This window comes from Carcharodon carcharias, chromosome 5 (genome assembly GCF_017639515.1).
Source record: "Carcharodon carcharias isolate sCarCar2 chromosome 5, sCarCar2.pri, whole genome shotgun sequence".
Classification (NCBI taxonomy): Eukaryota; Metazoa; Chordata; class Chondrichthyes; order Lamniformes; family Lamnidae; genus Carcharodon; species Carcharodon carcharias.
Genome location: NC_054471.1, coordinates 11,193,224 through 11,322,662, shown reverse-complemented (window position 1 = coordinate 11,322,662; position 129,439 = coordinate 11,193,224). Strand labels below are relative to the sequence as shown.

Genomic DNA, 129,439 nt, shown 5'->3' with positions numbered 1-129,439 from the left:
CAAACATAAAGGAGAACCTAAAAACCTTCTACTGGCATGTAAATAATTAATGGGTGGGTACTTTTTGAAAAAGTTTAGAGTTTCTGCCTCTACCACCAACTTGGGCAGTGAATTCCAGACACCCACTACCCTTTGCATAAAAAAGTTCTTCCTAATGTCCCCCCGACACCTTCTACCACTTATCTTGAATCTACATCCCCTGGTTCTAGAATTCTCCACCAAGGGAAACAATTTTATCCTGCCCGCTCTATCTATTCCCTTATAATTTTGTACACCTCAATCAAGTCACCTCTCAGCCTTCTTTGTTCTAAGGAAAATAACCCCAACCTATCCAATCTCTCCTCGTAGCTACACTTTTCTAACCCTGGCAACATTCTTGTAAACCTAAAACATCTGGGTTCTTATGACAAAGTTGTGGGAGCTGTCACACAGATTCATCCAGCAACGCAGTCATACTCACCAAATCATACCTTATAGACAATGTCCCAGATACCACCATCCCTGGGTTTGTTAAATTCATTTATTCACAGGATGTGAGCGTCGCTGGCTAGGCCAGCATTTATTGCCCATCCCTAATTGCCCTTGTTCAGAGGCCATCTAAGAGCCAACCACATTGCTATGTGTCTGTAGTTACATGTAGGCCAGACCAGGTAAGGATGGCAGATTTCCTTCTCTAAAGGACATTAGTGAGCCAGGTGAGTTTTTACAACAATTGACAATGGTTTCATAGTCAGCATTAGACTCTTAATTCCAGATTTTTATTGAATTCAAATTCCATATGAACCCGGGTCCCCCAGAGCATTACCTTGAGTGTCTGGATTACTAGTCCAGCGACAATACCATTACGCCATCGCCTCCTCTATGTCCTGTGCCACCAGCAGGACAGATGCATCAGAGGTGGTGACACAGTGGTATGCAGTAATGAGGGAGTTGCCCAGCAGGTCCACAGCATTGACATCAGACCCCATGAAACCTCATGGTATTGGGTCAAACTTGGGCAAAGAAACCTCCTGCTGATTACCACTTACCATGCCCCCCTCAGCTGATGAACCAGTACTCTTCCATGTTTAACACTGATTGGAAAAAACTGCTTGAACTTGTCCTCACCAATGTACTTGTTACAGACAGATGACAGTATTTGTATGGGTGACCACTGCTCAGTCCTTCAAATACCCTCCATTGTGTTGTGTGGCAATACACCCATACTAAATGTGATAGATTTAGAACCGATCTAGTCAATAAAGCTGGGCATCCATGAGAAGCTGTGGGCCATCAACAACAGCAGAATTGTACTCAAGCACAATCCGAAACCCCATGGCCTGGCATATATCCCATTCTACCATTACCATCAAGCCAAGAGATCAACTTGGGTTCAATGAAGAGTGCAGGAGGGCATGCCAGGAGCAGCACCAGACATATCTAAAAATGAGGTGTCAACCTGGTGAAGCTACAACACAGGACTATTTGCATGCCAAAAAGCATAAGCTGCAAGTGATGGACAGAATTAAGTGATCCCACAAGCAACGGATCAGATCTAAGCTCTGCAGCCCTGCTACATCCAGTTATGAATGGTGGTGGACAACTAAACAACTCACTGGAGGAAGACGCTCCACAAATATCCCCATCCTCAATGATGGGGGAGCCCAGCACATCAGTGCAGTAGACAAGGATGAAGCATTCGCAACCACTCTCAGCCAGAAGTGCCAAGTGGATGATCCATCTTGTCCTCCTCTGGAGGTCCTGAGCATCACAAATGCCAGCCTTCGGCCAATTCAAATTACTCCACGTGATATCAAGAAACGGTTGAAGGCACTGCAAAGGCTCTGGGCTCTGACAACCTTCCAGCAATAGTACAGAAGACTTGTACCCCAGAACTAGCTGTGGCCCTAGTCAATTTGTTTCACACAGCTACAGCTGGCATGGACTGCAGTGGTTCACCATCTCAAGAGCAATTTTTAAAATATTTGTTCATGGGATGCAGACGTCGCTATCTAGCTCAGCATTTATTCCCATCCCTAACTGCCCATGTTCAGAGGGCATTTAAGAGTCAACCACATTGACATGGGCAACAAATACTGGCCTAGCAATGCCCACATTCCTTGAAAAAATTAAATATAAAAAAAAATGAAAGACTGGTTAACAAAAGTGAGAGTCATGGAATAGAAGGCTGGTATCAACTTGGATAAACAATTGGCTTGAGGATAGAAAACAATGTGACTTGATAAAAAGTTGTTTTACAAACTGGAGGATGGTTGACAGTGGTGCTCCCCAAGGTTCAGTGCTGAACCTTATATAAATGACTCTGATACTAGAATACAGAGAAAAATGTCAAAGTTTGCCAATGATTCCAAACTTGGAAGAGAGAGGATGATATCCACCGACTGCAACAGGACATGGATTGCCTAGCAGAATGAGCATACATGGATTGGGCCCTGAATGTTTAAGGGTATGTGACATTTGGGAAGGACAGGAAGCTGGGAAATGGTGGAGGGGTGGCTCTGTTAATTAATGATGGTATTAGAGAGGGATGACCTAAGGTCAGGAAACTACAATGTAGAAGCAGTTTGGATTGTGATGAAAAACGGTAAAGGCAAAAAGTCACTTTTGGGAGTAGTGTACAGACACCCTAGCTGTAACTATATGGAACGACAGAGTATAAAGGAAGAGATAATGGGAGCTTGTCAGAAAGGTACAGCAATAATCATGGGGGCTTTTAATTTACAGATAGACTGGAAAAATCAGATGGGCAAAGGCACCTTAGATGAAGAGTTCATAGAATATTTTAGGGAAGGTTTCTTGGAACAACTCATTCTGGAGGCAACCAGAGACCAGGTTATACTAGACCTGGTACCGTGCAACAAGTTGGGATCAATTGATAATCCCATAGTGAACATACCTTTAGGATAATATGATTAATTTTACATTCAGTTTGAGGGAGAGAAGAGTGGGTCCAAGGCTAGTATTTTAAACTTAAGTAAGGGCAATTATGAGAGCATGAAAGCAGGATGATACCCACTGACTGCAGCAGGACATGGATAGGCTAGCAGATAGGCTAGCAGAAAGGCTGGACTGAATTGGCAAATGAGGTTAAGGGTTAGGTCCATAGACATGCAGTGGCAGAAATTTAAAAGGATATTTCAGAATATACAGAATTGATACATTCCATTGAGAAAGAAAATTTTCAATAAGAACCCGCCATCCGTGGTTAACTAAAATATCTAAAGACAGTATCAAACTTAAAGGAAAAGCATATAATTATGCAAAGATGGGTGGCACGTCAGAAGATTGGACAGAATATAAAAAACAGCAAAGAATGACAAAAAGATGAATTAGAGGGAAAAATTAGAGTACAAGAGAAAGCTAGCTGCGAATATAAAAACGGATAATAAGGGTTTCGATAGATATTTAAATAAGAAAAGAGTTAACAAAGTGAGTGTTAGTCCTTTAGAATGAATCTGGGGAATTAATAATGGAAAATAAGGAGATGGCAGATGAATTGAACAGCTATTTTGCATCGGTCTTCAATATAGAGGATACAAGTAACATCCCAGAAATAGCTGTAAATCAGGAAGTGGAAGGAAAGGAGGAAGTCAGGAAAATTACAATCACCAAAGAAGTGGTATTGAGCAAATTGTTGGAGCTGTGGCTGACGAGTCCCTGGGTCTTGGTGGACTTCATCCTAGGGTCTTGAAAGAAGTGGCTAGTGAAATTGTTGATGAGTTGGTTTTAATTTTCCAAAATTCCCTAGATTCAGCGAAGGTTCCATTAGATTGGAAAATAGCAAATATAACACCTTTATTCAAAAAGGGAGGGAGACAGAAAGCAGGAAACTACAGGCCAGTTAGCTTAACATCTATCATAAGGAAAATGTTAGAAGCTATTAGTAAAGATATTATAGCAGGGCACTTAGAAAAGTTTAAGGTAATCAGGAGTTCTTTGAAGGAGTCACATGTGCTGTGGATAAAGGGGATGTTCTGCACTTAGATTTCCAGAAGGCATTTCATAAGGTGAGATATCAAAGGTTATTGTGAAAAATAAACGCTCATGGTGTAGGGGGTAACATATTGGCATGGATAGAAGATTGGCTGGCTAACAGGAAACAGAGTTGGCATAAATGGGTCTTTTTCTGATTGGTGGGATGTAACGAGTGGTGTGCCACAGGGATCAGTGCTGGGACCTTAACTTGTTACAATTTATATAAATGACTTGGATGAAGGAACCGAAGGAATTGTTGCTAAATTTGCTGACGACACAAAGATAGGTAGGAAAGTAAGTTGTGAACAGGATGTAAGAAGGCTGCAAAGTGACATAGATAGGTTAAGTGAGTGGGCAAAGACCTGGCAAATGGATTATAATGTGGGCAAATGTGAAATTGTCCATTTTGGCAGGAAGACTAATAAAGCAGTTTATGATCTAAATGGTGAGAGATTACAGGCTCTGAGATTCAGATGGATCAGGGTGTCATAGTGTATGAATCACAAAAGGCTAGTATGCAGGTACAGAAAGTAATTAGGAAAGCTAATAGAATGTTATTGTTTATTGAGGGGGAAATTGAATACAAAAGTAAGGAGGTTATGCTTCAGTTGTACAAGGCACTGCTGAGACCACATCTGGAGTACTTTTAGCTTAGTAAACCTTCTCTGAACTGCTTATAATGCATTTACATCTATCCTTATTTAAGGGACTACTAGGCTAATATCAGGAATGAGCGGGTTGTCTTATGAAGAAAGGCTGAACAGGATAGGCTTTTATCCACTGGAGTTTAGAAGACTGTTATGACCACAGCCAATGTTAACTGCTGCGCAAACCAAATCCCAGAAGAAAACTTGGCTTACGGGCCCTTTTTCCTATATTCTGAAAATGAGATGAAGACATTATGATCTCAGCAGCAAGCGATCCAATAATGCTTTTGGGATTTTAAAAATTAAAAATAAAATTTTTATTAACAAGAATAAAAGAGCACTTAAGCACATAAGATTACAGTTGCATGGTTAAAAATTAGTCTTACAAAACATTCCCCCAAAAAGACTCTCTACTTTGTCAGACTCACAAGTAAGCACCTTCCAAGCAAGACTCATGGATAGATGTTTAACTATAGAAATCCAGTAATATTAGGTAGACTGCTGTAGCTTTAATAAAGGCACCACATGACCACTCTGCTGTGGAAACCTAAACTTCAAAATAAAGCTACTTTTTGCAGCCCAAGAATTTTCTGGCTTGACTGGATGATTGATTCAAACCTGCATCTTCTCCCAGCCCAGAGCCACAGTTTCCAACCCAGCTCCAGCTCAACAAAGCTTGGCTCCAGTTCCAGCCATCTCAGCTCAAATAGCTCCATTAAGCTGTCTATGGTAACTCTAAAATACCTTTTTCCCACTTTCATCTCAGCTTCCATTGTGCTCACACCTCTTTGAAACTCAAATCCTTCCAAAACATAAGATCTTTCATGTTTCCATCTTGTTTTTTTTCTTTTGGGTCAATAAAATCTAATATCTCCACTTCTATTTGCCTATGGAACTCCTGTAAGATGCAATCATGTTTCTTGACACCTCTGGCTTCCCTTTGATATTCAAACAAATTCAACTTATCTAAAAATGCAAATGTTAGATCTAATCTATTCTTTTGTACTTCAAACCTAACACCGCTATACTTTTCATATTTTAAACCGCCCAGACAACCTGTCTCCTATTACTCTCTGCCCAGCTTAATTAAATCATACCCAAACACAGGCACACACACACAGACACACACACACATACAGAGCCTTCTTTACAAATAACACAATACTCCTAAAAAATAGATAAAAATAACATCCATTTCTCACAAGAGTAAGAAGTGACTTAATCGAAACCTTTAAGATCCTTGGGGGTCTGGACAGAATGGGTAAGGCAAGGATGTTTCCTCCTGTGGGAGAATCTATAACAAGGGGACACAGTTTAAAATTAAGGGTCACCCATTTCAGACAGAGATGAGGAGAAATCCTTTTTCTCAGAGGGTCATGAGTCCTCAAAAGGCAGTGGAAGCAGAGTCTTTGAATATTTTTAAGGCAGAGTTGGATAGATTCTTGATTAACAAGGGGGTGAAAGCTTAGTGAGGGTAGGTGGGAGGTTAAAATCATGGTTTCACTGAATGGCGGAGCAGGCTTGAAGTGCTGAATGGCCTATTCCTGCTCCTTGTTTGTATGTTCATATGTACAAGTGACAAACAGAATTTAATAAGTAGAAGTGTGAGGTGAAACATTTTGACACAAGGGATAGGGAGAGGTAATATATACATAATGGCATAGTTCTGAAAATGTGCAGGAACAGAAGGGTCTGAGGGTTTATGTTGGTGTTTGCGTTGTCACTGTGGTAGATATGGTTGATGTTTGGGCTGTCCTTATGGTAGATATAGTTGGTGTTTGGATTGTCATTATGGGAGACATAGTTGGTGTTTGGGTTATCACTGTGGTAGATATAGTTGGTGTTTGGGCTGTCACTGTGGTAGATATAGTTGGTGTTTGGGTTGTCACTGTGGTAGATTTAGTTGGTGTTTGGGTTGTCACTGTGGTAGATATAGTTGGTGTTTGGGTTGTCACTGTGGTAGATATAGTTGGTGTTTGGGTTGTCACTGTGATAGATATAGTTGGTGTTTGGGTTGTCACTGTGGTAGATATAGTTGGTGTTTGGGCTGTCACTGTGGTAGATATAGTTGGTGTTTGGGTTGTCACTGTGGTAGATATAGCTGGTGTTTGGGTTGTCACTGTGGTACATATAGTTGGTGTTTGGGTTGTCACTGTGGTAGATATAGTTGGTGTTTCGGTTGTCACTGTGGTAGATATAGTTGGTGTTTGGGTTGTCACTGTGGTATATACAGTTGTTTGGTTTGTCACTGTGATAGATATAGTTGGTGTTTGGGTTGTCACTGTGGTAGATATAGTTGGCGTTTGGGTTGTCACTGTGGTAGATATAGTTGGCGTTTGGGTTGTAACTGTGGTAGATATAGTTGGTGTTTGGGTTGTCACTGTGGTAGACATAGCTGGGGTTTGGGTTGTCACTGTTGTAGATATAGTTGGTGTTTGGGTTGTCACTGTGGTAGATATAGTTGGCGTTTGGGTTGTCACTGTGGTAGATATAGTTGGTGTTTGGGTTGTCACTGTGGTAGATATAGTTGGTGTTTGGGTTGTCACTGGGATAGATATTCGTTTAGATAATATCACCAACTTTAACTTTAACACCTATGTGTTCTATTGTACTATTGTCGTTGACATCTTTTGATGATCTGCTTCTATCACTGCTTGTTTGTCCCTACAACCACACCCCCCCCACCTCTCTCTCTCTCTATCTCTCCGCCCCCCCACACACACACCTTAAACCAGCTTATATTTCAACTCTTTCTTGGACTCGAACTCAAGTTCTGTCGAAGGGTCATGAGGACTCGAAACGTCAACTCTTTTCTTCTCCGCTGATGCTGCCAGACCTGCTGAGTTTTTCCAGGTAATTCTGTTTTTATTTTGGATTTCCAGCATCCGCAGTTTTTTTGTTTTTATATAGATATAGTTGGTGTTTGGATTGTCACTGTGGTAGATATAGTTGGTGTTTGGATTGTCACTGTGATAGATATAGTTGGTGTTTGGGTTGTCACTGGGATAGATATAGTTGGTGTTTGGATTGTCACTGTGTTAGATATAGTTGGTGTTTGGGTTGTCACTGTGGTAGATATAGTTGGTGTTTGGGTTGTCACTGTGGTAGATATAGTTGGTGTTTGGGTTGTCACTGTGGTAGATATAGTTGGTGTTTGGGTTATCACTGTGGTACATATAGTTGGTGTTTGGGTTGTCACTGTGGTAGATATAGTTGGTGTTTGGGTTGTCACTGTGGTAGATATAGTTGGTGTTTGGGCTGTCACTGTGGTAGATATAGTTCGTGTTTGGGTTGTCACTGTGGTAGATATAGTTGGTGTTTGGGTTGTCACTGTGGTAGATATAGTTGGTGTTTGGGTTGTCACTGTGGTAGATATAGTTGGTGTTTAAGCTGTCGTGATGGTGGCTATAGTTTGGTTAGGGTTGTACCAGTGGTCCGTTTGAGGCGTGTTCTATCCCTGTGGCAGATTTGTATGTGCTGATCACTCGCTTCTCCCCTCTCCGTGGTACCAATCCTTCGTTTCTTTGTCGTTTAACGTTGTCTGTTTTTCCTGCGCTTGCAGCCAATGAGTTGACAATTGTTGAGAGAGGCGGGCGGAGACAGTAATGTGACCGGGAGTAGCAGCTCAGGATGGGATGGACATAGTAGCGAATTCTCTCTGTTCCCGTCTGGCTCGGCTCTCCGGAACCGAAGGTGTCCGAATTTCGGGTTTTAATTATTTGCCTGGGGTAAAGGCTGCCCAGGAACAATCCAGATTGACCAACTCCCAAATTGTGCCCACGAAAAGGATTTTACTGCGCCCAGTCTGTGAAGGGATGAAACCTGGAACTGACGAGTGTTGAAGTGAATGTTTTTGAAACTATGTAAAGGAGGCAGGATTGGAGGGTGTCGGGAGGTGGGGAGATAGAGGGGGAATTCCGGGAAAGTTCCCAGAGGTAATTAAAGCTGCGATGTTTGGCTGCCGGAGACCCCATTGGCTCTGATTGCTTGGGGATTCTTTGAACTGACGTTATTTTCGCGGTTGGATTTGCTGGCTGCTGTTGGAATCGGACTCGGATTCGATGGGAATTGCGGAAATTTGGGAGCAAGTCGCCAGGATTGTGGGAAATTATGGCGTTTACATTCGCTGCCTTCTGTTACATGCTTTCCCTGGTCCTCTGTTCTTCTCTCATTTTCTTCGCTATCTGGAACGTAAGTAAGCCCGCTGTGGTAGAACTGGAGAGACTTGGGGAGAAAGAGACGGGGTGGGGAGAGAGAGAGAGAGAGAAGGATAAAGAGACGCGGAGAGAGACCCTGGGGAGAGAGAGAAAGGGTCAGGGAGACACTGGGGCCAGAGACTGAGGGAGAGAGAGAGAGATGCTGAGAGAGCAATGGAGAAAGAAGCACGAGGATGGGAGAGAGGGACCTGTGGGAGAGAGACGGGAGAGAGTGTGTGTCTGGGGAGAATGTGAGGAAAGAGTCGGGGGAGAGAACTGGGGAGAGGACCTTGGGAGAGAGTGTGTCTGGGATGGAGATAGGAGGACTGGGGAGATAAAGATTTCAGGAGAGGCAAGGAGTGGGACAGAAGGAGAGAGAGAGAGAGAGATGGGTAGAGAGACACCGTGAAGAGAGATGGGGGGAAGGGGGAAGAAAGATTGCGAGAGAGATATAGGCAGCGAAAGAGTTAGAGGGAGAGAGAAACGGAGAGACTGCAGAGAGAGAGGGCTTGGGGAACAGAGACTGTCAAGAGACAGAGGGAGAGAGGGACAGAGAGTTGAGGCGAGAGGGAGACTGGGGAGATTGGAATACTGTTGAGGGGGAAAGAAAAAGAGAGAGATAGATAGACGGGGGACAGAGAGACTGGAGGGGGAAGAGAAACTGGGGGGGGGGGGAGGGTTGAGACAGAATGTGATCAGAGAGAAGAGAGAGAGAAAGAGAAAAACCAGGGATGGGAGATGGGAGGCAGGATGGGGGAAAGAGAGAGAGAGAGATTGTAGAGGGGGAGAGTGAGAATATATGAGTCTAGAGAGAGGAATACATGGGGAGATGGGAGACAGACTGGAGAAAGAGAGAGATAGATGGTCTTATTGTTGAGAAAGAGGAGACCAGAGGGGAGAGACTACATAGAGACAAGGATTGAGGGTAGGGAATTACTGGAGGAGAAAGGGAGACAGAGAATGGAGATAGAAATAAAAAGCGAGACTTAAAGAGAGAGAAGCTGATTGGGAGAAATTGGGGATGAGGGAGAATAGGGAGAAGAAAGTCAAGAATGAGAGATTAGGAGAGAGAAACTTGGTGACAGACAATCTGGGAAACAGGAAAGAAACAATTGGAATGAGAATTAGGAGAGATGGGCGAGAACCTTATTTTCTTTACCCCTTCATGGGACATGGGCATCGCTGGCTAGGTTGCGTTTATTGCCCATCCCTAATTGCCCCTGAGATGGTGATGGTGAGCTGCAGTCCATGTGGTGTAGGTACATCCATAATGCTGAGTGGGATTAAGACTGAGACTGGGGAGATGAAGGGAGCAAAGGAAATAGTGAGAAGGAAAAAACTAGGAGAGTATCTTATAAAGCCTGAGAGAACAAGATGGAAATAAAAATCAACTGAAAGAGAAAACGCTGGAGACAAAAATAAAGAAAGACGAGAAAGAGGAAGATAGAGGAAGAGTAGGGGAAAGAGGGAGAAAGACTATAGAGGGTACAATCTCTAGCTGGGTAATGGTGATGTGTGGTAATGTGCAGTGGGAAGGTGAAGCAATCAGAACAATCTTGTGTCAGTAAACCCTGTCTAAGCAAAGTGACACTGCAAGGAATCAACCTATCTAGAATAATTCCACAGTATACATTCTAGAACGAATAATTCCACAATATACATTTTAGATCGAATAATTCCACAATATACATTTTAGATCGAATAATTTCACAGTATACATCTTAGATCGAATAATTCCACAGTATACATTTTAGATCGAATAATTCCACAGTATACATTTTAGATCGAATAATTCCACAGTATACATTCTAGATCGAATAATTCCACAATATACATTCTAGATCGAATAATTCCACAATATACATTTTAGATCGAATAATTCCACAGTATACATTTTAGATTGAATAATTCTAGAGGGTACATTTAATATATCGAATAATTCCACTGAATACATTTTATAACTAGGATAACTCCACTGAATACATTTTCTATTTTTAAATATCATGTAATTCCTGATATTCATATATTCACAATATCCAAAGATATATGTAGTGTGCCATCTTTTTTGACTTTGTAATCAATTGTTTCTGAGAAAAGCAATGCTAAGAATCCCAGTGTTTGGTTGGTTTACTTGTCACATTGCATCATGCTGAGGTTTGGGATTTTGAAGCATTTGGTGACATTCATTCTGTGCTGCTTCATATCACACTCCACTGAAATAAAATATCTGAAATATCAGAGCATCTCCTTCTTTCCCGTCCCATTTATGAGAAGTTGTTCAACTCTGTTGAGGCAATCAGAGCACAAGGTAAAAGTAGGATTAAAATCCATTCACACCTGGTTTGAATGTGAAGCTGACCTCATCTATGCTTTTTTGGGGGGTGGTGGTGAGAATGGAGAAATTGTCAAATGATAGAGACAGCAGCACAGGGAATTTCTCTTGATTGCCAACATGCCACACTCCCAGATCAAGCGTATCAATACGGTTTGAGGTGCAATGTAAAGCTTTTTCTATTCTACCCTAACAACTGATGTATCATACATTACAGCCAATGTCCATGACAAGACCATCACCATTGTCAATGTCTTATTAATTACATTGTTAGTGTTTAATAGCAATCACATTGTTGAGGTTTAATGGCAATTATATTGTTAGACAGATGATGGGTATTTGTACACCTATAAATGGGGATAGTCCCTGGAGACGGAGCATGTGGTGGACACTGTGGGGAGACTGGGGTGCACCATTGATCTCCCAAATCATGCTTTGATTTGACTTTTGTAAGTTTCCTTTGTGATTTTTTTCTTTTGTTGTAGTTTCCCTTTAATTTGTTCATTTACCTTTTGTTAATTTGCCCCCATAATTTGGGGGATAGCATAAATGGGGATAATCCTTGGAAAAGGGAAATGCCGTGTCCACTGGCACGCTGGAGGCCTTCCAAGATTAGTGGATACTGTGGGGGCTGGGGTGCATTACCGACCCCAACAATCACATTTTAGTTTGATTTCTGTAAGTTTCCTTTGTGATTTTTGTCTTTTGTGCCAGTAACTCTTTAAGCGGCTGCCCCTTTAATTTGTTGATTTGTCCCTGAGTTAATTTGTTAATTTGTTCTATTTGTTCTTTTGTACTATTGGCTATACTTCAAAATGGGGATAGTCCCTGGAGAGGGTGCATGTGATGTCCACCCACGGGGCCTGGGGTGCATCATCACCCTTGGGAATAACGTTTTGGTTTGCTAAGTTTCCTTTGATATTTGATTTTAGTTAGTGTCCCTTTCAGGGACTATCACCCCCATGTGTTTTGTTAATTTTAAAAATGTGTTAATTTGTTCATTTGAAAGAATAAGAATGGGGACAGTAGCTGAAAAGGAGCTGTGTGGTGTCCACCGGCATGCTGAAAGCCTTCTGTGATCGGTGGGCACCACAGGGGCTGGGTGCTTTATTGACCCTGGCAATCACATTTTAACTTGAATTTTTGTACATTTCCTTTGTGGTTTTGCTCTTTAGTTACAGTGCCCCTTCAGGGGTTTACCCACTTTTATTAGTTTATTTGACCCTTTGTTAATTTGGTCCCCTTTTGTTCACTTGTTATGCTCAAAAGAATATAAATGGGGATAGTCCCTAGAGAGGGTGCATGCTGTGTCCAGGATGCTGGAAGTCCTTCCATGACCGGTGTGCACTGTGGGTTCTGGGGTGCATCATCACCCCCGGGAATGATATTTTGCTAAGTTTCCTTTGGTAATTTAGTTTTAGTTACAGTGTCCCTTTAAAGTATGATGCCCCCCCGCTCGTTTTGTTAATTTTTTTGATTTGTTTTAATTTGTCTTAATTGATTAAATCAAAATAACATATGGAGATAGGTGGGGCATTGGTGGGTTTGCAGTAGTGTTGACTGTGAACTCAGTCAATAAATTCTCTCCAGCAAAGAAAGAAAACTGCTGCGTATTCTGCCTGCTTGTGAAGGAGGAGGAGAGAATTGCTGGCTGCTGCAGCATCTGTCATTGTCCATGATACAGCTGCTGCTGCCGGTTTCCGTTCCTGTTCCTGTTGCTGCTGCCTTCCCCCGGCCCAGATCCCCTGAGGAGCCCAGAGGCCACCCTTCTGCCATTGATCCAGGGGGTGGGATTGGGATGGAAATGGGATTGGCTGGTGGGTTGTGCCGTCCACCAAACTCAATGTGGTGGAGAGTTCGGACTCGGATGGCAGCTGTCTGGAGGAGGACTGTGGCTCTGTGGTGGGCGCTGGGGACAATGTGGAAACCCATTGCCAGCGAGGCTATGGACTTGTACCCCCCACTGAGTTGCCCCTTATTCCCCAAGGGACTCTTTGCAAACAAATCTCAGTCGCCAATCCCTAATTGCCCTTGTTCAGAGAGCTTTTGAAGAGCTAACCACATTGCTGTGGGTCTGGAGTCACATGTAGGCCAGAATAGGTAAGGATGGCAGATTTCCTTCCCTAAAGCACATTAGTGAACCAGATGGGTTTTTACAACAATCTGCAATGGTTTCATGGTCATCATCAGACTTTTAATTCCAGGTTTTTATTGAATTCAAAGTTCACCATCTGCTATGATGGGATTCAAACCCAGGTCCCCAGAGCATTACCCTGGGTCTCTGGAATACCAGTCCAGTGACAATACCACAACACCACCACCTGAACCATGTGGCAGCCCAGGTGGTGTAGGTACACCCACAGTGCTGTTAGGATGGGAGTTGCAGCATTTTGACCCTGCGACAGTGGGCGATATATTTCCAAGTCAGCTGTGGTATCGGTTGGTCACTTGGACCCCTCCCCTGGAGTTTTCACAAAAATACAGAAGAAGCTTATCAATATCTTCTGGGACTAAAGGATGCATTGGGTCATTGCTGAAGTACTGTATCTCCCACTTGAGGCGGGCGATCAGGCGCTGGTGTGTCTTCGCGCCCAAGTGGTGACCTTCCGTCTCTAGACCCTGCAGCAATCCATTTACGTTAAGCCCCCAAATCGATGGCGTACCCTGGTGACATATGTTTTTTTCCACCATGGCCTTAACTATGACCTGCAGCCTCTCTTTATAGGCCTGAGGGGTCTCAGTGCCTCTTTGAAGGAGTTGCCTGTCTTTTACAAGGACGTGATCAAAGTCTAGAACAAGGTCTCTTCATGGCTGAGCTCTCTCCCATCAGGAGTAGCGGCTACCATCTGAGAGCCACTACTCAGGAATCCGTACCTCCACCAATATGGATTTGTGTAGCTGGCAGAGCGAAGGGCTTGGGCCGCTGGGGTGACCAGAGTCAGGGACGTGTTGGATGGCAGAGGAGCAGGCTGGATGACATCGCATGAACTGATGCATTGTGCAGTAGGCAACGACCAGCGCCACTCACAACCTCAAAATCTTGGTGCTCAGCCCCAACTGCACCCATGGAGTCGATTCAGCTCAAGAGTTCTGTGAACTCCCGTCTGAGCTGACCGTATTCGGATGGCAATTCACAATGGCCCCAAACCCTGACACCTCCCTCAGGAGCCGCAACATCTCAATTTGAGCTGTCTTGTGGAAATTGCCTCCTTGCCTTTTCTTTCAGCCATGTGAAAGGGCACCGAGGGGTTTCCTGTACAGTCTTTGCCCTCATCAATTGTCCGGACACGCCTTGGCATTCCATCTTGATGTCCGACAGTGGCGTGGGTCCCAAGTGGAGATCTTTCCCACGTGGGAGTCATCCCATTTTCCATCTGGGATCTGGCGCAGGGAGTGTTGCACACAGCAGTCCCATAGAGCTGTAGGTTAACAGACTCCGTGATGGTTCACAGACTCCCAGGCCGTCTGTATTTTCTGTGGCCTTGAGGAAACCATGTTCCATGCATAAAGTTGCTGTTCCTTTTTAGGTTTTTTGAAGTGTCTGCCCCTCAAGTTCTGGCTGCACTTCAGCCCCACGCTCCTGATCTTTGGCCTCACAGGTGGGCAGGGAGGAGGACCTCACTGTAAGCCTGGGTGGCCATTAACATATCCAGGCAGTGGGCGGTTGAGGGGGTCGTCCAGCCTGACTGTCTGCCCCTCTTCTGTGGCTATGTTCACGGCCAGGTGTCCCTGGAGAAGTAGCATCTGGTCTCAGCTGGCATGCTTGAGGCCTTCCATAAGCGGTGGGCACCACAGGGGCTGGAGTGCATCATTAGCCCCCAGAACGACATTTTGATTTAGTTTAAGTTTCCATTAAAACTTTTGTTATATTGTCCCTTTAAGGGGCTGTCTTCCATGTTAATAAGATTATTTTATTCATTTTTTGTGTTTTAAAAGAGTGACATTGGTGGATTGGAGTAGCGTTGACTATGAACTAAGTCAATAAACTCTCTCCATCAAAGAAAGCTGCTGTGTCTTGGTTTTAACTTCAACCAAGGTGGATCCACTTGACAACCATTCCTCGGGTATATCCTGTCCCACTGGCAGGACAGACCCATCAGTGGTATGCAATTGGGAGGGAATTGCCCTGGGAATCCTCAACATTGTTTCCGGACCCCATGAACTCTCATGTCATCAGGTCAAGCATAGGCAAGGAAATCTGCTGCTGATTATCACGGACTGCCCTCCTCAGCTGGTGAATCAGTACTCCTCCATGTTCAATAACACAGGGAAGAAGCACTGATGGTGGCAAGGGGGCAGAATGTGTGGGGGAACTTCAAAGTCCATCACCAAAAGTGGTTAGGTATCTCCACTACTGACTGAGCTGGCCGAGTCCTGAAGGACATAGCTGCTAGACTGGGCCTGCAGCATGTGGTACAGCAACCAACAAGAAGGAAAACCCTACTGGACCTTGTCTGACCAATCTACCTGGAACAGATGCATCTATCCATGACAGTACAGGTAGGAGTGACCACAGCACAGTCCTTGGGATGATGATGTCCCGTTTTCACACTCAGTGTGGCACTACTATTGTGCTAAATGGATAGATTTCAAACAGATCTATCAAATTGAGACTTAGGCAATCATGAGGTGCTGTGGGTCACCAGCAGCAGAATTGTATACAACCACAATCTAGCTGAAGAGCTGGTGTAGGAGGGAGGGCTGTATTTCTGAGGCATTGGAATGGTGGGACCTGTACAAGATGGAGCAGAACCAGGACCAACATCCTCGCAGGGCGATTCACTAGTGATCTTGGGGAGGGGTTTAAACTAGATTGGCAGGGGGATGGGAATCTGAGAGTGAGCTCAGGCTTGAGGGAAGCAAAGTTGGTAAAAGGAAGTAGAAAAGTAGAAAGCAAAAATAGACGACAGGCAAAGCATAGGCTAATATCAAAAAGGATCAGAATAGAGAATAATCACAGAACGCAGAAGAGGCCCTTCGGCCCATCGTGTCTTCACCGACACTTGAGAAACACCTGACCTACCTACCTAATCCCATTTACCAGCACTTGGCCCATAGCCTTGAATGTTATGAGGTGCCAAGTGCTCATCCAGGTACTTTTTAAAGGATGAGAGGCAACCCGCCTCCATCACCCTCCCAGGCAGCACATTCCAGACCCTCACCACCCTCTGGGTAAAAAAGTTTTCCTCACATCCCCCCATAATGTTAAAAAAGCAGAATTAAATATGAATGCACAGAGCATTCACAAAAAGGTTGATGATTTGAATGCACAAGTTGAGATAAATGGGTATATTAATTGTCATTAGGAAGATGTGGCTACAGGGTGAGAAGATTGGGAACTGAATATCCAGGGACATTTGGCATTTAGGAGGGATAAGCAAAAACAAAAAGGTGGTTGGGTAGCACTCTTAATAAGGGACAAGATCAATACATGAGTAAGAGAAGATCTTAGATGGTTGGTTGCACAAGTAAGGAGCATGATGGAGTACTCTCCACTTGCCTGGATGAGTGCAGCTCCCACAAAACTCAAGAAGCTCGTCACTATTCAGGACAAAGCAGCCCACTTGATTTCACCACATCCACAAACATTCACTCCCTCCACCACTGACACACAGTAGCAGCACTGATACAAGATGCACTGCAGAAATTCTCCAAGGCTGCTTCGACAGCACCTTTCACCACAACCGCTACCATCTAGAAGGACAAGGGCAGCAGATAGATGAGAACACCACCACCTGGAAGTTCCCCTCCAAGTCATTCAACTATCCTGACTTGGAAATATATCGCCGTTCCTTCACTGTCGTTGGGTCAAAATCCTGGAACTCCCTTCCTAACAGCACTGTGGGTGTACCTACACCACATGGACTGCAGCGGTTGAAGAAGGCAGCTCACCACCACCTTCTCAAGGGCAACTAGGGATGGGCAACAAATGCTGGCCCAGCCAGTGAAGCCCACATCCTTGAATGAATAAAAAAAAATTGAAGGATCAAGATGTATAAGAGACTGCAAGGGGCAGCAAACATTGGTGGGAGTTGTTTATAGGTCACCAAACTGCAGTGGTAATGTTGGGCATGGTATAAATCAGGAAATTAAAGATGCATGTAATGAGGGTAATACATTAATAATGGACGACTTCAATTTACATGTAGACTTGGTGAACCAAATCAGCTAATGCTCTAGAGGTTGGAGTGTGTGCGAGATGGGTTTCTGGAGCTGTACATTGAGGAGCCAACTAGGGATCAGGTTATTTTGGATTTAGTGTTGTGTAATGAGAAAGGGCTAATTAATAATCTTGCTATAAAGAAGTCTTTGGGAAATAATGACTGTATAATATGATGGAATTTTGCATTAAATTTGAATGTGATATAATTCATTCTGAAGCTAGTGTCTTAAATCTGAAGAAAGGAAATTATGAAGGTATGAGGGGCAAGTTGGCTATGGTTGATTGGGAAAATGCACTAAAAGATTTGATGTTAGACAGATAATGGCTCGTATTTACAACAGATATACATTCCTCTAAGGCACCAACACTCAATGGGTAAATGAACCGTAGTTAGATTGTGTTAAATCTAAGGAAGTGGCTTTTAAGGATGCCAGAAAAAGTGGTAAGTCTGAGGATTTGAGGCAATTTAGACCCCAGCAAAGGAGGACCAAGAAACTGATTAAGACAGGGAAAAGAAAATATGAATGCAAACTAGCAAGGAACATAAAGGCGGACTGCAAAAGCTTCTTGACGTATGTGAAAAGGAAAAGATTAGCTAGGTCAAGTGTGGGGACAGGAGAAGTTTAAGTGGAGAATAGGAAAATGGTAGAGAAACTTAACAGTTATTTTGTGTCTGTCTTCACGGAAGAAGATACAGAAAATCCCCCAGAAATACTAAGCAACCAAGGGACTTGGGAAACTGAGAAACTAAAAGAAATTTAGTATTAGTAAAGAAGTAGTACTTGAAAAGTTAACTGGGTTAAATGTTGATTAATCCCCTGGACCAGATGAGCTTCATCCCAGAGAGTTGAAGGAAGTGGCTAGGGAGATGATGGATGCATTGGTGGTTATCTTACAAAATTCGATAGATTTTGGAAAGCTTCTTGAGGACTGGAAAGTTGCAAATATAACCCCACTATTGAAGAAGGGGGGAAGATGGAGAATGGAGAACTACAGACCTCAGTGGTAGGGGGAAAAACCTGGACATTTACAAAAGATGATAAAATAGGATTGATGAAAGAGAAATCATGTTAGACAAACTTGTTGAAGTTTTTTGGGGATGTTAATTGCAGTATAGATAAAGGAGAACCAGTGGATGTGGTCTATTTGGATTTTCAGAAGATTTTTGATAAGGTCCCACACAAGAGGTTAGTAAATAAAATTAGAGCATACGAGATTGGATGAAATATACTAGTATGGATTGAGAATTGGTTAATAGTCAGAAAACAGAGAGTAGGAATAAATGGGTCATATTCAGGATGGCAGGCTGTTAGTAGTGGGGTACTGCAAGGGTCAGTGCTAGGTCTACAGCTGTTCAGAATCTATATAAATGATTTGGATGTGAGGACCAATTGTAATATTTCCGAATTTGCTGATGACACCAAACTGGGTGAGAAGGTAAGTTGTGAGGAGGATGCAAGGAGGCTTCAAGAGGACTTGGACAGGCTGAGTGAGTGGGTTAGAACATGGCAGATGGAATACAATGTGAACAAATCTAAAGTTATTCGCTTTGGATGATGTGAATAAATCTAAAGTTATTCGCTTTGGCAGAAAAAAACAAAGACAGAATATTACCTGAATGATGAGAGGTTGGGAAGTGCGGGTGTCCAAAGAGACATGGGTGCCCTTGTTCATGAGTCATGAAAAGTTAGCACGCAGGTGCAGCAAGCAACTAGGAAGACAAATGGGTTGTTGGCCTTCATCACGAGGGGATTTGAGTACAGGAGTAAACGAGAGTTGCTGCAGTTACATAGAGCCTTGGTGAGAGCTCACCTGGAGTATTATGCACAGTTTTGGTCTCCTTATCTAAGGAAGGACATACTTGTCACTGAGGGAGTGCAACGGAAGTTCACGAGATTAATCCCCGGGATGATGGGATTGCTTTATGAGGAGAGATTGGGGAAACTCTGTCTGTATTCTCTAGAATTTCGAAGAATGAGGAGTGACCTCATTGAAACTTACAAAATTCTTACAGGGCGTGACAGGATGAATTTGGATGAGATGTTTCTTCTGGATGGGGAGTCTTGAACAAGGGGACTGTAGTAATTATGGTTTTATTTAGTTTGTAATGTACCTGTAAGAATAATACTTGTTAGGAAAGATCACTTGATCTGTAGTAACCAATAGGAGAGTAGTGTGGGCTACCTCAGCAGACAGTTTAGGGATAAAGTTGGAGTTGAAAGCACACGTGTAGTTGCTGCTGAGCATATTGTAAATAAGCTTAATGTTTGCTTACCACCAGTTGCTAGACTACTTTGAATCTTAGGAATAGAATAAACCCTAGTCACTTACCAGGTACTCACCAAGTAACTAGCTTCTTCTCCTGTTGCAGAGTACGGCCACTTGCTGAAGACTGAGAAAGTTAGAAAGCAAAAGAGCACCTCTTTTCCCTTCTTCCCTAACTCCCTTAATTACCCAATTCCCAGCACTCTATTTCTTGCAGTAAACCTTATCTGCTTCATGTCTTTCTCCTTATGCACCAAATTCCCACTTTGAACCAAATTCCCAAATATACTCACTCAGTCCCTGTCTCACTCAGGCCAAAGTCTCCACTCACTGCATGCCTCTTACTGACTATGGCAGGACAGATTGGGAAAGTGGTTAATAAGCTATATGGGCTCCTGGGCTTTATAAATAGAGGCATAGAATACAAAAGTGGGGAAGTTATGATGTACGTTCATAAAACATTAGTTCAGCCACAACTGTAATATTATGTCCAGTTTTGGACTCCACACTTTAGGGAGGACGTGAAGGCTTTAGAGGGTGTAGAAAAGATTCACGAGCATGATTCCAGGGATGATGGACTTCAGTTACATGATAGAAGTGGGGTTTGGTCTCCTTGGAGATGGTTGAGGGGAGGTTTACTAGAGATATTCAAAATCAAGAGCGGCCAGATAGATGGAGAGAAATTGTAGTCATTGGCAGAAGGGTCAAGAACCGGAGGACAGAGATTCTAGGTGATTGGCAAAAGAATCAACAACAACATGGGTAAAAACATTTTGACACAGCAAGTGGTTAGGATTTCAAGAATGTGATGGAGGCAGATTCAATCATGGCTTTCAAAAAGGAATTGGATAAGCATCTGTAGGGAAAAAATTGCAGGACTGCAGGGAAAGGATGGGGGAGTGGGTTTAACAGAGTTGCTCTTGCAGAGAGCCAGCATGGATTTGATGTGCTGAATGGCCTCCTTTTGTGCTGTAACTATTAGTTGTTTCTGTAGTACTTGAAGTATAGGAAACACAGCAGCCAATTTGTAAGACCCCACAAACGAGGGAGCAAAGGTGGGTGAACAAAATTGAGATGGTCAGCCATGACCTAATTGAATGATGGAGCAGGTTTGAGGGCTGAATGATTTACTGTTGTTCCTAAATGCTTCCATAAATAGACCCCAAGTAATGGACTCTAAGTCACTATAAGTAAAGATATGGGGAATGGATGTGACAAAGTGAAATGTAGATGTGATTCAAATTTCCCATCTCTGATTTCAAGGGAGAGGTGATGGTGTAGTGATATTGTTGCTGGATGAGTAACCCAGGGTAATGCTCTGGGGACCTGGGTTTGAATCTGAACATGGCAGAGGTGGAATTTGAATTTAATAAAAAAAAAGTCTCATGATAACCATGAAACCATTGTTGCAAAAACCCATCGGGTTCACTAATGCTCTTTAGGGAAGGGAATCTGCTTACCTGGTTTGGCCTATATGTAACTCAGGATCTGTGGGGATGGGGAAATAAATGCTAGCCTAGCCAGTGTGCCCACATCCAATAAATAATAATTTTTAAAAAATTCCCATTTCTCCCTCTGTCTCATGTTGCAGCAAGAGCCAAGCAGACACTGTTAAATGTTGTCATGTTAAAGGAGGTTCACTGCCTAAAACAAATTTGCCATCCAGGCTCTTGACCTAGAAATTTTCCGTGTCTGGTTTTGGACTCTCACCCGCAGAGAGTTACCTGCCTGGGCTTAAATGAGGAGGTCCAAGGAACCTGAGATTTTGGGCCTTGGACCTCATCAGTCATGTGTCAATCTTTAGGTGTGACCACAGGGGTCTGCAGCATTGTTGGCTCTATCGCGTTTATGATTTGGGTGAAGGCTGGGCTTGGACAAAATTGTGGGAGGTGGGTGGTCAGGGTGTGGGGGCCTTGGAGGTCAGGAGAAGATGGCATGGTCTGCAGTATTATTGGGGAATCGGGTGTGCTGTCAGAAGGGGTGACTAGGAGGATGGGGAAGAAGATTGTATTTTTGTGGGGGGTGGTGTTGGAGTGGTTCTGTCGGAAGGTCTAAGAGGCTGAGCTGGGGGGAGAAATTGGGTGTGGGGCTGGGGGGCTTTGACTGGAGCTCAGAACCAGGAGTGAGATTGAAGATATTGGGACCATGGTGGTGGTGATTAAGGTCAGTATTAAACTTGGTTTTTATTCTGTGCCGCTAAGCATTGATTTTCCTGGAGGCACCAACAAACTCATTTGGGTTTTCCTGGAGGTACCAGTTTGATTGGTAAGGGGATCAAAGATTACGGAGAGAAGGTGGGAGAATGGGGTTGAGAAACTTATCAGCCATGATTGAATGGTGGAGCAGACTCGATGGGCTGAATGGCCTAATTTCTGCTCCTATGTCTTATGGTCTTATGGAGCAGAAGCATGTTCTGGAATGTATAAACAGAGGGGCTTTTTCTTCACAGGAGGTGAGCTAGCCAAGTGAAGACTTAAATTTCACAGAGATGCTTAATTGCATAAATTGCATGTGACTAAAGTGATACCCATATTTCTCCTTATTTGAGGAAAAGCAGTTTTGCCAAACTCTGTGTCAGGAAGACCAGAGTTCTACATCTACAACTGGATCTTTGTTTTGCCCAATTTCTTCTCCTCCACAAGACACTAACTCTTGTTGGCGTGTAGTTCCACAGCTGTCACAGCCCATGCCAAAGTGACCATTCTTCTTACCGATGCCTAGATAGATTATTCTACTAGAATATGTAATGCAGATAACCTGTGCACAACAGCCCTCAGGTAGTGATCAGGAATGGGAAACCTGGACTTCTTTCCTTTCACGACTCCAATCATGGCTCCCTCAGATTAATTACTGTAGTTTGAAGCAGGAATTGAACCTAAGACTGTACTGATCTGTAATGGCTTAGCTCTATGCTTCCTTTACCAAATGAGTCACTGGGGAAAATTGCAATGCACATAAGGGCTAGATTTTGACAGTCTTTCTCTAATCATCTGTAAAAACTCCCTCTGGATGATTGCAAGAACATTCACAGAAACTGAAACCTATTAAAATCATATTATGCCCAAGGCAAACAGTCTCTCATGGGTTAAATCAGTGAGTTATGCACGGCTATTATCTCAAATACAAGCTACTAGTTAGGTCCAGCTCTTGAGACCCATTTGGAAGGTTCTAGGGAAGCAACTTAATGCAACACTATGGCTGGGATGTTCCAGTCCCGTCATGGTGGGACGCACTGCAGGAGATTCAGCGGCCTGGCCAGAAGTCCATTGACATTTGGCAGGACTGGACAATCCCGGCGGTAGGTGGGGCCAGAAAATCCTGCCCTCCGGCTTCTTCGGCAGCCTCTCCCAATCCCATGTACTCTACCACCCAGAAAAACAAGGGCAACAGGTCCATGAGAACACCAGCTTTTCCCCACTTCCACTCTCATTTCATTGTTAGAAATCTCATTAAAAGGCCTGTTCAAAGAGGTTTAACTGGGTTTTTAATACCAATCTGAGGAATAACTGAACAACTGATCTAGCCCTTAAATGGCAATTTTTTATTTGTGCTTTGTTGTTAAGTGTCTCCATTATGATTAATTACTAGATTTTTTCACCTAGATTTTAAATAATTAAAAAATTCAAAGTTTGTCATTAGTATTTCAGCTTCCTCTATGAACCCATATATATATATTTATCCCTTTATTTTGCTCTCTGAAAAACTTTTAAAACGCAATTTGATTTTAATGATTTTCATTTGCTGGTTGGCTATCTGTGAGAATGCTTTAATGTGATTGGCTGCTCAATGCCAGCACTGCAGCTCGACAGTAATGGGGATCCCCATTAAACTACATAGCAATCAATTGGATGTCAAGAAAGCTAGAGATCACTAGGTTCTCCGCTTTCTTCACGGTCAGTCACAAGCTGTACTCGTACTGGTGCTGATTATGTATTTTGCTCGTGCTAAATCTATTAAAGTTCTAGTTCTGAGTATACAGTGCACTAATGTGGTTCATACAATGTACTAGCAGTAATTATATAACGTAGTAACATTCCTTATTTAATTACTAGTACTGATTCCATATTCCATGAATATCTGATGTACTACTGCTATGACATACCAGTGCTGATTATATTAATTACTAATGCTGATTATATAATGCACTATCATAGATATTATTGTTAGGACTGATTATCCAAGTTTATGATCTGAAACTAGGTAAAAAGGTAAACTAGGAGGAGGACAGAGAGTTTGTAAAGAGCGAAAGACAGTTTAAGTGAATGGACAAGAAGGTGACAGATGGAGCATACTGTAGGGAAATTCCAGATTATTCACTTTGACAAAAAGAATTGGAAAACAGACTATTTTTAAATGGTGGGAAACTATTAAATGTTGGTGTTCGGGGGACTGGGAGTGGTCCTTGTAAACAAAATATAGAGCGTTAACATGTAGGTTCAGCAAACAATTGCGAAGGTCTGTAATCCAAGGAGGTTGGAGTGCAAGAGAAAGAAATCTTATTGCAGTTGTACAGGGATTTGGTGAGACCACACCTGATGAAGGATCTACTTTCCTTGGAAGGGGTGCAACAAGGTTCACTACACTGATTTCTGGGATAAGAGAGTTGTCCAATGAGGAGATATTGAGAAGATTAGAACATAGGAACACAGGAAAAGGAGTAGGCCATTTAGCCCCTTGAACCTGTTCCACCATTCAACGATATAGTGGCTTATCTGCAACCTAACTCCATATACCTGCCCTTTTCCCATTTCATTTATTACTTCTAGATAAATCTATCAATCTCAGATTTAAAATTAACAATTGATCTAGCATCAATTGCCATTAAAGAAGAGAGTTTCAAACTTCTAGCATCCTTTGGGCAGAATCGTCCCAGATTTACACTAAGTGCGGTGGCAGATGTGAAAAATGGCATTTTATCACCGGCTGCGATGATGGGCCTTCATGCCATATCGTCCACTTCCTGCCTCATTCATTATGCAGCCATAGGAAATGCCGTCTCACTGGCGGGCGGCCTCTAAATCGTCCGCCATGCCATTACCTCACTGTTTCCTTGCTCCAGATGCCGTATCTAAACTGCAGCCACGCACACAGTTCTCAATTCTTGCAGCCCAGGACTCCAATAAGATCACTTCTCACTCTTTTAAACTCCAGTGGATTCAGGCCCAACCTGTTCAACCTTTCCTCATAGGATAGCCCTCTCATTCCAGGAATCAGTCGAGTAAGCCTTCTCTGAACTGCTTCTAATACAATTATGTCCTTTCTTAAATAAGGAGACCAAGTCTGTAAACAGTACTCTAGATGTGGTTTCACCAACACCCTGAACAACTGTAGCAAAACATTCCTATTTTTATATTCCATTGCTACTGCAATAAACAACAACATGCCATTTGCCTTCCTAATCACTTGCTGATTCCATACCCACCCGAACTCTGCCAAACACCCCAGATGGTTAACATGGTCACCATCACCTAAAATGACGAGCAAGACAAAACTTCTTAGTACGGCTGCGCTTACTACATTGTACAGGAGTGCCAGCCTGGAATTTGCCTCACAATTGGAATTGCACTCACAACTTTCTGAATCAGAAGCAAGAGGCTACTGCCTAATCTTAGTTCATAAAGTACAACATGTAACTGTGGCTGTAAACTGCATATTCTTCAGTAGCCAGAACTAGGTGCAGTGACTGTGGATTGTGAAGCTTTTGGGTTGTTCTGGTTGCTGAATGGTGTTAATCAGGGACTGATGTGTGGGGTCAGCTGCATAGGCATCACCATCCCTAACATTGTTTGCTCAAATATTAATCACACAGAGAATCCCACAGCTCTATCTATGTGATGCTATGTCTAAGCAAATAAATGTGCTACAGCTTTGAACACAAACAAGAACTGAAATGAGCAACAACAACTTGTATTTGTATGGTGCCTTTACATAGGGAAACATCCCAAGTGCTTCCTGTGGGCATTATCAAAGCAAATGTTACACTGAGCTACATAAGAGATTTTAGAGCAAATAGCCTTGGTCAAAGGCTTTAGAGAGAGACTTAAAGGTGGAGTGTCACGACTCGCTGGGGATAGTGCGCTGTGATATCAAGCCCCACTGCTCCCCGAGCCTCAACAAATGTGAAAAGTTTGATCAAACCACCAGATTGTCCTAATTCTACCCAACTGTTTATTTTAAGTTAACAGAATACAAGCACCAGGTTTGTAAACTTAATAAGTAAATAACTGTTTATTGAATAAATTGTCTTTAACTAGTGGCAAAGGAAAGAAAAATGAACTGCTAACTTCTAACACCATGAGTGGAATTTTCCGAGCCTGCTGGTGATAGCTGTGATAGGTGGTGTGTGTGGAAAATATGGTGGGACCTGCTTCACGATGGTGTAAAGGCAGGTCGCGATTGTCCGCACAGCCTGCCGGAGGTGGGCCGCGTATCCCGCCATTGGTCAGTGGGGTAGCTAACTGTAATACATTAGCATATAATTAGAAGTCCGTCCCGCCAGGCTCTTGGAGCCCCGCCGTATTGTCTGTCCACATCGGTGGGAAAGCACACTGACCTGTTTCACAACAGCACACAGGCCACACGCACTTGGCAGCCTTCACTGTGGGGGAACTGAGGTGCGTGAGCAGCAGAGTTCACCACAGCTCACCAATTGTTTACAGGCCTCAGGGGCACCGGGGGATGGGGGCAACTGATGCCCGGTCCCACAGGCGACTGCTGGGGAGTGGGGAATGGTGTCCAGGGGCAAGTGCTGGCCAGCCTCAGATGCGACGACTGAGGGGGAGGGGGTGAACTGCTGCCCTGGCGCTGCATCCTGCGCACAGGCAATCGAGGTGGGAGGCAGGGTAGGCGAGGGAAATGGCCACACATTACGGACACCTGTATAGACTGACCATGCCTCTGCTTCTAACACAGATCAGGCGCAGCCACAGTGATATGATTGGGGTCAGGCTATTAGTCTGTCCGCCCATGCAAGCAATATAGAGGCACCAAAGGGCCACCAAGTGCTCCATACCTTACCTCACCCCACCCCACCACACCCACCCCCGGCACAGACTTCGAGTCCGCCACCACTTTATTGGACCGCACAGCAGTTGGGCTGCTCACATTGTACAATCTCCTCGCCTACACTGGCCATGTAGCAGTCACTGCTGGAGGCGCACTCAGCCCCTTGCAATCTCAGCATCCTGGTTTAGTGTCCCCCATGTCGCAGGTTGACAGGGCAGCCATGCAGCGCACTCATCTCTGGCCATCTGAGGGGTGACCAGCACTCTCCAGGAAGCATTAAGGGGCAGTCACACTCGGCCAGGAAAGGTGCCAGGTACAGCCATGATAACCACGTCTCTCTCTCTCTCTTTCATGCTGCAGGAGAACCATGTCAGGACCATAGATCCTGGTGACCTAGCTGTATGCCTGGTGGCCTATAGAGACCGGAGAAGATGGGGGAGAGAGTAACTGAAGCACCTGGCCACACAAAGGCAGGAGCAGCAACCTCATGAAGAAGGGGCAGCAGGAGCTCCCACACACGCTGTCCAGGAGCGACAGTGAGCTGTGGCTGGTCAGTGCCTAGCGACATTCACGGTCTATAGACGCTGCCTGCCATTCCTGCAGATGACTGAGAACCAGTGTCGCTGATGACTGCACGTGTCTAGGAGCCTGGTGGCTCACATCTGACACTTACTGCAGGACTTGGCGCCAAAGGGACATGGAGGGCATCCACTGCCAGTGGCTGTGAAAGTGACCATGTCACTCAATTTCTATACCAGCGGCTCCTTTCAGGGCTCTACAGGTGACCTCTGTGGGATTTCACACTCATTCACCCACAAATGCATCCATAAGGTCATTGGATTCGCCCTGATCTCGGGATTCCCACAGTGCAGGGTGTGATTGACTGCAATCATGTGGCACTCTGATCTCCATCACTACACTCAGTGGACTTCATCAGCTGCAAGGGCTTCCACTCACTGAATGTGCAGCTAGCATGCAACCACCAGAAACACATCCTGCAGGTATGTGCATGGTTTCCAGGGAGTGTACAGGACACCTACACCCTGAGTCATTCATAGATCCCTGAAGTCTTCCAGGGTCCACAGAGGCTGCAGGGCTGGCTCCTTGGGGACAAGGACTACCTGCAGAGGCCGTGGTTGATGACACTTATGTAGCTGCCTCCAACTGCTGCAGAGCGACGCTATAATGAGGCTCATATCACAGCTCACACCTTGGTGAAGCAGACCATCAGGATGCTGAAGATGCAGTTCCGGTGCCTGGACCAGTCTGGCGGAGACCTACAACACAGTCCGCAGAGGGTGTCACACATCGTCGCTGCCTGCTGTGCCCTTTACAACCAGGCGTTGCAATGGGGAAAGGAGCTGGCTGAGGAGGAGCTGGAAGAGTTTCACGTCTCCTCCGATGAGGAGGATGCCGATGGGGATGAGGATGAGGGAGTCGTCGGTGGTGACGACGACGATCATGAGGCTCTCACACTGTCTAGATGGGGCAGGCACACTCGGGAGGCCCTCATAGCTGCCAGATTTGTGGAGGATGATGACGACAGGCAGTGAGGTGTCCCCATAGATCCTCACATCACAGTTGTGAATGTTTGACTCCAGTCTGGCTTATCTCATCGCCAGTACCCTCTGAGAGAATGCTCCTGTCATGGAGATGCAGTGGAGGCCCTAATAGTTGCTCGATCGCAGGAGGATGATGACAACAGGCAGTGAGGACACTCCATATATCTTCACATAGCCTCTAAGAATGTGTGACTCCTGTCTGGCTGAGGGCATCTCGCTTATGCTCCATGATCAGGGCCATCTCAGAGACGCAGCCATGAAACTTTAGATGCATCTGATGCTGTGTCCACCTTCAGTACCTCAGCCCTTCAGGAGCTGGTGCACAGCATCACTGGTCACAGATGTTGGTGTGATGGGGGCCAGCCCCACTTTAAAGGTGCTGAGAGCACACAGAGGGTATGAGAGAACTCTGTGGTGCCTGCCCACTACATTCTGGCAGCAATGACCAGCACTGCCAAGGTGCAGGCAGCAGTAACGTGTCCAGGGAGTGTGAGGCTGGACCATCACTGTGGTCTGAAGGCTGCACAGAGCACAGGAAAGAGGCCCTGGACTGAGACACTGGCCATTTATCTTGTGCAGCACGGTTTCACATCTGAGTGACAAGAACACTGCTCATCAGAACAAGGAGCCACAGGCAGGGTGACATTCGTAGGAGTTTATTGACAATAGTGAACATTATGTACAAGTGATCAACACCCGTGGCCAGGCTGTGCAACTACTTTTACCTAACTTTCCTAACCCTGTCTTGGTGCTCCCCAGACATCCACAGCTGACTGTGGCACCCTGCCTGTGATGACTTTGGCAGGCGTCCTCTGGAGGGCCGAGACTTGGAGGCCTCAGCCTGCTTCCTGGGTCCTGCTGAGTGGCAGTGACACCCTCCTCAGCCTGTGAAGCTGGGTCTGTGGAGGTCACATGAAGATAGGATTTGGATGGGCTGGTCGCTCCCGGAGTCACCTGGGTGGATGGCCCGGAGAGTGCAGCTGCTGATCCTCTTCCCTACGCGTTGCCCGAGGGCCCCTGGCTGACTCCATGAGCGGAAGGGGTAGCTGGAGTGAGATTGAGCTGCCCAGCATCCCTGTCACGTACACACTGTTGGAGGCCAAATATAGCATCAGTGATGGAGTTAAGCCTACACAGCAGTCCAGTAGTGACGTCCTGGACCAAGGTCTCCATGGCAGCCACCATCCTGCCAGTGTTGACCTCGGTGCATTAACATGCTGGCGCTATCACCTCAGTCTGAAGACAGACGGACTCCCCCATCATGCCTTGCAATCTGAGGAGTGCAGCGGACATCCCTTCCTGTTGTTGCCTTTGCAGCTCCAGCAACTGCGACATGACCGCGTCCAGAGACTCAGCAACGTTGTGGCCTCCAGCAGTCCTCTGAGCACCGGAGTCCTGGGAAGTCCCTGCCTCCACCTGCTGTGGATCAGAAAGTGCGATGTACTCACCAGATTGTGATTCCGAGGCTACTCTAAAGCTAGGTCCCACCGAGATGTGAGTCTCTGCCCTGGTGAAGGGTGTGGGTGAGCGTTGTTACAGGACTTCAGAGAGGGTGCCTTCAGATTCCTCTTCAGAGGTTTCTTAGGAGCTTGACTGGAGGCCCTGGGTCATGGACTCTGTCGGCGGTTTGGTGGATGTGGCTGTGAAATCAAGGAGAGATCATTGTTTCATGGCAGTGGCCTGAGAAAGAGGACACATCACTCACAGTTTGGTTATCTGATGGATGTTGCACTGCTGGATCCTCACTTGGTATAGCAGCACCGACCTCACCATCGGCACAGGACCGGTCCTGGTCATCACCGTGCAGCTGGATGGCTCTGTTTTCAAATTCTGTTAGAACTTTGATCTTCAACATCCCTCCACCTGTCTGCGACCTTTCCCCCCTGTGGTCAGCCAGCTTGTCCTGCATGGATAGAGATGGGGAGAGTGTATCAGGACTCCTGCCGGGCCAGGTGATAAGTATGCCTGGCCTGTGTGGGTGGTGAGTGGTCCCATGGACGGGTTGGGGACAATGACGGTGTGTGTGAGAGAGCGAATGGTGATGTCCCTTGCACTGGCAGTGAGTGAGGGCCCTGTGGGTCTGTGATGGGTTTGAAAGTGTGTGAGTTGGGAGTGATGAGAAGCGTGATTTACTCTGGCGGAACAGAGGAGATTATTTATCCTTTTGTGGCACTGGGTGGCTGTCCTCCTCTGCAGGGTGTTCACACTGACCACTGCTGCCCCCGCCTCCCAAGCCGGGTTGGTGACATTGCTACCCATCCTGCAGCCAGAGCTGGGGTAGAGGAAATCCCCTCGGGCCTCCAGCATCCAGCAGTCGCTCGAGGGACCTGTCGTTGAAGCGGGGGGTCTGCAGTCTTTTTGTCTTTGCTGGCCATGTCTCCCAGGCAGCGGCAGTGAGCTGGTGGTGATGAGCGATTTGCTGGCAGCTGCCTTTTAAAGATGGCGGCTGGCGTGATGCAACAGGGGTGATGGCGAGCGGGCGAATGAGAGGCTGCCCGCCATGGAAACGGCGTGATTCCTCGGAATGCATAAATAATGAAGCGGGCTCAGGAAGATACGGTGTGAAAACCTGCCATTTTCATTGGCTGGTAGGACTCCATTTTACCCACATGCTACCGCACTTCGTGCAATTCTGGGAAAATTCCGCTCTATACCTTAAACAGCAGCCCCTTCTTAAATCCCTATACACACGCAAACACACACACATACTCACCAGACACATAAGACACACAAAACAAGGTTTTAAGGGTGAGATAAAACAGATCAATAACACCAGTTCCAGAGTACAGGATTTGATGGGATGGTTTTGATCGATGTCTTACAAATACCTTTCAGTTCTTATTGATGGCATGAGGTGGTCTTCCAGCACTTTCAGTATTTAGTTCACTGGTTGAGAACTTGCTTTTCAATACCTCTAAAGTGGTTTTCCCCTTTTCCTTTTTACAGGGATTTCCTCAGGGAGAGAACAGGTTGTAGGGATATGAAGAAGAGAGATTTTAGATGTTTTCTCTTTGCAGGCCATGAGCTTTCTGCTGCTCTGATCTTCAGACAAAACCTTGGTTACCTGGTCAGGAGCCAATTAAAATGCTGTTGTCAGGCAGCTACCTTGGTCCAGGACTCCTTTCTGGCACCATCCTGCCTTTCTTGACACATTCTGTTCCAGGACTGCAACATTGTATATATCTCCCATCCCGTTCCAGTGGTCATGTCTTTCAACCTGCAGCCATTGTAATTCTAATCCATAGTCCAACAAAAAATAAAAGATATGTTCTTTACAACAGTCCAACAGAAATAAAAAGATATGTCCCTTACAGGAGAGAGAGGTAACTAGGGAGGCAGATGGGTTTAAGGAGGGAATTCCAGAGCTTAGGACCAAGATAGCTAAAGTTTAAAGCATTGTGTATTTGGACCCTTAATTTCTTTCTTCATTTCAATTTTCACATGTGTGAACAAAGAACAAAGAAAAGTATAGCACTGGAACAGGCCCTTCGGCCCTCGAAGCCTGCCCCAATCATATTGCCTGTCAAACTAAAACATTTTGCACCTCCGGGGTCCGTATCCCTCTATTTCCATCCTATTCATGTATTTGTCAAACTGCCTCTTAAACACCACTATCGTACCTGCTTCCACCACCTCTTCTGGCAGTGAATTCCAGATACTCACTACCCTCTGCGTAAAAAACGTGCCCCACACATCTCCTCTATGGTTTTCTCCTCTCACCTTAAATCGTTGTCTCCTAGTAATTGACTCTTCCACCCTGGGCAAAAGCTTCTGACTATCTACTCTGTCCATGCCACTCATAATTTTGTAAACTTCTTTCAAGTTGCCCCTCAATCTCCGTCGCTCCAGTGAGAACAATCCGAGTTTCTTCAACCTCTCCTCATAGCTAATAACCTCCAGACCAGGCAGCATCCTGGTAAACCTCCTCTGCACCCTCTCCAACACCTCCATATCCTTCTGGTAATGTGGCAACCAGAATCGCATGCAATATTCCAAGTGTGGCCTAACCAAGGTTCTATATAGCTGCAGCATGACTTCCCAGCTTTTATACTCAATACCCCTGCCAATGAAGGCAAGCATGCCATATGCCTTCCTGACTACCTTATCCACCTGCGTTGCCACTTTCAGTGACCTGTGGACTTGCACACCCAGATCCCTCTGCCCATCGATGCACTTAAGGGTTCTGCCATTTACTGTATAATTCCTGCCTGTATTAGACCTTCCAAAATGCATTACCTCGCATTTGTCCAAATTAAACTCCATCTGCCATTTCTCCGCCCAAGTCTCCAACCGATCTGTATCCCGTTGTATCCTTTGACAATCCTTTTCACTATCTGTGACTGAATAAATATCAGACAGTTGTTTTAAGCTCCAGTGATGGGTAAACAAAGTTGTGGTACAGATCATGCATGATCTAATTAAATGGTGGGACCAGCTTGAGATCGAAATGATGTACTCTTGTTCTTAGGATCTGAGCCCATAATCCAGGTCAATGCTCCAGTGCAATGTTGCACAGGCAAAGGGTCAGTACTGAGGGAGTGCTGTACTGTCAGATGGTCAGTACTGAGGGAGTGCTGCACTGTCAGATGGTCAGTACTGAGGGAGTGCTGCACTGTCAGCTGGTCAGTACTGAGGGAGTGCTGCACTGTCAGATGGTCAGTACTGAGGGAGTGTTGCACTGTCAGAGGGTGAGTACTGAGGAGTTGCTGCACTGTTGGAGGGTCAGTCCTGAGGGAGTGCCGCACTGTTGGAGGGTCAATACTGAGGGTGTGCTGCACTGTTGGAGGGTCAGTACTGAAGGAGTGCTGCACTGTCAGAGGGTCAGTACTGAGGGAGTGCTGCACTGTCAGAAGGTCAGTACTGAGGGAGTGCTGCACTGTCAGATGGTCAGTACTGAGGGAGTGCTGCACTGTCAGGTGGTCAGTACTGAGGGAGTGTTGCACTGTCAGAGAGTGAGTACTGAGGAGTTGCTGCACTGTCGGAGGGTCAGTCCTGAGGGAGTGCGGCACTGTTGGAGGGTCAATACTGAGGGTGTGCTGCACTGTCAGAGGGTCAGTACTGAAGGAGTGCTGCACTGTCAGAGTGTCAATACTGAAGGAGTGCTGCACTGTCAGAGGGTCAGTACTGAGGGAGTGCCGCACTGTCAGAGGGTCAGTACTGAGGGAGTGCCGCACTGTCAGAGGATCAGTACTGAGGGAGTGCCGCACTGTCAGAGGGTCAGTACTGAGGGAGTGCCGCACTGTCAGAGGGTCAGTACTGAGGGAGTGCCGCACTGTCAGAGGGTCAGTACTGAGGGAGTGCCGCACTGTCAGAGGGTCAGTACTGAGGGAGTGCTGCACAGTCAGGGAGTCAGTACTGAGGGAGTGCTGCGCTGTCGGAGGTGCTACATCTTTTGGCTGAGACATTAAATTGAGATTCCTGTGTACCTACTCAAGTGGGTGTAAAGGATCCCATGGCACTAAACAAAGACAAGAAGGTGTCCTGGCCAACTTTTTTCCCTTTGTCAACCAAGCAAAGAAACTGGTTTTCTGGCCATTTATCCCAGTCATATTTGTGGAATCCTGCTTTGTTGAAGTTGGCCGTTGTATTCGTACTTGACAAGTAATTCATTATGTGGATGAGGTTGTGTGTGGTGATGGTGCTATCTTTCATTCTTCGTTCTTCGCCCCTTTCCTGAAAGCTGATTTCTCATGGGAGACCGTTCAATTCAGACCATAATTTTCCCAAGTGGGTCTTCTGCATTGAATCCCAAAGTGGCTAAGCTCACAGCACAGAAGGGGAAGCCATTCACCTTATTGTCCTGTGCCAGTGACAGCTCTAATTCCACTCCTGGCTTTTTCCCATGCATTTTTCCTTTAATTTCCATCTTCAACAGCACCTTGTGAAAATGGATTGTATGTAAGTAGGTGCCGCAAGGTCTCCTTCTTTTCCTATTAGGGAGACAAACACAGTTAATGAGGGAGAGTGTGCTTGCACCAGGAATTGTACTATATTGAGGGGGGCCTATAAATTCAGGATGAGGGATGGGTCGATAATTGGTGGTTAAAACTGAACAGAAAGAACACCAGTAGCAGGGGGCCCTGTGGAGGGTTGGCCCTGTTTCACAATAATTTCAACATTAATATTTCAGCATTAGGTTGATTACTTGTGGCTGTAACACACAGACAACAGGTGCAAATCCACAGGACATCATAAAATAATTATCAGCAATGAGTAAAGCCAAAATAACGTGGAGTTATCACGTGAATGGTAGTATCATGGCCATGTTACTGAGATCATAATGCAGAAAATGAGAGTTCAAAACCTACCAGGGAAATTGAGTTTGAATTAAATGTTAAATAAAATCTTGAAGCAATAAGCTGGCATCAGCAAAGGTATGAAGTTATCAGCTGTCATTAAAAATCCATTTGTGTGAATGTAGGTTTGTGTATTTAATCACATGTATGAGTATATTTGTCTGCATGCGTCTATTTTTCTGAAAGTGTGTGTCTGTTGTGCTAATATCTCCTTCTTGGAGGCATACTGTTTTCTAATTAGGTCTCCATGAAATATCTGTGTTATTTTTGCTAAATTAAAGGGACTATGTAAATGCAAGTTATAGGTCATGGTTCAACCACACCACGGCAACTGGTGAAATTTAAATTCAGTTAATAAATCTGGAACTGAAAGCGAGTCTCACTAATAGGAACCAGTAGATGTAATATATTTGGATTTCCAAAAGACATTCAATAAGGTACCACACATAAGGCAACTTAATAAGATAAGAGCCCATGGTGTTGAGGGTAGTATATCAGCATGGATAGAGGATTGGCTAACTAATAGAAGACAGAGAGTTGGGATAAGGGGGGCATTTTCAGGATGGCAACCTGCAACTAGTGGAGTGCCACAGGGGTCAGTGCTGGGGCCACAATTATTTACAATATATATTAATGACTTGGATGAGGGAAGTAAATGTACTATTATCAATTTTGCGGATGATACAAAAATTGGTGGGAAGGCAAGGGGTCTACAGAGGGATATAGACAGATTAAGTGAGTGGGCAAAAAAATGGCAGATGGTATATAATGTGGGAAAAAGTGAGGTTAATCACTTTGGCAGGAAGAATAGAGGAGCTGAATATTATTTAAATGGAGAAAGACTGCAGAAGGCTGCAACACAGAGGGATTTGGGAGTCTTTGTGTATGAATCTCAAAAAGCTACCATACATGTTCAGCAGGTAATAGGGAAGGCAAATGGAATGTTGGCCTTTATTTCAAAGGGAATGGAATATAAATATAGGGAAGTCTTGCTAAAACTATACAAGGCACTAGTTAGACCACACCTAGAATACTGTGAACAGTTTTGGTCCCCTTATCTAAGGAAAGATATACTGGCATTGGAGGCAATCCAGAGAAGGTTCACTAGGTTGATTCTGGGTATGGGAGGAAATTTCTTATGAGGAGAGGTTGAGTAAGTTGGGCCTGTACTCATTGGAGTTTAGAAGAAAGAGAGGCGACCTTATTGAAACATGTAAGATTCTGAGGGGGCTTGACAGGGTAGATGCTGAGAGGTTGTTTTCACTTGTGGGAGAGTCTAGCACCAGAGGGCATAATCTCAGAGTAAGGGGTCACCCATTTAAGAAAGAGATGAGGAGGAATTTCTTTTCTGAGGGTAGTTAATCGTGGAATTCTTTACCACAGAGGGCTGTAGAGGCTGGGTTGTTAAGTACATTCAAGACAGAGATAGATTTTTAATCAGTAAGGGAATCAAGGGTTATGAGGAAAAGGCAGGAAAGTGGAATTGGGGATTATCAGATCAGCCATGGTCTCATTGAATGGTGGAGCAGACTCGATGGGCCGAATAGCCTACTTCTGCTCCTACGTCTTATGATCTTGTGACCATGAAACCCTTGTCGATTGTCATAAAAACCCATCTGGTTCACTCATGTCCTTTAGGGAAGGAAATCTGCCGTCCTTTCCAGGTCAGGCCTACATGTGACTCCAGACCCACAGCAAAGTCCACTCTTAACTGCCCTCTGAAATGGCCCAGCAAGCCATTCAGTTCAAGGGCAATTAGGGATGGGCAACAAATTTTGGCCTTTCATGGGATACCCACATCCCATGAAAAAATGCAGAAAAAAAGATTATTGTTGCATTTGTGTATGTATCTGTCTCCTTTTACCTTTCTAAGTCTTTTTTTCTGTGTGTACACCTATCTAAGTGTGTTTATGAGTGTATGTACCTGTGTGTGTACATCTATCTCAGTGTGTGTTTTTATAAATTCATTCATGGATGTGAGCATTGCTGGCAAATGCAACATTTATTGCCTATCCCTAACTGCCCTTGAGAAGGTGGTGGTAGGCTGCCTTCTTGAACCACTGCAGTCCAAGTGGTGTAGATACACCCACAGTCCTATGAAGAAGGGAGTTCCAGGATTTTAACCCAGAGACAGTGATGGAACAGTTATATTTCCAAGTCAGGATGGTTTGTGACTTGGAGGGGAACTTGCAAGGAGTAGTGTTTCCATATATTTCCTAATTTAAGTCTGGGAAGAGTGTCCTCTGCAGTCACTGTTGCCATGAAGCAGTCTGGGAAGAGCATCCTCTGCAGTCAATGTTGCCGGGAAGTAGTCTGGGAAGAGCATCCTCTGCAGTCACCATCGCCGTGAAGCAGTCTGGGAAGAGCATCCTCTGCAGTCACCATCGCTGTGAAGCAGTCTGAGAAGAGCATCCTCTGCAGTCACCGTTGCCGTGAAGCAGTCTGGGAAGAGCCTCCTCTGCAGTCACCGTCTCCATGAAGCAGTCTGGGAAGAGCGTCCTCTGCAGTCACCGTCGCCGTGAAGCAGTCTGGGAACAGCATCCTCTGCAGTCACCATCGCTGTGAAGCAGTCTGGGAAGAGCGTCCTCTGCAGCCACTGTTGCCGTGAAGCAGTCTGGGAAGAGTATCCTCTGCAGTCACCATCGCTGGGAAGCAGTCTGGGAACGGTGTCCTCTGCTGTCACCATTGCAGAGAAGCAGTCTGGGAAGAGTATCCTCTGCAGTCACCGTCGTCATGAAGCAGTCTGGGAAGAGTATCCTCTGCAGTTACCATCGCTGGGAAGCAGTCTGGGAAGAGCATCCTCTGCAGTTACCATCGCTGGGAAGCAGTCTGGGAAGAGTGTCCTCTGCAGTCACCGTCGTCATGAAGCAGTCTGGGAAGAGTGTCCTCTGCAGTTACCTTTGCTGGGAAGCAGCCTGGGAAGAGCATCCTCTGCAGTTACCATTGCTGGGAAGCAGTCTGGGAAGAGTATCCTCTGCAGTCACCGTCGCCATGAAGCAGTCTGGGAAGAGTAACCTCTGCAGTTATCATCGCTGGGAAGCAGTCTGGGAAGAGCATCCTCTGCAGTCACCGTCGTCATGAAGCAGTCTGGGAACAGCGTCCTCTGCAGTCACCATCGCTGGGAAGCAGTCTGGGAAGAGCATCCTCTGCAGTTACCATCGCTGGGAAGCAGTCTGGGAAGAGTGTCCTCTGCAGTCACCGTCGTCATGAAGCAGTCTGGGAAGAGCATCCTCTGCAGTCACCGTCACCGGGAAGCAGTCTGGGAAGGGTATCCTCTACAGTCACCATTGCCGTGAAGCAGTCTGGGAAGAGCATCCTCTGCAGTCACCATTGCCGAGAAGCAGTCTGGGAAGAGTAACCTCTGCAGTCACTGTCGCCATGAGGCAGTCTGGGAAGAGCATCCTCTGCAGTCACCGTTGCCATGAGGCAGTCTGGGAAGAGTAACCTCTGCAGTTACCGTCGCCATGAAGCAGTCTGGGAAGAGCGTCCTCTGCAGTCACCATCGCCGGGAAGCAGTCTGGGAAGAGTGTCCTCTGCAGTCACCATCGCCATGAGGCAGTCTGGGAAGAGTATCCTCTGCAGCCACCGTCGCCATGAAGCAGTCTGGGAAGAGTACCCTCTGCAGTCACCGTCGCCATGAAGCAGTCTGGGAAGAGTATCCTCTGCAGCCACCGTCGCCATGAAGCAGTCTGGGAAGAGTATCCTCTGCAGTCACCGTCACCATGAAACAGTCTGGGAAGAGTATCCTCTGCAGCCACTGTCGCCATGAAGCAGTCTGGGAAGAGTGTTCTCTGCAGTTACCGTCGCTGGGAAGCTGTCTGGGAAGAGTGTCCTCTGCAGTCACCGTCACCATGAAGCAGTCTGGGAAGAGTGTCCTCTGCAGTCACCGTTACCACAAAGCAGTCTGGGAAGAGTGTCCTCTGCAGCCACCATTGCCGGGAAGCAGTCTGGGAAGAGTGTCCTCTGCAGCCACCGTCGCCGGGAAGCAGTCTGGGAAGAGTATCCTCTGCATTTAATGTCGCCGGGAAGCTGTCTGGGAAGAGTATCCTCTGCAGTTACTGTCCCCGAGTGAAAAAACAAAGAATGACATCACAGGAAAACTGTAAGTTCATTGGTTGGTAAGTAAGTGCTAGTTTGAACTACATATTGTAAGTTGATTTCAGGTTAAAGGTGACTACAGGGGCCCAGGATTGGAGGCCTAACACTTCAGCTTCAACTCAGCAGAGGGAGTGAGTTCCAATTGATTTTAAAACGTGTATTTTGAATCTCTATTCTAACTTGTTTTCAGATTAAACGTAAATAGGAGAAATATTTTACAGATTGATAAACTAAAGACCAGTAGGAAATTTAAAAATATATTGAAAAACTAATTAAATAAAATAGAGATGCAGGGCCAGGCGATGTTTTGTAGCTGCCTGATGTGGGAGCAGGTGGACCCCATTGTGACCACATCTGTAGCAAATGTTAGTTGCTGGAGGAACTCCAGCTCAGAGATGATGAGCTGGAGTCTGAGCTTCGGACACTGCGACACATCAGGGTGGGGGAGAGTTAGCTGGACAATGTATTTAGATTAACTACCTTAAATTTGGCCAGTGGTCAGGGACAGGAGGGTGTGACTATGAGTGAGGCAGGTAGAGGGATCCAGGAAGTAGCACTGCAGGAACCTCAGCCCTTGCCCTTATCCAACAGGTTCGAGATTCTTGCTCCCTGTGTGGACGAGAGCAGGGGCTGCAGGGAGGATGAGCGAACTGACCATAGCACCATGGTACAGGAGCCATTCAAGTGGGGGGGGGAGAAAAGAGAAATGTAGTTATAATCGGGAATAGTATAGCTAGGGGAATAGATACTGTTCTCTGTAGCCAGGGTCAAGAGTCCCGAAGGCTGTGTTGTCTACCTGGTGCCAAGGTTAAGGATATCTCATCTGGGCTGCAGAGGAACTTGGAGTGGGGAGGGGAAAGATCCAGTTGTCGTGGTCCACGTAGGTACCAACGATATAGGTAGAATGAGGAAAGAGGTTCTGCTGAGGGAATACGAGCAGCTAGGGGCTAAATTAAAAAGCTGAACCAAATAGGTAATAATCCCCAGATTACTACCTGAGCCACAAGCTAATTGGCACAGGGTCAATAAGATTAAAGATGTAAATGCGTGGCTCAAAGATTGGTGTGGGAGAAGTGGGTTCGGATTCATGGGACATTGGTACTGGGGAAAGAGGGAGCTATCCTGTTCGGACGGGCTCCACTTTAATCATGTTCCAGGTCCTACTCGAAAGAGGGCTGGTATCCAAATGGTATCTGATAACATACATGCCGATCTTGATCCAGGATGACTTTTGTGAGCCCTTTTTGTGGGAGCTTTGATTGCTGTGAAGTTTTGACTCAGGTAGGGAGCCTGCTGCAGGGTTAGTGATAATGTGGGGTGGGGTTCCCCAATCCCATGGATTTGGTAGCTGGCTGCCAATCCCAGAGGGTTTAGGAGGGAGGGGGCAAATGGATCAGATCCACGTGGGGGTTGGTGGGATCATCCAATTGCAGGGGAGGGGGTGTATCTGTTCGCAGACAGGGAAACAGGTAAGTTTGGTGGGCTGGGGCAGGGCTCTGCCGAAACCCCTCCTGCTCTACCTGGCTCACAAGCAGTGCCGGAAAGGCACTCACTTTTCCCACTCAGCAGCCCTCGCCTCCCTTAAGCTGCCGGGTTTCTTGAACCTGGGAAACCCAGCCAGCCACAATTAAACCTGGAGTGCAGGTAAAATCCGAATCAGGCATCCTCATTGTAATATTTAAATGTCCAACCCACCTTCTGCAGGCAGATTGATGAGCCAGCCCACTGGCCTTGCCCAGCCTCCATTAAAACTGGACATGGGTGGAATTGAGGTGGGCTGAGGTTGAGTTTGAGATTTTAACATTTTCATATCCCACCTGGTCTTTTTTTTGGGTGGGGGGATAAAATTCCTCCATGATGTTTGAAAATTGGAGACTCTTCCTTAGATTTATTTTGTAACTGGAACACTTTTGCCTTAATATAAGAGAAAAAAAAATGGGTGAAGTGATAATATGAAATGAGAGCAGAGTTTCATTTATTGAAACCTTCTTTGTCCATTCCATATTGGAAAATTTGTAGCTGACGGAAGGTAATTTGAAGAAGAGTAGGGGTGTACTCCATGGTGCCCTGGGCAGCATCTATCCCTCGGCAATGCTTGTAAAAGATGCTCATTATCATGTTGCTTTTTGTGGGACGTTGCTGAGTTTAATTTTAGCTGTCACATTTCCTGCACTGCAATGATGATCATGCGTACTTCACTGGCAGTGAAACACCTTGGAATATCCTGAAGTTATTTGAATCACTATAGCCTTTCTTTCTCATCCCGCACCACCAGCAAAGGATAGCTTAGCGTGTTCTTCTAGGATCGGCTTGTTCAGCCATTGAGAAGAAGTGCAGCAGATGATCTCACCTGATCGCACTGAAGGTCTGAAGCTGCGTTCCCATTATGTCCTGCAGAGAGAAGGACGCCACCCATGCCGTCTTTTTTCCTTTGTCTAACCTGTGATCCTCACTGTCTGCCTTTTGTGACTACAATGATGTCCTTTCTCTTCATATTTCCATGCACCCGGTTGTAGACAATGAATAATTCAGTGATGGAAGGTTGATTGCCAAGTGTTTATTCCACCATGGCAGACAACTTTTTCAAATCAATTCTGTTTCATTTAGTTCCATCAGACTAACCAATCTCACTCTCTTGTCAGCTCCTTAATTAGACAGCTGTTTGCTTTCCCCTGCTATGCAAGAGAGGTTGTTCACTCAGCTGATAAACCCAGCTATTAAAAGTATTATTTTAATTATGCTTGCCTTATCTCCCTCAACAGTGGGGGAGCCCAGCACATCAGTGCAAAAGACAAGGCTGAAGAGCTTGCAACCATCTTCAGCCAGAAGTGTCAAGCGGCTGATTCAGCTCAGCCTCCTCCTGAGGCCCTGAGCAACACAGATGCCCGCCTTCAGCCGACTTGATTCACTCCACGTGAAATGGATGAAGGCACTGGATACTGTAAAGACTATGGGCCCTGAGAATATTCTGACAATAGTACTGAAGACTGTGCTCCAGAACCTGTCACACCCCTAGCCAAGCCGTTCCAGTACAGCTACAACACTGGCATCTACCAGGCAATGTGCAAAATTGCCCAGGGATGTCCTGTCCACAAAAAAGCAGGGCAAATCCAACCCAGCCAATTAACACTCCTTCAGTCTACTTTCGATCATTAGCAAAGTGATGGAAGGGGTCAACAACAGTGCTAACAAGCAGCACTTACTCAGCAAGAACCTGCTCAGTTTGGGTTCCACCAGAGCCACTCAGCTCCTGACCTCATTACAGCCTTGCCCCAAACATCGACAAAAGAGCTGAACACCCGAGGTGAGGTGAGAGTGACTGCCCTTAACACCAAGGCAGCGTTTGACCAAGTGTGGCATCAAGGAGCCCCAGCAAACCTGGAGTCCAATGGGATTCAGAGGGAAATCTCTCCACCGGTTTGAATCATATCCAGAACAAAGGAAGATGGTTGTGGTTGTTGCAGGTCATTCATCTCAGTCCCAGGACAACACTGCAGGAGTTCCTCAGGGTAGTGTCCTCGGCCCAACCATCTTCAGCTGCTTCATCAGTGACCTTCCTTCCATTATAAGGTCAGAAGTGGAGGTGTTCACTGATGACTGCACCTTCCAAACCCATACCCTCTACCATATGCATAGATGCAAGGGAACACAACTACTTGCAATTCCTCTTCCAAGTCACTCGCCATCCTGCCTTGGAAATATATCGCCATTCCTTCACTGTTGCTGGGTCAAAATCCTGGAACTCCGTCCCTAGCACTGTGGGTGTACCTACACCACATGGACAGTAACGGTTCAAGAAGACGGCTCACCACCAGCTTCTCAAAGGCAATCACGGAAACATACCAATTAGGATCAGGAGAGAAGTGACTCTGTCATTCAATAAGATCAGGGCTGATTTGATTGTGGGCTCAACCTCACTTTCCTGCTTACCTCCAATAACCTTTGATTCCCTTGTTAGTCAAGAATCTATCTACCTCTGCCTTAAAAAATATTCAATGTCGCAGCCTCCTCCAGTCTCTGGGGAAGAGAGTTTCAGAAACTCATGACCCTCTGAGAGAAAAAAAATTCTCATCTCTGTCTTAAATGGGAGACTCCTTATTTTTCAACTGTGTGTCCTAGTTCTAGTCTGTCCCACAAAGGGAAACATCCTTTCAGCATCCACCCTGTCAAGTCCCCTCTTGATGCTATATGTTTCAATAAGAACACCTCTCATTCTTCCAAACTCCAAAGGATACAGGCCCCTCAATCTAGCTTACCTCAGGGATTCGTGGCCTTGTCTCCAGGGAGCAGACTCGGAGGGAGGAGCACCGGAGTGGTGAGTATAAATCTAGCTAACCTTGGGGATTCGCGGCCTTGTCTCCAGGGAGCAGACTCGGAGGGAGGAGCACCGGAGCGGTGAGTATAAATCTAGCTTACCTTGGGGATTCATGGCCTTGTCTCTAATGAGCGGGCTCGGAGGGAGGAGCACCGGAGCAGTGACCTCGGGCAACAGAGTAACTGAAGCCAAAACTGAAAAAGTGATGGAAAGCTGTGACCTGATTGGTTGGTAGGAAATCTGCACCAAATTTGAAAAGAAAAAACACTGCAAAGCTAATTAATTAATTATCTATGTAGAGATGGCTGGGCAGGTGATGTGCTGTACCTGTATGATGTGGGAGCTGGCAGATCCCATTGCGAGCCACCGTGACCACATTTGCAGCACGTGTGGGTTGCTGGAGGAACTCCGGCTCAGAATTGGTGAGCTGGAGTCCGAGCTCTGGACGCTGTGGCACATCCTAGAGGGGGAGAGTTACCTGGATGCTTTGTTTCAGGAGGTGGTCACACCTGGTAGATTAAGTACCTCAAGTCCGGTCAGTGGTCAGGGTCAACAGGGTGTGACTGCAAGTGAGGCAGGTAGAGGGATCCTGTGTTCAGCAACAGAGGAGCTTCAGCTCTTGACGTTGTCCAACAGGTACGAGGTACTTGCTCCCTGTGTGGATGAGGAAGAGGGCCGTAGGGAGGATGAGCCAGCTGACCACGGCACCGTGGCACAGGAGGCCATTCAAGATGGGGGAGCAAAAAGACAAGTGGTAGTTGTAGGGGATTCTATAATTAGGGGAATTGATAGCTTCCTTTGTAAACAGGATGGAGAGTCCCACATGGTATGTTGCCTGCCCGGTACCAGGGTGAGGGACATCACTGACCGGCTTGAAAGGATATTGGAGAGGGAGCGGTAGGATCCAGTTGTTGTGGTCCACGGCAGGACAAATAACATAGTTAAGACCAGGAAACAGAATCTGTCTGGGGATTATCAGGAACTAGGAACTAAATTAAAGAACAGGTCCTCAAGGGTTATAATCTCCGTATTACTACCCGAGCCACGTGCAAATTGGCATAGGGACGTGAGAATAAGGGAAGTAAACACCTGGCTAAAGAAGTGGTGCAGGAAAGAGGGGTTCCATTTCGTGCAGCACTGGCATCAGTATTGGAACAGGAGGGATCTGTACTGTTGAGACGGTCTCCACCTGAACTGATCTGGGACCAATGTTCTAGTGAAAAGGGTAAATAGGGTGGTCAACAGGACTTTAAACTACAAAGTGGGACGGAGGGGGAGGGTAAAACTCCAAGAAGTATGACTAATGGGAAACAAAGCAGCAGGTTAGAATGTTGGGGGGGGGGGTGGATTAAACTTCATGGAAAATTATGAAAAAACTGAAAAGAAAGGAGAGCCCAGGAGAGGCTATTAAAGTCTCCAGAACACAAAATAGGACAGAGTGTTTGGAAAGGGCTAGGAATCTAACTTCAAGCACATCAGATAAAGGGACGACAATGAGAAAGGGGATGGGAAATACATGACTGAATGTGTTGTATCTGAATGCACGCAGTATACGAAATAAGGTAAATGAGCTTGTGGCGCAGATTGAAATTGGCAGGTATGATGTGGTGGGCATCACTGAGACATGGCTGCAAGGGGATCAGGACTGGCAGCTAAATATCCAAAAGATAGGCAGGTTGGCAGAGGGGGTGGGGTTGCTTTGTTAGTAAGAAATGAAATTAAATCGATAGCAAGAAGTGATGTAGGGTCAGATGATGTAGAATCTGTGTGGGTAGAGTTGAGGAAAGGTAAAAAAACCATAATGGGAGTTATGTACAGGCCTCCAAACAGTATTCAGGATGTGGGGCACAAGATACACCAGGAGATAGAAAAGGCGTGTAAGAAAGGCAAGGTTACAGTGATCATGGGGGATTTCAATATACAGGTAGACTGGGAAAATCAGGTTGGTAGTGGATCCCAAGAAAAGGAATTTGTGGAATGTCTACGAGATGGCTTTTTGGAGCAGCTTGTGGTGGAGCCCACTAGGGAACAGGCAATTCTAGATTTAGTGATGTGTAATGAGGCAGATTTGATAAGGGAGCTTAAGGTGAAGGAACCCTTAGGAGGAAGTGACCATAATATGATAGAATTTACCCTGCAATTTGAGAGGAAAAAGCTGGAATCAGATATAACGGTATTACAGTTGAATAAAGGCAACTACAGAGGCATGAGGGAGGAGCTGGCCAGAATTGACTGGGAGATGAGCCTAGCAGGAAAGACAGTGGAACAGCAATGGCAGGAGTTTCTGGGAGTAATTTGGGAGAAACAGCAAAAATTCATCCATAGGAAGAAGGAGCATACTAAAGGGAGGACGAGGCAACCATGGCTGACAAGGGACGTCAGGGACAGCATAAAAGCCAAAGATAAAGCATACAATGCGGTGAAGAACAGTGGATTGGGGATTGGGAAGCCTACAAAGACCAACAGAAGACAACTAAAAAAGAAATAAGGAGGGAGAAGATGAAATATGAGGGTAAACTAGCCAGTATTATAAAAGAAGATTGCAAGAGTTTTTAGATATATAAAGGGTAAGAGAGAGGCAAAAGTGGACATTGGGCCGCTGGAAAATGACGCTGGAGAAGTAGTAGTGGGGAACAAAGAAATGGTGGAGGAACTGAATAGGTACTTTGCGTCAGTCTTCACAGTGGAAGACACGAGTGCCATCCCCAAAGTTCAAGAGAGTCAGGGGGCAGAGGTGAGTATGGTGGCTATTACCAAGGAGAAGGTGCTAGGAAAACTGAAAGGTCTGAAGGTGGATAAATCACTGGGCCAGATGGATTACACCCCAGAATTCTGAAGGAGATAGCTGAAGAGATAGTGGAGGCGTTAGTGGTGATCTTTCAGGAATCACTGGAGTTAGGGAGGGTCCAAGAGGACTGGAAAATCGCTAATGTAACCCCCCTGTTTAAGAAGGGATTGAGGCAAAAGTCTGGAAATTGCAGGCCGATTAGCCTGACCTCGGTCGTTGGTGAGATTTAAGAGTCCATTATTAAGGATGAGACTTCAGAATACTTGGAAGTGCATAGTAAAATAGGGCAAAGTCAGCAAGGTTTCATCAAGGGGAGGTCATGCCTGACAAATCTGTTAGAATTCTTTGAGGAGGTAATGAGTAGGTTAGACAAAGGAGAGCCAATGGATGTTATCTATTTGGACTTCCAGAAGGCCTTTGACAAAGTGCCGCACAGGAGGCAGCTCACTAAGATAAGAGCCCATGGTGTTAGAGGCAAGGTACTAGCATGGATAGAATATTGGCTGTCTGGCAGGAGGCAGAGAGTGGGGATAAGGGGGTCCTTCTCAGGATGGCGGCCAGTGACTAGTGGAGTTCTGCAGGGGTCAGTGTTGGGACCACAACTTTTCACTTTATACATTAATGATCTAAATGAAGGAACTGAGGGCATCTTGGCTAAGTTTGCAGATGATACAAAGATAGGTGGAGGGACAGGTAATATTGAGGAGGCGGCAGAAGGATTTGGACAGGTTAGGAGAATGGGCAAAGAAGTGGCAGATGGAATACAACATGGGGAAGTGTGAGGTCATGCACTTTGGTAGGAAGAATAGAGACATAGACTATTTTCTAAATGGGGAGAGAATTCAGAAATCTGGAGTGCAAAGGGTCTTGGGAGTTCTAGTCCAGGATTCTCTTAAGGTTAACTTGCAGGTTGAGTCGGTAGTTAGGAAGGCAAATGCAATGTTGGCATTTATTTCGAGAGGACTAGAATATAAAAGCAGGGATGTGCTGCTGAGGTCTTATAAGTCTCTGGTCTGACCACATTTAGAATATTGTGAGCAATTTTGGGCCCCGTATCTCAGGAAGGATGTGCTGGCCCTGGAGAGGGTCCAGAGGAGGTTCACGAGAATGATCCCAGGAATGAAAGGCTTAACATATGAGGAACGTTTGAGGACTCTGGGTCTATATTCGATGGAGTTTAGAAGGATGAGGGGGGATCTGATTGAAACTTACAGAATACTGAAAGGCCTGGATAGAGTGGACGTGGGGAAGATGTTTCCATTAGTAGGAGAGACTAGGACCCGAGAGCACAGCCTCAGAGTAAAGGGAAGATCTTTTAGCCCAGAGATGAGGAGAAACTTCTTTAGCCAGAGAGTGGTGAATCTATGGAATTCATTGCCACAGAAGGCTGTGGAGGCCAGGTCATTGAGTGTATTTAAGACCAAGATAGATAGGTTCTTGACTGGTAAGGGGATCAAAGGTTATAGGGAGAAGGCAGGAGAATGGGGTTGAGAAACTTATCAGCCATGACTGAATGGCGGAGCAGACTCGATGGGCCGAATGGCCTAATTTCTGCTCCTATGTGTTATGGTCTTATGCTGGGACCAGTGTCCTGGTGAATCGCATAACTAGGATTGTAGTTAGGGCTTTAAACTAAATAGTCGGGGGGAGGGTTCAGTTGCATGGAAATATAAAAAAGCAAAGTAAGCAGACGGTAAGAGTGCAGGTTAGTGACGAGGTTGATTGTTACCAAAAAGTGAAAAGAAGGGACAGTGTGTGAACACAATATCGCACCAAAGAATCATATAATGGTAGGAAAAATTGACAATAGTGCAAACTTAAAGGCTTTGTATCTGAATGTACGTAGCATTTGGAATAAAACTAATGTGTTAACAGCGCATATTGAGATAAATAGGTATGATTTGGTGGCGAATACTGAGACGTGGTTACAGGGAGAACAGGTTTGGGAGTTGAATATCCAAGGGTACTCAGTGTTTCAGAAGGATAGGCAGTAAGGAAAAGGAGGTGGTGTAGCTTTGTTAGTAAAAGAAGAGCTCAATGCTATACTGAGGAATGATATAGGCACTGGAGAGCAAGACGTAAAGTCAGTCCGGTTAGAAATAAGAAATAGCAAGGGAAAGAAGTTCCTGGTGAGAGTAATCTATAGGTCCCCAAACAGTAGTTCAGCAGTAGGGCACAGTATAAACCAGGAAATACTGGAGAATGTAAGAAAGGCACGACAATAATCATGGGTGATTTTAATATGCATATAGACTGGACTAATCAAATTGGCAAGGGTATCCTTGAGGGAGAGTTCATAGCGTGTATTAGAGATTGTTTCTTGGAGCAATATGTTGTGGAACCAACCAGGGAGCAGGCTATTCTGGGTTTGGTTTTGTGTAATGAGATGGGATTAATTAATGATCTCATAGTAAAGGATCCTCTAGGGAAGAGCATGCTAGAATTTCAAGTTCAGTTTGAGAGCGAGAAACTTGAGTCCCACACTAGTGTTCTGGAGTTAAACAAAGATAACTACATAGGCATGAGGGCAGATTTGGCCCTAGTGGACTGGGCAGGAAGACTACAAGGTAGGACAGTTGATGAACAGTGGCAGATATTTAAGGAGATATTCAGTTCCTCCCAAGTAAAATATATTCCAAAGAGGAAGAAAGATGTTAAGAGTGTGAAAAAGCATCCTTGGCTAAGCAAGGAAGTTAAAGATAACATAAAGGCAAAAACTAAGACATACCAAATTGCAAAGGTCAGTGGCAGGCTGGAAGATTGGGAAACCTTTAAAGATCAACAAAGGGTTACTAAAAAAATAATAAAAAAAGCAAGGGTAAATTATGAAAGAAGACTAGTGCAAAATGTAGAAATTGATAGCAAAAGCTTCTACAAGTATATAAAAGGAAAGAGAGTAGCTAAAGTGAATGTCCCTTGGGGAGTTAATAGTGGGGAACGTAGAAATGGCAGAGACGCTTAATCAATATTTTGCCTCAGTTTTCACGGTGGACACTAGTACCACCCCAATAGTAACAGGTAGTGCAGAGGGTATAGAGAAGGAGGAACTTAGAACAATCCCATCACTAGAGAAAAAGTACTGAGCAAACTATTGGGATTAAAGGGTGACAAGTCCCCAGGACCTGATGGCCTACATCCCAGGGTTTTTAAGGAAGTGGCACTGGAGATAATGGATGCATTGGGTATAATATTCCAAAATTCCCTGGATTCTGGAAAGGTTCCAGTGGATTGGAAAAATGCTACTATAACACCCTTATTCAAAAAGTGGGGGGGGGGAGGCAGAAAGTAGGAAACTACAGACCATTTAGTTTAACATCTGTCTTTGGGAAATTGTTGGAATCTATTATTAAGGATTATATCCACATTAAGGATGCTGTCCATCATGTTGTGTGGAACTACCACTGTGCTAAATGGGATAGATTTCGAACAGATCTAGCAACTCAAGACTGGGCATCCATGAGACGCTGTGGGCCATCAGCAGCAGCAACAGAATTGTACTCAAAAACGATCTGTCACCTCATGGCCCAGCATATCTCCCACTCTACCATTACCAACAAGCCAGGGGATCAACCCTGGTTCAATGAAGAGTGCAGGAGGACATGCCAGGACCTGCACCAGGCATACCTAAAATGAGGTGTCAACCTGCTGAAGCTATAACACAGGACTACTTGCGTGCCAAACAGCATAAGCAGCAAGTGATCAACAGGGCTAAGAGATCCCACAACCAACGGATCAGATCTAAGCTTTGCAGTCCTGCCACATCCAGCCATGAATGGTGGTGAACAATTAAACAACTCACTGGAGGAGGAGGCTCCACAAATATCCCCATCCTCAATGATGGGGGAGCCCAACACATCAATGCAAAGGATAAGGCTGAAAGCATTTGCAACAATCTTCAGCCAGAAGTGCCGAGTGGATGATCCATCTTGGCCTCCTCTGGAGGTCCCCAGCATCATGGATGCCAGCCTGCAGCCAATTTGATTCACTCCACATGATATCAAGAAACGGCTGAAGGCACTGGATACTGCAAAGGCTATGGGCCCTGACAATATTCCAGCAATAGTACTGAAGACTTATGCTCCAGAACTTGCTGCATCCCTAGACAAGCTGTTCCAGTACAGCTACAACACTGGCATCTACCTAGCTACTTGAAAAATTGCCCAGATATGTCCTGTACACAAAAAGCAGCACAAATCTAACCCAGCCCATTACCGCCCCATCAGTCTACTGTCCATCATCAGTAAAGTATTGGAAGGGGTAATCAACAGTGTTATCAAGCAGCACTTGCTTAGCAATAACCTGCTCACTGACACCCAGCTTGGGTTCTGCCAGGGCCACTCAGCTCCTGACCTCATTACAGCCTTGGCTCAAACATGGACAAACAAGTTGAACTCTAGAGGTGAAGCGAGAGTACTGTCCTTGACATCAAGGCTGCATTTGACTGAGTGTGACATCAAGGAGCCCTAGCAAAACTGGAGTCAATGAGAATCGGGGGAAAACTCTCCATTGGTTGGAATCATTCCTAGAACAAAGGAAGATGGTTGTGGTTGTTTGAGGTCAGTCATCTCAGCTCCAGGACATCACTACAGGAGTTCCTCAGGGTATTGTCCTTGGCCCAACCATCTTCAGCTGCTTCATCAATGACCTTCCTTCCATCATAAGGTCAGAAGTGGGGATGTTCGCTGATGATTGCGCTGCTCGTGACTCCTCAGATACTGAAACAGTCCGTGTCCAAATGCAGCAAGACCTGGACAATATCCAGGCTTGGGCTGACAAGTGGCAAGTCACATTCATGCCACACAAGTGTCAGGCAATGACCATTCTCAACAAGAGAGAATCCACCATCGCCCCTTGATGTTCAATGGCATTACCATCACTGAATCCCCCACTATCAGCATCCTGGGGGGTTACCATTGACCAGAAACTGAACTGGATTAGCCATGTAAATACTGTGGCTACAAGTCAGAGGCTTAGGAAGCATGTGACGAGTAACTCACCTCCTAACTCCCCAAAGCCTGTCCACCATCTACAAGGCACAAGTCAGGAGTGTGATGGAATAGTCCCCATCTGCCTGGATGAGTGCAGCTCCCACAACACTCAAGCAACTTGACACCATCCAGGACAAAGCAGCCCGCTTGATTGGCACCACATCCACAAACATTGACTCCCTTCACCACCGACACACAGTAGCAGCAGTGTGTGTACCATCTACAAGATGCACTGCAGGAACTCACCAAGGCTCCTTAGTCAGCACCTTCCAAACTCATGACCACTACCATCTAGGAGGACAAGGGCAGCAGATAGATGGGAACACCACCACCTGGAAGTTCCCCTTCAAGTCACTCACCATCCTGACTTGGAAATATATCACCGTTCCTTCACTGTCGCTGGGTTAAAATCCCAGAACTCCTTCCCCATCAGCACTGTGGGTGCATCTACACCACATGCACTACAGCAGTTCAAGAAGGCAGCTCATCACCACCTTCTCAAGGGCAACTAGGGATGGGCAATAAATGCTGGACCAGCCAGTGAAGTCCACATCCCGTGAATGAATAAAAAAAAACTGGAGCGTGCTGAGATGGACTCGCACGCTGTGCAGCGTGTGCAATGCGGTGCCGTTCTGCAGCTGGCGCGGGAACCTGCTGCCAGGTGTGGTGCACAGATCAGGGAGGCTACCCTGAAGTGAGACGCTGTCCCTACTGCTAGAAAACCGCAAAGAATTGCTGGAAGCAGCTCACCATTAACCCGAAGTTAGTGTTACCGTTATGGGGCAAATCATACACCCGAAGTCTATAGATTTAAAGAGGCAGAACACCACTACTGCCACAAAAAAGGGCATATTGTTAAACAGTGCAGGACTAGGTCATGACTGCCATTCAAACAGCAGGTCAGGCTAAATGAAGTGCCCAATATCGATGAACCAGAGGTAACTGAGGCTGACCTTTATTCCCTACACAATCTGAAGGCAAGGGAAATGGAACCAATCACCATTACACTTCAAGTAAATGGAAAGCTTCTGCTCAGGGAGGTTGACACAGGAGCATCGACCACAGTGGTGGGAGAACACATCTTTGGATACTTCAGAGAAGTTACTCAGCCAATGAGTTTGGAGAAAATTGCTGCTCAGTTAAAAACACACAGGAGAAGCAATACCAGTGAAAGGCGTCACCTCTCTACCTGTATCATACGGACAATAGACATCCCAGCTGCTTATAATTGTTGCAACAGGAGAAGGACCTACCCTTTTGGGCTGTGTTTGGTTGAAGGAAATCAAACTAAATTAGTCAGAAACTTTTCAGGTCAGGACAGGAGGAGTTCCAGGGTTGCTGAAAAAGTATGAGTGTTAGTACGAGATTAGTTAGGGAAAATCAAAGGCCAACAAGCTAAAATATATGTGGAAGCAACACCCAGGTTTTTTAAGGCAAGACCTGTGCCTTACACTCTAAAAGAAAAGGTAGGTGCAGAATTATGTCTTTTGGAGAAGTTAGGAATAATACAACCAGTCCAATTTTCAGAATGGGGAGCACCCATAGTCCTTGTGATGAAACCAGACCAAACCAGTCGCATCTATGGAGATTATAAATTAACGGTAAACAAGGCTACGAAATTAGACAAATACGCATCAAGAAGTGACGTCACCATAAACACCCACAAGGGCCTGTGCCAATATACACGCCTATCCTTAGGTGTGTCTTCTGCCTGTGCAATGTTCCAAAGAACTATGGAAAGCTCACTACAAGGACTTCCCTGAGTTATAGTGTACCTGGATGACATCCTAATCACAGGATCCACAGGAGCAGAACATGTGGCAACCCTGGAAGAGGTTCTGAAGAGATTTTTAGAGGCTGCCGTTAGTTTAAGAAAAAAGAAGAGTGCGCTTTCCAAGCCAAGGATGTTGTGTATCTGGGTCATAGAGTGGATATCCAAGGGTTGCATCCATTAGAGGAGAAAGTCAGGTCAATCAAGGAAGCGACCTCTCTTACCAATGCCACGGAGCTCAAGTCTTTTATGGGCATGGTAAACTATTACGCTAGATTCTTGCCTAATCTATCTAAAGGGGTTAGCCCCTTTATACTTATTATTGAAGAAGACTCACAGATGGTCCTGTAGGGCACAGCAAGAGGAAGCTTTCATGGGAGCCAAGGAACTTTTACACTCGTCGTGTCTGCTAGTGCATTATGACCCATCTAAGGAATTGATACTCACTTGTGATGCATCTCCCTGCGGAATGGGAGTGTATTGTCACACAAGATGGAGGAGAGACCTGAAAGACGGATAGGATATGTATCCAGAACCCTTCATGTAGCCAAGAAAGGTTACTCACAAGTTGAAAAAGAGGGCTTATCTATTGTATTTGGAGTAAATAAGTTCCATCAATATTTGCACGGTCGACACTTCACCATAGTGTCAGATCACAAACCACTGTTAGGGTTGTTTAGTGAAGATAAGGCATTCCCACTGATAGCCTCTGCTAGATTTCGAAGATGGGCTTCAATTTTATTGGCATACGAGTACACTTTTATGCACCGTCCGGGTGTGCATATAGCAAATGCAGACGGCCTCAATCATCTCCCTTTGCCAGATAGTATAATGCATGTTCCAGTACCTCAACAGGTAGTACTTGCGTTGAATTTCCTGGACTCCTCACCAGTCTGCGTGAGACAGATAAAGAATTGGACAAATCGGGATTCAGTTTTAGCAACAGTTCATGAACAAGTATTACAGGATGGTCAGATGCACAAGTCTCTGAGGAATGAAAACGATTCTTTGTACGTATACCTGAACTGAGTTGTCAAGATGGTACTTATTATGGGGAGCAAGAGTCATTGTTCCTTTGCAAGAGAGAGAACCATTATTAGAAGAACTTCATAGTGCGCATCCTGGTACTTCGAAAATGAAGATGCTCACACAAAGTTATATCTTGTGCCAGGTATAGACAGTGATATAGAAAAAAATGGTGAAACACTGTCTCCAGTGTCAGCAATGGCAGAAGTTGCCCGTTTCAGCTCCACCTCATCCATGGGAGTGGCCTGTTTGACCCTGGGTTAGACTACATATAGACTATGTCGGTGCATTTCTAGGTACCATGTTTCTTGTGATTATCAATGCACATTCCAAATGGAGTGAAGTGAGATCACCTATTTCATCTCAGCCATTGAAAAACTGCCAGAGTTTCAGTGTTCATGGCTTACCTGAAGTTATTGTGTTAGATAATGGTACTGCTTTCACTAGCACTGAATTCCAAAGATTCGGGAACCTAAATAGGATTAAACACATCAGAACAGCAACATATCATCCCTTTTCCAATGGGTTAGCAGAAAGAGCAGTACAAACCTTTAAAACAGGGATGAAAAATGAACTGAGGGAACATTAGAGATGGAAATTTCAAGATTCCTGTTCAGCTATCGCACAACTCCTCATGTGACCACTGAATTGTTAATGAAGCGCTGAATTCATACAAAATTGAGTCTAGTATTCCCTAATTTCGAGGGGAATGCGGAGAGAAACCAGTGTAGTCAGCAAGTGAATCATGATATTCACAGTAAAGGTCGAGAGTTTGCTATGGGAGGGACAGTTTTTGTACGAAGTTTTGCAACTGGATCTTGATGGGTCCTGGTAGAATCATCTCTGAAACAGGACCTTTTATCTTATCAGGTAGAGGTGGAACACAGGATTGTTAGGAAACACGTGGATCATCTCAGAAGTTGAGAAATCCTTCAACAGCCAGTTAATCCACTTGAAATCAAAGTTGAAACTTCGAACCTTGAAGTGCCAGATTGACAAAGAATAGACAGATCTGATGTCTTTGTTGAAGTAAATAATTCTGAACTGCCATTGTCAAAGAATCACAGAATCACAATGTGCAGAAGAGGCTCTTCGGCCCATCAAGTCTGCACCAACACGTGAGAAACACCTGACCTACCTACCTAATCCCATTTACCAGCACTTGGCCCATAGCCTTGAATGTTATGATGTGCCAAGTGCTCATCCAGGTACTTTTTAAAGGATGTGAGGCAACCCGCCTCCACCACCCTCCCAGGCAGCGCATTCCAGACCCTCATCACTATCTGGGTAAAAAAGTTTTTCCTCACATCCCCCCTAAACCTCCTGCCCCTCAACTTGAACTTATGTCTCCTCGTGACTGACCTTCAACTAAGGGGAAGAGCTGCTCCCTATCCACCCTGTCCATGCCCCTCATAATAGAACCATAGAACCGCAGAAAAGTTACAGCACAGAAGGAGGCCATTCAGCCCATCTTGTCCATGCCAGCCTGAGGACACCCCAGGTGCCCTTTCTAATCCCACCTTCCTGCACCCGGCCCATAGCCCTGCGGCTTACAGCACTTAAGGTGCAGATCCAGGTACTTTTTAAAAGAGATTAGAGTTTCTGCCCATACCACCAACTTGGGCAGCAAATTCCAGATACCCACTACCTTCTGCATTAAAAAATCCTTCCTCATGTCCCCCCCTACACCTTCTGCCACTTATCTTGAATCTATGTCCCCTGGTTCTAGAATTCTTCGTCAAGGGAAATAATTTTATCCTGTCCACTCTATCTATTCCCCTCATAATTTTGTACATCTCAATCAAGTCACCTCTCAGCCTTCTTTGTTCCAAGGAAAATAACCCCAACCTCTCCAATCTCTCCTCGTAGCTACACTTTTCCAACCCTGGCAACATTCTTGTAAACCTCCTCTGCACTCTCTCCAGAGCTATTACGTCATTCCTGTAATGTGGTGACCAGAACTGCACACAATACTCCAGTTGTGGCCTCACCAGTGTTTTATACAATTCCAACATTATATCCTTACTTTTATATTTTATACCTCTGCCAATGAAGGAGAGCATTCCATATGCCTTTTTTACAACCTTGTCTACTTGAACTGCTGCCTTCAGGGACCTGTGTACTTGTACGCCAAGATCTCTCACTTCATCTAACCCTCTTAGTATATTCCCATTTATTGTGTAACCCCTGTAACTTTTTGACCTCCCTAAATGCATGACCTCACACTTCTCTATGTTAAAATTCATCTGTCACTTTACCACCCACTCCACCAACCCATCTATATTGTTTTGGAGATTATGGCCATCCTCTACATTATCCACTGCTCGGCCAATCTTTGTGTCATCTGCAAATTTCCCAATCGTGCCCCCTACGTTCACATTCCAAATTGTTAATATATAACACAAACAGCAAGGGTCCCAACACCGAGCCCTGTGAAACACCACTTGAGACAACTTTCCATTTACAAGGGCATCCATTGACCATTACCCTTTGTTTCCTGTTACAAAGCCAACCTTTTATCCAGTTTGCCACATCACCCTGAGTCCCATGGGCTTTTACTTTCCTGACCAATCTGCCATGTGGGACCTTGTCAAATGCCTTGCTAAAATCCATGTACACAACATCCACTGCACTACCTTCATCAACCCTTCTTGTCACTTCCTCAAAGAATGCAATCAAATTTGTGAGACAAGACCTTCCTTTAACAAATCCAAGCTGACCATCCCTGACTAGTCCACGCCTTTCCACATGACAATTAATCCTATCTCTCAGGATTGATTCTACTAATTTGCTCACCACCAATGCAAGACTAACCGGCCTATAATTGTTTGGCATTTCCTTTGATCCCTTTTTAAACAATGGAACTATGTTTGCATTTCTCCAGTCCTCTGGTACCTCCCATGTATCTCCTAAAGATTGGAAAATCATCCTCAGAGCATCTGCTATCTCCTCCCTGACTTCCTTCAGCAGCTTTGGAAACAATCCATCTGGCCCTGGTGACTTGTCAACTTTCAAGGATTTCAACCCTTCAAGTTCTTCCTCTCTCTTTATGACTATCCCGTCCAATATCTCGCTGTGTTCCTCCTAGACTACTATATCTACATACTCCCTTTCCTTTGTAAACATGGAGACAAAATATTCATTCAAAACCCTTCCCACAGCCTCTGCATCTACACACAAGTTTCCATCTTCATCTCTGATAGGTCCCACTTTTTCCTTAACTAACCTTTTAGCATTAATGTATTGGTAAAACATCTTTGGGTTATCTTTAACTTTACTTGCTAATCTTTTTTCATGCCCTCTCTTTGATTTCCTTATTTCCTTTTTTACTTCATCCCTACAGTTCCTATATTCGTCTAGGCTATCTGCAGTGCTTAGTTCTTTGTGCCTATCGTATGCTTTCTTTTTATGTTTGATCTTCCCCTGTATTCCTCTAGACAACCAGGGGGGTCTAGATTTGGCAGTACCACTCTTACCTTTGTAGGGGATATGTCTACTTTGTAAATTAGGATCTTGCTTTTTAATGCTTCCCACTGGTTTTCCACTGTTTTATCCTCCAGCAATGCTATCCAGTCCACCTCAGCAAAGTCCCTCCTCATTTCTGCAAAATTTGCCTTCCCCCAGTTCAAGACTTTTACTCCTGCCTTATCTCTGTCCTTTTCCATGGTAATACAAAATCCATCTGAATTGTGATCACTGTCCCCAATATGGTCGCCAACTGTCACTTCACCCACTTGCCCTTCTTCGTTCCCCAAGACTAGGTCTAGAATTGGATCTCCTCTCGTTGGGGTTGTCACTAATTGGTTGAAGAAAGTTTCCTGGACACACTGCATGAATTTTCCTCCCTCAGTGCCCCTTATATTGTTTGAATCCCAGTTGATATTAGGATAGTTGAATTCTCCTACTATTATTGCCCTTGCCCTCTTGTTCTTACAAGTAGAAATTTGCCTATATATTTGTTCTTCTATTTCCCTTTCACTATTTGGGGGTCTGTAGTATACTCCCAGTAGTGTGACTGCCCCTTTTTTATTTCTAAGCTCAATCCATAAAGCCTCGTTTGTTGACCCTTTTAGTGTATCATCCCTTCTCACAATTGGAATTGATTCTTTAACCATTAGTGCTACCCTCCATCCTTTTTTATCTCCTACTCTATCGTGTCTGAAGACTCTATAACCAGGGATATTAAGCTGCCTTCTTTGTCCCTCCTTTAGCCAGGTCTCTGTTATAGCAATGACATCCTGCTGCCATGTGTCTACTTGTGCCCTTAACTCATCTACCTCGTTTTTAATACTCCTTGCATTGAAGTATAAACAGTTTAACCCCATCAACTTCCCTTGCTGGACACTTTGTAAATTTTGCTTTTCCTGTAACACATGTCTATCACAACATCTTGTACACCTCGATCAGATCACCCCTCAGTTTTCTCTGCTGCAACGAAAAAAACCCAAGTCTATCCAACCTCTCTTCATTACTTAAATGTTTCATCCCAGGCAACATCCTGGTGAATCTCCTCTGCATCCCCTCCAGTGCAATCACATCCTTCCTATAATGTGGCGACCAGAACTGCACACAGTACTCCAGCTGTGGCCTCACTAAGGTTCTATACAACTCCAACATGACCTCCCTACTTTTGTAATCTATGCCTCGATTGAGTAAGGCAAGTGTCCCATATGCCTTTTTCACCACCCCAATAACATGCCCCTCCGCTTTCAGAGATCTATGGACACATACGCCAAAGTCCCTTTGTTCCTCAGAACTTCCTATTGTCATGCCATTCATTGAATACTTCCTTGTCAAATTACTCCTTCCAAAGTGTATCATCTCACACTTTTAAGGGTTAAATTCCATCTGCCACTTATCTGTCCATTTGACCGTCTAAATCTTGCTGTAGCCCAAGACACTCAACCTCACTGTTAATCACCCGGCCAATCCTTGTGTCATCCGCAAACTTACTAATCCTACCCCCCACATAGTCATCTATGTCGTTTATATAAATGACAAATAATAGGGGACCCAGCACAGATCCCTGTGGTACGCCACTGGACACTGGCTTCCAGTCACTAAAGCAGCCTTCTGACATCACCCTCTGTCTCCTACAACTAAGCCAATTTTGAATCCACCTTATCAAATTACCCTGTATCCCATGTGCATTTGCCTTCTTTATAAGTCTCCCATGTGGGACCTTGTCAAAGTCTTTGCTGAAATCCATATAAACTACATCAACGGCACTACCCTCATCTACACACCTGGTCACCTCCTCAAAACATTCAATCAAATTTGTTCGGCATGACCTCCCTCTGAGAAAACCATGCTGACTATCCCTGATAAAACCTTGCCTCTCCAAGTGGAGATAGATTCTCTCCTTCAGAATTTTCTCCAATAGTTTCCCTACCACTGATGTGAGACTCACTGGCCTGTAGTTCCCTGGCTCATCTCTGAAGCCAAGGAGCAGCAGTTAGCTCCAATAAGCTGGAAATTGAGGCTCAGTGAAGCTTGAAAGCAGGGTCAGCTCATGGAAGCTGAGGAGGTGTCTGTTCAGTGCCAATGGAGAGCAGTTATCATCTCAGTGAACCTGAGAGTTAAGGGCAAAAAAAAGCCAGTTGACAGCAGTCATTGGCAATGGTGCAGCTAGGAAGCTGGAACTATACCTGAGTATAGTAGCACCGCCTGCCAAATATTGTGAGCTGCAGTTTCAGATGAAGTGATTGAGTGCCTGGGAGGTGAACAGTCATTGGGGCAGGCCGAGTTGGAGTCCAGTTGCTTGACAACTCATTGCAGGTGGAAAAAGCAAGAGGGCTTCCTGAGTTAGAGCTACTGTTGAGGGAAATCAGAGGCTATAACCTTGAAGGAACGGTGATATAATTCAGGATGTCAGGATGGTGCGTGGCTTGGAGGGGAAATCGCAGTTGGTGGTGTTGCCAAGCACCTGTGGCCCTTGTCTTCTAGGTCATGGATGTTGCAGGTTCGGAAGGTACTGTTGAAGGAGCCTTGGCGAGCTGCTGCAGTGCATCTTGTAGCTGGTACACACTGCTGCCACTGTTCCATCTACTTTAAACAAAAACTTTCTGATCCCTAACTGGATCATAACAAAATTGGGGGCTCTTTGCAAGATCTTGAATCCACAGACGGATGTAGGTGCTGGCACTTGCTAAGGTTAGGGCTAACAAGATCTCTTGGTGAATTTCTGCTGTACTTATTGAAAAACATGATGGTTTTGGCAATTGCTGTGACTTTTCTGGCAAGGGGAGATTTATACCTGAGTGATTTGCAATAATTAACCATTAGAGTTAAAATCAGGGACGGAAGAGGCAGATATAATTGAGGTATTAGCACAGCATCTGGGATTGGAAGAAGAAAAGCCTGGCCCAGGTAGAATGTAGCCTGAGTTGGCTAGAATTCAGTTGTAGATGATGCAGCTTGAGATAGGAAAAGATAGAGAAAAGCAAAACCTTGCACTCAAAAAGGAAAAGAAATGATAAACCTTGAGCTTGCAAAAGAGGAACGAGAAAGAGCAAAAGAAATGGAAATGCAAAAACTTGACATTGAACTCTAGAGAGAAGTTAGCAAGGGCAGAATAGATAAGGAGAAAGAAGAGAGTTTCAAAGAGAGGAAAGAATAAAACAGCATGCACTGGCTAAAGAAAAGCTTAGGTTATAGGGTGAAAGACAGGCTAATTGTTTGGAAGATGAGTCAAATCCAACTGCTAGCTTTGATTGAACAACAAACCTTTGCCTAGTGCCTGAAATCACTGAGGATGGAGTTATGAGATATTTTATCTCATTCGAAACAATGACTACATGACCAGCAGAGACATGAATGAAAGCAAAATACTACAGATGCTGCAAATCTGAAATAAAAACAAAAACTGCTGGGGAAACATAGAAACATAGAAAATAGGAGCAGGGGTAGGTCTTTCGGCCCTGTAAGCCTGCTCTGCCATTCAATAAGATCATGGCTGATTCTCTATCTCAATGCCATACTCTCGCTCTCTCCCCAGAGTCCAGAAATCTAACTATTTCCTTCTTAACTATATTCAGTGACCTGGCCTCCACAACCTTGTGTGGTAGAGAATTCCACAGGTTCACCACCCTCTGAGTGAAGAGGTTTCTCCTCATCTTGGTCCTAAGTGGTCTACTCCATATCCTGAGACTGTGTCCACTTGTTCTAGACCCCACCAGCCAGAGGAAATATCACCCCTACATCCAGTCTGTCCATCCCTGTCAGAATGTTATATTTCAATGAGATCTCCTCTGATTCTTGTAAACCCCAGTGAATGCAGGCTTCGTCGGCCCAATCTCTCCACATACTACAATCCTGCCAAACTAGAAATCAGTCTGGTGAACCTTCACTGCTCCCCCTCTATGGAATGTATATCCTTTCTTAGGTAAGGAGACCAAAACTGCATACAATACTCCAGGTGTGGTCTCACAAAGACCCTGTACAGCTGCAGTGAGACATCCTTGCTCCTGTACTCAAATCCTCTTGCAATGAGGGCCAACATATCATTTGCCTTCTTAACTGCTTGCTGCACCTGCATGCTTGCTTTCAGTGATTGGTGTACAAGGATACCCAGGCCCCTTTGTAGACCAATATTTCCCACCAGGCCTGGCAGCATCTGTGGAGAGAGAAGAAGAGTCATATAGACTTGAAACATTAACTCTGTTTCTCTCTCCACAGATGCTGCCAGACCTGCTGATTATTTCCAGCATTTTTTGCTTTTATAGTGGACGCATGAACCCTGATGTTGCAAAGCGCCTTGGTGGGGAGAGTAATGGATGTTTATTCTAGTCTTTCAGAAGAACAAACTTCAAATTATGAGACAGTTAAAACTGTGGTATTATTTTTTATTCATTATGGGATGTGAGCAACACTGGCTGAGCCAGCATTTATTGCCCATCCCTAATTGCCCTTGAGAAGGTGGTGGTGAGCTGTCTTCTTGAACTACTGCAGTCTCTGTGGTGTAGGTACACTCACAGGGTTGTTAGGAAGGGAGTTCTAGGATTTTGGCCCCGCTTTTGAAGGAGCTGCAATATATTTCCAAGTCAGGATGGCAAGTGCCTTGGAGGTGAACTTCCAGGCAATGGTATTCCCATGTATTTGATGCCCTTGTCCTTCTAGATTGTAGTGGTCGTGGGTTTGGAAGGTGCTGACTAAGGAGCTTTGGTGAATTCCTGCAGTGCATCTTGTAGATGGTACACACACTGCTGCTACTGTGCGTCGGTGATGGAGGGAGTGAATGTTTGTGGATGTGGTGCCAATCGAGCGGGCTGCTTTATCCTGGATGGTGTCAAGATTGTTGAGTGTTGTGGGAGCTGCACTCATCCAGGCAAGTGGGGAGTATTCCATCACACTCCTGACTTGTGCTTTGTAGCTGGAGGGGAGTCAGGAGGTGACTTACTTGTCACAGGATTCCGAGCGTCTGACTTGCTCTTGTAACCACAGTATTTATATAGCTAGTCCAGTTCAGTTTCTGGTCAACGGTAGCCCCCAAGGTGTTGACAGTGGGGGATTCAGCGATGGTAATGCCATTGAATGTCAAGGGGGGGTTGGTTAGAGTCTCTCCTGTTGGAGATGGTCATTGCCTGGCTCTTGTGTGGTGTGAATGTTACTTGCCACTTGCAGCCCGAGCCTGGATATTGTTCAGGTCTTGCTGCATTTGGACATGGACTGCTTCAGTGTCTGAGGAGTTGTGAATGGTGCTGAATATTGTGCAATCATCAGTGAACATCCCCACTTCTGACCTTATGATGGAAGGAGGGTCATTGATGAAGCAGCTGAAGATGGTTGGGCCAAGGACAGTACCCTGAGGAACTTCTGCAGTGATGTCCTGGAACTGAGATGATTGACCTCTGACCAACACAACCATCTTTCTTTGTGCTAGGTATAACTCCAACCAGTAGGATTTTCACCCCGGATTCCCATTGACTCCAGTTTTGCTCGGGCTCCTTGATTCCACATTTGGTCAAATGCTGCCTTGATGTCAAAGGCAGTCACTCTCACCTTACCTCTGGAGTTCAGCTTTTTTGTCCATGTTTGAGTCAAGGCTGTAATGAGGTCAGAAGCTCAGTGACCCTGGCGGAACCCAAGCTGAGCGTCAATGAGCAGGTCATTGCTAAGCAAGTGCAGCTTGATAATACTGTTGATCATCACTTTACTGATGATCGAGAGTAGACTGATGGGGCAGTAATTGGCCGGGTTGGATTTGTCCTGTTTTTTGTGCGCAGAACATACTGGGGCAATTTTCCACATTGGCAGGTAAGTGCTAGTGTTGTCGCTGTACTGGAGCACCTTGGCTAGGGGTGTGGCAAGTTCTGGAGCACGAGTATTCAGTACTATTGCCAGAATATTGTCAGGGCTCATAGCCTTTGCAGTATTAAGTGTCTTCTGCCGTTTCTTGATATCACATGGAGTGAATCGAATTGGCTGAAGACTGGCATCTATGCTTCTGGGCACCTCCGGAGGAGATGGTACTTAATGCTTATGAGCTTGTCCCTGAAATGCATCAATTAAAATTTCACACTTTAAAGAAAAGACTGTATAAATGTTTGTATGTTGATTTGCCAGGGAGAAAGAAATATTGTGGTATTGGTGGTTTCGAGCTCTGAAACGTGAACAGAATTTTGAGAATGTGAGGGAGCTAATGATAATGGAAGAATTTTGGAACAGCTTCCTAATCGCCATTAGCTCATAGCTAGAAGACCACAGGGTTTCTAAGTTAAGGGAAGTCGGAGGTCTGACAGATTATATCACGTAGGCAGCTTGGGAGCAGTAGACCTTGATTTGTAAACCCACAGGGAAGGTGGAGGAATGGAAAAGATTCTGGCTTTAGAGAGAACGCAGAAGCTGTTCCAATCAATAAACATGGTAACATAGAGGATAAAAGTGATGTAAAGAACTCAGTATACTGCTGTAAGACAGGCCATGTAAAAGCAAATTATTGGAAATTGAGTGGTAATTTGGTGGCAGGGATAGGGATGCTTAAGGAGCATTAAGAAAAGACAGTACCAGGAAAGGAAACGGGTATTAAAACAGTAGCAATGGTACAATTGCAATGTGTTACCTCAGAACCTATTAGAATGGGGGATAGGCCTCAGATAGTCAAGGAGTTTCTTCCCCTGGATACTGATGAAATGAATCAGGTTACTAGAGGTTATTGAAGTTTTGTCTCTAAGGGGAAAATATTCCTTTACTCTTACAACAAAACAAGTAAACAGATGAATCTTTTGAGAGATACTAAGGCAGTTCAGTCATTGATGGTGACTGATGATGTGATTTGTGTTCCAAATGGTTTAATGAAAGAAAAGGCATTAAAAGGGAGTTTGCATGGTACTTATGGACCTGTTCCCTTATACTAATTTGCAAAGTGACTTAATAAACAGAAGTGTTATTGTGGGAATTGTTCCCAGTTTACCTATGGATGGGTTAGATTTTATACTGGGTAATGATTTGGCAGGTGCAGATGGTAACATGGTGGTAGCTGTGTTGCAGCAATTGCTCGATCATCCTTAACTTGCCAAGTCCCCAAAATTACTGTGGCCAAACTCAAATAGCTTTTTGCCACTAAAGAGGCAGATGTAGCCAACCTAAAATCCAAATATGAGCATTTTAAAATTGACTGCACTACGAGCAACTTGATTTTGAAGTGGAAACACAACGGGCAGAATTTTGCCCTTGGCGAGCCCCACCGGCTCGGCGGCAGACGGACAGCTGACCCCCGCCACTGAAACGGGGCTCGCCGCCATTTTGTAGTTGACCCGCCCAGCGGCCTGCCTAACGGGAAGCGCTACGTGCTTCCTGTACAAGGGGGGGGAGCGATTCCCCATCTGTCAAGCTGCGCTCTTTTGCACATATGCACGAAAGAGCACGCTGCTCCCTGAGGCAAAGTCCTGTCTCAGGGAGAGCGCTGACAGGCAAGTAAAGTCTAAAAGTAGATAAATATTGAAATTATTAACACACGAGATGGGACGTTAATAATAAACCCATAAAATGTATTAAATGCTTAAAAAACGGACATGAAACTTCATCCCGCCAGTGGATGAGGTTTCATGAATAATCCGGAGCCCGCTGGAGCTCCTGGCCTACCCGCCAGCCTTAAGCTTGGACAGGCAGGTCTTTAATTACCTTACTGAGCCTGTCAATAGCCTCAATTGGCCATGGACAGGTCGGCGGGCAGACAGCTGGTTTCGCTGTCCGCCCGCCTTCCTGAAAATTTAAAGGGACCAGGATGATGTCAGGGATTCCTCCCGATGTCATCCCGTGTCATTTTCCCCTTGGTGAGCCCCAAAATCCCCGGGGGAGGGTGAAATCCTGGCCAACTAAACCAGGGCCCAGAAAAATTAGTATCTGTAATGCAAGAATGTCAAAAGCTGCATGAGGAGCTCTCTGCACTTAAAGAGCAATTGAAAGAAAAACTAATCAGTGTAGAGAACCAACATTCACGCACAAAAGATGAGTTAGATAATAAATAATGAAAACTGGCGAGAACACTTGAACATCAGTCACAGAAAGTAAAACAATTGAATGAGAATTTGAAGTATCTAAATGAGAAACTTGTAGAATTGAATTGAACAGAGATGGATCTTCAATTAAAACTTGATGAACTTCGGAAGTCTCTATTAACGATTGCGAAAAATGTCTTGAACAGGAAAAGGAAGTACTGATGAATCAGTAAAGTTAGTTGAATGTTGAACTAAAAGCCAAGACTGACAACCAACTGGAAAATCATTGTGAAATGAGCAATGAAATTCTTGAACTCCGATGTAATCTGGTTCTTGACTGGTAAGGGGGTCAAAGGTTACGGGGAGAAGGCGGGAGAATGGGGTTGAGAAACTTATCAGCCATGATTGAATGGCAGAGCAGACTCGATGGGCTGAATGGCCTAATTTCTGCTCCTATGTCTTATGGTCTAACAAAAAGGATGAGATGTGTGGTATGGAAAGCAGATAAAGACTTTAAAAGCTGCTAAGGACACCTTTGAGGAACAGATTAAGGATTTAATGAGTAAACTGAAAGACCTTAAGGAGCTGTCAGCAATCATGGAAGAAAGATTCCAAAATGAACTGAATGTCCATGTGAAGTTGTCAAGCCTGAATAAAGGTTTTGCAGATGACTCTGAAACAAAGCAACTGAACTCACCATAGTAGTTGAGGAGCTTCATAATTGACTAAAACAAGCAAATAAAGTTCAGAAAATGACTGAAGGTGGACTGGCTGAGGAGGATGCCTTCAAGGCCATTTGCTGGGCTGAATGAAAAGATCAACAAACTTGAAAAAGAATTGGAAAATAAGAGGTTAGGCAAATATTTGGATCAAATTGTAAAAAAACGGAGTTGAAGGTTTCACTTTTGAAGAGTCAGCAGGAAGAATATGAATGTGTGCAGAAGGCTGTAGCACATCTTTTATTATTCATTCATGGGATGTGAGTGTCACTGACCAGGCCAGCATTTATTGCTCATCCCTAATTGCCCTAGAGAAGGTGGTGGTGAGCTGCCTTCTTGAACTGCTGCAGTCCATATGGTGTAGGTACACCCACAGTGCTGTTAGGGAGGGAATCCCAGGATTTTGACCCAGTGACAGTGAAGGAATGGCAATATATTTCCAGGTCAGGATAATGAATGGCTTGGAGGGGAACTTGCAGGTGATGGCATTCCCATACATCTGCTGTCCTTGTCCATCTAGATGGTAGTGATCATGGGTTTGAAAAGGCTGTCAAAGGAGCCTTGGTGAGTTCCTGCAGTGCAGGCGATGGTTGATGGTACACACTGCTACTGTGCGTCGGTGGTGGAGGGACAGTATGTTTGTGCATGGGATACTAATCAAGCGGCTGCTTTCTCCTGGATGGTGTCCAGCTTCTTGAGTGTTGTGGGAGCTGTACTCATCCAGGCAAGTGGAGGGTATTCCATCACACTCCTGACTTGTGCCTTGTAGATGGTGGACAGGCTTTGGGGAATCAAGTGGCGAGTTACTCTCCACAGGATTCCTAGCCTCTGACCTGCTCTTGTAGCCACAGTATCTATATGGCTAGTCCAGTTCAGTTTCTGGTCAATGGTATGCCCCAGGATGTTGGTAGTGGGGGATTCAGCGACGGGAATGCCATTGAATATCAAGCAGCGATGGTTAGATTCTCTTTTGTTGGAAATGGTGATTGCCTGGCACTTGTGTGGCGTGAATATTACTTGCCACTTGTCATCCCAAGCCTGAATATTGTCCAGGTTTTGCTGCATTTAGAGATGGACCGCTTGAGTATCTGAGGAGTCACGAATGGTGCTGAACATTGTGCAATCATCAGTGAACATCCCCACTTCTGACCTCATGATGGAAGGAAGGTCATTGATGAAGCAGCTGAAGATAGCTGGGCCGAGGACACTACCCTGAGGAACACCTCCGATGATGTCCTGGAGCTGAGATGACTGATCTTCAACAACTACAACCATCTTCTTTTGTGCTAGGTATGACTCCAACCAGTGAAGAGTTTTCTCCCTGATTCTCATTGACTCCAGTTGTGCTAGGGCTCCTTGATGTCACACTCAGTCAAATGCAGCCTTGATGTCAAGGGACAGTCACTTTCACCTCATCTATTGACTTCAGCTCTTTTGTTCATGTTTGAGTCAAGGCCATAATAAGGTCAGGAGCTGAGTGGCCCTGGTGGAACCCAAACTGGGCATCAGTGAGCAGCTAATTGCTAAGCAAGTGCTGCTTGAGAGCATTGTTGATGATCCCTTCTATTACTTTGTTGATGATGTACAGTAGACTGATGGGGCGGTAATTGGCCTTATGATGGAAGGAAGGTCATTGATGAAGCAGCTGGAGATGGTTGGGCCGAGGACACTACCCTGAGGAACTCCTGCAGTGATGTCCCAGAACTGAGATAATTGACCTCCAACAACCACAACCATCTTCCATTGTGCCAGGTTAGACTCCAACCAGCGGAGAGTTTTCCTCCTGAGGAAGCTGGGATAGGTCATCTACTTTGCACTTCTGGTTGAAGATTGTTGCAAATGCTTCAGCCTCGTGTTTTGCACTGATGTGCTGGGCTCCTCCATCGTTGAGGATGGGGATATATGTGGAACCTCCAGTTAGTTATTTAATTGTACATTCACGACTGGATGTGGCAGGACTGCAGAGTTTGGATCTGATCTGTTGATTGTGGAATCGCTTAGCTTTGTCTATCTCATGCTGCTTATGCCGTTTAGCACACAAGTAGTCCTATGTTGTAGCTTCACCTGGTTGACAGCTGCTGCTGGTGCTGGCATGCTCTCCTGCATCTTTCGGCTAAACTAGAATATGACTTGAGTAAAGGGAGAAAAACTATCAAGATGCAGATTTATTCCTTTGGTGTTAAGACAATAATGAAATGACAAAATCTGTTCTGAAGGAAGTGATTGAGGAAGATAATTTTGAAGCTGTTTCAGAAATACAAGCTTTCTTTAGCAAATTTAAAGGACGAATCGAAGGCATGATTCCATCAACAGAGGAGAAGAGTAAGAAAACCCCGATGTTCTTCTGCATTAAAGCATCGTGTATTGTGACTAATATGCATATTAGAAGAGGGGAACATGCCAGAGTATTGGTTTGCATTTCCACCAGAAATGAGTCATAGAGTCATGTAGGTATACAGCACAGAAAAAGGCCCTTTGGCCCATCGAGTATTCGCCGGTCAAACAAGTACCTAACTATTCTAATTCCATTTTCCAGCACTAGGCCCATAGCCTAGGGGAAAAGTTCCTTCCTGTCTACCCTATCTATGCCCCTCATAATTTTATACACCTCAATCACGTCCTCCCTCAATTTCCTCTGCTCCAGGGAAAATAACCCGAGTCTATCCAATCTCCCCTCATAACTAAAACTCTCCAGCCCAGGCAACATCCTCGTAAATCTCCTCTGCACTGTCTCTAATGCAATCACATCTTTTCTATAATGTGGATTCCAGAACTGCACGCAATACTCTAGCTGTAGCCTAACCAGTGTTTTATACAGTTCCAGCACAACCTCCCTGCTCTTATATTCTATGCCTCGGCTAATAAAGGCAAATATCCCATATGCCTTCTTAACCATCTTACCTACCTGTCCCGCTACCTTAAGGGACTGGGGGATATGCACACCAAGATCCCTCTGATCCTCGGTACTTTCCATCGTGTATTCCCATGCCTTGTTTGTCCTGCCCAAGTGCATCATCTCACACTTATCTGGATTAAATTCCATTTGCCATTGATCAGCCCATCAATATCCTCCTGTAATCTAAGGCTATCCTCCTCACTATTAACCACCCCACCAATTTTCGTGTCATCTGCGAACTCACTGATCAATCCTCCTACATTCAAGTCTAAATCATTTTGCAGCAAGGGACCCAACATCGATCCCTGTGAAACCCCACTGGACACAGGCATCCAGTCACAAAAACACTGCTTGACCATTACCCTCTGCTTCCTGCCACTTAGTCAATTCTGGATCCAGTTTGCCAAATTGCCTTGGATCCCATGGGCTCTTACCTTTGCCATCACTCTCCCATGCGGGACCTTATCAAAAGCCTTGTTGAAGTCCAAGTAGTCTACATCAAATGCATTGCCCTCATCTACACACTTGGTCACTTCTTTGAAAAATTCAATCAAATTGGTTAGACACGACCTGCCCTTAACAAACCCATGCTGACTGTCCTTGATTAATCCCTGCCTCTCCAAGTGTAGATTAATTCTGTCCCTCAGAATTATTTCCAATAGTTTCCCCACCACTGAGGTTAGACTGACTGGCCTGTAGTTTCCTTCCTCCCTTCTTGAATAACGGTACCACACTGGCTGCCTTCCAATCCTCTGGGGTCTAACCCTAACCCTAACCCTAACCTCTCCTGTGGTCTGAGAAGTATTGAAAATTATTGCCAGTGCCACAGCTATCTCCTCACTTGCCTCAGTCAACAGCTTGTGATACATTTCGTCCGGGCCTAGAGATTTATCCACTTTTAAGCCTGCTAGCCCTCCATGTCTATGTTAATTTCTTTAATTATATCACAGTCCTTCTGCCTGATTTCCATACCCATATCGTCCCTCTCACTTGTGAACACCGACACAAAGTATTCATTTAGAACCCTACCTACGTCTTCCATGCTCCACACACAAATTACAACTATGGTCCTTAATGGGCCCTACTCTTTCCCTAGTTATCCTCTTACTCTTCATGTTCTTGTAAAATATCTTTGGATTTTCCTTTATTTTACCTGCCAATGTTTTTTCATGCCCCCTTTTTGCTCTCCTAATTTCCTTATTAAGTTTCCCCCTACACATTCTATACTCCTTGAGGGCTTCCGCTGTTTTGAGCCCTCGGTATCTGCCATAAGCCTCCCTTTTTCTCTTCATCCAATCCTGTATATCCCTCAACATCCAGGGTTCCCTGGATTTGTTGGTCCCACCCTTTGTCTTTACTGGAATATGTTGGCCCTGTACTCTCCCTATTTCCTTCTTGAATGAGTCCCACTGCTTTGCTGCAGATTTACCTAAAAGTAGCTGCTCCCAGTCCATTCTGGCCAAATCATATCTGATCTTATTAAAATCGGCCTTCCCCCATTTAGAACTCTGATTTCTGGCCCATCCTTGTCCTTTTCCATAACAACCATGAATCTAATGGAGTTATGATCACTATCTGCAAAACATTCCCCCACTGATACCTCAACCACTTGCCCGGCTTCATTCCCTAAAATTAAGTCCAGGACCGCCCCCTCTCTTGTAGGACCTTCTATGTACTGGCTTAAAAAGCTCTCCTGGATACATTTTAAGAATTCCACTCCCTCTAAACCTATCATACTATGACTAACCCAGTTAATATTGGGGAAGTTGAAATCTCCCACCATTACTACCCTATTATTTTTACACTTCTCTGAAATTTGCCTACATATCTACTCTTCTATTTCTCTCTGACTGTTTGGGGGCCTATAGTACACTCCCAGCAATGTGATTGCTTCTATTTTGTTTTATAATTCTACCCATATGGATTCATTTGAGAAGCCTTCTAAGATGTCATCCCTCCGTACTGCTGTAATTGATTCCTTGATCAATATTGCGATACCCCCTCCTATTTTACCTCCTTCCCTGTCTCGCCTGAAGACACGATATCCTGGAATATTGAGCTGCCAATCCTGCCCCTCTCTCAACCATGTTTCTGTGACAGCAATGACATACTTCCATGTGTTAATTTGTGCCCTCAACTCATCTGCCTCATTCATCAGACTCCTTCATTAAAATAAATACCATCCAGCCTTGCCAAACTCCCTTGTGCCTTAACTGGCCTATAATTTCTATGTCTTCCACACTCACTTGCTCTCTCTTCTAATTTTAGCTGTGCATTTCCCCCTGCTGAACCTCCACTCAGGATCCCACCCCCCTGCCAAGTTCATTTAAACCCTCCCCAACAGCACCAGCAAACCTCCCCGCAAGGATGTTGGTCCCATTCCGGTTCAGGTGCAACCCGTCCACCTTGTACAGGACCCACTGCTCCCAGGAACGGTCCCAATGTCCCAGAAATCTAAAGCCCTCCGTCCTGCACCATCTCTCCAGCCAGGCATTCATCTGGGCTAACCTCCTATTTCTATACTCACTAGCGCATGGCACCGAAAATAATCCAGAGATTACTACCTTTGAGGTCTTGTTTTTTAATCTGTTTCCTAGCTCCCTAAATTCTGCTTGCAGGGCCTCATCCCTCTTTCTATCTATGTCATTGGTACCAATATGTACCACGATCTCTGTCTGTTTGCCCTCCCCCTTTAGAATGTCCTGCAGCTGTTCAGTGACATCCTTGACCCTGGCACCAGGGAGGCAACATACCATCCTGCAGTCACGTCTACAGCCATAGAAACGCCTGTCTGTTCCCCTTACTATTGAGTCTCCTACCACTATTGCTCTTCCCCTCCTTTTCTTCCCCCACCCCGTGCAGCTGAGCCAGTCTCAGTGCCATGAGCGTGGCTGCGCTCCCCAGAGGAACCGTCACTCTCACCGTTTTCCAACACAGAAAAACGGTTCTCAAGCATGATGCACCCTGGGGATTTCCTGACTACCTGCCTGACACCTTTCTCCTGACTGATGGTCACCCATTCCCTTTCTCTCTGCACTTCCATAAGCCGTGGGGTGACCATGTGTAAAAAGGTGCTATCCACAAAACTCTCAGCCTCGCGGATACACCGCAGTGGCTGCAGCTGCCGCTCAAGCTCTGAAACTCGGAGCTGAAGTAGCTGCAGCTGGTGGCACTTCCTGCACACGTGGTCAGTCAGAGTGCAAGGGGCGTCTAGGACTTCCCACATGTTGCAGGCAGTACATAACACAGGACTGAGCTGCCCTGCCATGCCTCTAGTTGAAAAAAAACCCTTACTTTCAGTTAAATACAGTAAAAAAAGGTTAAATTATTTATATACTTTAAATAAACTCTAGAACCCTTACCTTTCCTTAGCTTAATCTATTTTAAACTGGAGATCAAAACTGGAGAAAAACACTTACCCTCTACTCACCAATCAGCTCTCACCTTTGTGCTGACATTTTTTGAAGCTTCCCTGCATTTGTGCTGGTTCTGATCTCTCCGCAGCTCTCTTGTGCTAGCTTGTGATGTTGCTCTTGTTATTTTCAACAAGAATTGACTGCAGGACACTCATCCCAGACTGCTTCACCGCGATGCTGACTGCAGGACACTCTTCCCAAACTGCTTCACTGTGATGCTGACTGCAGGACACTCATCCCAGACTGCTTCACCGCGATGCTGACTGCAGGATACTCTTCCCAAACTGCTTCACTGTGATGCTGACTGCAGGACACTCATCCCAGACTGCTTCACCGCGATGCTGACTGCAGGATACTCTTCCCAAACTGCTTCACTGTGATGCTGACTGCAGGACACTCTTCCCAGACTGCTTCACTGTGATACTAACTGAAGGACACTCTTCCCAGACTGCTTTACTGTGATGCTGACTGCAGGACACTCTTTCCAGACTGCTTCACCATGATGCTGACTGCAGGACACTCTTTCCAGACTGCTTCACCGTGATGCTGACTGCAGGACACTCTTTCCAGACTACTTCACCACGTTAGAGTTAATGCTGGGAGAACATTACACAAAATAGAAATATAAGCTGGTCAAGATGTTTCTAAAGAAAACTTCAATGTATCTTTGCCACATTCAGTTGACCAAGACAAGATTATGGGAAAGAACAACAAAATTGCTGAAGTTTTGTCCAGAGTTTACAGAAAGGGTGTAGGAGAAACTAAAGGTTCTGAGTTGTGATAATTCTATGATGTTTAAATTCTGCTAATCCTCCTTGTTCGGTGTACATACTGTTGTTTTGGTTAAGCATTTATAACTTTGTTAATACTAAATATGTAATTGTAAAATATAGAAAGGTTACCTGTACAGTAAAATATAGAAAGGCTACCTGTACGGTATGTGATAAGCTATTGTTAAAACATTTTATGATGATAAGAACTTGTAAAGTTGTTGTGAAGAAATCTTGACTACAGTGAAGTTTACTTTCTCCCAAGGAAGAGACCTGTGAAGGAACCTGTATTTTTAATTGGTTCTGTGTGTTTTCAGGCCAGAGGCTGATGACTGCAGCTCCTGGCATGCTCAGGACTCTGGCCCAAGTGCAGTACGGTGCATGCTCGGCTCCTGGTTTCCTTTGAGGGGACCTGGGAAGATAGTGCAAAGAGAATGGCCAAGTGACTGGGCTCTTGGCATGGAACTGAACCCGTGTAATGAGATTAGTCAGGCTGGAGAAACAGCAGGAGCGCAGCAGCGTGAGTCTTGCAGCCACTGCAGGGGCAGTGCCAGCGTAAGGCTGAAGGGTAGTAGTTGCTCAGGGCTGCTGAGAGTTGTGGCCCAGGGAATCCTGGGAACAGGGTAGGCTCACTGAAGCTGGAGAGGTGTCTGATCAGTGCCTGTGGGGAGCAGTTGTCAGCTCAGTGAAACTGGGAGTTGTCAGCTGTCGTTGACAGCAGTTCAGCTGGAGAACTGGAACTGTACCTGAGTATAGACTCTGTAGTCTAGCCTAGCAAATACCGTGGGGTGCAGTCTCGGAGAAAGTGATTGAGTGGCTGGAAGGTGAACAGTCACTGGGGCAGGCTGAGGTGGAGCCCAGTTGCTTGACAATTCATTGCAGGTAGAAGAAGCAAGCTGGCTTCCTGAGTTGGAGCTGCTATTGAGGGAAATCAGAGGCTATATCCTCAAAGCAGAGGAGCTGAAATCCCTTGAGGTGAAGAAGATAGAATTGGAAGGACTGTGACTCACAGTGATCACTGACATCTGGGTGGGTTGCTGAGACATTCGTGTGACCTTGTGTGATTGTCATTTGGTTTGCAGATTGTAGTTTTGTGTTTGACCACAGGTTGCCTATTAATTCATGTTTACCTCATGTTAATTCTGGATCCTAGAGCATACGATAGATAATGTTGACTGTTTGCTTTGTTGACTCTTGTTTCGTACTTTTTTCTGTTTGTGGCTTTATTCTCTTAGTAACTAATTGGGATTTCAAATTTTGTCTACTTTAAACAAGATGTTACTGGTACCTAACCAGATTGTAACATGACATATATATGTGTGTGTGTGTGTACATCCATCTGACTGTGTTTGTATATCTGTCTGAGTGTATAAATGTTTGTGTACATCTACATGGGTATGTGCATGTGTGTGTACATCTATCTGACCATGTGTATATATCTGTATCTGCCCCTCTACTTAATGGTGAAGGATGAGAAATTTAATAACTGACACTGTTGGTTGTATTACAGATAATTGCATTTGATGAATTACGTAAAGACCTCAGGAGCCCCATTGACCAGTGCAATCCTCTCCATGCAGTAAGTACATAAAAGACTCCATAGCCCATGTGATAGATGGTGAAACCCTCCATATCATTATCGCTGTCCAAAGGGGGTAGGCACTGAGGCATGGGGAGAGGGATGGTACCAGATGTGGGCACTGAAAAGTGTGTCATCTGGGATCTGTATCCTAATCAAATCAGTGCATGTCCCCTCACACCCTGTCCCTTAGTCCCTATCCCTCATTCCATGTCTCTCATTTGCTGTCCCTTCTGTTATTATCCCAGCTGATATCATGACTGGACAAGCCAGGTCCAAGGGTGGAACCTGGCTTGATAGATCCTAACTTTTATTTTTTGTTTAGAAACTTGGAGGGTGGCTACTGAGCCTTCCCTGTGCTCCTTGCTGTTAACTTCACTTAACAGGACCTTTTCCAGATTCCTGTTCTTTTCCTTTGAGTAGAAAGTCTTTGGGCAAATCTGCTCTCTGTAGTTCCCTCTGCTGTGTCCAGCTTCTCCTGGCTCCTGGTTTCAACGGGAATAAAAAAAACTGCTGTTCTGTTTCTCCCTGTGTCAGTAGGCCTCCTGTTGCGAGGCAACAGCACAGTTTTTTCTACCTTCTGTTTGTTTTAACTTCCCTTCAAGAGTCGTAAAACCTCATTAAAATATTGGCATCTTTTTAAAGTGAAACCAAAACTAAAACACCCCCCTTTCTTAACACCCAAATGCAGACATACAAATTAAACTTAAACTTAAAAGTACAGCTTGTTCCTAACACCCAGAAACATAAACATAACTTACTTAAACTGTATCTAGTTCCTAACACTTTTCCTTTGAAAGGAAAAAGCTTCACTGTTCACAATAACCTTACATCCACCTCACACAAACTTAATATCATAAACCTCAAACAATAGATTATTACAGTCTATACAAATAAATTTTCAATTTTGTCTCACAGCTACATATATTGTACAATTACAAAGTCAATAAATGTAATGCTATTAGCAGAATTTGTACATTATCATAACTCAACCCTTGTGTTTCTTTTCCCTCTTATTCCCAGTCTTTACCTAAGCAAAAAATATTTCATTTAATCCCAGAGCCCAATCACCCTTTTCGTTAGCTGTAGGCATAATTCCATCCTCAACTCATTTTCCAAACTTGAATGTGGTAAATTCTCATTTTGGTTTAACAAAGTCAAAAAGGTATTTTTGTGCATTAACATCTCATTTATTCTCTGGTCAAAATCTCTTTTTGCCATTTCAATGATGTTATTGGGATGCTTTTTATGTTCACACTAAAGGGTTTCATGCTCCTGCTTGGTTTGATCTTTAAACTTTTTATGAACTTGTTGTTTCTCCCAATTCCATTTCAAACATATCTTTTCCACTTCTCTTTGAGCAGCCTCAATTATTTTCTCCCTTTGGAGTTTCATAGTCTCTTCTAACCCTTCGACTCTTTTGCATAATTTACAAAATATATCATGCCTCTCCTCTACAGGTTTTGAATGGTCTTTTGCAAACTGTGCACTTGCCTGGATTCCAATTGCTGCATTTTGTGTATTAGCACTGGTAATCACTTGTAAACCTGTGCCTCTAGTCATTGACCTTTCCAGATCATTTTGTGATTTCAGTCCTTTTTGTGGACAATTCCTAATTTCCAATTCTGTAGGCAGTTCAGTTACTTTCATATTACCTATTACTGAAGTTGATATGTCAGTTATATTATTTGGATCAATATTTTGATCGATTAGGTCATGATTTGGCAAGGAGTTTTTATTCATAGGAACAACTTCAGAATGGTGATGCTCCATACCACACATCTTCTCCTTTATTTTTTCCAGTTTGCTTTGAAGTTCAAGAACCTCATTGCTCTTTTCATGACAAACTTCTAACAGTTCATTGGTTTTGGTTTTTGTTTCTGCATACAACCAGTCATCCTGATTTACCAACAACTCCCTTTCTTGTTCAAGACATTTTCATAGCGACTTCTGATGCTTAAAATTCATCAAGTTTTAACTGAAGATTTATCTTAATTAAATTTGCTTCTACACGTTTATCATTTAGACATTTCAAGTCTTCAGTCAAGTGTTCCACTTTCCATAACTGATTTTCAATTGTTCTCACCAATTCTCATTTTCCATTAGCAAGCTCCTCCTTCATACAGAAAAGCTGGTTTTCTATGTTAATCAGGTTTTCCTTCAATTGCTTGTTATCTGCAATAAGCGTTTCATTTTTGGCCATAGTAATTTTCTGAAGTTTGGTAAGATCAGCATGATCAACTGCCTGTTGCAATACAGTCATTGCCCACATAACTGTCTCTGCTAGCCAAATCATTACCCAGAATAAAATCTACCCCTTCAATAGGTGATTTAGGAATCATTCCCACCGTAACAATTCTGGTTACAAAGTGACTTTGTAAGTTGACTTTACACAAAGAAATAGGTTCATAAATTCCATTAATACCCCTTATTAATACCTTTTCCTTCATAAAATCATCTGGACACAAATTATATCACCAACCATTGTCAATGACTGATCTGCCCCAGTATCTCTCAAAATTTTAATCTGTTTGCTTATTTTGTTGGAGGAGTAAGGAAACATTGAGACAAAACATCCATAACCTTTGATAACCTGACTTCCTTCACCAGTAATCAAAGAAGAATTCTCTGGACTGTCCTGAGCCATATCTCCATTTCCTGTAGGCTGTGAGGGAACATGTTTCACCTGTACCACTGTTATAGTTTTAACAACCATTTCCTTTTCTGGTGCTACCTTTCCTGAGGTTTCCTTAGGAGTCCCTATTACTGCAATAGGTCTACCATTTAGTTTCCAGCAATCTGCCCGAAGATGTCCTACTTTGTTACAATAAAAACACTTAGGCCTTTGAATGTCACTTCCACCTTCAACACCTTCCTTTCTGGTCTGAGGAGGAAATTCCTGGGAATTCCCAGCTGTTCCACCTCTTCCTTGGCAACTTGCCTTACATTCACCTTCCCATCTTCTACCCTTCTCGGGTTTGTGGGGGTGACAGAAAAAAGGTTTGGATCTATGGACTAGAATTGTCAGCCACCTCTGCTACCTGTCTAGTTGTTTTAATCCTCTGGTCTTCAACATGATTTCTAACTGTAGGAGGGAGTGAATCTTTAGATTCTTCCAAGGGAATTATTTCCCACCAGCTTCATATGTGGTATGTATCTTTAATGCCTGTAGCCAACAATCAAAATTTCTTTGCTTTTCCCTCTCAAGTTCAATCTAGGTCTGCCCAGGCTGCTTCCTTATATTCTGAAATTTCTGCCTGTACTCTTCAGGGACCAATTCATATGCATAAGAATAGCCTTTTTCACTGCATCATAATTCATAGATACCTCTTCTGAAAATGATGCATATACCTCATGAGCTCTACCCACCAACCTACTCTGTAAGAATAATGTCCAGATATCTTTTGGCCACTTCACTTGCTTAACCACCTTTTCAAATGAGATAAAGAATGCCTTTACATCCCCTTCTTCAAACTTTGGGAGGGCTTGTACAAATTTAAACATCTCCCCACTGGCCTTTGGGTTGAAGGTGGTTTTTTCATCATCAGAACCTTCCTCGGCATCTGAGGCCTTTTGTGAAAAGTCCAGCCTTTTAAACTGGCATTCCCTTTCTTGTTCCTTCTCTCTTTCCTCCATTGCTAACTTCTCTTCCTGGAGGTCGAAGTTTCACATTTCCAATTCCCATTGAAATGTTCTTTCTTTTTCCTTTTCCTCTCTTTCTCTTTCCTTTCCTTTTTCTTTTCTCTCCAATTCAAGTTTTTTCATTTGCAACTGAATCTTAGCCAATTTAATTGACTCACCCCTGCAGAACCTGATCTCTCTGGTATCCCTTCCAGTTTCAAATGCTGCACTACTATTTCAACTATGTCCACTGTCCTCACGCCTACTGGCAATTCTAGCTTATCCGCCAATTCCGTTAGCTGACTCTTGATTAATTTTTGTAAACCAATCAAGGTTATTTCTTCCATCAAGAAAAAAGTCTTAGCAGCCTGCAAAGCCATTTCAAATTCCAACCCATACAATATATCTCGCCGCAATCCCAATTTCTATGTCCAGTACCTCAGTAGTCCCACATACTCATTTAAAGGATTCACAGATTCCACCAAAACTCAAAGATTTCCAATACCACGAGAGATCCCATCTTATAATGATAATCCCAGATGAGCCCCCACTTTTTTATGATCCCAGCTGATTGGACAAACCTGATCCCAGGGTGAAATCCGGCTTGATAGATCCTAACCTTTATTTTTTGTTTAGAAACTTGGAGGGTGGCTACTGAACAGAGTCACAGGAGTCAGTTGATGAGCTTTTAACAAAGGAATAAAACATTTATTAAACAAGAAAATATGAACTATATTACAATACTCCTTCATGCACATCTATACTTTTACAGATATATACAGATTTGTAAGGATAACACAAGTTCCAAAAGCTATCTTATACTCTCATGTTCACAGTAAGTACACAACCCATGTAAACCAATAGGCGACCTGTGGTCAGGCATAGCACACTCAGAAACCAGGTGACAGATGTCACCCCAAACAGATGCTATGGATCCCTCATAAACTCTCCCCAGATACTTGTCATGCCATGGACCAACTGGTCACACTGAACTTAGTCTTCCACATGAGGGTTTCCAATCTCCACGCTCAAGAAACCCACTTTGAAGTCTTCTCCCAAATGACTCTCTCTTGGGCGCCTTCCACAAGGGTCCATCTCCAAAGTTTCGAACTCCCCTTCTGATGTTCCTATCCCCTGGATCGCCACGTGCATTCAATCTTTGCCTTCCATGCACCCTCTCTCAGATACTCAGCCGTGTCAACAGAACACCACTGCTTCACATGCCCATGGTAAGCTGTCACTAACCTTTGGCTGCCTCCTTGGATCTTCTGGTTTCTAGCAAGCCTACTTTGCTTTAAGTCTTTGTCCTGTAGCTTTCTTCCTTTAAGCTTGGAGCCTTCCCTCTGCTCCTTGCTGTTAACTTCACTTAACAGGCCCTTTTTCAGATCCCTGTTCTTTTCCTTTGATAGAAAGTCTTCTTGGGAGCCCCCGACCCCCTCTTCTGTTCTTTGGGGAAATCTGCTCTCTGCACTTCCCTCTGCTGTGTCCAGATTCTCCTGGGTCCTGGTTTCAACTGAACTAAAAAAACTGCTGTTCTGTTTCCCCCTGTGTCTGTGAGCCTTCTGTTGCTCAACAGCACAGTATTTTCTACCTTGTGTTTGTTTTAGCTTACCTTCAGGACTAGTAAAACCTCATTAAAATGCAGGCACCTTTTAAAGTGAAGCCAAAGCTCAAGTTCCCCCCTTTCTTAACACACAAATACACAAATACAAGTTAATCTTAACACTATAACTTATTCCTAACACCCAGAAATACAAATATAACTTGCTTAAAGTATATCTAGTTCCTAACACTCAGACCCTGTCCATCAGACCCTGTCACTCTGTCCCTGATGTCCCCTCATTCCCTGTCCTTCAGTCCCTGATATCCACTTAGTCCCTGTCCCTCATTCCCCATTCCTCAGTCCCTAATGTCCCCTCATTCCCTGTCCCTCATTCCATGTCCCTCAACTCCTGATGTCCCCTGAGTCTCTGATGCTCCCTCATTCCTTGTCCCTCTTTCCCTATCGCTCATTCCTTGTCCCTCAGCTCCTGGTGACCCTCAGTCCCTGGAATCCCCTCAGAACCCTGTCCCCTCAGTCCCTGACCCCTCAGATCCTGGTGTCCCCTCTGAAACCTGTCCCCTCAGTCCCTGACCCCTCAGATCCTGGTGTCCCCTCTGAACCCTGTCCCCTCAGTCCCTGACCCCTCAGATCCTGGTGTCCCCTCTGAACCCTGTCCCCTCAGTCCCTGACCCCTCAGATCCTGGTGTCCCCTCTGAACCCTGTCCCCTCAGTCCCTGACCCCTCAGTTCCTGGTGTCCCCTCTGAACCCTGTCCCCTCAGTCCCTGACCCCTCAGTTCCTGGTGTCCCCTCTGAACCATGTCCTCTCAGTCCCTGACCCCTCAGTTCCTGGTGACCCGTCAGTCTCAGTTCTCTCAGTCCTTGTTTTATCCTGAGTATTGACTATATTGATTGTCAGTCATTTCGCCTCATGATCTTATTCTTTATTCCTCACCCAGCGAGAGAGACTGAGAAATATTGAGCGGATCTGCTTCTTATTGCGGAGGGTGAGTAAATCAGTGAAGAATGAGGTACTTTATGGGTTCCCTGCTGTATAAGGGACACTGAAAAAAAATTAATTTGTGACAGGACATTTGTTTTAATTCGTTCATGGGATTTGGGCATCGCTAGCTAGGCCAACATTTATTGCCCATCCCTAATTGTCCTTGTTCAGGGGGTATTTAAGAGTCAACCACATTGCCATGGGGCTGGAGTCACATGTAGACCAGACTAGGTAAGGTATTGTGTGATCTGATGGGCTGTGGGAGTGTGCTGATGCCAGTACCAGAACAAGAGGTCATGGGAAACGTGGTAATATTTCCAACATTACAACAGCGACTGCATTTCAAAAAGTACGACATTAGCTGTAAAGAGTTTAGGACTTCCTGAGATTGTGAAAGGCACTATATAAATGCAAGTGTTTCATCAGAACAGACACTGAGCTAAAACACTAACTCTGTTAACAGAGTTCCCCTCTGATATAGTTCCCAGTCAGTATGTTGTGTGACTTGGATAGGAACTTGCAGATGTGGTGTTCCCGTGCTTCTGCTCTCCTTGCCCTTCTAGATGGTTGAGGTTGTGGGTTTGGAAGATGCTTTTGAAGGCGCTTGGTGAGTTCCTGCAGTGCATCTTGTAGATGGTACATACTGCTGCTACTGTGCATCAGTGGTGAAGGGAGCAGATGTCTAACACCAGCCCTCCACAGATGCTGCCAAACCTGCCAAGTATTTCCAGCATTTTGTGCTTTTAGTTCAGGTTTCCAGCATCTGCAGAATTTTGTTTTTCCACCCAAGTTTTATATTTTATGAAGATTGTTCAAAGGAAAAAATGTTCATTTTTCACCCTTCCCCCTCCTTAGGTCTCAACAACTTACATAGCCCCAGAGCTTTACACTGTATCTAACCCTGTGCTGTACCTGCCCTGGGAGTGTTTGATAGGGACAGTGTGGAGGGAGTTTTACTCTGTATCTAACCCCGTGTTGTACCTGCCCTGGGAGTGTTTAATGGGGACTGTGTAGAGGGAGCTTTACTCTGTATCTAACCCCGTGCTGTACCTGTCCTGGGAGTGTTTGATGGGGACAGTGTAGAGGGAGATTTACTCTGTATCTAACCCCGTGCTGTACCTGTCCTGGGAGTGTTTGATGGGGACAGTGTAGAGAGAGCTTTACTCTGAATATAAGAAATGAAAGGATGATGGAGATGAGGAGCTCCACAGTTCTGAAGTTCTGAGAATGACTAATTTAAAGTAGGAAACCTGGTGATGCATCCTGATTTTAGAAGCGATGTGGTTAGGTTAGTTACATAAAGGTGGAGAGGTCAGAGGAAGGTTGGGCATTATTATATTGGGAAAGGGGGAGAGAGAGAGAGTGTGGAAAGTGTGTTGGAGAGAGGTTGCTGACAGGACAATGAAGGTCAGTGAATGACAGGCCTGTTTGTGTATTGTGTCTGGGAGCACAGTACAGTGACTGGTAAATCTGTCAAAAACTCTACTTCCAGGACTAGCCTGTGTCCTTTACTTTGATGATTGGAAAAGAAACAGTTTGGTATATTCTTGGAGCATCACGCAGAAATTGCTAATAGCAACATCAGTATGTTCCCATGGTAACGGATTCACAATGTTACTGGGAGCATCGGTTGGTAGAGAGTTTAACTGACATCAGCTCAGGAAGCTCTGTAAGCAGATTCAGTCATTTATTTGTTCCTAACGTTCTCACACGTCTGAGTGCTGGAGATGGTCTCTTCCACTAACAAAGGCAGTGTATCCAAGGCAGGTCCTCACCTCCTCTTCACATCAACACCGTGACCAAGTTGTCATCTTCCACTAGTGGTGTTCAGGCTGATTGGAATACCGCCCTTACCCTGCTGCCTTTGTACACAAAAAGTAGGACAAATCCAATAATCCAACCTGGCCAATCACTGCCCATCAGTCTACTCTCAATCATCAGTAAAGTAATGGAAGGGGTCATCCACAGTGCTTTCAAGTGGCACTTGCACTTGGGCAATAACCTGCTCACTGACGCCCAGCTTGGGTTCTGCCAGGGCCACTCAGCTCCTGACCTCATTACAGCCTTAGTTCAAACATGGACAAAAGAGCTGAACTCCTGAGGTGAGGTGAGAGTGACTGCCCTTGACATCAAGGCAGCATTTGACCGAGTGTGGCATCAAGGAGCACCAGCAAAACTGAAGTCAATGGGAATCGGGGAAAACTCTCCACTGGTTGGGGTCATACCTAGCACAAAGGAGGATGGTTGTGGTTGTTGGAGGTCAGTCATCTCAGCTCCAGGCCATCACTACAGGAGTTCCTCAGGGTAGTGCCCTTGGCCCAACCATCTTCAGCTGCTTCATCAATGACCTTCCTTCCATCATAAGGTCAGAAATGGGGATGTTCGCCGATGATTGTACAATGTTCAGCACCATTTGCGACTCCTCAGATACTGAAGCAGTCCATGTCCAAATGCAGCAAGACCTGGACAATATCCACACTTGGGCTGACAAGTGGCAAGTAACATTCACACCACACAAGTGTCAGGCATGACCATCTCAGAGAGTCATAAAGTCATAGAGGTCTACAGCACAGAAAAAGGCCCTTTGGCCCATCAAGTCTGCGCTGGTCAAACAAGTACCTAACCATTCTAATCCCATTTTCCAGCACTAGACCCATAGCCGTGTATACCATGGCATCACAAGTGCACATCCAAATACTTCTTAAATGTTATGAGGGTTTCTGCCTCTACCATCCTTTCAGGCAGTGAGCTCCAGATTCCCACCACCCTTTGGGTGAAAAAATTCTTCCTCACATCCCCTCTAAACCTCCTGCCCCTTACCTTAAATCTCTACCCCCTAGTTACTGATCCCTCCACCAAGGGGAAAAGTTCCTTCCTGTCTACCCTATCTATGCCCCTCATAATTTTATACACCTCAATCAGGTCCCCCCTCAATCTCCTCTGCTCCAGGGAAAATAACCCCAGTCTATCCAATCTCTCCTCATAACTAAAACCCTCCAGCCCAGGCAACATCCTGGTAAATCTCCTCTGCACTCTCTCTAGTGTAATCACATCCTTCCTATAATGTGGATTCCTGAACTGCATGCAATACTCTAGCTGTGGCCTAACCAGCATTTATACAGTCTCAGCATAACCTCCCTGCTCTTATATTCTATGCCTTGGCTAATAATGCCTTCTTAACCACCTTATCTACCTGTCCCGCTACCTTAAGTGACTGGTGGACATGCACACCAAGGTCTCTCTGATCCTCGGTACTTCCCAGGGACCTACCATTCATCATGTATTCCTGTGCCTTGTTTGTCCTGCTCAAGTGCATCACCTCACACTTATCCAGATTAAATTCCATTTGCCACTGATCAGCCCATCTGACCAGCCCATCTATATCCTCCTGTAATCTAAGGCTATCCTCCTCACTATTTACCACCCCACCAATTTTTGTGTCATCTGCGAACATACTGATCAACCCTCCTACATTCAAGTCTAAAATTCCAACATGAGCGAATCTAACCATCTCCCCTTGACATTCAGTGGCATTACCATCACTGAATCTCCCACTATCAACATCCTGGGGGTTACCATTGACCAGAAACTGAACTGCACAAGCCACATAAATACTGTGGCTACAGGAGCAGGTCAGAGGCTGGGAATCCTGCGGTGAGTAACTCACCTCCTGACTCCCCAAAGTCTGTCCACCATCTACAAGACACAAGTCAGCAGTGTGATGAAATACTCCCCACTTGGCTGGATGAGTGCAGCTCCCACAACACTGAAGAAGCTTGACACCATCCAGGACAAAGCAACCCACTTGATTGGCATTAAATCCACAAATGTTCACTCCCTCCACACAGTAGCAGCAGGTGTGTACCATCTACAAGATGCACTGCGGAAATTCACCAAGGCTCCTTAGACAGCACCTTCGAACCCAGAACTACTACCATCTAGAAGGACAAGGGCAGCAGACACATGGGAGCACCACCACCTGGAAGGTCCCCTCAAAGTCACTCACCATCCTGCCTTGGAAATATATCGCTGTTCCTTCACTGTCACTGGGTCAAAATCCTGGAACTCCTTCCCCAATGGCACTGTGGGTGTACCTACACCACATGGACTGCAGCATTTCAAGAGGGCAACCCATCACCATCTTCTCAAGGGCAACTAGGGATGGGTAATAAATGCTGGCCTATTCAGCGACGCCTGCATCCCATGAATGAATAAAAAAACCCTCCAGCACAGGTGTTCTGCTGCTGAAACCCTCATCCATGCCAATGTTAGCTCCAAACTTAACTATGTGAACGTGCTGCTCACTGGCCTCCCATCTTTCACCCTCAGTAAACTATCCAAAAAACTGCTGTCTCTGTCGTAACTCACACCGAGACTCGTTCAGGCATTGTCCTTATTTCACTGACCCAACTTGTAACATCTCATTTTCAAAACCCTCCATGGCCTAGTTCCCCCCTCTCCCATCACCGTAATCACCTACAGCCTGCCGAGATACTAGCGTCCTTTACTTCGGGATTCTTGAGGCATTCCTGATTTTAATTGTTCCAGCATTGGCGGCCACATTTGCAGCTGCCGAGGCCCTAAGCTCTGGAATTCTCTTCTTAATCCTTTTGGCTTCTTGACCCACACTTTCCTCCTTAAAACTTAACCATTTGACCAAGTTTTTGAACTAATCTGCACTAACATCTTCTTACACGGCTTGTTCTCAAATGTTGTCTGATAACACTTCTGCCAAGTAACTTGGGACATATTACCACATTAAAGCTTCTACAGAAACATAGAAAATAGAAGCGGGAGTAGGTCATTCGGTCCTTCAAGCCTGCTCCACCATTCAATATGATAATAGCTGATCTTCTATCTCAACACCGTCCTCCTGCTCTCTCCCCATACCCCTTGATACCTTTGGAGTCCAGGAGTCTATCTATTTATTCCCTTCTTGGAAATAGACTTGGCCTCCATGGCCTTCTGTGCTAGAGAATTGCACCCCCTGAGTGAAGAAGTTTCTCCTCATCTCAGTCCTAAATGGTCTACCCTCTATCCTGAGACCGTGACCCCTTGTTCTAGACCCAACCCTCAGGCTGAGGAAATATCATCCCTACATCCAGTCTGTCCATCCCTGTCAGAATTTTGTATTTCGATGAGATCTCCTCTCATTCTTCTGAACTCCAGTGAATATAGGCCTAGTTGGTCCAATCCATCCTCTTATGACAATCCTGCCATCCCAGGAATCAGTCTGGTGAACCTTCGCTGCACTCCCTCTATGGCAAGGAGCTAAGGAGACGAAAACTGCAGACAATACTCCAGGTGTGGCCTCACCAAGGCCCTGTGCAGCTACACTCAGTCAACCTGTCTAAATCACCTTGAAGCCCCTTAACATCTTCCTTACTACCCCCATTCCCACCAAGTTTCATGTCATCAGCAAACTTGGAAATATTACATTTGGTTCCCTCATCCAAATCATTGATATACATTGTGAATAGCTGGGGCCCAAGCACTGACCTGTACGGTACTCCACTAGTCACTACCTGCCACTCTGAAAAAGACCCATTTATTCCTAATCTGTTTCCTGTCTGCCAATTTTCAATCCATGCCAATATATTACCCCCAATCCCATGCGCTTTAATTTTATTATGTGGGACTTTATCAAAAGCTTGCTGAAAATCTAAATACATCACTTCCACTGGTTCTCCCTTATCTATTCTGCTAGTTACATCCTCAAAAAACCCCAGTAGATTTGTCAAACATGATTTCCCTTTCATGAATCCATGTTGACTTTGTCTAATCCCATTGATATTTTCTAAGTGTCCTTTATCACATCCTTTATAATAGACTCTAGCATTTACCCTCCGACTGATGTTAGGCTAACCGGTCTGTAATTCGCTGTTTTTTCTCTTCCTGCTTTTTTAAATAGTGGGGTTATATTTTCCACCCTCCAATCTGCTGGGACTGTTCCAGAATCTACAGGATTTTGGAAGATGACAACCAGTGCATCCACTATTCCCATGGCCACCTCCTTTAGTACCCTGGGATGTAGATTAGCAGGCCCTGGGGATTTATCAGCTTTCAGTCCCATTAATTTCTCCAACACTATTATTTTAGTAATATTAATTCCCTTCAATTACTCCTTCACACAAGACCCTTGGTTCTCTAGTATTTCTGGGAAGTTATTTGTGTCTTCCTCCATGAAGATAGAACTAGAGTAGCTGTTTAATCGTTCTGTCATTCCCTTGTTCTCTATTATAAATTCTCTCATTTCAGACTGTAAGGGACCTACATTTGTCTTCACTAATCTTTTTCTTTTTATATACTTATAGAAGTTTACTCTCATACTCTATTTTGCCCTCTTAATCAATCTCTTGCTCCTCCTGTGCTGAATTCTAAACTGCTCCCAATCCTCAGGCTTGCTACTTTTTCTAGCAACTTTATATAACTCCTCTTTGGATCTAATACTATCCTTAATTTCTTTTGTTAGCCATGATTGGGCCACTTTTCCTGTTGTGTCTTTGTGTCAGAAAGGAATGTATAACTGCTGCAATGCATACATTAATTGCTTAAATATTAGCCATTCTCTATCCACTGTCATGCCTTTTAATGAAGTTCCCCAATCTATCTTAGCCAACTAATGCCTCATTACTTCGCAGTTTCCTTTGAGAGTAAGAGAAAGTACGAGAGAAAGCAAGAAAGTGCAAAGGAGAGAGAGATAGGAGTTCAAGTGGACAAAACCAAATCTGGATAAATAAAAGAGAACGTGATGACCATTGTTGCTTTGGGAAAAGCCTATATTTTCATTTTGTGCAATATCCCCTTTAATTCCAAAGTACAACTGAGGAGTATTCTGAAAGGATGTAATTGGACTTCCTAGTAAGCATTTTAGTACTGAGAAATGCTCATGAGATCTGAGATTCCTTTAGAGATGAAAGTTAAAAGACAAAGGGTAAATAGGCAACTAATTGGAGATCGAATTATAATTAGTTTCAGAACCTGCAGTTTAGAACATAGAAGGGCAAGCAAGCGTAGCTCTACGAATAGATCAGTTTTCTGTTTGGCAGGAAGAAGAAAATACAACTCCACATCACATTTACTCCTTTTGTCAATTACTTTGAATCTGTACCCTCTAGTTCTTGATGCTGTCTTCAGTGGGAACAGTTTCTCACTATTCACCCTGCCCATACCCCTTTGGATCTTGTATACCTCTACCAAGTCTCCTCGCAGCTTTCTTTTCCTCCAAGGAACACAGTCCCCACCTCTCCAATCTATCCTCATAGCTACAGTTCTTTATCCCTGGCATAATTCTTGTGAACCTCCTCTGTATTACTCTCCAATGCCTTCCCATCCTCCCTCAAGTATGGCACCCAGAATTGGATGCAGTACTCCAGATGAGGCCTAACTAGTGTCTTATACAAGTTTAACATGACCTCCTTATTCTTGTACTCAATGCCCCTATTTTTTTCCCCTTGTTTATTTATTCATGGGATTCTCACTGGCTGGCCAGCATTTATTGCTCATGGCTTGTTCATAGACCATTTAAGAGCCAACCACATTACTGTGACTCCAGGCCTAAAGACCAGGTAAGGACTGCAGATTTCCTTCCCTAGATGGGTTTTTATGATAATTGGCAATGGTTTCACAGTCAGCATCAGACTTTCAATTTCAGATTTTTATTGAATTCTCCATCTGTCGTGGTGGGATTCGAACCCAGGTTCCCAGAGCATTACCCTGGGTCTCTGGAATACCAGTCCAGTGACAATACCACTATGCCACTCTTGCCCCTTATCAACAATGTCTAAATATGACTCCTTTTTGGATACTATATGCTTTAAGAACTGTTCCCTCAACATGTCCTGCCATCTTCAATGACCTATGTACATATATACCGAGGTCCCTCTGTTCCTGCACCTCCTTCAGATTCACAAAGAACAAAACATTTAGCAAATCAGACAAAATGAATTATATTACATTAGACAAAAAGGTTGGAAAGATTTCAATACCGATACATCCTTACAGATACAAAACCCCCAGTGAAGCTTTACCACTGTCTCAACACCAAGGTTTCTTGCTTGGCTTAGCTCAGTTTCAAACAGTTTTCTCCCAGCGGACTGCTGAGCATTCAACAGATGCTTTTCTTCAGCAGGTGTCTTTCCCTGAGACACCAAAAAACCATAGTCTAAACTCACTATTCCTTCAGCTGCAGAGCAAACACATGAGTTCCCTAGACTCAGTTCCCCAGCAGGATTGCAGGATTCCTTATTAGAGAGATTAGACCTTCTACCTGCACCGTCTGGTATACACACACTAACTGACTGCCTTTCTGTGTTTCCCTGTCCCCCCGTGTGTCTCTGGACACGTCACTAGGCAACAGCACAATTTTTTCTACCTTATTTTTTATCTTCACCAAACTACTAACCTCTTGGTAACCCATCTCTTCACTTCAAGAGTTATAAAAGCTAATTAAAAATGCATGTATACAAACAAGGCCCCATACTTCCCAGCACCCAGCTCACAAAAACCTCAATGAAACTAAAATCAGGCTTTACCTTTCTTAACACCCAAATACAACATACAAATTAAACTTCAAGCTATATATTGTTCCTAACAAAAGTGACTTGAGGACCAAATCCATTGAGTGGGAAGTGAAAGATCCCATGTACAGGAGGCTGAGTTGGAAAGACTGTGAGAGGTCACATGGTGCCACATTTTGTTGGAAGTTATGTGAGTGCGTATCTTTGTTGTATCGACTATATAAAGTGAAATTCAACTTTTAATTTGAAATATCCTTCACCTGTTAACTAATCTTTGATCATGTTGATAAAAGCAAAAAACTGCGGATGCTGGAAATCCAAAACAAAAACAAAAATACCTGGAAAAACTCAGCAGGTCTAGCAGCATCTGCGGAGAGGAACACAGTTAACGTTTCGAGTCCGAATGACCCTTCAACAGAACATGTTGAGTTGGTTTGTTACAGTAAAAGTTTTGCAAAGTGAAACCTTGTCCATTGGTTTGCTTTCTATTGGCATCCTGGGAATTCCTTCTTTTAAAAGTTAGCGGTCTCTATGGGGATTGTAAAAAGTAGGAAAGCCTCTTGAGAAAGTTAATGGGAAAAATTCTGTTATTGTCAATCCCTTGTGTTAGCCTTCCTTTTCTTTCCTGATGTAGCTGGTGCTTCCGGAATATTCCATCCATGGATTGTTCTGTATAATGTTCCTGTGCGCACAGGAATGGCTGACACTGGGTCTCAATATCCCATTGCTCTTCTACAACCTCTGGAGGTGAGTCTGACAATATCTTACTCTGATTTATTCACTGAAGTGATAGGGGATTAAGGAGATACCTACAAAAGGTGATACGCAACGGTTCAAGAAGCTCAACACCACCTTCTCAAGGGCAATTCAGGGTGTGCAAAAAACGTTGGCCTTGTCAGATACACTGACACTCCATGAAAAGATTCAAGAAAAGATGCTCAACCTGGGCTCCAAAAGGAGGAAACCATTTCCCATCTGGCAGCCAGACAGATGGAATCACGGAGAAGGATTGCAAGCGGGAGACCACTGCGGAGAAAGAGATCCCAGAGAGATGGAGAGAGATCCCAGGGAGAGAGAGAAAGGCCTCGGGGAGAGAGAGTGTTTTTTTACTCTTTTATGGGATGTGGGCATCACTGGCTAGGTCAGCATTTTTATTGCCCATCCTGCATTGTCTGCAAGAAGGTGGTAGTGAGCTATCTTCTTGAACCGCTGTAGTCCATGTGGTGTAGGAACACCCGCCGGACTGTGAGGGAGGGAATTCCAGGATTTTGACTCAGCGACAGTGAAGGAATGGCGATATATTTCAAAGCTAGGATGGTGAGTGACATGGAGGGGAACTTGCATGTGCTGGTGTTCCCATGCAAATGCTGACCTTGTCCTACTAGGTGGTTGATGTCACATGTTTGGAAGATGCTGTCTAAGGAGCCTTGGTGAGTTCTTGCAGTGCATCATATAGATGGTACACACTGCTGCTATTGTACATCTGTGGTGAAGGGTGTGGATATTGAAGGTGGTGGATGGGGTGCCAATCAAGCAGACTGCTTTGTCCTGGAACGTGTTGAGCTTCTTGAGTATTGTTGGACTTGCACTCATCCACAGTGTTCATCACACTCCTGACTTGTGTAAATGGTGGATGGACTTTGGGGAATCAGCAGGTGTGTTACTTATTGCAGGATTCCCAGCGTTTGACCTGCACTTGTAGCTACAGTATTTATATGGCTAGTTCAGTTCAGTTTCTGGTTAATGGTCACCCCCAGAATGTTGATAGTGGGGGATTCAGTGATGGTAATGCCATTGATTGTCAAGGGGCGTTGGTTAGATTCTCTCTTGTTAGAGTTGGTCATTGCCTGGCACTTGTGGGGCACGAATGTTACTTGTTACTTGTCAGCCGAAGCCTGAAATTTGTCCAGGTCTTGCTGCATATGGCCGCAGATTACTTCGGTATATGAGGAGTCATGAATGGTGTTGAACATTGTACAATCATCAGTGAACATCTCCACTCCTGACCTTATGATGGAAGGAAGGTCATTGATGAAGCAGCTGAAGATGGTTGGGCCGAGGACACTACCCTGAGGAACTCCTGCAGTGATGTCCTGGAGCTGAGATGACTGACCTCAAACAACCACAACCATCTTCCTTTGTGCTGGGCATGACTCCAACCAGCAGAGAGTTTTCCCCCGATTCCCATTGACTCTAGTTGTGCTAGGACTCCTGGATGCCACACTCTGTCAAATGCTGCCTTGATGCTAAGGATAGCCACTTTCACTTCACCTCTTGAGTTCAGCTCTTTTGTCTATGTTTTGTCTAAGTCTGTAATGAGGTCAGGAGCTGAGTGACCCTGGCAGAATCCAAACAGAGCGTCATTAAGCAAGTTATTGCTAAGCAAGTGCCACCTGATAGCACTGTTGATGACCCTTACCATCACTTTACTGATGATCGAGAGTAGACTGATGGAGTGGTAATTGGCACTTGGATTTGCCCTGCTTTTTGTTGACAGGACACACCTTGGCAGTTTTACACATTGTCAGGTAGATGTCAGTGTTGTAGCTGTACTGGAACAGCGTGGGTATGGGTGCAGGTAGTTCTGGAGCACAAGTCTTCAGCGCTATTGCTGGAATGTTGTCAGGGCCCATAGCTTTTGCAATAAAGTGATAATCTGAGGTGTAAAACACCTTTAAGAGACAGGGTAGTTGCAGGAAGGATGTTCCCGATGGTGGGGGAGTCTAGGACCAGGGGTCACAGTTTGAGGATATGGGGTAGACCATTTAGGACTGAGATGAGGAGAAATGTCTTCACCCAGAGAGTGGTGAGCCTGTGGAATTCGTTACCACAGAAAGTAGTTGAGGCCAAAACAATGTATGTTTTCGAGAAGGAGTTAGATATAGCTCTTGGGGTGAAAGGGATCAAAGGGTATGGGGAGAAAGCGGGAGCAGGCTATTGAGTTGGATGATCAGCCATGATCATAATGAATGGCGGAGCAGGCTTGAAGGGCCGAATGGCCTACTCCTGCTCCTAGTTTCTATGTTTCTATGTAAGACACTGTGAGAGGATTGACCACGTGACTGTAAGACCCAATAGCTGTGTAGCGTGGGCTACAAGTTAATGTTAGTCTAGAGTAGGGTCTGGTAGGAGAAGCACACATCATGTTAGTGCTCTGTTGTTTGTGTAAATAAATAGTATGTGCTTCATTTCATATTGGTCTCAGTGTCTGCTGTATTTGTAATTGACTGGCCCGCTGACAGATAAGCATGCAACTGGTTCATGAGCAAAGCGACCATATAGTAAAACACAACAAGTAGCCAGTGCCTTCAGCCATTTATTATTATCATGTGGAGTGAATTGAATTGGCTGAAGTCTGGCATCTGTGATGCTGGGGACCTCAGGTGGAGGGCTAAGATGGATCATCCACTTGGCACTTCTGGCTGAAGATTGTTGCAAATGCTTCAGCCTTATCTTTTACACTGATATGCTGACTACCCCATCATTGACGATGGGGATACTTGTGGAGTCTCCTCCTCCATTTAGTTGTTTAATTGTTCACCATCAAAATCAACTGGATGTGGCAGGACAGCAAAACTTACATCTCACCCATTGGTTGTGGATTGCTTAGCGCTGTCTATCACTTGCAGCTTTCTTTGTTTTGTGTATAAGTAGGGCCTGCGTTGTAGCTTCACCAGTTTGACACCTCCTTATTGAGCTATGCCTGGTGCTGCTCCTGGTATGCCCTGCTGCACTCTTTATGAAACCAGGGTTGATCCCCCAGCTTGATGGTGATGGTAGAGTGGGGGATATGCCGGGCCATGAGGTTACAGATTGTGTTCGAGTACAATTCTGCTGCTGCTGATGGCCCACAGTGCCTCATGGATGCCCAGTCTTGGGTTGCGAGATCTGTTCAAAATCTACTATATTTAGCATGGTTGTAGTGTTACAGAACACGAGGGAGGGTATCCTAAATGTGAAGCTGGTATTTTGTCAGGTGGATTGGTGAGGATGAGGGGAGAGAGAGACGTCTCAATGATAGAAAGAGACCTCGCAGACAGGGAGAAGTCAGGGAGCGAGCGGGGAGAGAGAGACCTTGGGGAAAGAGAGATTCCGGGAAGCGAAAGAAACACCAGGGTGGGAATGGGGCAGTGTGACCCTGGGGACAGAGAGATCCTGGAGGGGGGTGGCGGTGGGGGGTGCTGAGAGATCCCAGGGAGAGAGAGATTCCAGGGAGAGAGAGAGAGATCCCTGGGAGAGAAATTCCTAGGAGAGGGAGAAATCCCAGGATTTGTGTGTTGGGGGGAGGGGGGGGGGGATGCGTGGTAGTGAGATCCCAGGAAAGGGAGAGATCCCTGGGAGACGGAGAGATTCCTGGGAGAGGGAGAAATTCAAGGGTTGGAGGATGGGGGTTTGTAGTGAGATCCTGGGGAGAGATAGATCCCAGGGAGAGAGAGAGAGAGATCCCTGTGAGAGAGAGATATCCCAAAGGAGGTGTGGGGTGGCAGTAGTGAGATCCTGGGGAGAGAGAGATCCGGGGTGATAGACTGCGTGGAGAGTGATTGCAGGAAGAATGAACCTGAGGAGAGAGACCGCGGGGAGAGAAACCCAGGGGAGAGAGAGAGAGATATAGATCCCGGTGCGAGAGAGACTTTGGGGAAAGAGCGAACCCAGAGACAGAGAGATTTTTAAAAATGTATTCCTTCATGGGATTTAGGCATCACTGGGAAGACCAGCATTTGTTTCCTATCCCTAATTGCCCTTGAACTGAATGGCTCACTAGGCCACTTCAGAGGGCAGTTGCTGTGGGTCTAGATTCACACATAGGCCAGACCAGTAAGGATGGCAGATTCCCTTCCCTAGAGGCCATTAGTGAACCAGAGGAATTTTTACAACAATCTACAATGATTTCATGGTCACCATTACTGAGACTAGCCTTTAATTCCAGATTTTTAAATTAATTGTATTCAAATTTCACCAGCTGCTGCGTGGAATTTGAATCCATGCCCCTAGAGCATTATTCTGGGCCTTTAGCTTACTATTCCAGTGACATCAGTACGCGACCATCTTCCCCAATCCTGGGGAGAGAGAGATCCTGGGGAAAGAGATCCTGGAGGAGATCATGGGGAAAGATATCACAGAGAGAGAGATCATGGGGTGGGGGGGTGGGTTGTGGGGAGAGTTTGTGGAGGAGAGATCACAGGGAAAGAGATTGTGTGAAGAGATCACAGGGAGATAGATCACCGTGGAAGCAATTGTTGAGGAGAGATTTGTGGAGAGAGCAATTCCAACTTTCCGCCTTGCATATCATAGACCTCATCCCACTCACTTAATCACCTCTCACCTTTCTGCAGACTCTACACCCATTTTAAATAAATGCTGAGCTAAAGAAGGGACGAGGAGGAAGGTGATGGTGAAAAGATTGGTTAAAGAGTTGAGCATTAAGGAGCAGAGGGATGTGGAGATGGGAGGGATATGCAGAAGAAATTGCAAAGAGGTAAATCTCAGCAGGTGGCTGTGTCCTTTGTGTGTTGCAGATATTTTCACAGCCCCACGGACAGTAATGAGTTAATGTACGATCCAGCGACAGTGATGAATGATGAGACACTGAACTACTGCCAGAAGGAAGCTTGGTGCAAGATGTCCTTCTACCTGATGTCCTTTTTCTACTATCTCTATTGGTAAGGAGGCATCCCACTGAGCCAAACAGTGATTGAAAGGAGCTAAATCCTGGGGCTCAGAGGGGGAGGGGACAAGATACCAGGGGTTAGCGGAAAGTACAGCATGTACAAAGACTTCATGGAAAACAGTTAGGGGCACGTAGAGTTTAGATTCACAGAGTGAATGTTAGCATCTCTTTGACACTCAAACATTTGGGAGTATAGGCAGGATTTCAGTTTCACTGCAAACAAGGATCCCCAAACCCATATCCAAACTACAACAGAGTCTCTGAACTCATGGTCAAACTACAGTCATCAGACTCTGAACTCATGGTTAACCTACAGTAAACAGAGTCTCTGAACTCATGGTCAAACTACAGTCATCAGACTCTGAACTCATGGTTAACCTACAGTAAACAGAGTCTCTGAACTCATGGTCAAACTACAGTCATCAGACTCTGAACTCATGGTTAACCTACAGTAAACAGAGTCTCTGAACTCATGGTCAGACTACAGTAAACAGACTCTGAACTCATGGTCAGACTACAGTAAACAGAGTCTCTGAACTCATGGTCAGACTACAGTAAACAGAGTCTCTGAACTCATGGTCAGACTACAGTAAACAGAGTCTCTGAACTCATGGTCAGACTACAGTAAACAGAGTCTCTGAACTCATGGTCAGACTACAGTAAACAGAGTCTCTGAACTCATGGTCAAACTACAGCAAACAGACTCTGAACTCATGGTCAGACTACAGTAAACAGAGTCTCTGAACTCATGGTCAGACTACAGTAAACAGAGTCTCTGAACTCATGGTCAAACTACAGTCATCAGACTCTGAACTCATGGTCAGACTACAGTAAACAGAGTCTCTGAACTCATGGTCAGACTACAGTAAACAGAGTCTCTGAACTCATGTTCAAACTACAGTCATCAGACTCTGAACTCATGGTCAAACTACAGTAAACAGAGTCTCTGAACTCATGGTCAAACTACAGCAAACAGACTCTGAGCTCATGGTCAAAGAACAGTAAATAGACTCTGAACTCATGGTCAAACTATAGTGAACAGAGTCTGAACTCATGGTCAAACTACTGTAAATAGACTCTGAACTCATGGTCAAACTACTGTAAACAGAGTCTCTGAATGCAAGGTCAAACTATAGTGAACAGAGTCTGAACTCATGGTCAAACTACAGCAAACAGAACCTCTGAACTCATGGTCAAACTACAGTAAACAGACTCTGACCTCATGGTCAAACTACTGTAAACAGAGTCTGAATACATGGTCATACTACAGCAAACAGACTCTGAACTCATGGTCAAACTACACTAAACAGACTCTGAACTCGTGGTCAAACTATAGTGAACAGAGTCTGAACTCATGGTCAAACTATAGTGAACAGAGTCTGAACTCATGGTCAAACTATAGTGAACAGAGTCTGAACTCATGGTCAAACTATAGTGAACAGAGTCTGAACTCATGGTCAAACTATAGTGAACAGAGTCTGAACTCATGGTCAAACTATAGTGAACAGAGTCTGAACTCATGGTCAAACTACAGCAAACAGACTCTGAACTCATGGTCAAACTACAGTAAACAGACTCTGAACTCATGGTCAAACTATAGTGAACAGAGTCTGAACTCATGGTCAAACTACAGTAAACAGACTCTGAACTCATGGTCAAACTACAGTAAACAGACTCTGAACTCATGGTCAAATTATAGTGAACAGAGTCTGAACTCATAGTCAAACTACAGCAAACAGACTCTGAACTCATGGTCAAACTACAGCAAACAGACTCTGAACTCATGGTCAAACTACAGTAAACAGACTCTGAGCTCATGGTCACAGAACAGTAAATAGTCTCTGAACTCATGGTCAAACTATAGTGAACAGAGTCTGAACTCATGGTCAAACTACAGCAAACAGAACCTCTGAACTCATGGGCAAACTACAGCAAACAGAGTCTGAACTCATGGTCAAACTACAGCAAACAGTCTATGAACTCAGGGTCAAACTATAGTAAACAGAGTGTCTGAATTCAAGGTCAAACTAGAATGAACAGAGTCTGAACTCATGGTCAAAGAACAGCAAACGGAACCTCTGAACTCATGGTCAAACTACAGCAAACAGAGTCTGAACTCATGGCCAAACTACAGGAAAAAGAGTCTGAACTCATGGTCAAACTACAGTAAACAGACTCTGAACTCAAGGTCAAACTACTGCAAAAAGAGTCTGAACTTATTGTCAAGGCACAGTAAACAGAACCTCTGAACTCATGGCCAAACTACAGCAAACCGAGTCTGAACTCATGGTCAAACTACAGCAAACAGTCTATGAACTCATGGTCAAACTATAGTGAACAGAGTCTGAACTCATGGTCAAACTACAGTAAACAGAGTGTCTGAATTCAAGGTCAAACTAGAATGAACAGAGTCTGAACCCATGGTCAAAGAACAGCAAACGGAACCTCTGAACTCATGGTCAAACTACAGCAAACAGAGTCTGAACTCATGGCCAAACTACAGGAAAAAGAGTCTGAACTCATGGTCAAACTACAGTAAACAGACTCTGAACTCAAGGTCAAACTACTGCAAAAAGAGTCTGAACTTATTGTTAAGGCACAGTAAACAGAGTCTGAACTCATGGCCAAACTACAGCAAACAGAGATAAAAACAAAAAAACTGCGGATGCTGGAGCCATTGTTTCCAGGACTGTCACTGACCTCATCTCCTCTGGGGATCTCCCTCCCACAGCTTCCAACCTGATAGTTGCCCAACCTCGGACGGCCCGCTTCTATCTCCTACCCAAAATCCACAAACAGAACTGCCCCGGTAGACCGATCGTCTCAGCTTGCTCCTGCCCCACAGAACTCATTTCTCGTTATCTTGACTCCCTTCTCTCTCCCCTTGTCCAGTCCCTTCCCACCTACATCCGTGATTCCTCTGACACCTAACGTCACATCAACAATTTCCAGTTCCCTGGCCCCTACCGCTTCCTCTTCACCATGGACGTCCAATCCCTCTACACCTCCATCCCCCACCAGGATGGTCTGAGGGCCCTTAGCTTCTTCCTCGAACAGAGGCCTGAACAATCCCCATCCACTACTACTCTCCTCCGTCTGGCTGAACTTGTTCTCACGCTGAACAATTTCTCCTTCAACTCCTCTCACTTCCTCCAAATAAAAGGTGTGGCTATGGGTACCCGCATGGGCCCCAGCTATGCCTGTCTCTTTATGGGGTATGTGGAACATTCCTTGTTGCAGTCCTACTCCGGCCCCCTTCCACAACTCTTTCTCCGGTACATCGATGATTATTTCGGTGCTGCTTCATGCTCTCGTCAGGACTTGGAAAAATTTATTAATTTTGCTTCCAATCTCCACCCCTCCATCATTTTCATGTGGTCCATCTCTGACACTTCCCTTCCCTTCCTTGACCTCTCTGTCTCAATCTCTGGTGATAGACTGTCCACCAATATCCATTACAAACCCACCGACACCCACAGCTATCTCGACTACAGCTCCTCACACCCCACTTCCTGTAAGGACTCCATCCCATTCTCTCAGTTCCTTCGCCTCCGTCGCATCTGTTCCGATGATGCTACATTCAAAAACAGTTCCTCTGACATGTCCTCCTTCTTCCTTAACCGAGGTTTTCCACCCACGGTCGTTGACAGGGCCCTCAACCGTGTCCGGCCCATCTCCCGCGCATCCGCCCTCACTCCTTCTCCTCCCTCCCAGAAACATGATAGGGTCCCCCTTGTCCTCACTTATCACCCCACCAGCCTCCGCATTCAAAGGATCATCCTCCGCCATTTCCGCCAACTCCAGCATGATGCCACTACCAAACACATCTTCCCTTCACCCCCCTTATCAGCATTCCGTAGGGATCGCTCCCTCCGGGACACCCTGGTCCACTCCTCCATCACCCCCTACTCCTCAACCCCCTCCTATGGCACAACCCCTTGCCCACGCAAAAGATGCAACACCTGCCCCTTCACTTCCTCTCTCCTCACCGTCCAAGGACCCAAACACTCCTTTCAAGTGAAGCAGCATTTCACTTGCATTTCCCCCAACTTAGTCTACTGCATTCGTTGCTCCCAATGTGGTCTCCTCTACATTGGAGAGACCAAACGTAAACTGGGCGACCGCTTTGCAGAACACCTGCGGTCTGTCCGCAAGAATGACCCAAACCTCCCTGTCGCTTGCCATTTTAACACTCCACCCTGCTCTCTTGCCCACATGTCTGTCCTTGGCTTGCTGCATTGTTCCAGTGAAGCCCAACGCAAACTGGAGGAACAACACCTCATCTTCCGACTAGGGACTTTACAGCCTTCCGGACTGAATATTGAATTCAACAACTTTAGGTCGTGAGTCCCCTCCCCCATCCCCACCCCCTTTCTGTTTCCCCCTTTTTTTTTCCCAATAAATTATAAAGATTTTCCTTTTCCCACCTATTTCCATTATATAAAATAAAAAAAAAAACCCACTAGAGCTATACCTTGAGTGCCCTACCATCCATTCTTAATTAGCGCATTCGTTTAGATAATATCACCAACTTTAACTTTAACACCTATGTGTTCTATTGTACTATTGTTGTTGACATCTTTTGATGATCTGCTTCTATCACTGCTTGTTTGTCGCTACAACCACACCAACCCCCTCCACCTCTCTGTCTCTCTATCTCTCCGCCCCCCACACACACACCTTAAACCAGCTTATATTTCAGCTCTTTCCTGGACTCGAACTCAAGTTCTGTCGAAGGGTCATGAGGACTCGAAACGTCAACTCTTTTCTTCTCCGCCGATGCTGCCAGACCTGCTGAGTTTTTCCAGGTAATTCTGTTTTTGTTACAGCAAACAGAGTCTGAACTCATGGTCAAACTACAGTAAACAGAGTCTGAACTCATGGTCAAATTACAGCAAACAGAGTCTGAACTCATGGTCAAATTACAGCAAACAGAGTCTGAACTCATGGTCAAATTACAGCAGAGTCTGAACTCATGGTCAAATTACAGCAAACAGACTCTGAACTCATGGTCAAACTATAGTGAACAGAGTCTGAACCCACGGTCAAACGACAGCAGAGTCGATCTCATGGTCAGACTCCAGCAAACAGCTTCTGAACCCAGGGATTGCAGACAGAGCCAAAGCTTCTGGCCCCACAAGCAGCCTGTCTGTACAGGAGGGGAGGAAGAGAAGAAGAGCTATAGTAATCAGGGATTCTATCGTTAGGGGAACATATAGGCGCTACTGTGGCCGTCAATGTGACTCCAGGATGTAATGTTGCCTCCCTGGTGCCAGGGTCTGGGATGTCACTGAACGGCTGCAGGGCATCCTGAAGGGGGAGGGTGATAAGGCAGAGGTCATGGTACATGTTGGTACCAATGACATAGATAGAAAGAGGGATGAGGTCTTACATCAAGAATTCAGGGAGTTAGGCAGTAGACTAAAAAGCAAGACCTCTCGGGTTGTAATCTCTGGATTACTCCCAGTGCCACATACTAGCGAGCTCAGAAATGGGAGAATAGCGCAGATGAATATGTGGCTTAAGAGTTGGTGCAGGAGGGAGGGTTTTAGATTCCTGGATCACTGGGACCATTTCTGGGGAAGGTGGGACCTGTACAAGCGGGACGGTCTACATCTGAACCAGAGTGGGACTAACATCCTTGCGGATGGGTTTGCTAGTGCTGTTGGGAAGAGTTTAAACTAATTCAGCAGGGGGAGGGGACACAGAATGTTAGCTGAATAAGGACACATCATAATACAGTAAAACAATCAAGTCAGAGGGAGTACAGCTGCATCAAGTTTCAAGAGAGTAAGGCAAGGCTGGATGGCCTCTACTTTAATGCCAGGAGTATTACAGGTAAAACGGATGAGTTAAGGGTGAGGATTGACACATGGAATTGTGATATAGTAGCCATCACTGAGACATGGTTGAGGGAGGGGCAGGATTGGCAGCTCAGCATTCTGGGATATAGAATCTTCAGGCGAGACAGGGGAGGGGGTAAAAGAGGAGGAGGCATTGCATTATTAGTTAAGGAGTCAGTTACTGCAGTAAGGAGAGATGATATCTTGGAGGGGGCATCGAATGAAGCTTTGTGGATGGAGCTTAGGACTAAAAAAGGGGCAGCCACATTGTTAGGTGTTTATTATAGACCCCCAGGTAGTCAGCGGGAAATTGAGGAGCAAATATGTGCACAATTTGTGGAGGTGTGTAGAAACAATAACAATAGGGTAATTATATTAGGTGATTTCAACTTTCCCAACATTAATTGGGATAGACATAGTGTTAAGGGCTTGGATGGAATGGATTTCTTGAAATGTATACAGGAGAACTTTTTAGGTCAATATGTAGAGGGTCCAACAAGGGATGGCGCAGTGCTGGACCTAATTCTGGGGAATGAAGCCGGATAGGTGGCTGAGGTGGTGGTGGGGGAGCATTTTAGTGACACCGACCACAACATGGTACAATTTAAAACAAAAACAGAATTACCTGGAAAAACTCAGCAGGTCTGGCAGCATCGGCGGAGAAGAAAAGAGTTGACGTTTCTAGTCCTCATGACCCTTCAACAGAACAGTTTAAGTTTGTTATCGACAAAGAAATAGACAAGTTGCAAAAAAATGTTTTGGACTGGGGGAGAGTGGATTTTGGTAAAATAAGGCAGGAGCTGGCCAAGGTAGACTGGGAACAGCTACTTGTGGGGAAATCTACAGAGAAGTAGTGTGGGGTATTCAAAAAGGAAATGGGGAGGGTACAGGCTCAACATGTTCCCTCTAGGGTGATAGGAAGGAGTAACAAGCCCAGAGAACCATGGATGGCCAGGGATATTCAGGATATGATGAGAAGGAAAAGAGAGGCTTTTAGCAGGTACAAGGGGAGCAAATCAGCAGAGGCATTAGTGGAGTACAGAAAGTGCAGGGTGGAGCTTAAGAAAGCAATTAGGAGAGCAAAGAGGGGATATGAGAAAGCTCTGGCTGGTAAAAGTAGGGAAAGTCTCAAGATATTCTATAAGTATATCAATGGGAAGAGGATAACCAGGGAAAGATTGGGGCCCATAAGGGACCAAGGGGGTAATCTATGGGTGGAACCAGATGACATCGCTGGAGTGTTGAATGAATACTTCACATCTGTCGTCACCCAAGAGAATGATAATGAAGATATCGAACTCGGGGACAGAGACTGCAAGGTTCTTAAGCAAATTGATATAGGGAGTGACAAGGTATTGGAGGTGGTGGCAGTCTTAAAAGTGGACAAATCTCCAGGTCTGGATGATTTGTGTCCCAGACTGCTGAGGGAGGCAAGGGAGGAGATCGCAGGGGCTCTGACCCAAATTTTTAATTCCTCTCTGGCCACAGGGGAGGTGCCAGAGGACTGGAGAACAGCTAATGTGGTTCTGTTATTTAAGAAGTGTTGTAGAGATAAGCCAGGGAACTACAGGCCAGTGAGTCTCACATCAGTGGGAGGGAAACTATTGGAGAAAAATCTGAAGGAAAGAATCTATCTCCACTTGGAGAGGCAAGGTTTGATCAGGGATAGTCAGCATGACTGTCAGAAGGAGGTCATGCCTAACAAATTTGATGGAATTTTTTGAGGAGGTGACCAGGTGTGTAGATGAGGGTAGTGCAGTTGATGTAGTTTATATGGATTTCAGCACAGCCTTTGGCAAGGAGGCAAATGCACATGGGATACAGGATAATTTGATAAGGTGGATTCAAAATTGGCTTAGTTGTAGGAGACAGAGGGTGATGACAGAAGGATGCTTTGGTGACTGGAAGCCAGTGTCCAGTGGCGTACCACAGGGATCTGCGCTGGGTCCCCTATTATTTGTCATTTATATAAACAACATAAATGACTATGTGGGGGTTAGGATTAGTAAGTTTGCGGATGACACAAAGATTGTTCCGGTGGTTAACAGTGAGGTTGAGTGTCTTGGGCTACAGGAAGATATAGACGGGATGGTCAAATGGGCAGGTAAATGGCAGATGGAATTTAACCCTGAACAGTGTGAGGTGATACACTTTGGAAGGAGTAATTTGACAAGAAAGTATTCAATGAACGGCATGACACTAGGAAGTTCTGAGGAACAAAGGGACCTTGGTGTGTATGTCCATAGATCTCTGAAGGCGGAGGGGCATGTTAGTGGGGTGGTGAAAAAGGCATATGGGACACTTGCCTTTATCAATCGAGGCATAGATTACAAAAGTAGGGAGGTCATGTTGGAGTTGTATAGAACCTTGGGGAGGCCACAGCTGGAGTACTGTGTGCAGTTCTGGTCGCCACATTATAGGAAGGATGTGATTGCACTGGAGGGAGTGCAGAGGAGATTCACCAGGATGCTGCCTGGGATGAAACATTTAAGTTATGAAGAGAGGTTGGATAGACTTGGGTTGTTTTCGTTGGAGCAGAGAAGACTGAGGGGCGACCTGATCGAGGTGCACAAGATTATGAGGGGCATGGACAGGGTGGATAGGGAGCAGCTGTTCCCCTTAGTTGAAGGGTCAGTCACAAGGGGGCATAAGTTCAAGGTGAGGGGCAGGAGGTTTAGGGGGGATGTGAGGAAAAACTTTTTTACCCAGAAGGTGGTGACGGTCTGGAATGTGCTGCCTGGGAGGGTGGTGGAGGCGGGTTGCCTCACATCCTTTAACAAGTACCTGGATGAGCACTTGGCACATCATAACATTCAAGGCTATGGGCCAAGTGCTGGTAAATGGGATTAGGTAGGTAGGTCAGGTGTTTCTCATGTGTTGGTACAGACTTGATGGGCCAAAGGGCCTCTTCTGCACTGTGTGATTCTGTGAACTCATGGTCAAACTACAGCAAACAGAGTCTCTGAACTCATGGTTAAACTATAGCAGTGTCTCTGAACGAAAACAGAAAATGCTGGAAGAATTCAGCAGGTCTAACAGCATCTCTGTGGGGAGAAAGAAATACAGAGTTAACGTTTCGAGTCCGTCTGACTCTTCTTCAGAGCTAAAGAGAAGTAAAAATGTGATGAAATTTATACTGTTTAAGGGGGGGTGCGTTGAGCAGGTGAAGCTGGATAGAAGGCCAGCAATAGGTGAGGGTAAAGGAGGGATTGACAGATAAGTCATGAATAAAAGGACAAAGGGGTGTTAATGATAGTGGCACTGGATAAAGGAGCTGCTGATGGTGGCATTAAGGTCAGAAAGCAGAATGTGATAATAACAGGACAAGGGTAAGCACTCTGCAAAGAATAACATGAACAAGTCACAGATGGCCCTTTTTGGAATGGGATGGGGGGGAAAAGATTGAAAATAGGATAATAGGTGGGGATAAAATAATGAATGAGCATGAAAATAAATAAAAATAAAAATGTGGATAAAAAATAAAAATTAAAAAATTAAAATGAATATTGTAAAAAGGGGGATTAAAAAGGGGCGAGGATGGAGGAGAGAGTTCATGGTCTGAAGTTGTTGAATTTAATTTTCAGTCCGGAAGGCTGTAAAGTGCTTAGTCGGAAGATGAGGTGCTGTTCCTCCAGTTTGTATTGGGCTTCACTGGAACAATGCAGCAGGCCAAGGACGGACATGTGGGCAAGAGAGCAGGGTGGAGTGTTGAAATGGCAAGCGACAGGGAGGTTTGGGTCATGCCTGCGGACAGACCGCAGGTGTTCTGCAAAGTGGTCACCCAGTCTACGTTTGGTCTCTCCAATGTAGAACAGACCACATTGGGAGCAGTGAATGCAGTAGACTAAGTTGAAGGAGGTGCAAGTGAAATGCTGCTTCACTTGAAAGAATGTTTGGACCCTTGGAGGGTGAGGATGGAGGAGGTAAAGGGGTAGGTGTTGCTCCTCCTGCGATTGCATGGGAAGGTGTCGTGGGAGGGGGTTGAGGTGTTGGAGGTGATGGAGGAGTGGACCAGGGTGTCCCAGAGGGAATGATCCCTGCGGAATGGCAACGGCGGGGTGGGGGAGGGGGGGGTGAGGGGAAGATGTGTTTGGTGGTGGCATCATGCTGGAGTTGGCGGAAATTTTATGTTTATTCATTGTTTTATCCCCACCTTTTATCCTATTTTCAATCTTTTTTCCCACCACCGCCCCGTCCCCCTACCCCATCCCAAAAAGGGCCATCATGTTGTTCTTTCCAGAGTGCTTACCCTGGTCCTGCCATTATCACATTCTCCTTTCTGACCTTAATGCCACCATTAACCCTTACCACTACCATTAACATCCCTTTGTCTTTTTGTTCATGACATCTCTGGCAATCTCTCCTTTGCCCTTACCTATCGCTGGCCTTCTATCTGTCTTCACCCGCTCCACCCCCCTTAAACAGTATAAATTCCATCACATTTTACTCCTCTTTACCTCTGCAGAAGAGTCATATGGATTCGAAATGTTAACTCTGTATTTTTTTCTCTCCGTAGATGCTGTTAGACCTTTTCCAGCATTTTCAGATTTCCAGCATCTGCAATATTTTGCTTTTATCAGAGTCTCTGAACTTGGTCAAACTATAGTAAACAGAGTTTCTGAACTCAGTCAAACTACAGTAAACAGGGTCTCTGAACTTGGTCAAACGACAGCAAACAGAGTCTCTGAATTTGGTCAAACTACAGTAAACAGAGTCTCTGAACTTGGTCAAACGACAGTAAACAGAGTCTCTGAACTCAGTCAAACTACAGTAAACAGTCTCTGAACTTGGTCAGACTACAGTAAACAGAGTCTCTGAACTTGGTCAAACGACAGCAAATGGAGTCTCTGAACTCAGTCAAACTACAGTAAACAGAGTCTCTGAACTTGGTCAAACGACAGTAAACAGAGTCTCTGAACTCAGTCAAGCTACAGTAAACAGAGTCTCTGAACTTGGTCAAACTACAGTAAACAGTGTCTCTGAACTCAAACTACAGTAAACAGAGTCTCTGAACTCAGTCAAACTACAGTAAACAGAGTCTCTGAACTCGGTCAAACTACAGTAAACAGAGTCTCTGAACTTGGTCAAACAACAGCAAATGGAGTCTCTGAACTTGGTCAAACTACAGTAAACAGAGTCTCTGAACTTGGTCAAACTACAGCAAATGCAGTCTCTGAACTTGGTCAAACTACAGTAAACGGAGTCTCTGAACTTGGTCAAACTACAATAAACAGAGTCTCTGAACTCAGTCCATAAGACCATTAGACATAGGAGCAGAAATTTGGCCATTCGGCCCCTCACGTCTGCTCCGCCATTCAATCATGGCTGATAAGTTTCTCAACCCCATCCTCAAACTACAGAAAGCAGAGTCTCTTAACTCATGGTCAAACTACAGCAAATAGTGTCTCTGAACTCGGTCAAACTACAGTAAGCAGAGTCTCTTAACTCATGGTCAAACGACAGTAAACAGAGTTTCTGAACTCAGTCAGACTACAGTAAACAGAGTCTCTGAACTCAGTCAAACTACACCAAACACTGTCTCTGAACTTGGTCAAGCTACAGCAAACAGTGTCTCTGAACTTGGTCAAACTACAGCAAACAGTGTCTCTGAACTTGGTCAAACTACAGTAAGCAGAGTCTCTGAACTCGGTCAAACTAAAGCAACCAGTGTCTCTTAATTCATGGTCAAACTACAGTAAACGGAGTCTCTGAACTCGGTCAAACTACAGTAAACAGAGTCTCTGAACTCGGTCAAACTACAGTAAACAGTGTCTCTTAATTCATGGTCAAACTACAGCAAATAGAGTTTCTGAACTCGGTCAAACTACTGCAAACAGAGTCTCTGAACTTGGTCAAACTACAGTAAACGGAGTCTCTGAACTTAGTTAAACTACAGTAAACAGAGTCTCTGAACTTGGTCAAACTACAGCAAATGGAATCTCTGAACTTGGTCAAACTACAGTAAACAGAGTCTCTGAACTCGGTCAAACTACAGTAAACAGTGTCTCTTAATTCATGGTCAAACTACAGCAAATAGAGTTTCTGAACTTGGTCAAACTACTGCAAACAGAGTCTCTGAACTTGGTCAAACTACAGTAAACGGAGTCTCTGAACTTGGTTAAACTACAGTAAACAGGGCCTCTGGACTTGGTCAAACTACAGCAAATGGAATCTCTGAACTTGGTCAAACTACAGTAAACGGAGTCTCTGAACTTGGTCAAACTGCAGTAAACGGAGTCTCTGAACTCAGTCATACTAAAGTAAACAGGGTCTCTGAACTTGGTCAAACTACAGTAAACAGAGTCTCTGAACTTGGTCAAACTACAGTAAACAGGGTCTCTGAACTTGGTCAAACTACAGTAAACAGGGTCTCTGAACTTGGTCAAACTACAGTAAACAGAGTCTCTGAACTTGGTCAAACTACAGCAAACAGAGTCTCTGAACTTGGTCAAACTATAGTAAACAGAGTTTCTGAACTCAGTCAAACTACAGTAAGCAGAGTCTCTGAACTCATGGTCAAACTACAGTAAACGGAGTCTGAACTCACTGTCAAACTACAGTAAACAGAGTCTCTGAAATCACAGTCAAACTATATCAAACAGAGTCTCTGACCTCATATTTAAAGGCCAGCTGCAAGTACAGCGCTCATTGTTTCCAACTCATCACTGCTGCCTGGGAGACATGGCCCTCAAAGGCAAGAAGACTGCACCCCCCTGGTTTAATGACGGGTCCCTCAAGTGGTTGCTGTTTGCAGTGGAAGCCCGCTGGGATGTCCTGTAGCCCTGCTTTGGCCGCAGGATGAGGAGCAACGTAACCAGCTTGGGAGGCAGTGGAACTGGCCTCTTCAGAAGAGGACAGCCACCCAGTGCCGCAAGGGGATGAATGATCTTCTCCGTTCCGCCAGGGTTATTCACTCTTTTCGTCACTCTCAAAGCACACACCCACAAACTCAGCACACATCCAGAGGGACATCACCATTCACTCTCTCACACTCATCGTCATTATCCTCAGTCCGTCCATGGGACCGCTCACCACCCACACAGGCCAGGCAGGTCTCCTGCTTGTACTTTCTCCATCTCTATCCATGCAGGACAAGCTGGCACACAACATGAGAGAGAGGCCACAGACTGGTGACGGAATGACCGAAATCAAGGTCCTCACGGACTTTGAAATCAGAGCCATCCAGCTGGCTGGTGAAGACCTGGACTGGTCCTGTGCTGAGGGTGAGGTTGGCACTGCTCTACCAAGTGAGGATCCAGCAGTACAATTTCCATCAGACAACCATGCCAGTGACGTGTCCTCTTTCACAGGCCACTGCCACGCCCAAATGATCACTCCTTGCTTTCATAGGCACATCTGCCAAACAGCCGACAGAGTCCAGAACCCAGGGTCTCCAATCAAACCCCAAAGAAACCTCCGAAGAGGAATGTGGAGGCACCCTCCCTGAAGCCCCATTGCAGCGCTCACCCACACCCTTCACCAGCGCAGAGACGCACACTTCAGTGGGACCTAGCTTTAGAGTAGCCTCAGGATCACAATTGGTGAGCACATCATACAGTCTGATCTCCTGCAGGTGGTGGCAGAGACTCCCCAGGTCTCTGGCACTCGAAGGACTGCTGGAGGTCAGAAACCTGCTGAGTCCAGATCAGACGACGAGCCTCTGGACTCGGTCATGTTACATTTGCTGGAGCTGCAAAGGGAAGCTTGGGAACATCAGGAAGGGATGTCCACTGCACTCCTCAGATTGCAAGGCACGATGGAGGATTCCGTCCGCCGTCAGTCTGAGGTGACAGTGCCGGCACGTTAATGCACCGAGGTCAACACTGGTAGGATGACAGCTGCCATGGGGACCTTAGTCCAGGATGTCACTCCTGCACTGATGCGTGGGCTCAACTCCATCGCTGATGTCATAGTTGGCCTCCAACAGTGTGTATGCGAGAGGGGGGCCAGGCAGCTCAATCTCACTCCTCAAGGAATCGGTCTAGGGCCCCTGTGCACCCATAGGGAGGAGGTCCCACAGGTGCACACTCTAGGCCCATCCATCCAGGTGACTCCGAGAGTGTCCGGCCCATTGGAATCCCCTCTTTCTGTGTTCTCAGCAGCTCTAGCTCCACAGGCCGAGGAGGGTGCCACTGCCACACAGCAGGACTCCAAGTCTGGGCCCTCCAGGGGATGCCTGCCAAAGTCACCACAGATAGGGCATCACAGTCAGCAGGCTGCCTCCACATCTGTTGTGGATGTGTGGGGAGCATTAAGGCGTAGCGGCAGCGTTAGGGCAGTTCAGGAGAATTAGTTGCACAGCCTGGGCATGGGTGTTAATCACTTGTACACAATATTCACTATTGGCAGTAAACTCCCAAGAATGTCTCCCTGCTTGTGGCTCCTTGTTCTGATGAGCAGTGTTCTTGTCGCTCAGATGTGAAACCTTTCTGCACAAGATAAAGGCCGGTGTCTCAGTCCAGGGCCTCTTCCCTGTGTTCTGTGCAGCCTTCAGACCAAAGTGATGGTCTGGCCTCACATTCCCTGGAGACATTACTGACGCCTACACCTCGATGGTGCTGGTCATTGCTGCCAGAATGTAGTGGGCAGGCATCACAAAGTCCTCTCATACCCTCTGTGTGCTCTCAGCACCTTTAAGGTGGGGCTGGCCCCCATCTCTTCAGCATCTGCAACCAGTGATGCTGTCGCCATCTCCTGAAGGGCTCAGGTGCTGAAGGTGGACACAGCATCAGATGCTTCTAAAGTTTCATGGCTCCCTCTCTATGATATGACCCTGATCACGGAGTGCAAGCAAACTACCCTCAGCCAGACAGGAGTCAAACATTCTCAGAGGCTGTGTTAAGATTTATGGAGTGTCCTCAATGTATGTCATCATTATCCTCCTGCAATCAAGCGACTATTAGGGCCTCCACCACCTCTCCATGACAGGAGCATTCTCACAGAGGGTATTCGCACTGCCATAAGCCAGATTGGAGTTCACAAATACGATGTGAGGGACTATGGAGGTCACCTCACTGCATGTCGTCATCATCCTCCACAAATCTAGCAGATATGAGGGCCTCCCAAGTGCACCTGTCTTGTCTAGCCAGTGTGAGGGCCTCATCCCCATCATTGTCGCCATCAAGGACCTCCTCAGCCGCATCCCCATCGGCGTCCTCCCCATCGGAGGAGACATGCAGCTCCTCCATCTCCTCCTCAGCCACATCCCCGTCAGTGTCCTCCTCATCGGAGGAGACATGCAGCTCCTCCATCTCCTGCTCAGCCAGCTTGTCTCCCCGTTGGAGTGCCAGGTTGAGAAGGGTGCAGGAGACGACGATGATGCATGACACCCTCTGCGGACTGAATTGCAGGGCTCCATCAGACCAGTCCAGGCACCAGAACCTCATCTTCAGCATCCCAATGGTCTGCTCCATCAAGATGCAAGCTAGAGCCTCATTATACCGTCGCTCAGCTGCAGTCTGAGGCCACTGCACAGGTGTCACCAGCTACGGCCTCTGTGGGTAGTTCTTGTCCCTGAGGAGCCAACCCTGTAACTTCTGTGGACTCTGGAAGACTCCAGGGATCTGTGACCAACTGAGGATAGTATCTTAAACTTAAATAAGGGCAACTATGCGGGGATGAAAGCTGAGCTAGCTGAAGTGAACCAGGAAATTATCTAGAGGATAGTTCAATAAAGAAGCAGTGACTGACATTTAAGGGGATATTTCAGAGTATTCAGAATAAGTACATTCCTACCATAAAGAAAAATTCTGAAAGGAGGACCCACCATCTGTGGTTAACTAAAGACATTAAGGAAAGCATCAAACTTAAGGAAAAAGCATACAAATCTCTGCAAAGATGAGTGGCAGGACAGATGATGGGACAGAATATAAAGAATGGCAGAGAATGGCTAAAGGGTTAACCAGGAGAAAGAAATTAGAGGATAAGAGGAAGCTAGCCAGAAATGTAAAAATGATAACAGGAGTTTCTACGGGTATTTAAAAAGGAAAAGAGTAAGAAGGTGAGTGTTGGTCTTTTAGAGAGTGACAGTGGGGAGTTAATAGTAGATAATAAGGAAATGACGGAAGGAATGAACAAATATTTTGCTACTGTGTTCACAATCGAGGATACAAAAAACATTCCAGTAATAGCTGCAAATCAGGAGGTGAATGGGAGAAAGGAACTTGGTGAAATTGAAATCACTATGGAAATGGTACTGAGCAAATTGATGGAGCTGCAGGCTGGCAAGTCTCCGGGTCCCAATCGACTGCGTCCTAGGGTCTTAAAAGAGATGGCTAATAAGGTAGTTGATGCGCTGGTGTTAATTTTCCAAAATTCGCTAGCTTCTGGAAAGGTTCCATCAGGTTGAAAAGGAGCAAATATAACCCCTCTATTCAAGAAGGGTTGAAGGCAGAAAACAGGAAAGTATAAGCGTTAGCTTGACGTCTATCATGGGGAGGGTTATTAGAAGAGCTCAAGGCAATTGGGAAGAGTCAGCATGGTTTTGTGAAAGGGAAATCATGTTTAACCAATTTATTGGAGTTTTTTGAAGGAGTAACATGCGCAGTGAAAAGGGGGAGCCTGTAGGATTTCCAGAAGGCATTTGATAAGGTGCCACATCAAAGATTATTATGGAAAATATGTTTAGTTAATCACATGGCATAGTGGGTAACATATTAGGATGGATAGAAGATTGGCTGGCTGGCAGAAAGCAGAGAGTATGTGTAAATGGGTCTTTTTCTGATTTGCAGAATGTGACGAGTGGAGTCCCACAAGGGTCTGTACTGAGGCCTCAACTTTTTATGATTTACATCAATGACTTAGATGAGGGGAGTGAAGACATGGTAGCTAAATTTGCAGATGACACAAAGATAGGTAGGAAAGTATGTTGTGAAGAGGACATGAGGAGGCTTCAGGTAGGTTGAGTGATCTGGCAAAGATCTGGCAAATGGAGTTTATTGTGGGAAAATGTGAAGTTGTTCACTTTGGCAGGAAGAACAAAAAAGCAGAGTATTACTTAAATGGAGAATGGGTGCATAATTCTGAGGTGCAGAGGGATCTAGGTGTTCTAGTATGAGTCACAAAAAGTTAGTATGCAGGTACAGCAAGTAATTAAGAAGGCTAATGGAATGTTATCCTTTATGACAGGGGGTGGGGGGGGGGGTGCTGAATTAAACATAAAAGTAAGGATGTTCTGCTTCATTTATACAGGGCATTGGTGAGACCGCACCTCGAATACTGAGTACAGTTTTGGTCTCCTTATTTAAGGAAGGATGTAAATGTATTGGAGGCGGTTCAAAGGAGGTTTACTAGATTGATACCTGGAATAAGTGGGTTGTCTTAAGAGGAAAGGTTAGACAGACTGGGCTTGTTTCCACTAGAGTTTAGAAGAATGAGGGGTGATTTGATTGAAGTGTACAAGATCCTGAACGGTCTTGACAAGGTGGACGTCAAAAAGGTGTTTCCTCTTGTGGGTGAGTCCAGAACTAGGGGGCACTGTTTTAAAATTAGGGGTCGCCCTTTTAGGGCAGAGATGAGGAGAAATGTTTTCTCTCAGAGGGTTGTGCATCTTTGGAATTCTCTGCCTTAGAAGGTGGTGGGGGTGGGGTCATTGAATATTTTTAAGGCAGAGCTAGATAGATTCTTGTTAGGCCAGGGAATCAAAGATTATCAGGATTAGATGGGAATGTGGAAATCGAAACACAAGAAGATCAGCCATGATCTTATTGAATGGTGGAGCAGGCTCGAGGGGCTGAATGGTCTACTCCTGTTCCTATTTCTTTTGTTCTTATAGAACCTTAGAAAAGTTACAGCACAGAAGGAAGCCATTCGGCCCATCTTGTCTATGCCAGCCCGAGGACACCCAGGTGCCCTTTCTAATCCCACCTTCCTGCACCCGGCCCATAGCCCTGCAGCTTACAGCACGTTAGGTGCAGATCCAGGTACTTTTTAAAAGAGCTTAGAGTTTCTGCCTCTACCACCAACTTGGGCAGCGAATTCCAGACACCCACTACCCTCTGCATAAAAATGTTCTTCCTCATGTCCCCAAACACCTTCTGCCACTTATCTTGAATCTATGTCCCCTGGTTCTAGAATTCTCCATCAAGGGAAACAATTTTATCCTGTCCACTCTATCTATTCCCCTCATAATTTTGTACCTCAGTCAAGTCACCTCTCAATCTTCTTTGTTCTAAGGAAAATAACCCCAACCTCTCCAATCTCTCCTCATAGCTACACTTTTCTAACCCTGGCAACATTCTTGTGAACCTCCTCTGCACTCTCTCCAGAGCTGTTACATCCTTCCTGTAATGTGGTGACCAGAACTGCACACAATACTCCAGTTGTGGCCTCACCAGTGTTTTATACAATTCCAACATTATATCCTTACTTTTATATTCTATACCTCTGCCATTGAAGGAGAGCATTCCATATGCCTTCTTTACAACCTTGTGTTCTTAAACCACGTGCACACCCGCAGGATGCTTTTCTGGTGGTCGCACACCAGCTCCACATTCAGCGAATGGAAGTCCTTGCAGCAAATGTAGTTCACCGTGTGTTGTGACAGAGATCTGTAAATCTCACCCTGTACCTGTGGGAAACATGAGATCTGGGCGAATCCAATGGCTCTTGCATTCTGGATGTCCTGACCTTGGGTGAAATGCACACAGTTGTGTGCCCTCGCAAAGGTGGCATCCATGACCTCATGGATGCATTTGGACACTTGAGAGATCCCATGGATGTCACCTGTGGAGCCCTGAAAGGAGCCACTGGTATAGAAATTGAGCGCCGTGGTCACTTTCACAGCTACTGACAGTGGATGCCCTCCATGTCCCCTTGGCGTCAATCCTGCAATAAGTGTCAGATGTGAGCGACCAGTTCCCTAGACATGCGCAATCTTCGGTGACCCTGGTTCTCGGTCACCTGCAGGAATGACAGGCAGCATCTATAGACCCTGGGTGTCGCTCGCCGCCAGCCTGCGATGGTACACTGTGGCTCTTGGGCAGCATGTGTGGGAGCCCCCGCTGTCCCTTCTTCCTGAGGTTGCTGCTTCTGCCTCTGCGCAGCCAGGAGCCTCAGTCTCTCTCTCCTCCATCGTCTTCGTGCTCTGTAGGCCATCTGGCATACAGCTAGTTCATCAGGCTCCATGACCCTGATGTACTCCTCCTGCAGGATGGAAGAGAGAGACACGTGGGTAGCATGGGAGTACTAAGAACCTGTCCTGGTTAAGTGTGACAGCCCCTTAATGCTCCCGGAGAGATTAGTGCGCTGCACGGCTGCCCTGTTAGCTTGAACCATGGGGAGACTGGTCCAAACTGGGATGAAGACATTGTAAGGGGCTGTAAGCACCACCAGCAGTGACTGCTACATGGCCAGCTTCAGCAAGGAGATTGGACAACAGCTGTGTGTAGTCCAACAATTCTGCAGCCCACTACAGTGCTCATGATTTTGCAGTCTGTGCCAGGGTGGTGGGACAGGGGAGCTCTGGAGATCCAGAGAACTTGGTGGCTCTTTGATGCCTCTGCGTTGCTGGAGTGGGCAGATAAGCTAGGAGCCCCACCCCAATCATATCAATGTGGCTGCACCTGAACTGTCTCAGTTGCAGAGGAATGGTCACTTCCTACAGGGTTCCCGAATGCGTGACCACTTCCCTCGTCCACCCTACACCCCCCACCCCGAATGCTTGTGCGCGCCATTCAACAGCAGGGCTGCCCTTAACCACTGCCCCCTCCCACCACCAGTCACCTCAGAGGCAGGGCTGCCCTTAACCCCGACCCTCCAACCCCACAAATCACCTCAGAAGCAGGGCTGCACCTGCCCCCACTTCCGTTCGCCCTCACAAGTCACCTCAGAGGCAGAAGGGCACTTGCCCCCCGCTCCCCCTCACCCTCAAAAGTCTCCTCCGAGGCAGTATGGCCCTTAACCCCCGATTCTCCGGCGCCCCTGAAGCCTGCAAAGCAACAGGGGACCCTGGCGAGCTCTGCAGAACGTTGCTGTTCACTCAGCCTCCAGTTCCCCCAGAGTGCAGGCCACCAAGTCCCCTCTGTGCTGTTGTGAAACATGTCGGCGTGCTTTCCCGCTGACGTGGACGAATGATCAGTGAGGGTGTGATGGCCTGGTGGGATGGTCTGATAATGCATTGCTGATGTATTACAGTGAGGTTCCCGCTGTTGGCGGGCTGAGCAGACAATCGCCACCTTCCTTCTCACCGTTGTGAAACCGATTGCACCATATTGTCTGCTCATGTCACCTACCACGCCTGCTCCAGCGGGCACAGAAAATTCCACCCAGAGCCTCTGAACTCATGGTCAAACTAAATTAAATAAATGGCAGAATCGTCCCAGATTTGCATGAAGTTCAGCTGTAGGTGGGAACAAGGATGTGGCAGGTTTTCACGCTGTATTGCCCCATTCCCGGCTCATCCCGCCTCATTAATAATGCATTCCTGGGAAACACGCCGGATCATTTGCAGGGCGGCCTCTGATTCGCTCACCCCATCGTCATCTCAGGCCTCCAGTAACCGGGCATCATATTTAAAGGGTGCCCCTGCACATAGCCAGCTCTCTCTGAGGCACTGGAGACCGCTGGAAACTCATGGCTGCCAAAGGGAAAAAACATGCTTCTCCCAAATTTAGCAACGCCCCCCTCAAACACCTCCTGGATGCAGTGGAGGCCCACTGTGAAGTCCTCTATGCCTGGTCTTAGCAAGCAAGGGGACAAATCCAGTATGGGAGGGGTGGCAGCAGTGGTCAGCACCAAAGCACTGCAAAAGAGGACAGCTGTCCCGTGCCGAAAGAGGATGAATGATCTCCTCCGTTCCACCAGGGTAAGTCACTCTTCTCATCACTCTCAACCGGAACAACTCACTAGGGATAGTGAGCTGTAATATCAAACCCCACTGCTCCCAGAGCCAGGACAAATGTGAAAAGTTTGATCAGACAACCAGATTGCCCCAATTCTACCCAACTGTTTAATTTAGGTTAACACAATACAAGCACCAGGTTTGTAAACTTAACAAGTAAATTACTGTTTATTAAACAAATTGTCTTTAACAAATGACAAAAGAAAGAAACATGAGCTGCTAACTTTTAATCTATTACTTTACCCCTTCTTAACCCCTATACACACACACACACACATAAACACACACACATAAACACACACACACACACAAACACACACATATACACATACACAAACACACACATATACACACACAAACACACACATACACACACACACAAACATACACACAAACAAACACACACACACACACACACACATACACACATAAGACATACAAAACATGGATTTTAAGGCTGAGGTAAAACAGTTCAATACTGAGCAGCTCTGAGGAAGGGTCATATGGACTCGAAACATTAACTTTGCCCTCTCTCTCCACAGATGCTGCTAGACCTGCTGAGTTTTTCCAGCATTTTCTGTTTTTGTTACTTATATGGCTCGTCCACTTCAGTTTCTGGTCAATGGCAACTGCCAAGATGTTGAGAGTGGGGGATTCAGCAATTCAACATTCAGCCATTGAATGTCAAGGAACGATGGTTAGATTCTTTCTTATTGGAGATGGTCATTGCCTGGCATTTGTATGAAACGAATGTTACTTGACACTTGTCAGCCCAAACCTGGATAATGTCCAGGTCTTTCTGCATTTAGACATGGACTGCTTCAGTGCTGAAAGTTATGCAATCATCAGCAAACATTCCTATTTCTGACCTTATGATGGAAGGAAGGTCATTGATGAAGTAGCTGCAGATGGTTGGGCCAAGGACACTACCCTGAGGAACTCCTGAAGTGATGTCCTGGAGTTGAGATGATCGACCTCCAATAAACACAACCATCTTCCTTTGTGCTCGGTATGACTCCAACCAGTGGAGAATTTTCTCCCTGATTCCCATTGACTCCAGTTTTGCTGGGGCTCCTTGATGCCACACTCGGTCAAATGCTGCCTTCATGTCAAGGGCAGTCAAACTCACCTCACCTCAGGAGTTCAGCTCTTTTGTCCATGTTTGAACCAAGGCTGTAATGAGGTCAGGAGCTGAGTGGCCCTGGCAGAACCCAAACTGAGTGTTAGTGAGCAAGGTATTGCTAAGCAAATGCCACTTGATAGCACTGTTGATGACCACTTCCATCATTTTACTGATGATGGAGAGTAGATTGATGGGGCGATAATTGGTCAGGTTGGATTTGTCCTGCTTTTTGTGTACAGGACTTACCTGGGCAATTTTCCACATAGCCGGGTAGATGCCAGTGTTGTAGCCGTATTGGAACAGCTTGGCTAGGGGTGTGGCAAGTTCTGGAGCACAAGTCTTCAATGCTATTGCCGGAATATTGTCAGGACCTATAGCCTTTGCAATATCCAGTGCCTTCAGCCATTTCATGATATCATGTGGAGTGAATCAAATTGGCTGAAGACTGGCATCTGTGATGATGGGGACCTCTGGATGAGGCTGAGATGGAGGATGGGGATACTTGTGGAGCCTCCTCCTCCAGTGAACTGTTTAATTGTCCACCAACATTCACAACTGGATGTGGCAGGACTGCATAGATTAGACCTGATCCGTTGTTGTGGGATTGCTTGGCTTTGCCTATCACTTGCTGCTTATGATGTTTTGCACGCAAGTAGTCCTGTGTTACAGCTTCACCAGTTGGCATCTCATTTTTAGGTATGCCTGGTGCTGCTCCTGGCTCCTCCTGCACTCTTCATTGAAGCAGAGTTGATCCCCTGGCTTGATGGTAATGGTAGAGTGGGGGATATGCCAGGCCATGAGGTTACAGATTGTGGTTGAGCGTAATTCTGCTGCTGCTGATGGCCCACAGCACCTAATAGATGCTCAGTCTTGAGTTGCTAGATGTGTTCAAAATCTATCCCATTTAGCACGGTGGTAATACCACACAATATGATGGAGGGTATTCTCAATGTGAAGACTGGACTCTGTTTCCACAATGACTGTGAGGTGGTCACCCCTATCAATACTGTCACGGACAGATGTATCTGCAGCAGGCAGCTTGGTGAGGATGGGGTCAAGTATGTTTTTCCCACTTGTTGGTTCCCTCACCACCTGCCACAGATACAGTCTAGCAGCTATGTCCTTTAGGACTCGGCCTGCTCGGTCAGTCGTGATGCTACCGAGCCACTCTTGGTGATGGACATTGAAGTCCCCCACCTAGAGTACATTCTGTGCAATTCTAAGCGGTGTTCAACATGGAGGAGGCACTGATTCATCAGCTGAGTGGGGGTGGTACGTGGTAATCAGTGGGAGGTTTCCTTGCCCATGTTTGACCCGATGCCACGAGACTTCATGGCGCCTGGAGTCGATGTTGAGGACTCCCAGGGCAACTCCCTCCTTACTGTATACCACTGTGATGACACCCCTGCTGGGTCTGTCCTGCCGGTGGGACAGGACATATCCAGGGATGGTGATGGTGGTAACTGGGACATTATCTGTAAGGTATGGTTCTGTGAGTGAGTGTGACTATGCCAGACTGTTGTTTGACTAGTCTGTGAGACAACTCTCCCAATTTTGGCACAAGCCTCCAGATGTTAGCTGTCGTTTGTCGTTCCTGGTGCCTCGGTTGATGGTGGGTAGATCGTCCGGTTTCATTCCTTTTTATTGACTTTTTAGTTGTTTGACACAACTGAATGATTTTCAGAGAGCATTTAGGAATCAACCACATTGTTGTGGGTCTGGAGTCGCATGTAGGCCTGATGTGAGGATGGCAGATTTCCTTCTCCTTAAGGACATTAGTGAACCAGGTGGGATTTTACAACAATTGACAATGGTTTCATGGTCACCATTGGACTTATAATTCCAGATTTTTATTGAATTCAAATTCCACCATCTGTTGTGGTGGATTCAAACCCAGGTTCTCTGGGTTACCAGCGCAGTGATAATATCACTACACTACCACGTTCAGCACAGGCTGATCTTCAGCCCTGACGCCATGTTTGGCCTCCAACAATGTCAACGCGAGAGGGGGGCCAGGCAGCTCGATCTCACTCCAGCTACCCCTTCTCCTCAAGGAGTGAGTCAGGGGCCCTCGGACACCCATAGAGAGGAGGATCAGCAGGTGCACACTCCGGGGCCATCCACCTTGGTGACTCTGGAAGTATCCAGTTCATCCGAATCAACTCTTCCTGTGACCCCAGCAGCTCCAGCTCCACAGGTCTAGGAGGGTGCCACTGCCACACAGCAGGACCCTGAAAGCAGGCCAGGGCTCTCCAGGTCTCAGCCCTCCAAAGGACACCTGTCAAGGTCATCCTAGGCAGTCAGTAAGCTGCCTCTATCTCCGCTGTGGATGTCGGGGGAGCACCAAGACGCAGTGGCAGGTTTAGGAAGGTTAAGAAAATGTAGTTTCACTGTGTGGCACAGGCATTAATCACTTGTACATAACTCTGACTATTGTAAATAAACTCCCAACAATGTCACCCTGTCGATCACTCCTTGTTAGGATGAGCAGTGATCATGTCAGTCTGAAGTGAAAACTTGGTCCCTGCACAAGATGAAGGCAGATGTCTCAGTCCAGGACCTCTTCCCTGTGCTTTGTACAACCTTCCCAACGCACTGATGTTGTGCCGTCACTGCCACTGGTCACATCAGTCATGCCTGCACCTCGATGGGGCTTATCATCGCTGCCTGAATGTCCTGGACCGGCAGCACAGAGTTCTGTCATTCTCTCTGTGTGTTCTCAGCACCTTTGAGGTGTGGCTGGCCCCCCTTCTCATCAGCACCTGTGTCCGGTGACAGTGTGGTCCTGAAGGGTTCAGTTCATGAAGGATGCCATAGGATCAAGAGAAGTTAAAGTTTCCCCACTGCATCTCCATGATATGAACTGCTTACAGAGTGCAAGTGAAGCACCATCAGCCAGACAGGAGTCAGACATTCACATAAACTATGTGAGGATATATGGAGTGTCGCCACTGCATGTTGTCATTATCCTCCTGGAATGTAGGGACTATCGGCATCCACGGCTTCTCCATGACAGGAGCCTGATCCCAGAGGGTATGTGCGCTGCACCCAGCCAGACTGGAGTCAAACGTTCACAGATGCAATGTGAGGATCGGTGGAGTCTCTTCACTGGATGTTGCTATCATCCTCCACAAATCTAGCAGCCTCCCAAGCGTGCCTGCCTAGTCTGGCCAGTGCAAAGGCCTCATCCCTGTCACCCTCGACTTCAAGGACCTCATCAGCCTCATTCCTGTGGACATCTTCCTCCTCCTCAGGTAGCTCCTGCCCCCATTGCAGCGCTGGGCTATGAAGGGCATAGCAGGTGATGACAGTGCATGATACCCTCTGTGAACTAGATTGCAGGGCTCCACCAGACCAGTACAGACACCAGAACCTCATTTTCAACACCCCATTGGTTAGCTCCACCAAAGTATGTGTTGCAGTATGAGCCTCATTATACCTTCTCTCTGCTGCAGACTGAGACCACCGCACAGGTGTCATCAGCCATGTCCCCTGTGGGTAGCCCTTGTCCCCAAGGAGCCAACCCTGCAGCCTGTGTGGACCCTGCAAGGCGTCAGGGATTTGAGGCCTTCTGAGAATGCAGAAGTTGTGTACACACCCTATGAATCATGTGCAGACCTGTAAGATGCATTGGTGGTGGTCGCACACCAGCTGAACATTCAGCGAGTGGAAGCCGTTGTGGTTGTTCTAGTTGACCTGTTGCTGCCATGGAGAACTAAGCGCCACATGAATACACTTGGTGGCACCCTGCACCTGTGGGAAGCCTGAGATCTGCACAAATTCCAGCACTCTTGCTTCCTGGTTTTCCTGATCCCAGGTGAAATGCCCTAGGTTGTGTCTCTTCTCAAATATGGCATCCGTGACCTCTTGGATGCACTTGAATGTGGAGGCTTGCGAGATCCTGCAGAGCTGTGGAGCCCTGGAAGGAGCCACTGGCATTAAAATTGAGCATCCCAGTCATTTTCACGACCATTGGCAGTGGATGCCCTCCATGCCCCCATGGCACCAAATCCTGCAGCAGCTGGCAGATGTGACCAATCACTTCCCTGGACATGTACGGTCTTTGGCGACACTGGCTCTCGGTCATCTGCATGAATGACAAGCACCGTCTGTAGGCCCTAGGTCTAGCAGGGTGCTGGCCCATGACAGCGTGCACAGGAACCCAGCTGCCTCTTCTTCTTGACTCCGTCTGAAGGCCCCTTCATGAATTCTGGAGAGTGCTGGCCACCATATGGATGGCCAGAGTTTAATGCGCTGCATGGCTGCCCGAAACCCCACTCACCTCCAACCCTCTCCGCTTGGCCGATTGGCAGCAGCCTTACCCACTGGGCTACATGCTGTGCTCACAGCTTAGACGCAGGCATTCTCCTAACCCGCACTGCCAAACGCCGCTATGAGCTTGAACCATGGAGGAGACCAGTGCAGTTTGAAAATTAAGGGTCGTCCTTTTAGGGCAGAAATGAGGAGAAATGTTTTCTCTCAGAGGGCTGTGCGACTTTGGAATTCTCTGCCTCAGAAGGTGCTGGAGGTGGGGTCATTGAATATTTCTAAGGCAGAGGTAGATAGATTCTTGTTAGGCAAGAGAATCAAAGGTTATTGGGGTTAGATGGGAATGTGGAAATCGAAACACAATAAGATCAGCCATGATCTTATTGAATGTGGAGCAGGCTTGAGGGGCTGAATGGTCTACTCTTGTTCCTATTTTTTATGTTCTTGTGTTCTACTCCAAAACTTAATGACGACATTACAAGGGTGACCTCCACCAGTTACTGCTCCATGGCCAGCTTTTGCAAGGAGATTGTACAACTTGTCCAGTTGTTCTGCAGCCCCCCAAAATGCTCATTAATTTGTAGTCTGTGCCCAAGGGGTGCAAAGTTCAGGAGTGTTTGGCAGCACTTGCATGCCCCCGCATTGCTTGATGGGCAGATAAGCTAGAGACCCGACTTCAAGCACATCAGTGTAGCTGTGCCTGAACTGTCTCAGCTGTGGAAGAGTGTTCACTTTATACAAGGTTTCCTGAAGGCGTGGCCACTTCTCTCCCCTCCCCCTCATGTGCCTGTGCACTAGATCAGACTGTGCTGCCTTCTCCCCCCAACCGCATTGCAACTCTTGCCCTGGCACTGCAATGTCAGCCAGCCGGGAAAAAGTGACTTGCCTGTTCCCTCACCTGGATGTGCATTGCTTCTTCCTTGAAGTCAGATGGGCGACCCTCGGAACGTTAGTGTGCACTCACCTCCGAGTCCTCCTATAAGTTCAGCTTGCCAGGTGCAAGCCTTTAAATGCTGTTGTGAAACATGTGGGTGTGCATCACACTGGTGTGCCTGGAGGATCCAGCGGGGGATGATTCTGGTGAGCAGGATTCAGAATGAGATGCTGAAGTATTGAGATCAGGTTCCTGACTTGTGGCGGTGGGAAAGGGACAGGTGACCTGCCATTGACAGCAGAGCGGACGATTGCATGGTCAAACTGCAGCAAACAGAGTCTCTGAACTCATTGACAAAGCAGCTGAAGATGGCTGGGCCTAAGACACTGTCTTGAGAAGCTCCTGCAACTACATCCTGGGTCTGAGAGAATTGGCCTTCAACAATTACAACCATCTTGCTTTGTGCAGGGTCTGACTCCAACCAGTGGGGCGTTTTGCCCCTGATTCGCATTGCCTTCTATTTTGCTAGGGCTTCCTGATGATCAATGCTGTCTTAATATCAAGGGCATTCACTCTTACCTCACCTCTGGAATTCAGCTCTTTTGTCCATGTTTGCACCAAGGCCTTTGAGAGGTCTGAAGCCAAGTGGCTCTGATGAGAATTGGTATCTGTTGGAACTGGGAACTGTGTGTGTAGATGGTGAGAACTGGTAATGACACTTAAGGGGAAACTAGAGAAGTACATGATGGAGAAAGGAATGTTATGCTGTTTAGATTGGATGAAGAAAGTTAGGAGAGTGGATCATAAACACCAGGATCGCCCAGTTAGGCATATATCCTATTTCTGTGTTGTAAAGTTCGAAGTAGTTCGAGGTACACCTGACCATTATATTCAAGTTCATCCTGTGGATTTTCTGTTTTCTCCTACAGTATGATTGACACATTGGTCAGCATCTAACCAGGAGGGCTCAAAGGCAGAGTGCAAATCAAATTCAACAAAAGGCAGAGACAGAGAGGCTGTCATATCAGAGATACTGAATTCAAACATCGCCCCCATCCTTTACTACATCCACACCAAACAATGGAACAGCAAGGCAGCAACAATCTCTCGTTACCTCAACAGCCATCAGTGGAAGGGTGAAGAGCAAGTATTGAATGGGAGCTGATTCCTGAGCTCAACACTTCTGCCTCGTTAATCGATGTACAGTCTTAAAGTTTACATTTCTTTAATCAGCTGTGGTGTCTGTCTGATTGTTTTATTTATCTATTTATGTACAGTGGTGTCTCTCCATCAGGACCCCTTTCAGTGAGAGAGATCTCCCCATGGAGAGATCTCCCTTCCAGTGAGGGAGATCTCTCCATCAGGACCTCTTACAGGTCGAGCGATGTCTCTATTGGGATCTCATACAGTGAGGGAGATCTCTCCATTTTAACCCCTTATAGTGAGGGAGATCTCTCCCTTAGGACCTCTTACAGCAAGGGAGATCTGTCCATCGGGATCTTTTAGTGAGGGAGATCTCTCCATCGGGACCTGTTACAGGCAGGGTAATCTCTCCATCGGGATCTCTTATGATGAGGGAGATCTCTCCATCAGGACCTTTACAGTGAGGATGATCTCTCCACCGGGATCTGTTATGGTGAGGGAGATCTCTCCATTGGAACCCCTTTCAGTGAGGGAGATCTCTCCATCGGAGTCTCTTATAGTGAGGGAAATCTGTCAAAACCTCTTATGGTGAGGGTCTGTCAGCTCCAGGGCCCCTCCCCTCAATCAGTTGGAAAATGCCTGATGTGCAGTTTCTGTTTAAATGAAGATCGTTGATGATATCATTGTATTTGTAACAGAAAAATGTTGTTGCAAGATCTAAAGAGTCTTTCTAACTAACACAAGGGTTCAGCAGTAAGACGTCTCTTCAAAGGGGATCCGGCAGTGAGACTCCTCTTCAAAGTTCAGTAGTTGCAGAGCTCAGTCTTGATGGGCCGAGGGTAAAGGGAGGGATATCCCACTGTACAGATGGTCTCTGATGGATATTGAGCAATTTACGTGGGATCCAAGCACGTGCTCAGTCTTAATGGGACGAAGGTAAAGGGAGGGACATCCCACTGTGCAGAGGGTCTCTGATGGATATTGAGCAGTTTATGTGGGATCCAAGCACACATTCACCAAGTAGAATAAAATCTGTAATGCTGGATGGAACAATTTGAATTGGAGATGTTGAGCCTGGTGGGGGTTTACTAAAATGGTCCTGTGGATGTGGGACTTCAGTTACATGGAGAGGTTGGTGAAGTGATTAAGAGGAGACCTAATAGGGGTGTTTAAGGTCGTGGCTTCAAAGAGTAAATAAGGAAAAACTCCTACAAATGGCAGGAGGGTTAGTAACCAGTAAACCTGGTTTTTTTTATCATTGGCAAAAGAACCAGAAGGACAATGAAGAAACATTTTTACTCAGTGAATTTTTGTGATCTGGGATGCATTGGGTGAAAACAGAGTCAGTAGCAACTTTCAGAAGGGGGAAAATTTCTAGGATTATGGGGAAGGAACCAAAGTATGGGATGAATTCAGGAACTTATTGATAGCCAAACATTACTCACAGGCTTGACCATATTTCATCATTGCGAAGGAGAACATTTTCAGGTGGGCCATTCAATTGGGCTGAAATATGAAGATGTCCATTGGTGAAACCTAACGTTGGAAGGAAATGGGTAAGCTCCCTTTCGCTGCAGGATGGAGGCTCATCTGTTGAGTTTAGGGCATCTTCACTGGGTTCAAATGGGACATTGGCCCCTCCCCACAATACAGAACAATAATAGTAATGCTGGACACGGCCAGGTTGGGCTAATGGCGATCCTTCAGTCATGGTCGGGGAATAGAAGGTGTGGAAAGTTAGGGCCTCAAAGTCTGTGGGCTACCTCTCCCACCACATTACAAGGAGAACCCCCAGTGCATGACTCCAGCTAAGTTGGTTCCATGCTGAGAACAGTAAGTCACAGTAGAAGCAGCTGTCCATTGAACAGGGTTTTCTGTCACTCTTAAACTGCCTGCATCTGCCAAAACCATACAATGAAAGCTTCCAGTGCCTCCATTCAATGTTGATGAAGGAACAATGAAATTTATATTCAGAACACTTTAGAACCCAGCCCTTTTTATACAGTTTTCAACTTTAGTGATTAATTCAGGTTCATGTCAGTGAGCAAGCACTGAAGTAGTCTTAATAGCATTGTGATGCCATTTGGGAGTGTACATGAGGCATGCATCACACTGATACCTTTAAGGGGCATGGTCTGGTGATGCTCCTGTCTTAAGGAGCCTACAAATCTGAGTGAAATGGTTATGTGTTTAAGTATTCTTGTAATATACCCTGACAAATAAACTTTGCATACAGGTGGACCTGTATGTGACTGAATGTGACTGCTTGGCAGAATTTTAAACGTTTGGTTACTACAGTACGGTTTTAGCAGGAGATGATGGTGTAGTGGTAATGTCACTGGACAAGTAATCCTGAGGCCCAGGCTAATATTTAGGGTCATGGGTTCAATGGCGGAATTCAAATTCAATTAATAAAATCTGGAATTGAAAGCTAGTTTCAGTGATAGTGACCATGAAACTATCATGGATTATTATAAAAAGCCATCCTTTTACGGAAGGAAATCTGCTGTCCTTACCTGGTCTGGCCTACATGTGACTACAGATCTACAGCAATGTGGTTAACTGCTCTAAAGGGCAATTAGGGATGGGCCACAAATGCTGGCCTTGCCAGCAACACCCACATCCCACAAAAGAATAAAAATAAATAACTCACGGTGTTTAACACAAAGGACAGGTGCTAGAAAATTGGCAGCGTGCTTTACACTCTGAACAATTTGCTTTTCCATCATTTAGGATTTCCAATTATTTGTTTTTCCACCAGTTGTATTTTCAACTACCTTCAGCTTCTTCAACAGCCTTTCCTTCCCTAACCTCCCTCAGGTTAGAAGTTGGGCTGTTTATTGACTGCACAGTGTTCAGTAAGAATAACAATTCCTCAGATAATGAAGCATGCCTTTATAACGAACTGGACACCATTCAGGCTGGTAAATAGCAAGTAACATTTGTACCACACAATGCCATTGAATGACCATCTCCAACAAGAGACAATCTAATCATCTCCTCTTGATATTCAACAGCATTATCATCATTGAAACTCCCACTATCAACAGCTAGGGGGACCACTATTGACCATAGATTTGACTGGATCAGCCATTAACTGACTGTAAGAGTAGGTCAGAGGCTGGGAGTTTTGCAGCAAGTAACCTCCTGACCAAAGATCCATCTAAGTCGCATGGCTGCACTAAAATCTGAAATTTCCCACACAGGCCACACACACGTTGGCCTCTTTAGGTTACCACACGTGTGCAAATTCACAAAATATTTAAAGGAGCCATGCACTTAATTGGATCACTCGCACAGTCCAAACAAAATTAGAGCTTAGCATGTTCCTGACAGCCCCAAGTACAACCTAGTGGGGCAATTTGTATTGGCTGGGACAGGTAATATTCACTGGGGCAGGGAATATCCACTGAAAATGTGCACCAAAACAGGGAATTGGAAAACTTGGATATGTGCTTTTTTATCCCATTGTCTGAGTTGCTAATAAGTTGAGGTCCTAACACAAATCCCTGTGGGACATCACTAGTTACATCCTGCCCGTTAGAGTAACTGCCCATTATCCCTACTCTGTCTCCTGCTGATCAGCAAGTGCCTAACCAGGTTGATAATTTGTCTTCAATTCCATAAGCTTCAACTTTAGCTACCAGTTTCTTATGAACAACTTTATGAAATGCCTTCTGGAAGTCTGTATAAATGACATCCATAGACATTGCCCTGACCACAACTTTAGTGACTCTTCTGAAAAACAGAATCAGGTTTGTGAGGTATGACCCTCCCTTTACAAACCCATGCTGGCTTTCTTCGGAGCAGGTGAACATTTTCAAGCTCACCCTATCCTTAATTATAGACTTCAGAAATTTCCTGATAACAGATGTTGAGGAACTGGTCTCTAATTCCCTGATTTATCTCTGTTACCCTTCTTAAATGGTAGTGTCCTAATCTAAAGGAACCATTTCCAAATTGAGAAAGTTGGAGATTATAATTAAGGCATCTGCAATGTTCTCACCTACTCCTTTTAAATCTCTGGGATGGAAACCATCTGGCCCTTGGAGTTTGTCACTCTTTGGTGCCATTATTTGTGTTATTTCTATTATTTTGCTTGTGTTAATTTGTCCCTATCCTTGATTCAATATTAGTTTCCTTGGAGTGTCCAGCACGCTGATCTTTTTCTCTACTGATGCAAAGTAATATTCAACTCTCCACCATTTCAGTATTTTCAGCAAACCTTCTGGGTCCAGCATCCCTGAGGTCCAGGAAATCTGGCCAATCAGGGTTAAATTTAAAAATAGTGGTTAAAATCTTTAAGTTCATTCTAATATTTAAAAGGACAACCTACCAGCTGAGACCAGGTTGGTTGCACCTCACCCTGCTTCTATTAAACCTGAAAATTGGCAAGTTGGAGGTGAGTTTTTTTTTATGTTTTAACACCCATCCAACCCAAATCCACCCCATTTTTGGGGATTAATATTTCCTTCATCATTGTAGAAAGTTATTTGAACACACTCAAGAAGTTTGCAAGGTTTCTGCATGAGCTAATCTGCTTATCCCAATCTCCATTTAAACTGCTTTGTCTTCCCTACAGTAAACTGGGCAAGTCTGTTAACTAGGAATGTATAGATCAGTTGTAGGTGCTCAATGTCTCATTACTTTATCTGAAGATTTTATGAGCCTATTTAAAGATCCCATTTGATGATCCTATTGTCCGTTCTTAATCAGACAGACAGTTTTCCACATGACCTGGTCTCAAATGACACCATAAAAACATTCATCTCAATGCTGGCTGCGGGGACATGCGTGAACAATGGATGTTGTTGCCTACAGGGCAGTGTTGAATTCACCATATATGGACAGCTGAGAGATATAAGGATTGATTGTAAAACGAGCCCTTTTTTCCCCTACCTGTTGTTAGTTTGGTGTTGTGTCCAAATAAAACTCAAATCTCCTTGAAAGAAGCTGAGCCTCAGCAGGACGGTCTGCCAGTGGGTAACCTCACTTCCAATAAAGGGCTTGTTCACTTGGTTCACAAAGTGCCATGGGTTCAGTGTCAGTTTGTTGTGTTGCCCCCTGGAATACACCTGATCCTCTGGCCAGAACTAAACTGACTGCCTGAAAAACAAGGAGTTTGCTGCCTCTCAGCATCAGCACCTCTCCTGCTCAGTTGGTAATGCTTGTCGCTGCCTCCTGTGTTCCTCAGTTCCTCTGCTTGGTGAGGCTAACAGATCTGGTGCTCCCTGATCTGATATTTTACGTCTAGACCGTGCAGTGACATGGCCAGGATCACTCGCTCTGCTAAACGCACATCCTTGAAACCTCACACAGAGAGAGGGGTTGGCACCGAATCACACATAGCTGGACTCGTGCTCTTTAGATCCATTCCTGCACCGACATCAGTACTGTTTGTTCTTTCAGCATGTGGCCTGTACACAAAGCTAACGTCAGCGAAAAAGATGGTCAATGGGATTCTTGGGTTTTAGTTTCAACAGCAACAACAATTTGCACTGCACAAAGTGCAGTGTTATTAAACAGAAATTAATGTGAAGCCACATAATGAGGTACTAGAATGAGGAGAGAGGTAAGTCTGAAGGAGCACCTAAAAGAGCAAGAGAGAGGTCAAGAGGAAGAAATGTTTTAGACAGTGAATTCCAGAGGTTAAGGCCCAGACACTCAAGGCACAACACCAATGGTGGAATATTGTGGAAACCCCTCCCATCACATCGGAGGAGTATCACGTCCCTCCCTCTAATCACTCTGCTTTCTCCAGCTCCCATTGTTATAGTCATTGCTATCCCTGCCCTCTCCCCTGAAGATCAGGACAAAAGGGCAGCTGGAATATTAGGGCAGTTTGTCCACACCCCTTTGTGCAGGAATGATGATGAGGGGCCGAGCTCCCGGGGGTATTGGGTGGGATTTTCCAGTCCTGTCAGCAGTGGCCATCATGGTGGGTGGGACAAGAAAACATAGAAAATGGCCAAAAGTCAGTTTCTTGCTGGTGTAAAAGTAGATTGCAATCTTCTGCTCCTGACCCAGGCAGCCTGCCACACCATGTCAGGAACTGCATTTGCATTCATTTGAATATCATGGATACTCATTAAAAAGGCAGCTCACCAGAATCACGCTCCCACTCCAGGTCAAATGGCCACACTGGTGGCTAATTAGACCCGTGTGATTCACGACTGGATATAAGTGACATGCACCTGGTGAGCACCACTTCACTCCTGACTTTGAGGTATGTTCTACCTTTTGTAGCGCTGCACTTACGGCTACTCCAGCTCCAAGCCAAGGCTGCGCAGGCAAGACCAGTGGGAACTCAAGGGAGTTGTTCAGAGCCAAGGTTTACCACGCGAGGGCAGCAGGAAAGCAGGGGGTGGTGGGAGGGGCTGGAGGGAAAAGGCTTGATGGTGGGGGGGAAGGGGTTCGGGAATGACTGGGGAAGGCAACACACAGGCAAATGACTGGGGCGGGGGTGAAATTAGGCAGGTCCAGAAAGCATAGGCAGCCCTGAGCAATACAGCAATGGATATTTGGGTCCAGAAAGCATAGTCAATACTGTGGATCTGTGCCACAATTTAGAGGGCTGTACTTGGCACACCAGTGGTGGTCCCAGTCCAGGGAGGGGAGGGCCTGTCAGTCTTCTGTCCGTCATGCCAGGCATGGTGCACAAGGCGTGGTCAGCCCCTCACAAATGTCAGGGTTGATGGCTTGATACTGGGTCGCAAATGGCACAGTCAAAGTCAGGGGAGGCTTCTAGAGC

The 129,439-nt window shown here is 45.5% G+C and overlaps 1 protein-coding gene across 1 annotated transcript; it reads left to right on the top strand.

The window, feature by feature from the left end:
- Positions 1-8,732: 8,732 nt before the first annotated feature.
- cnih3 (cornichon family AMPA receptor auxiliary protein 3) lies at positions 8,733-98,664 on the top strand (the record flags this gene model as incomplete). Its single annotated transcript, XM_041188584.1, has 6 exons — positions 8,733-8,813; positions 74,177-74,245; positions 80,367-80,414; positions 89,564-89,676; positions 94,446-94,589; positions 98,652-98,664. Coding segments are annotated over exons 1-6 (468 nt in total), but the record flags the coding sequence as incomplete, so codon positions are not given.
- Positions 98,665-129,439: the final 30,775 nt, after the last annotated feature.